Genomic DNA, 121896 nt, shown 5'->3' with positions numbered 1-121896 from the left:
TCCCGACTATCTGATACCCGTTACTCAGCTATTGAAAGTGCGATGGAGAGCTTTAACACTGACCGTTTTTGGCGGTTTGTGGGCGTTAGAGTGTGCGTGGCAAAAAGTTTTTTGGCAAATCGAGTGAAATTAACAAGTCTAACAAAAATTTGAAAAAATAGCAAAACATTTTTCAAAAGTGTGGGCGCGGCAGTTTTGGTCGGTTTGTAGACGTAAGGGTGGGAGTGGCAAAAAGACTTTTGGCATATCGATAGAAATTTACATCGAACGTAAACAAACTTGTCCGTCTGTTTGAAGTTTGAGATCTCAAGATCTATAAAAGATAGAAAGTTGAGATTGGGCATGCAGATTGTAATAAAACATTTTATGGTTATTCGTTATGTAGCACATTCTTTATACTTTTTTTATTTTTATTTCATATTTTATATTCATATTTTATTTTATTTTTATTTCATATTAGCCTTAATTAATAAGGATACTCCCTTACTCCCTCTTTTATTCGTTTTAAAGTGCCTACACTTTCGGAGAAAAACATTTTCTTTTCATATGATTAATATTCATATTATTTTTAAAATGTATTATTAATTTTTCCGGTACGTACATATGTACGTCCCAGTTTTCGTACTACTAGTCCACTAAAGTTGTGCTCGTGTAACACCTGTAGTATCATTGGTGTATCATTATGGTCGGACAACCACAGCAGATTTTAATATCTTCGAGTATATGTAGGATTGGTTCAGTCGCTTCGTGCTCTTTGTCATTACGCGGATACGAAATATATTCTCTATGTTGGATGTAGGAACCCCATCTGTACTTTACAGGAGCAAAAATGTATAATATAGTGTCAAGGAAGCCATAAAAATGCCTTTTAGTCATAATAACACTGTAATGGGCTTGTTGGTTCGGCAAAGTAGCCTAACGTAAAGGAGGGAGAAAATTCTTTTTGAAAAAGTAAATCGAAGACAAAATGATTAACTGCCGCGGGGTGACAACGTCGGCATGGCCCAAATAAGAGAGACAATTAGCTCGGTGCAAGCACCGGAGTGGATAGTTACCGGGATGGGTAACCGTTAATTCCAGCTCGATACTCGGTGGTTGAATATGATGGGTTAACGAATTTATTTTTGGCCTTTAGCAAAGAAGTTAGTCTACTGTGAATAATTTCTTTAAATTGTTGGCTATCGCTCCAATAAATAAAAAAAACTAACTTTGAGTTTCATCGAAGCATAAATTTCATGAACATCCCTTATACGCCGTCCAGCTAAACGCAAATAACCAACTCACTACACCCATCCTAATGGGCGTGTATTTTTGGCATGCTATCAGCAATGCCTTTAGTCCTTCGAATGATTTTGTTTTCCGGTTAATATCACTTTAAAGGGCCACACTTTCCACCATAAATGAGCTGCTCTGCTTAAATTTTGATGCACGAAGCTCATAAAATTCCATTTTCTACGTAAGCAGGTGGGCGCTGCGAAGGCCGAGAAATCAAATTGAAAGCGGCCTCGACGCAAAACGATTTCATTAAAGCTCTTTAAATATTAAATTCTATTCAGTTAGACTGTGCTTCTTCGCCAGAGGCGTGTCCTTGTCGTTGAAGGCAGTCAGGTACGCCTGTGCGTGTGCGACGGGACGATTGCCAACGTGGCCGCCTAGTTAATTTCTTTTGTTATCGTGGGGACCATATTTTATAATCTTCCTTACTTAAGTGTCAGTCCGTAGTAGGGACTATATATATTTTGTATGCAAATCGCAGAAGCGACGGGCATTTACAGAGCATGTGCTTGTAATTCACAAATGCGACAAAATGGAAACTTTCTAAGGAAAAAAAAATCAGTTACCCGTAATTTAGCAAAAGGAAGTGCCAACAAGAATTTTCAAAATTTTCTGGAATATTGGTAGAAATTTCTATTTAGCTGTAGCGTCAATAACGATTTTCAATAATAAAGAATGTTAGCTTGGAACTGCCTACTCTCAGGCACCTGGAACTGCAAGTCCCTACTAATAAAGGAGCTGCTTGGAGTACCTCATCCGACAATCCTTTAGTGCTTGGTAAACCCGCCTTATTCTGCTTACGCTGCTTATTAAACTTAGCTATGAGCTTGTTATATGTAAACCCCTTTATTCATTAGAAAGGCATCTCTCCATATCTGAAAATAGACCACTTTTCATATCTGTATTCGGAATGATGTTCCGGAGAGGTGACAATCTAGATTTATAAGAGTTCTTAATTAACCAGGAATCGATAAAAGGCAGATTATAAGTAGCTTGAATCGAAGTCACTCCATTTCCTTTTTCCGTTTTTTGAAAACCCAAATATTTCATAGCTTTTAGATTTCCATTCACTATCTGTTCAACTTCAGCTATGCGCTCTGTTATCTTTTTAAGCTTCTCTTTGAAAACCAGAATCTTAACAATAATCTCCTGAACTAGCTTGGCATTGCTTTCAATGAGAGATTGGACGAGATTTCGTGCGATTAGCTTGTGCACGATATCCTTTGAATCATCCAGTTTAACGAACTCGCTTGTGTTTCCTCCAAAGCGTATTTGACTATTTTAATTTAAACCACCTCCGTGTAAATTCGCTGGTCAGACTGCTTTTCCATGGCCTTGGACACTTCATGCCGAACCAAAATAGTAATCGAATTGATGGCTTGATTGATGTGTAGATGATACTGAAGCATCAACATCTTTGACTTTGTCTGTATTACCTTCACTCATTCGATCCGCTTTAATAGGAAACACCAGTTGATATTTTGATAAGATGGTCCGAATGAGTAAATTTTATATAGTGCATAGAGCCAAGGGCAAAACAATTTTTCGTCAAAAATCAATTGATATCACAACTACAATTATATATATAAAGGATGCTCTCTTGTGTTTTATCTCGCCAAGAGGTCTTTTTTTTTGAAGTAAAGATTATTAGTTGTTCACCGTTTGCTTACCTCAACACGAGGGCTGCTAGATATATTTCTGGCCTAATAGTGAAAATACGAATATTTATCAACGAAAATGGTTTTATTGTTTTTCAAAATATTTTCCATCATGATTTATACATGATTTTGCATGCGCTCAAACCAATTTTCGAAGCACTTTTTCCACTCCGATTGAGACACCTCCAAAACATAGTTTTTGAATGCTTCAACAGCATCATTATTTTCTTATTATACCCGTTATTCGTAGAGAAAAAGGGTATACTAGTATCGTTGAAAAGTATGTAACAGGCAGAAGGAAGCGTTTCCGACTATATAAAGTATATATATTCCTGATCAGGATCAATAGCCGATTCGATCTGGCCATGTCTGTCTGTCTGTCCGTCCATCCGTATGAACGCTGAGATGTCAAGAACTGCAAAAGCTAGAAAGTTGAGATTAAGCATGCAGACTCCAGAGACATAGATGCACCGCAAGTTTGTTGACATATGTTCTCACGCCCACCCTAACGCCCACAAAACCGCCCAAAACTGCCACGCCTACAATTTTGAAAAATGTTTTGATATTTTTTCACATTTCTTAGTCTCTCAAAGTGCCAAACCTTTTTTTTTGTCACGCACACTATAACGGCCACCAACCCCCAAAAACTTTCAGTGCTGAAATTTTACCTTCGCACTTCCACTAGCTGAGTAACGAGTATCAGATAGTTGGGAAACTCGACTATAGCATTCTCTCTGGTTTTGTTTCTATGTAAGCCCTCTTTTGACAAACAGAAAAGTTGAAGTCTTGTAAGTAAATATTTTCTACACAATTTTTTGGTTCGCTCTTTATATAGAAGAAAATTACTCTTGGTCCGTAACAAAGCATTGACAGGATTCATTGGACAACTTCTATTTTCAAAACGCTTCTCTACACTTTTTAACGAGAGGTATGTACTTGTATTTCATTGAGTCCAACCACTGGAATTTATTGTCTGAGCTTGTGTACATGACGTATCCATACTAATCTCTATTCGGCTCATACAAAAGCGCTGCAGGCCGCAACGCACGTTATCATGCTTAAAGTGCAGATAAAATATTGTTATAACAAAAGACACAATTTAATCATCAATTTAAACACGGCATACAGGATAAAATTGTCATATGGATTTTTATAGTGCGCACTAATAAAATTGACTAAAAGTTAAATTGAAACTAGCTTTTTTAAAAAAGCGTTTTTTTTCCAGTTTTTTTATATGCCTTCGTAAGCAAACACAATTGTGGTTATCTTCTCAACATTATGTTTGCTTAAAACAACTTCTCTTCACAGTAAACATGATGGAAGCAATCAGAAACTACAGTAAACTTGTAGAAAGTAACTCCTATGGGATTAACTCGAGTGATTAATTTATCTTATATAAAACTTGTCATTGGTTTTGTAAATTAAAGTCTACTTTAATCCATAGCGTTGGTAAGCCCTAGTCGATGCAAGCGTATCTGCAAAGAGTGAGGGCACAAAGGGAATGCAGCATATCCCCAATTCTATCCACGTAATGGCCGTACACTCTTATTTACGAGAGGACTCCATGCAACAGTCATCGATTATCAATTATTGAAATCCAGCAGCAGAATAAGGCTTAGATACCAAAAGGTCCGCAATACGCTTTATAAGGGTTTCACTGTCATGCACCGGAAAACGGTGCTTTGAAAACGGATGGCGAAATTAATTGAATTTTAGTGCGTGCAATAGTAAAAGGATATAAAACTCTAGTCGGGTAGTTTCAATTTGCTCAAAAGCTACTTTGAATTTTTTCGTGGGACCGTAATCTATTTGTTACTCTTATTACCTATTGTAATTGACTTTTATGGCAAAGAGACAATCGTACAACAATTATTATTCGTTATAAAAGTAATCGCTGCGGACGGATGTGGTGAGCGTACCAAACTACTCGTACTATTTAATAAATTAAAAATGTAAAGGGTTAAATACCAAGATTTTGAAAAATGATATGGTTCAGGAAAAATTGGTATGAAAGTGGTATGGAGTGAATGCACATGACATTTTCGACCTTTTGCTAGAAATAAGCATGGATTGACTCCTAGGTTAAACATGTACGCCCATTCTAACTCCAACAAACCGAGCAGTCATTGTTTGATATCAGAAGTTAAAGCAAGAGAGAACCCTATAGTCGAGTTTCCCAACTAGCAGATGCCCTTTACTCAACTAGCTGAAGTAATAACGAGTAAATTCAACATATTGCAGAAATTTGGAAAAACAATAATGAAATGAAAAAATATTAATATATTTTTAAAAGTGTGGGTGTGACAATTTTGGGGCGGATTGTGGACGTTAGAGCTCTGAAACAAATTTGCACATTATATATTTACATTACTGGAGTCTGCATGTTTAATCTTAAATTTCTAACGCTTATAGTGTCCAGGACCCCGACGTCCATAGTGTCATACCAAAGACATTAAAATGATAATTATTCTATTGTCTTTGGTCAGACAGGCGGACATAAAAATATTGCCTTCTTTATGGTACACACTGTTAACTAATATAGAATACCTTTTAGCTTTTTCAAAAACGAGTATAAATTTATTAAAGAAATTTACCAAAAATACACATGGACATCCTTTCGTTGCCTGCTTAAAAATGTTCCGACCATGAGAACACGTGTTCCTGCGCGTATTTTTCCCCTGTTAATTTGGCAAAATAAGTCAACAAGATACATACTTCACAATGAGCCATGGAACACAAAGCTCTGTTTTACCAGAGTTAAGAAATGTCAGCGAATTCATACTCAGTTTGCATAGGATACCCCATTGGCGCGCAGAGTTTCCTGCTCTAAACGCGAAGAAAACCTACTATTAGGGCTCTGCTTACTCAGATGCGTTGTATTATTATGCATTAGTTTTATGGCATTATGCGTCATATTAAAATGTGCTTAATTACGAAACAAACGTCGTTGTCTTGCCTCGTGGCCTCATTCAGTCCTCGCGAATCGTGCACATGTGCCGGTGCCTTGTTTACATACTTTCAAGTGAATTATTTTTAAACGGGAAAGTCGGCAGCTGATTTATTATGAGCTGCAATAAATGCTAGATTCACAACAATGCTTGTTAACGCATCTACCCTAAAATTAAGAGCGAATTGTATGTATTTAATCCCAAAACTTTTCTAAATCGACGGGTAATTTACCCTCAAACTAAGGATGTTTGGCCATAAATAAAAGCAACCAAAAAAAAAAAAGAGAGAGAAGCCTCTCTTGTTCTTGTTTTGCATTTCACTATATTCTTAAAGAGCACATAGATATGTTCTCAGTTTTCTTCGAACTTTCGGGAATATTATTTGTGCATTAATTGTTGTGATGACAAGTACATTACAGCAGACATGGAGAATGGAAATGGGAGGCAAAGCCTTCCCTAAAATTTCTTTCTGGTAAGTACAAGTAATCTTTAAATTTGATGTATATCAATACATAAATAATAAAACAATAATAAGGTTTTTTGTATGTATTATAACTTAAGGTTATATATTTATTCCCTTTTTCCCTTTTCTTTCATCTTAATGCGTAATTTATTGAAGTGGGACAAGCTGCGATGAGAAATTCTGGAGAAACGGCAAACAATTTAAGTAATATCATTCTGTATGTTTTCTTTAGTATTCGCACAATTTCCTCCAATAACACAAATATAATATAATAAAATATGTATTAACCCTAAGTTTTATTTTAAAGTAAATTCTATGATTAAGTATTTTTATGTAATATATATTTATATTATATATATATAATAATATATAATAATATATAAAAAAATGCATCTAATAAAAATATAGAAATAAAAATACATCGTTTTATTTGGGAATAATTTAGAAAATATTGTTTAATATTCAGGTCTTTCAAATTTCCCTCAATTTAAGCTATTTTTCTAATTTTTTTAAAAATTGACTTTGATTTTAGAAAAGTGCACCTTAAATTTAGTGGAATTCACCCCAAAATGCAAATAAAATCGCCATACATTTCAGAAAATTGTGTCCTATCCTTCTACCCTAAAACCCTAGTCAATCTACCCTAAAACAAGGAAAATAGGACCCTAGAATTACGAAACTCTCGCCCTATATTTAGGACAAATCATCATAATTGTATGATCATTTTTCTAAACTCAAAAAAAAAAGTACATAATCCTAAAAGTAAACCAAATTATACTCAATTTTTATGGTTAATTTTTCTTAAATTAAGAGCATGTTAGTTGGATCCTTTTTTACGACGTTTTTCTGAATGTACAGGCGAAAAGTGTTTTTGGGCGATTTAGGGTAAGCAGTTTTATGAGTGTGGTATGCATACTTAATCGCAACTTTCTAGCTATAAGGTATACTAGATTCGTTCGGACCATATAAAGTACATATGTACATATAATTAAATAATCGCAATACTCATATGTAAAAGAAATATAATTTTATTTTACTGAATGATTACAATTTTTATTCTTGGGAAGAACACCGACCGATTATAATTGGGCATCAAACTGAACTCTAATAATTACTCTGATTTGATTGACGTTCAAGCCTCGGTTACAAGCTTTTCTAATATGGACTTTAGACTTTAAAGATCTGATCAAATAAAGAGAGAGAGAGAGAGCTTTTGAGTTGCTGACTTTAATTGTCTTTGCATTTCTCTTGGATTCAAGTGCATTCGCTCTTGGATACAAATGCTCTTAGATTCTTATAATTTTGTTTATTGCAATCTAATACTTCTGTTTTTCGGGATTGCGAGTCCGAGCATTGAACTTGGGAACGTGACGATGGTGCAAAGGCTTAAACGAGGAATGTTTAATTTAGGCAACGAATGTTTAGTCTACCAGTTGGTGACTTTTCAGGAGTTTGGGTTTTTCCACTCAACCTTGTCTTGAGGATCATATGACAGTCTTATTCTTATCTGTTATCAGTTGGGTACATCCAGAGTAGTGTAGGGTGTGTTTGGGTGTACATGTTGTATGTGTGTTATGTAGGCATGTGCTTAAGTCTTAGGGACTTATGGATATGTCACTCCCCCAATCATTGAATTTGGCCTGTCCTCAGGTCGTTAAATTTGGGTATATCGTAATATTGTTTTCTGGTTAAATTATTTCCTTGACATTAGTTTCAAGGTGCGGATGTTCTTCTTTTTGTTTACAATATTTAACAATAATTTTCTTAGGTATATTTTAAAACTTATATGCTAAATACAGATTCAAACTAATTATCATGATGACAAAAGTTGTAATGCATATAATTTGAAAAAAGCTGTAATGTTTTACATTGAATTTTATCATTTCTCTCGTTTGTAAGTGATCTATTGGTTCTAAACGTGTAACATTGTTGGTGATATAAATCGCTTCAGTAAAATCTGCCAGATTATTAGAAATTAGGAATTCGTCTATTTGCATGGTACAATTTTTATACCCGTTACTCGTAGAGTAAAAGGGTATACTAGATTCGTTATAAAGTAGATAACAGGCAGAAAGAAGCATTTCCGACCATATAAAGTATATATATTCTTGATCAGGATCAGTAGCCGAGTCGATTTGGCCATGTCCGTCTGTCCGTATGAACGTCGAGATCTCAGGAACTACAAAAGTTAGAAAGTTGAGATTAGGCATTCAGACTCCAGGGACATAGACGCAGCGCAAGTTTGTCGATTCATGTTGCCACGCCCACTCTAACGCCCACAAACCGCCCAAAGCTGCAACGCCCACACTTTTGAAAAATGTTTTGATATTTTTTCATTTTTGTATTAGTCTTGTAAATTTCTATTGATTTGCCAAAAAACCTTTTTCCACGCCCACAAAACCGCCAGAAACTGTATGTCCTGAAGACTCTCCTTCGCACTTCGAATATCTGAGTAACGGGTATCAGATAGTCGGGGAACTTGACTATAGCGTTCTCTCTTGTTAATTTGAATGATGTTGTTTCCTGATATTAATATTTTGTTGTTTGTACAATCTTGGTTGACAATTGTTTCAGGAATATTCCATGATAGAAGTATATTTGGTTCTATATAATTTATTTGGAAATTTCTGTGGGTTTTAATGTATTTGCACTGATTTTGCTCTTGTTTGATAAGTCCAACAATACATTTGTCGAATATTAATTTATCTGTATCTTTATGAAATACTTGGTTATTGAATATATAGAATTTATTTGAAATATCGGAACTTTAGTGATCACGCTAGGAACGTGGGATATAATCAAAATTTCGTTCGTGATGTCTTGAGCCAAGTTGATGTTTTTATCTTTAACATTTTCTCCGAATTTACGTGTTTCAAATAATCGTCTTTTAGTAATTTTGGGTTAAAGATTCCTAATCTGGTTAATTGCATACCTAATTCGATATCTTCTATGTATTATGTAAACTGCTGAGGGTTAAATATCAGTATCGCAATTTGTTGGTTTTGTTCTTTTTCCACCTTGAGCTTATTAATTATGTCTATACCGCTGTTGATTACATCGATAATCATGTTTAGATCATGGGTTTTCACGGAGTCTTCTGACATGTTATTAATTTTTTCCTTTAGCTCGTCCCTGTCGTCTTCGTCTAATATATCAAATATGTTTTTATATGCCTTCCCTACTACGTTCAAAAGACCTCTTTTGTTTCTGCTAATAATTCTTAATCCATTTATTTCCCGTTTTAGTTTATTGACTAAATATGGTATCTGAGGTACATTGGGATAGTCGTTTGCTTCGGCTACTAGATTTTCGAACATAAGCATTGTCTTTGTTATGTTTATACTCAAATAGTGGTATTCGTAGCTGGTTGGAATTTCCATCGTTCCGGTTTGGAATATAATATATCCATTCTTCGCACTTATTGGGTTTACCTCCATATTGCTGTATTTGACCATGGTGGTGAGTGGTAACATGCAACTAAGCATTATTAGAAATATGTTGCGTACTTGGTCTGGAATTATCGTATTTGTTCGTATTAATCTTTCTTTGTTTCTTGAATTTAGATTTATAATGAACGATTTTCCTGCCGCGGTTTGTTTCCTCAAAATGTTTACTGTCCACTTGTTCAATCTTTCCTGTCATTTTTAATGGATTGGTGATTTTACGAGTGGAGCCTGTCTATATTATATGTCAACTTCAAAATCATGCCTATTCTTATTGAGATATTTGATCTTATCGATTTTGTTTTGTTGTATATTAAAGTCTGGACTGCCTGCATATAGAAAAATGTCTGCCGGAGATCGTTTGGTACTATTATGTTTAGTTTTATGATTATAGACGTATAAGATTGTTTCGAATCTCGTATACCTATCTTCAATATTTTGTTCACTACCTATGATTCTTAGCTTTTCATTTACGGTCTTGTGAAATCTTTCTATATCAGATACACCATTTTTCCTGGTTGTTACAGAAATTTGTACGCCTTCGGATCTTATCCAGTTTTGCAAAGCTATGCACATAAAAGCTGAATCTTTGTCCGCTTTAATTTCCTGAGGCTTTCCCATATCATTGAATATTTTAGTAATGGCTCTTTTCGCTTCTAGCCAATCTCTACTTTTTACTTCAACTAGTGAGGCAAATTTCTAATAAATATCAATACAAGATAGGAAGATCTGGTTTCCCGTGAGATAAAAATCTATCACGTATTTTTCTCTTGTGTTAAATATTTCTGGTGTTGTTTCATATGTCAATTTTGTGTCTCGATGTTCTGTTTTTGCCAGATTACAGATTTCACATTCATTGATAATATTTTGAATTAGCTTTTGACTATCCGGACTCTGGAAGATCAGAAAATCCTCATCATTAGGGAAGTAAATTGCGCTTATCTTGGTGCACACATATTCCTTAATGAGGGTTTTGGCGAGTTCAAGTCTCATTTCTTTATAGATTATTTTAATCTTTAGTTTTTGAAAAAAGTGGCTTACACTTGTTGTGTCACTGTCGCCTTTTTCTATCTCTATTTGTCTAGAGAAGAAATTGATTGGTCTCTCCGTTATGGATATATAATTTAAATTATCTTCATTAGCACTATGTATAGTTGCGTCTGCGCTGTTTGCGACTTCGCCAACCATGACTTCTTCCATCTTTGTGCGGGAAAAAGCATCCGCGACATAGTTTGTTTTGCCTGGAAGATATTTTATTTTATAATCGAATTCATTAAGTTTGATTTTCCACCTTTGTAATTTCATATTCGGCATTATTGAGCCATACCAATGGCTTGTGATCACTCATTATTTCAAATGGCCTGCCGAATAGGAATGACCTGAAATATTTTGTCGCCCAAACTATAGCTAACAATTCTTTTTCAATAGTAAAATAGTTGATTTCGTGTTCGTTCAGCGTTCTGCTGGCATAACAAACGGGCATATGGTTCTGTGATAGCACTGCACCAATAGCTACATTACTAGCGTCAGTTGTTAGAGAAAAGGGCTTTGAAAAATCAGGATAGATTAATATCGGATCTGAAGTTATCAAAACCTTTAGTCTTTCAAATGATTCGATGTAGTCTTTACATTTGATATCTATTACAGCACCTTTCTTTAGTTTGAGGGTCATGGGTTTATCTTGGCAAAGTTAGGAATGAACTTGCAATAGAACCCACATAATCCCAAAAATGATTTTATCTGTTTAGGAGTCTTAGGTAACAAAAAATTTGTGATTGCATTAGTTTTGTTTGGGTTTGTTTGCCATTTTTTGTGACAATATGTCCCAGGAATTCAGTTTCGTTTTTCATGAATTCACATTTGTGCAACTTCAGCTGCAATTTCAAGTTGGCATCTCTCAGTTTCTCAAAGGCTTTCTTTAGAAATATAATAGACTAAACAATCTTTGTAGATCAAATCTTCCAAAAGATTAATCATACATCTCTGAAAAGTTGCTGGAGCATTTTTTAGGCCGAAAGGCATACGTGTATATTCATAATGCCCATGCTTAGTTAAAAAAGCAGTTTTTGCAATAGAATTTTCGTATATCTGGATTTGGTGAAAACCCTTAGCTAGATCAATGGTCGTAAAATATTGGCATCTACCCAATTTATCCAATATCTCATCCATTCGAGGAATGGGAAATTTGTCATTAACAGTTATTTCGTTGAGATTCCTGTAATCAACTACCAACCTAAATTTTTGTTTCCCAGAGGCGTCTGCCTTCTTGGGGACCACCCAAATAGGAGAACAATAAGGGGACTTCGATTTGCGAACGATCCCTTGTTCTATCATTTCTTTAATTCATTGTTGATTTCTTGGTCAACACTTTGGGGGTACTTATAGGGTTTACGGTATACTGGATCCTTATGCTGAGTCTGGATGACATGTTTAATAGTACTTGTGATGGTCAAATTTTCGCCTTCCTTGTACTGAATGTCTCTATATTCGTATAGAACCTTCTTTAAACATTCAATTTCCACTACATTTAGATGCTCGAGTCCATACTCGTTACATTCGCGTAACTCATTGTTGATCGCGAAGTTGACTATATCGTTGTCAACGGGCATAGGATCGAGATGTGTTACATCATTGTCCACTGTGTCACTTATAACTTTTGAAATGAGGCATTTTGGTAATGCGGTCTCCTTCTTTTGTTGTTGATGCTTTGTTTTAATGTCTTAACTTTTTGCATCTTTGGATTGATTTCCTCCACTGGAGCTGAATTATCCTTTTGCTGTGGGTCGAGGCATTTAAATGCGGTCTCGCCCTTCTTTTTTCTATACTAAAACTTAAAAGTTCTTGAACCTAGAGTTACCGTCTCGTTATCATAATCTATCTTAGCTTTAGTATCCTCTAGATACTTTCCACCTAACAGGAAATCATAATTGTCGAAAAATTTGTGGATATAGAATTTCTGAACAGACGGACATACTGGAGTGGGCTTCATGATTATGCTTCTCTTTAATTGTATTGCCCCTTTAATGGTATACACTGTCTTCTTTTTCTTTTTTTTCAACACTTTTCCTTATGATATTGATATTATAATAACCTATTCGCACATGGGGACTGGTACGTCCTCCTGTGTCACTTGAGTGTCTGAGGCAGTTTGATGAAAATTTACATCCATTCTGCTTTGGCCACTTTGACTCTCGCGTTGCCTTTTTACCTGCCCCTAAGCGTTAGTATTATTTGAGGTTGAAAATTAAGGGAATTGTTAAGAGGATTGTTTTGTTGGGGTTGTGTTAACTCCCTTCTAAACGTGTAATAATTTCCCCTTTGACTACCCGGTATGAGACGAGTGGAATACTGATTTTAACTTGTCGTAGGTTGATTCGAATTTTGAGGTTGCGTATTATTATTCTGATTCATTCCAGAATAATAATTGCTGTAATTGTGGTTTCTATTATTGTAATATTTTTGACTATGATTTCCCCTGTTCCTGCGTCTGTTCCCTTCTGATCTATTAGAACGCTGATTTTCTGGACTGGCGTCATAGAGGCCTAGCTCCATTGAAGCTTGTTTTAGTTTATAAATAGTATCGATATCTTTGCGTGCCAATGACATATAAATTCTATCCGGCAATTTTTGATCTATTACGGATGTAACAGTTCTCTTTAACATTTCAGTGTAATTTGATTTATCGACAGGGTCGCTTTCTAATTCAAGCTTGTCAAACATAATGCAATATTGTGATTCGAGCTTCTCGATGAACCTACAGATGCTTCCGGGGTATGACGTATCCTCCAGTTGTCTTATAAGTGTTATGTAGAGCCTGTGGTCCTTGAATGCCATCGCCAGGGACGTCTTTGTATCCAGCCATGTATTTACTCTTTCTTGTGTCACGACCTCCAATGCTGCACTATTAAGCGTTTTACTGCTCCGTAGATAACATGTGCCTGCCTGGCATCTTGGGTAGGGTATAAGTTAAGTAGCTGCTCGACGTGGTTAACAAACACAGACAGTTTGCCAGGTGTGCCATCGTAGTAGTTCAGTTCTTTAATTTGATTCAATAATTGATTTAGGTGGGATTCCGAAAGTTGTTGAACTGCCATGGTGTATTTGTATATGTTTCTGGATACACGGAGTTTATTTTAAATTTGGTTTTAAATTACGAAATTAAAAATTTTAATTAATTTTGTTTCCGACCGCACGGGATTTTCTTTTAAACTGACCACACGGGATTTTTCTTGAATACTACTTTCACGTATTGCGGATCTCAAAATAATTTTAGAATCACTGTTTTTAATTCGCCGATCCTGGATAGGTAGTTGTGCTATCCTATCCTACATCCTTCAATGGATCAGTACCGTACTAAAGGGACTCTTTATTTAACAGATCCTACCGACTGTTATTTTTACTGAATGATTACAATATTTATTCTTGAGAAGAACACCGACCGATTATAATTAGGCCTCAAACTGGACTCTAATAATTACTCTGATTTGATTGACGTTCAAGCCTCGGTGTTGAGCTTTTCTAATATGGACTTTAGACTTTAGGGATCTGATCAAATAAAGAGAGAGAGAGCTTTTGAGTTGCTGACTTTAATTGTCTTTGCATTTCTCTTGGATTCAAGTGCAGTCGCTCTTGGATACAAGTGCTCTTAGATTCTTATAATTTTGTTTATTGCAATCTAATACTTGTGTTTTTCGGGATGAAAAAGGCAAGCAGGCCTAAACATTTGAATAGTCGGAGGGAACATTTCATTAGCCGCACTAAATTCCAAACATTTATTAAGCGCACTAGGTAAGGTTGTTATAAACCAGAAGAAATGTAAATTTTTCCTAAGAGTTCTATATCAATCAAAAGGAAGCTTAAAAACTAAAGAGATTGCATACCACACAAAAAAAATATATAAATATGAAAAAAGAGTGGTAAACGTATTTACACTTTTATACTTTTTATACGTTTTTGGTATATAACAAAGTAAAAACAAGATGGAACACTATAGTCGAGCTCCTCGACTATCATCTACCCGTTACTCAGCTAGCGGAATCGCGAGCCAGTAACTTTCACATTTTTCTGGCACATTGATAGAAACAGACAAAAAAAATTAAGTTAAACAAAATTTGTATAATCCTTCATAAGTGTGGGCGTGACAGTTATGGGTAGTTTATGGGCGATAGGGTGGGCGTGGCAAAAAGTTTTTTGGCAAATCGGTTGATATGTACAAGATTAATAACAAACTGCACAAATTTCATAACATTTTCAAAGGTATAGGCGTGGCAGTTTGTGCGGTTTGTGGGCGTGATAGTGATAGTCACAAAAATTTGTTTGGAAAATCAACAGAAATTTACAAGGGGAAATAAATAACAGAAATAAAAGGAAAAAATGTCAACACATTTTTCAAAACTTTGGGCGGTGAGTGAAGGTCTGTGTGTGTTAAAGTGGACGTGGCAAACCAAGTTTTGGCATACCAATAGAAAGTTACAAGACAAATACAAAACTGAAAAAATATCATAACATTTTCCAAATGTTAGAGTGGGCGTGGCAACATATGTCAACAAACATGCGCTGCGTCTATGTCTCTGGAAAATGCATACTTAATCTCTACTTTCTAGCGTTTATAAATTCTGGGATCTCGACCTTCATACGGACAGACAGACGGACGGACAGACAGAAATGGCCAGATAGACTCGGCTATTGATCATGATTAAGAATATATTTACTTTATATGGTCGGAAACGCTTCCTTGTATCTGTTACATACTTTTCAACGAATCTAGTATACCCTTTTACTTTACGAGTAACGGGTATAACAAGAGAGAACGCTATAGTCGTGTCCCCCAACTATCTGATACCCGTTACTCAGCTAGTGGAAGTGCAAGGGAGACTCTTCAACACTGACAGTTTTTAACGGTTTGTGTGGGCGTGACAAATAGTATTTTGGCAAATCGAGAGACATTTACAAGACTAACAAAAATGTGAAATAATATTAATACACTTTTCAAAAGTGTGGACGTGGCAACTTTTTGGGCGTGGCAAACATTTTTTTGGCAAATCGATAGAGATTTAAAAGACTAATACAAAAATAAAAAAATATCAAAACATTTTTCAAAAGTGTAGGCGTGGCAGTTTTGGGCGTTTTGTGGGCGTGGCAACATCGGTCAACAAACTTGCGAATAATGTGACGAATAATAGTGTTTCCAAACGAGACACCCTGTACGCTCGCGAACAAGGCACCTTTTATCTTTCTTTATCTTTGTTCGCTTATCAGCGAAATAAATGCGAGCATCCCACCGCTGCGTAAGCTTGCCCAGTACTTTTCCATAATTTCTAACTCCGCCTGGCGCAACTACAGGAAAATTATTTGCGGTTAGTATGGCTCTCGGAAGAGCTGTATGCCTTTTAGTCGGAAGCCGATTGGGAGAGCCCTGATGACGATCTGGAAGCATAGAAGGAAAAACACAACGCTACACAATTTTATTATCTAAAATCGTACCTTGCCGGAGACGCGCTAGCATATTCCAGTTACTAATAAAAACTATCGGAAAGCTGATTTGTTGACTGGATCTACGTAAACTGCATTGCCTTAACCCTGTCGTCTGGATATGCAAATCAATTGATTGGAGAGGTGGAATCAGCTGAAAGCCATGGTCCAAGGTTTCTGTAAACGGTGCCATACGGAATACCTGACATCTCTTGAGGATCGCACAAAATGACATTTGGAAAACGACAATCTGAAGATCGACACACTGGTAGTACTCAAGAAGACTAATCTACCACCCTCTAAATGGATCCTTGGACGGATCACCGAAGTGCACGCAAGATTGGACGACAGTGTCCGGGTCGTAACGGTGAAGACTGCCCACGGCTCATATAAGCGCCCTATTGTCAAAATTGCTCCACTGCCTCTGTGCTGAACAGCCGTTCAGGGGGGGCAATATGTTTGGAAACGAGACACCCTGTATGCGCGCGTGCAAGGCACCCTTTATCTTTCTTTATCTTTGTTCGCTTTTCACCGCTGCAAGAGCTTGCCCAGTACTTTTTCAAAATTTCTAACTCCTAACTGTAACTTGTTTATATCTTAAGCTAGCATAATCGTCTGACGATCCAAAGCTTAGCTATAGTCACATTTTGCCTCTATATAAAAACGTACGCATCGGTGTCGACATCATCTTTCAAGTGTTTGAAATTAACCAATAAATAAACAAAACAGTAACACTTGTTTGTCACTGGGGGCGTGACAACATGAATCGACAAACTTGCGCTGCGTCTATGTCACTGGAGTCTGCAGCCTAAGGCTCAACTTTTTTGCTTTTATAGTTCCTGAGATCTTGACGTTCATACGGACTGTTAAAATCAATGGTCCGCTTAAGTAATGGCTTCTCTGCTCCGGTGTATTGAAGCATTATCTTGCATAAATTCTGCACTATTCAATCGTAAGCTTGTGAAAGCCAGCGTTCCAGAAGAAGTGAACTATTGCGGATCCGCCACCGCCACCGAACACCACTTATGTTCCTTGCGTAAATCCAATCCAATCCCTCCAATAGTGTCGAAATCCATCTGGGCCGTCCAGATTACATTTTTTTTTATCAGAAAAATGTATTTAAATGAAAACTATTAACCAAAGATGTAAAATGAAAATAGAGTCAAAATGGCTTACAAAGGCCCAATTTCTCTCCAAGTTTTTTTCAACAAATTTTGTGGTGCGGTCTTAAGAACGGAGCCTTCTTTAAGACTCGTCTCACAATGCACTCCGATGACTGCAGCGTCCGCCAAACAGTCATTCGTGACAAAGGCTTACTGCAACTTGTCGCAAGTGTGGAGCACGAGGCAAACGAATTGCTATCTTTCACGATAATACGACGATTATCGCGGTCGGACAACTTTGGTTTTCTTCCAGACCTACGCTTCACAACATATCCATCCGGATTTTCCAACATTTTTGTGATAACACAACGTGTTTGTCCAATTTTCCGCGATATTTTGCTTACATTAAAGCCAACATCGTTGTAGGCTTTTATTCTTCCTTTTTCCTCGTCGGTTAACGAACTTCCACGCGGCAGTTTTTAACAAATTAATTAAATTAATAAGTGAAATATAAACAAAATTATTATAAATAAAATCTTCCTTTCTAGCCGTAATAATCGAACTGTGTCGTATAATTTTAATACAGTTGCAGGCATGCCGAAAATCGGGCTTTTGTGCTTTTTTACTGCTGATTGAAAACTAAAGATGCAATCAGAGATAAGAAGATCTCAATTTAAGCAGAATTTACAAAGCTTTCATTCTGCATACTTGATTTTGTTGTACTGTGCTTCTCCATCAACCTGCGAGGGTCAAAACTAATATTTTCGGGGTGTCTTTTAATTCTGGGCAGGAATGTATGTGGAATGAATTTGCAAACCCAGACAGTAGTTTGCCTTTAATGTCAGTCAAGAAGTCAGCGTCACTATTATGTGGGAAAAGCTAGGCCACAGGGTCTATCGGAATCTATGTGGAAGCTATTTAGTTTATTTATATACAATAGAAAAAACATTAAAAATACTGAGATAAGATCCATAAAAAACTAATGAATAAAATTGAAAATAAGTTTTAAGTTAAATGTTATAAAACCCAATATAGCTGTTTGATTGTTGTTTCAGACAAAAAACTAAAAGCATTAGCAATAAATTATAACTCCTCGCTCGCTTACCTTATACTTACCACCTTATAACAGCGGTGGCCTCACCTAGACGCACCGGTATGTACATATGCTAACCACTTGAGGTCTAACATAAAGCGAACTGCTTGTCGTACAAGTCTCATTCAGCTGGAGCCAACAAAAGGCAACAATAACAACTAACTTTTTCAAATAACGCTATAAAAGCGAACGCAGATTTGTGGCTACTAGTCAAAAAGTAGTCGCCAACAGCATGATGAGAACTATATCGATTTGTGTTCTTATCGCCTTCAGTGGGGCCATCATGGCAGAAGGAAAACCTGTTCTTATTAAGGTTTTTGGTCCCAGCGGTGGTATATTATTTGTCGTTTGGAGTAAATTACAAACTTAACTGTTACTGGTTTCTCTTCAGGCTACTCCAGTGGCAGTTACCAGAATGCAGTGGGAGCATCGCCTGACACCACCCAGCTCATCTCCAGCCTTATATCTTCAAAAATTCAACTGTTGAACAGCGTGCTACAGGCCAAATCTCCTTCCGGGAGCTTCCGTATTGGTTTTAATAAGTCTGTAAAGTTTTTCGGCCCCACAAGCGCCACTAGCACCACCGAACAGCCCGTGCCACACCATACCACCGAGGTAAACACAGACTTTGTTCCGGATGAATCTAGTAGGACTACTCAACTTTTTTACTCGACAACAACAGAAGGTTTTGTCGAAACGCCGATCCCCACTATACATCCCGAGCTACCAGCCAGTACCACTGCAGGGATCACAATAGGGACCACCACTTCGGTAACACATCCACCCATCTCGACGACAGCAACTTCTGGATACTCCTATCGCACTCCCACTACCCATCCATTAGTTCAGTGAAAACCGACTTATTGCCAACTCAAATATCGTCGTCGTAGCAATGTTCGCAAAAGAGTAAACTTCTTCAATTAAGTAACAAAGTTGCGATGAATTGGGAGAACTGTTTCTTAAGTTAATCTAGCTATAAATAACGAATTCATTGTTCATTATCACAACAGAGAACTCTGTGCGATTGTTGTCTGACTAGTCATTGGGATTATTAACATAGAAACCGGTTTTTAAAGAATTAGGTGGGCTACAAGGCAAATATTTAATGTTTCATTAACTGCTTTTTCAGATTTACAGGCAGATTCTAGCGCGTGTCACTTGACGCATCTACAAATAGTTTTTTGGTTCAAGGCAATCGATTTTGTATGTTATGTTCATAACAATCAAAACCTCAGATCTACGTTTCTTAAAGATTTGTAGGTTTATAGATTTTTGTATACATTATATGGCACATTATATGGCACAATTCAACGCATTGCTTTTTTTCATGTTTACTAATGTTTGTTCTTATATTTCTAGTCCTAATTTTATGTAGTTTGTTTAAATTTTATAAAATAACATTACAAAAAAGAACAAGAGAGAATACTATAGTTCCCCGACTATCAAATACCCGTTACACAGCTAGTGCGAGTGGGAACGAGAATTTTTAGCATTTTGTTGAATATTGGTAAATATTGGGAAAAAATAAAAAAAGGAACAAAATCTTAATTTTTTCCAAGTGGCGTAAAAGTTTTCGTCTTTTTGTGGGCGTTAGAGTGGACGAGGCAGAAAGTTTTTTGGCAAATCGATTAAAATTTACAAGACTAACAAATAAGGTACAAACATCAAAACATTTTTTTAAAAGTGTGGACATTTTTCATACGGACGGACAGTTAGACGGTCGGACAAGTATTAAATGGAAAAAATATCACACCTCTTAAGTGTGTGCGTGCCATTTTTGGTCGGTTTGTTGGCGTGGCAACCATCTGAAACAAGCTTGTACTTTTATGGATCACAGGGTTTATACGGACAGACAGACGGACGGAAAGACGAACATGGCCAGATCGACTCGGCTATTGATCCTGATCAAGAATATATATACTTTATATGGTCGGAAACGCTTCCTTCTGCCTGTTACATGCTGTTTAACGATTCTAGTATACTCTTTTACTCTACGAGTAACGGGTATAATAAATTGTTTTCTCTTAGCGAGCATTTTTTTATTTTTTTGGTTTCAGGGGTCGACTTTTGTATAATATTTTATTAAGCGCCAGGTCTAGTAACAATGTGTCCGCGAAAACTCTAAACACCAGAACAACTTACATATGGCTTTGATTCACAATTTTCTCCCGAAGATCCCGGTTTTTTTCTCCCGCTCCAAAGTCGGGTCGCAGAAATTTTTACTTTTGAAGTTTTTCAGAGTGCTGGTTCCGCTGAAGCAGAATGTTTTGTTAATACTACACCCGCTTTCCTTACACTACATCTTATACGGAAGACCAATCCCTAAATGGCGACAACAGGGCTACGATCTTTGCCACACAATAAGCGGTACAAAGGTTTAAATACGGGTTACTTTACTTCAACGTTATTTTTATCAATTACTAAACGTTACCCACATGCTTGTACCAATCTCTATCTCTGCATTTATCTTCGACAAAAGTGAAACCACGATTTTGTGCCAAGTCTAAAATCTAATAGAAAGAGAATATACCTTTGGCAAGCCGAAGTAATTATATATTTAGGAAAAACTGTAACTGATAATATGAACAATTTATGATCAAACACAATGGAGGTATATTTTTATACCCGTTACTCGTAGAGCAAAAGGTTATAATAGATTCCTTGAAAATAAGGGGGCAGGAAACAGGCAGAAGGAAGCGTTTCAAACCATATTAAGTATATATGTTTTTGATCAGCAGCCCACAAACTGCCCAAAACTGATACGCCCACACTTGTTTTTGCCCATTCTAACGCTCACAAACCGTCTAATGCTGCCACGCCAACACATTTGAAAAAAGTTTTTCCATTTTTGATTAGTATTGTAAATTTATATTAATTTGCCAACAATTTTTTTTGTTACGTCCATCATATTGCCCACACTTTTGAAAAGTGATTTGATATTTTTCTCATTTATGGTGAGTCTTGTAAACTTCTATCGATTTCCCAAAAATCTTTCCCACAAACCGCTAAAAACTGTCAGTGTTCTCCTTCGCCCTTCCACCATCTGAGTAACGGGTATCAGATAGTCGGGGAACTCGACTATAGCGTTCTCTCCTGTTTTCCATTCACTTTCCGATTATTCCCATTTCAACTATTTGATTGGACCGACCTGGCCTTTCCGATTTATGTCAAATACCTGCAATTAAAGGAAGCTTTTTTTTTGGAAATGTTTTATGCTTATAGCCCTATCTCAAAGACTATTTTGCGTTGAAAACTGACAGACTAAAAGAAGGTTATAAACAAGCTTCGCGTGTTGCAAGTCACATTCCTATAATTTTTATACCCGTTACTCGTAGAGTAAAAGGGTATACTAGATTCGTTGAAAAGTATGTATGTATAAAGTATATATATTCTTGATCAGGAACCGAGTCTATCTGTCATTGTCCGTCCGTCTGTCTGTCCGTCCGTATGAACGTCGAGATATCAGGAACTATAAAAGCTAGTGCGATTAATCATATAGGATCCAGAGACATAGTTTGTTGATCCATGTTGCCACGCCCACTCTAACGCCCACAAACTGCCACGCCCACAAAGTTGAAAAATGCTTGGATATTTTTTCATTTTTTTATTAATATTATAAATTTTCTATCGATCTGCAGAAAAACAACTTGCCACACCTACCCTAACGCCCACAAACTGCCCAAAACTGCCTCGCCCACACTTTTGAAAAATGTTTTGATATTTTTTCATTGATTTTTTCATTATTGACTTCTTGTCACGCCCACTCTAACGCCCACAAACCGCCAAAAACTGTAAATGTTGAAATTTCTCCTTCGCACTTTCACTAGCTGAGTAACGGGTATCAGAGAGTCGGGGAACTCGACTGTAGCGTTCACTCAATATATGAATATTCCAATTTAATATTCCAGAACAATAGAGAACGCTATAGTCGAGTTCCCCGACTCCCTGATACCCGTTACTCAGCTGTTGAACGTGAGAAATTTCAACACTGATAGTTTTTGGTTGTTTGTGACAAAAAGATTTTTGAAAAATCGAGAGAAATTTACAAGACTAACTAGTCATAAATAATAAGTTAAAACATTTACAAAAATTGGTTTTTCAGGTTATATGGTCAGATGAAACAAAAATTAATCGTTTCGAGTCAGATGGACGCTCTTGGTATTGGACTAGAGATCCCACAGTCCAGTCACCAAGTAACGTGAAGCAAACCGTGAAGCACGGTTGCGGATCAATAATGGTTTTGGGGCTGTATATACACAAACGGAGATAGTCCCTTGGTGTTAATTGAAGGAATAATGCGAAAGGAACAGTATTTAAACATTTTGCAACAAAATATTCCAAAAGTAATTCTAAATAAGGGTATTGCTGCTAAAAAATGCATATTTCAGCAAGACAATGATCCCAAACACACTTCGATTTTGGTAAGAAATTGGATGGGAAAGCAAAATTTTTAGTCGCTGAAGTGGCCACCGCAATCTCCTGATATGAATCCCATAGAAAATTTGTGGAGCCATGTAAAATCCCAACTGGCAAAATATTCAGTCCCTCCAAGTGGAATGATGGAGCTGTGAGAAAGAACAAAGGACGTCTGGTACGCTATTCCTCCTGAAATGGTGCTACGCTATTCCCAAAGTATGCCAAATCGCATAACGGAGCTAAAATCAAAAGGGCTGCGGACTAATAATAATAATAATAATAATAATAATAATATGTATAACCCCAGTGCATAACTGTAACAACTGACTTTTTATACCCGTTACTCGTAGAGTAAAAGGGTATACTAGATTCGTTGAAAAGTATGTAACAGGCAGAAGGAAGCGTTTCCGACCATATAAAGTATATATATTCTTGATCAGGATCGATAGCCGAGTCGATCTGGCCATGTCCGTCTGTCCGTCCGTATGAACGTCGAGATCTCAGGAACTACAAAAGCTAGAAAGTTGAAATTAAACATACAGACTCCAGAGACATAGACGCAGCGCAAGTTTGATTCATGCTGCCACGCCCACTCTAACGCCCACAAACCGCATAAAACTGCCACGCCCACACTTTTAAAAAATATTTTGATATTTTTTCATTTTATTTTTAGTTATGTAAATATATATCGATTTTCCAAAAAACTCGTCTTATTATTTTAATTATGTTTTGATATTTTTTCATTTTTGTATTAGTCTTGTAAATTTCTATCGATTTGCCAAAAAACTTTTTGCCACGCCCACTCTAACGCCCACAAATCGCCCAAAACTACCACGGCCACACTTTTGAAAAATGTTTTGATATTTTTTCGTTTTTGTATTTGTCTTCTAAATTTCTATCGATTTGCCAAAATACTTTTTGCCACGCCCACTCTAACGCCCACAAGGCGCCCAAAACTGAATCGCCCAATTAATTCTTATTTTTACCTATATCGAACAATATGCCAGAAAAATATAAAAGTTTCTTTCATTTCCACAAGCTGACTAAGTGGTATTTGATAGTCGGGGAACTCGACTATAGCGTTCTCTCTTTTTATACCCGTTACTCGTAGAGTAGAAGGGTATACTAGATTCGTTGAAAAGTATGCAAAAGGTAAAAGAAAGCGTTTTCGACCATATAATGTGTATATATATTCGATCAGTATCAATAGCGGAGTCGATCTGGCCATGTTTCTCCGTCCGTCAGTCCGTATATCCGTCCGTGAACGTTAATTACGCATGCAGTTTCCAGAGACATAGACGCACTCTAACGCCCATAAAACAGCCAAAACTGTCACGCCCACAGTTTTTACATTTTGTTGAAATTTTTTTTTATTTTATTTTTAGTTATGTAAATATATATCGATTTTCCAAAAAACTCGTCTTATTATTTTAATTATACCTGTTACTCGTAGAGTAAAAGGGTATACTAGATTCGTTGAAATGTATATAACAGGCAAAAGGAAGCGTTTCCGACCATATAAAGTATATATATTCTTGATCAGGATCAATAGCCGAGTCGATCTGGCCATGTCCGTCTGTCCGTCCGTCTGTTCGTCTGTCTGTCCGTCCGTATGAACGTCGAGATCTCAGGAACCGAAAGTTGAGAGTAAGCATACAGCCTTCAGAGACATAGACGCAGCGCAAATTTGTCGATTCATGTTGGCACGCCCACTCTAACGCCCACAAACCGCCCAAAACTGCCACGCCTACACTTTTGAAAAATGTTTTGATATTTTTTCATTTTCTTATTAGTATTGTAAATTTCTATCGATCTGCAGAAAAAATTTTTGCCACGCCTACCCTAACGCCCACAAACCAGCAAAAACTGCCACGCCCACACTTTTGAAAAATGTTTTAATATTTTTTCATTTTTGTATTAGTCTTGTAAATTTCTATCGATTTTTGCCACGTCCACTCGAACGCCCACAAAACCGTCAAAAACTGTCAGTGATGAAGACTCGCCTTCGCACTTCCACTAGCTGAGTAACGGGTATCAGATAGTCGGGGAACTCGACTATAGCGTTCTCTCTTGTTTTTATTTTAATTTCTGTTGATATGTAAAAAAATGTTGCACTTTTTCCCTTCAAATTTGTTGTATAAATATTTATATAGAGTCCTTTGTCCACGACTGACTCGATAAATGTCAAGTTTCCGACGCCTCTTTTCGCCATACACCCCTACATCATTATTCCGACTCCTCCATATTTCACCGTGGCAACAAAACTTTCCATTTTGAAAGCTTTTCCGCTTTTTTTCCAGACTATAAACTTTTCCTTTCCTCAGAGGTTTTTTGCGGGTAACTTTGCTATGATAGTCTGCCTTTTTATGACACGGCGTCCAGTATCGACAGAAAAAGAACTAATAATACTTCTGTTCGCGGCTGGTTAGCAAAGGCGGACGTCCTTTTTGTTCCAATTTGCAATTCTTCTGAGTTTAAAGGCCAATTTAAATTTCAAATTTACTAAGAGAATGGACAATCTAAAAAAGATCAGTACAAAACCACCTAACGGTAATTGCATAATCTTGCATTCCATGTCACTTCAAAGAGCTGTAAGCATACTTTTTCGTAGTTTTAAGTATAAAATTAAAATAATGTTAAATAACGCTATTGTCAAGTTCTCCGACTATCTGATACCCGTTACTCAGCTTTTTCGACACTGACAGTTTTTTACGCTTAATGGGCGTTAGAGTGGGCTTGGCAAAAAGATTATTCACAAATAGAGATACTTTTTGATGAGTCCCGTAACGTTGAATACATATGCTTAAAGCTGAATTCCCAGAATATCTAAATAATTTGTCGCTATCCAATCCGTATCAAATAAGCTGCCCGATAGGGAACGATTGATACCTGGCACAACGTGGTCCACAGAAGCAAAATCGAATATCCTTTTCTCTATAGCACAACACGACTTTATTGACGGTTTCGTCGCCATATAGTTGTCGCAAGTTAATTATATTCGAAACTGTCTTGGTCGATTATTAGAAATATGACTTGTAACAAGTCCTGCAGGTGTATTTCACATCAGGCGTCCCACAAGGGAACCACCTTTGTTTGCTCCTTTTTACTTTATTTATTAACAACCTTTCCTTAGTATTAAAACGTTCGCTTGTACTTATGTACGCATAAGTATTAAATTATGCCTGCAATAAGGGGTAATTTCTTGCTATTCGGACTTACAATCCAATATAGATATCTTTCAAATATGGTGCCGTGATAAAGTACTAAAACTTAAATGGCTCCAATTGTCACCGTTTGTCGTCTCAACCCAAGACACGAGACTTACACTTTAAATGGGGGCTCTTCGGTTACTTAAAATTTCAGACCATATTTTCTCTATTGCAAATAAGGCCATGGGTGTGCTTAGTTTTCAAAAAAGGTTTTCAACGGAATTTAATGATCCTTACATGACCAAAACCTTATTTATTTCGGAAGTCCATCCGATTCTTGAGTATGGCTCACCCGTTGGGAGTCCACTCGGACTGCATTAAATTGGTTCAAACTAAATTCTTACGGCGCCTATATTGGGATGCAAACCTCCTTATTGCAGCAGACTAATGTTAATTTATTAACGTTCCCTAGCTAACCGTAGAACGATTCTTGGAACAGTCTTTATTTGTAATCTTATTTGTGGTGAAGTTGATAGTCCCGACTTGATTAGTCGGCTAAACTTCTCTGTTCCAAACAAATTCACTAGATATTACGTACCCTAATATTAAATCGTTGTAGATCTTACTATAAGTTGCATGACCATCACAGAGTATTATGTTCTGACTATAATAGACTTTATCCTATTATCTCTAATCCTAACACTCTACCGCTCTTATAGCGATCAATACTAACTTTTTTAACACATAATTTGATCTTAGTAATATTTATATATTTCCTCGTTCCTTTACTATTTTCTATATCGCGTCTAATTATCCGCGAATTGAATTGTACGATACACGGCAGCGCACCTCGGTCGGTTGGGCGGGAGGTGTGGCCGTGGGACTCGAGCGAAAAAAATTTTGCAACCGAGTTAGTTTTTAAGCTTTCTGTTTAAATTTTACCGAAAGTCTTCTTAATATTGCAAGTATATTAAACAAAACGGATGGAACCAAAACTGTATAACCTATAGGGTCGGAAACGCTACCTTATACGTGTTACACATTTTTCCACAAAGTAGTAGTATATCCTTTTACTCTATGAGTAACCTACTTAACCTTTTAAATAAGACGTGATTCCCGCTAGCTGAATAACGGGTATCTCTTTTGTTTTTATACCCGTTACTCGTAGAGTAAATTTCTCTCGATTTGTAAAAAAACTTTTTGCCACGTCCACTCTAACGCCCACAAACCGCCAAAGACTGTCAGTCTTAAAATTTCTCCTTCGCACTTCCAGTAGATGAGTAACGAGTATCAGATAGTCGGGGAACTCGACTACAGTGTTTTCTCTTGTTATACCTGTTACTCGTAGAGTAAAAGGGTATACTACTTTGGTGATAGATTTAATGAAAAAAATATATTTTCCTTTTTATGATCTTTATTTGAATAAGTTTCACCAGAGGTCAGTTAAGAACTAATTTACAAATGTATTCTTTCGGCCCAGCAAACCTTTTACAGAGGATTAACATAAGCCTTTTAAGTTCTACTTAGCTTTATATGTCAAGCTTAACAGATCATTAAGCTCGTTACCGTTAAGCGGTTCGTATCTTGGGGGAATGTTATTTATGAGGCTTTTGGAGAGTGAAGCTTTCCAAAAGATCGGCTTTAGCTTTTTTATATGAAGAGTGAATATGTCGTATGAAGAAATGAATATGTCACTCCCCCACCTTTTAGATATTAGCTTGTCCTCAAGCGATTATTTCTGGATATAAGTGTGGTACTGGATTTGCAATTTCAGCTATTTCTGTTTTTGTTTCTGTTTCTTTTTCGATATTTTTGTTAGTGGTTTTACTTGGTTTTAGGTAAGAGATAATAATTTTGTGTGGCGCTGTTTTACATTTCATATAAAAGTAAAATATGTAAATTAAAACTAAAACAGATATGAAGATTATTAGTATGTTTCTGTAAATTGTGTTACTCTTATTGTTTAACAAAATCATTTCTTTAATTTCTATGTGTGACATTGGTTCAATTTTTGTTACATTGTGTTCAGTAAATATTACATTTGTGTATTGTTGAATACTATTAGATATTGTAATTTGTTTTAATTCTGCTGTGCAGTTGGATATTTTTATAATTTTATTATTTTCAATATAAATTTCTTGACCGTTACAATTGTGATAAAGTTTTTCTCTGGTCATATTCCAGGTTATAAGTATATTTGGTTTAATGTATTGAATATAGGATTGTTTACGATATTTTTGAAAAGTACAAGTTGGTGTTTCGTGTTTTATTATGTTAGCTATGCAATGGTCTTTGACAATATTCTTTGTTAGTGTATTTAGAACATAGTTGTTATGTGAGTAGAATTTGCCTTCAATATTTTCCTTAATAATTTGGCCATTATTGTCGGGGTAAGGTGCAATTATGAAAGTTGGTCGTTCAATTGAATTCATAGGAATGTGGGACATTAGGAATATTTCATTAGTAGGTACGTTATACCAAGCTGAAGTTTTTATGTTTATCAGATTTTTGTAATTAATGTTTCCAATATTGTCATGTTTTAGTAGTTTAGGATTAAATATTCCTAGTCGTGTTAGTTGTGAACCCATTTCAATGTCTTCGATATATTCAGTAAAATGTTTAATATTAAATATATATATAATATATATTAATAGATTCAATTTTTTTTCTTTTTTCAAAGAATTGGACTGGTTGTTAATTATTTGTATGCCATTATTGAGACTGTCAATAACGTGGTTTAGAGTGCTGACCTGTACTGTGTCTTGTGATAGAGTCGAAATTTGTTGTTCAATATGTTGTCTGTCGTCTTCGTCTAGTGTGCCAAAAAGATATCTTAATGTGGAACCTACAAAGTTAGCCAGTTCTCGTTTGTTTCGTTTTGAGATGCGTATGCCATTTATTTCTCTTTCCATTTTCTCGGTTAAATATTTAATTTGTGTGACATTTTTAAATTCTTGACATTGTTTAATTATACTATTAAATGTTTCTTCAACTTCTGTAATATTTATGGTGAGACAGTGATGCATAAAGGTGATGGGGATTTGTATTGTTCCAGATTCAAACAAGATAAATCCTTGATTGTTTTCTATTGGGTTGATTTCGATTGTTCCTGCTGTAGTTTGTGTCGCAATACAAGTTATTATGGTGATTATGAGTCCGATGATTGGGAGGTGTCGGTTTGCTGCAAGTATTTGCTGTCATTAACTTTCTTTTTCTTTTTAAATTTGCTTTTATAATGAATAACGTTTTGACCTCTATTATTTTCGTTATAATGTTTTTCGTCTAATTGTTCTATTCTGCCTGTTTTTCTAAAGGGATTCTTTGATTTTGCGCGCGTTAAGGGTGCTTGTCTAAATTTTGTGTCGATTTCGAAATCCTGTCGTTTTTTGTTAAGATTTTTGATTTTAGTTTCTTTAATCATCTGGATATCATAAGTAGGTGTATCTGCGTAAAGAAGGATGTTAGCCGGTGTCTGTCCGGTTGTATTATGTTTAGTCTTGTGGTTGTATATGTATAAAATTGTTTCCATTCGTGTTTCTTTATTTTCTCTGTTGTTTTCAGTATTGATAATTCTGATTTTTTCGTTTATGGTTTTATGAAGGCGTTCAATGTCTGCTATTCCTGTTTTACTTGTGGTAATATCTATTTGTATGTCTTCGTTGTTTAGCCAAGTTTTTAAAGAAGTGCTTATAAACGCGGAGTCCTTGTCTGCTTTAATTTTCTGTGGTTTTCCCATGTCGTTAAAAATTCTAGTAAGGGCTCGTTTTGCCTCTAACCAATCTCTACTGTTTGTTTTAATAAGTGAAGCAAATTTTGAATAAACGTCTATACAAGATAAATACTGTTCGTTGTCAATAGCATAAAAGTCAATAACATAAATTTCGCGTGGGTTATTTGTCTCTGGAGTTATTTCGAAAACTAGTTTTGTTGGTCTATGTTCTGTCTTTGCAAGGTTACAGACTTCACAATCATTGATAATGTTTTGAATTAGTTTATTATAATCGGGAAAATAGTGAGTTTCTTTAAATAATCGTATCATTTTTTTTCAATACCAGGGTGTAACAATTTAGAATGTTGAGTAATAATGAATTCTTTAAATTCAGGATAAGATTTTATGTCTTTTAACATTATGATACTTTTCAGAATTTTCACGTTACTATGTGGGTTAATGGTTTCTCGATATGCTTTTTGAAAAACTAAAAAGTCTTTGTCGTTTTCCAGGTAAATAACACTGCTATTATTTAAGAAGTATTTAATAAGGATATCTTTTGCCTTTGTCAGGGTCATGTCAGTGTATTTGATGGTCAGTTTTATTTTGGAAAAGTATTTCCTTGTCTCTACTTGGTCTACGGTATCTTTAATAAATTCAATTTGACTTGCAAAATAGTTTATGGGTTTTTCTGTGATTTCAATGTAGGTTTCGTTGCTTTCTGATGAACTGTGTATTGTTGCTGCTGTTGAAATATTTTCTTCTTCGCCTACCATGTTTTCTTCAATTTTGACGCGAGATAAAGCGTCTGCTACATGATTAAGTTTACCTTCTAAATATTTGATTTTGAAATTATATTCACTAAGTCTAATTCGCCAACGTTGTAGTTTTATGTTAGGCTCTTTAATATTATTTAGCCAAACAAGGGGTTTTTGATCGCTCAAAATCTCAAAGGGGACTCCATATAGATATGGGCGGAAATATTTGGTTGCCCAAACGATTGCTAGTAGTTCTTTTTCAATAGTGCTATAATTTTGTTCATGATCATTTAATGTTCTGCTTGCAAAGCTTACTGGCTTATTGTCTTGCGATACCACGGCTCCTATGGCAAAATTGCTAGCGTCAGTAGTGACTTGAAATGTTTTTGTGAAATCAGGGCAAATCAAAATTGGGTCGTTCATTATGAGTGTTTTCAGTTTTTCAAATGATTTATTGTATTCTTCGTTTCTTGTGTCTATTTTAGCTCCTTTTTTTAGAAATATTGTCAGAGGTTTTGCAATCTTTGCAAAGTCTGGAATGAACTTACGGTAGTATCCGCATAAGCCTAAGAAAGATTTGATTTCTTTAGGTGTCTTTGGGAGAGGAAATTTTTCAATTGCCTTAACTTTCTCTTTATTAGGTCGTATGCCTTCTGGACTTATAATATGACCTAAGAAATTTGTTTAAAAATTTTTTAAAAATTCGCATTTGTCCAATTGGAGTTTAAGATTGGCCTCTTTAAGTTTCTCAAAAACCTTCCTCAGTGAGTCTAGGTGTTCGTTCAGAGATGTTGAATAGATGATCACATCATCTAAATAAACAAGGCAATGCTTATTTATGAGGTCTTTTAGGACGTAATTCATGCACCGTTGGAAGGTTGCAGGAGCATTTTTTAAACCAAATGGCATGCGAATGTACTCATAGTGACCATGTTTGGTCGAAAACGCCGTTTTTGGTATAGACTTAGGGTCCATTTCGATTTGATGAAAGCCTTTTGCTAAGTCAATTGTAGTAAAATACTGGCATTTTCCTAATTTGCCTAGTATTTCGTCCATGTTAGGAATCGGAAATTTATCATTTATTGTTATTTCATTTAGATTTCGATAGTCCACGACCAACCTGAATTTCGGTTTGCCAGAGGCATCCATCTTTTTGGGGACAATCCATAGTGGACTGCAATAAGGGGAGTCGCTTTCGCGTATAATGCCTTGTTTTAACATTTCCTCAATTTGCCTGTTTACTTCTACTTCGTAGGAAAACGGGTACGAGTATGGTCTTTTGTAAACTGGGTTTTCGTGAGAGGTTTTTATATCGTGACGTATTATACTTGTGAATGTAAGGTTTTCATTTTTTGAATATTGAATGTCATTGAACTCTTTTAATAAATTTGTAAGTCTGTATTTTTCCTCACTATTTAAATGTTCTAGTCTGTATGTGTGTTCTGAGTCTATGTTGTTGTCTATGGCATAGTTTATTTCTGATGTAAAGTTGTTTTCTTGTAAGAGGGCATTAAAGTTTTCCGAAGAATTCTCATCACATGGATCTAGTTCTTTGTGAATGAATGTTCTTTCGTTAATTATTGTTTCTTTCCGAGAGTAGTCTATTAAACCGTTATTCTCCATTAGTATTTTTCTTCCTAACAAAATATCATAATAAGGTGAAAATGAATGAATATAGAATTTTTGCGTTTGTTGAAAAAGACCGTTGGCTGGAAGGTCTACATATTTATTTAATTTAGAATAGCCTGTCATACTTCGGACAGTTATTTGCTTATCTTTAACTTGAAGATTGAAAAAGTTTGAGCTCATCAAGTTTATCGAAGAGCCAGTATCAACTATGCATCTATATCTGTGGTTATTAAACATGATCTCTATGTATTGGTGGGATCCCAGGCTGGTATTGGAAAATTTTCAGCTTGTTGATATTGCTGATCTGTAAACAATTCTGTCTGAGTATTCTGTAATTGATCTTCGTGGAACTGTTCGTCGTTATTAATGTAGTGTTCAGTTTCGTTATCGTAATCTAATTCGTTCTGGTGAAAATTTTCATTTGTCTGCATACGTGATTGTTCGCTGCTTTCTCTAAAACGCTTATTTGGCACTCTTGGTTGTTGGGGGGGCTGATAGTAGTTTCGGGTGTCGTTTTGACGGTCCTGAAGTAAGTCTGTTCTGAATCCGTTGTATAAATTTCTGTACTGATTAAGTTGCAGTTGTCTGGTCGGAGGAATTTGTCTAAAAGGGGTTTGATTGTTTACGTTAGTGTTTTGGGTCTGTGTGGGATTTGATGGAATAAAGGGGCGAATGAATCGTTGGTTGAGGTGAGTGTTTTTGATTTGGTTAATGTTTGTATGTTTATAGGTGTTAGGTGAATTTGAGTTTAGCTTTGGCTGACTATCGAATGTTTTTGAAATTGGGTCTTCGTATAGACCTTCTTGTTGGGCGGTTTGCCTTAATTTTTGAACGGTTGAAATGTCATATCTCGCTAAGGTCATGAACAACCTATCGGGGAGTGAGCGTTGAATTGTATTTTTTATTGTGGTTGCCATTGCTTGTGTATAAACCACCATATTATTTCGGTCATTCTCTAATGCTAACTTATTTATAATTACAGTGGACTTATCTTCTAATTGTTCACAGAATAGACGTAAGTTACCCTTAAAAGGTGTGCGATACAATCTTCCTAGTAGTTCCTCCAGGGGCGTCTGAATCTTGAATTCCGTGATTAGGGAGTCTCTTAAAGTTGTCCATTCGTTGTGCATTCCAAATTGGGTAACCTTTTCCGCATCTCCGACAATTTGAAGTTCGATGGCTCCAAATATAACCGCCTTCTGTCGAGCGTCGTTTGAAGGGTATAAGTTCAACAGGTATTCGATACGTCTGATGAACGAGCTGAGATTTGATGGGTCTCCAGAGAATTTCGGTACTTGGCGTATTTGCCGAAGTAATTGAGTCATATTTTCCGCTGGTAATTCCATTTTAGTTTTATTTAAAAGTTAGTTTCTGTTCTTGTTCACAGACTGCTGCAGTATGTCGAGACTTATGCCTTAAGTGAACTGCACTGTTTTAACTTTTTATTGTTTTATACAATAGTAGCGGTCGCACTTTTGATTTTAGTGGGCTACTGTTTTTGTTCACAGACTGCTACAGTATGTCGAGACTTATGTCTTAGTGAACTGCACTGTGCGCCTTTTAATTGTATTACACCTTAGTGGAGGTCTCACTTCACGAAGCGGTCCACAAAATTAGGCCTTTAAATTAACTCCGATCGCACAGGTTCTTGTGCGGATACCGATTTTAGTCACTTTAAACGAACCGAAATCACTTTGTTGCGGCCAATTCGCGGGTACAATCAGAAAAGGTTACTTGGTCGTACAAGTTTCCTCTTTTCACTAGATTGTCAAAGGATAACGAGTTTACTAGGACTTTTATCAGTATCCTACCGACTGCGCCAATAAACTTTTTTGGTGATAGATTTAATGAAAAAAATATATTTTCCTTTTTATGATCTTTATTTGAATAAGTTTCACCAGAGGTCAGTTAAGAACTAATTTACAAATGTATTCTTTCGGCCCAGCAAACCTTTTACAGAGGATTAACATAAGCCTTTTAAGTTCTACTTAGCTTTATATGTCAAGCTTAACAGATCATTAAGCTCGTTACCGTTAAGCGGTTCGTATCTTGGGGGAATGTTATTTATGAGGCTTTTGGAGAGTGAAGCTTTCCAAAAGATCGGCTTTAGCTTTTTTATATGAAGAGTGAATATGTCTTATGAAGAAATGAATATGTCACTATATGTAGGGATAATACAAATTAAGTTTATTATTTTGGGTATTGTTCACAAAGTTTGAAATTAATAATTATAAAAATGAAAAGAACTACGACTCTCGCACTAATAAACGCATCGACTGACTTCGTTAAAAATTCTGCAGCGACTGACTTAAACATATTATTTGAGAGACACCATGGAAGAGAGAGACTGTTGGCAAGGCTGTTAGGATCTGGCTGATATAGGAAACAGTGTGTGTACTCCCAAACATCTAGGCTGCATGATAATGCCAACTTACTCCAATCCCACATATATATTCTTGATCAGGATCAGTAGCCGAGTCGATCTGGCCATGTCCGTCCGTCTGTCCGTATGAATGTCGAGATCTCAGGAACTACAAAAGCTCGAAACTTGAGATTAAGCATACAGACTCCAGGGACATAGACGCAGCGCAAGTTTGTTGATTCATGTTGCCACGCCCACAAACCGCCTAAAACTGCCTCGCCCACACTTCTGAAGAAGGTTTTGATATTTTTTAATTTTTGTATTAGTCTAAGATTTATATCGATTTGCCAAAAAATTTTTTGCCCAAAACTGCAACGCCCACACTTTTGAAAAATGTTTTGATATTTTTTAATTTTTAACTCCTAAGATTTATATCGATTTGTCAAAAAAAATTTTGCCACGCCCACTCTATTGCCCACAAACTGCCCAAAACTGCAACGCCCACACTTTTGAAAAATGTTTTGATATTTTTTAATTTTTGTATTAAACTTGTAAATTTCTATCGATTTGCCAAAAAACTTTTTGCCACGCCCACTCTAACGCCCACAAACCGCCAAAAACTGTCAGTCTTAAAGACTCCCCTTCGCACTTCCACTAGCTGAGTAACGGGTATCAGATAGTCGGGGAACTCGACAAATCAAATGCATTTTAAAGCTACTATTCTGTAAAAAAAAATGCATTTTATTCAACAAAAAGTCTGGATAAAGTGAAAATATTTTATAATAATGGTATTTTAAAGATATGCATTGTTTTGTAAGTTTTCACAACAAAATGTGGAGAATCATGTATAGGTACAAAGTCGGAGCTCGACATAATGTGGTTCCGAATATCTAAGTGTTTACTCAACTGTGACGGACTTTGCCAGGTTTCTGGGACAGTCAACGTCGCATCCGCGGAGCACGGCAATATGATAAGACAGCAGTTGCATTGGTATAACGGTGAGAATTCCTTGCAGGCAGTCGACGGTGCGAGGAATCTCAAGATGGCGAGAGGAGAAAGCCTTGGTCTCCTCGTCTCCCTCCTCGCAGATAATAATCGGGCAGCCCTTGCGGGATGTTACCTGTTGTAAAGCGTTCATGCACTTTACGTATACGGGGTCCCGCAAGACAATCATCAGCACGGGCATGGAGTCGTCTACAAGAGCCAGTGGGCCGTGCTTCAATTCACCGGCCATGATGCCCTCGCTGTGCATGTAAGTCAACTCCTTGACTTTCTGAAAAGAGTAAAATAAAGACTTAGAAATAGGGAAATAATAAAAAAAAAGTTTCTTACCAATGCACCTTCCAGACAGGTGGCAAAGTTGTAGCCTCTACCCATTATCAGAAGTGACTTGTGTTGGTAAAGGTCTTTGGCCAGTTCTTGAACTTTGGAGTCCAGCTGCAGAACGGCTCGGATTTGATCCGCGAGATTGGACAACGCCTGTAGAATTTCCAGCCGTCGCTGCTGCAGCGACAGCCGATCCTCGGACATAACTAGAGCGAACATCACCAAAGAAATGAACTGGGAGGTGTAGGCCTTGGTCGAAGCTACGCCTATCTCTGGCCCAGCGTTAATGTGCACTCCACAATGCGATTCGCGACAGATGCTGCTACCTACGGTATTCGTAATTCCCACAATCAGGGCTCCCCTCTGTTTACAGTAGCGCAAGGCCATTAGGGTGTCAGCAGTCTCTCCAGACTGCGATATGAAGAAGCAGACGTCGTCTCGGAAAATAGGCGTGTTCCGGTCTAAGAAATCGGAAGCAAGCTCAACCATCACAGGGAGCTCCGTGAGCTCTTCTAGAAGCTGCCTAGTGGCAACAGCGCTGTGGTAAGAAGTGCCACATCCTATCAACATCAGGCGTCGACAGCGTTTGATTTCAGGAATGTAATCTTTAATTCCGCCGAGCACTATGGCGTTCCCATCGAAGCGGACGCGACCGCGCATTGTATTCACCACGGAGTCGGGCTGCTCGAAAATCTCCTTTTGCATAAAATAGTCATAGTTTCCCTTCATGATCTGTTGAATTTCCATCTTTAGAGTAGTGATTTCGCGGGCGTGCGGATCATCCAGGCTCTTCTTCAGGCGATGGATACTCAATGTACCATCCCGAACAGCAGCAACGTCGTCGTCCTACCAGCAAAAAAGATTCAAAGAATATACTACATTTTTTCCATAGTGTGTAATAGGTACAACAAAGCATTTTCGAGCTTTTTGAAAGTATATATTCTTAAACGAACGTCGTCGAGTTCTCGGAAACTAAAAAAACTGATAAGCTGTGATTTAGGTTGCATATGCTAGTGACTTCTAATTGTAAAACTTCGGCTAAGCGTACATAGTCAGTCCACCAATATTTAACGGATTTGTATACCCGTTACTTGTAAAATAAAAGTAAACAGGTAGAAGGAAGCTTTTCCAGCCATATAAAGTATATATATATATTCTTAATCAGGATAAATAGCCGCGTTGATCTTAAAATTGAGATTAAGCATGTACAATTACTAGTGCCCCGGGGTAAGGGAAGAAATAAAACTGTAAAAGTACAAATTTAAAAAGATTGAAAAAAAAATACGCATTAAATACGCATAGTTTGAAACCTTCTGTGTAGAAATTCAAGGATCCGTTTGAAAGACATTCAGAAGACAATATTTTTTAAAATGAAAGTTCTTTTTGATTTGTTTGACAGCCTGTAATAAAACGACGTTGTCAAATTCGTTTTACCACTTTTGAGAGAGCTATATAAATAGCGTAAATTACCATAGCGAGTTTGCAAACAACAACTCGCAGGCCACTTCCATAAAAGTACAACTAGGAAGCTGCAATCCACATCGACCTCCCAACCCAACGATGATCATTAGGTCCGCATTTTTTCAGAACACATTTTAAACAAGAGAGAACGCTATAGTCGAGTTCTCCGACTATCTGATACCCGTTACTCAGCTAGTGGAAGTGCGAAGGAGAGTCTTCAACACTGACAGTTTTTGGCGGTTTGTGGGCGTTAGAGTGGGCGTGGCAAAAAGTTTTTTGGCAAATCAATAGAAATTTACAAGACTAATACAAAAATAAAAAAATATCAAAACCTTTCTCAAAAGTGTGGGCGTGGCAGTTTTGGGCGGTTTGTGGGCGTTAGAGTGGGCGTGGCAACATGAATCGACAAACTTGCGCGTCTATGTCTCTGAAGTCTGTATGTTTACTCTCAACTTTCTAGCTTTTGTGGTTCCTGAGATCTCGACGTTCATACGGACAGACGGACGGACAGACGGACACGGCCAGATCGACTCGGCTACTGATCCTGATCAAGAATATATATACTTTATATGGTCGGAAGCGCTTCCTTCTGCCTGTTACATACTTTTCAACGAATCTAGTATACCCTTTACTCTACGAGTAACGGGTATAAAAACTGCTAAATATTGTTTATAATACAAATTGGAACAATTTTTGTTAGGTTCATTATTACTTAGAAGATCAAATAAATAAAGTAAAGTTATAATAAAAGAAAAACTAAACAGCTAGGGCAAGAGGCATGTACTACAGGTCGTTCAAAAAGTATTCCCAAATGCTTTTAACGCTAATTAGTACCAATAATAGGCTTTTTAACATTTTGGGTTAAAAAGGATAACGTTTTACTAACCCGTTACTCGCAGAGTAACAGATCATAAAAAATTCGTTGAAAACTTTGTAATATAAAAGCTTATATGTAATATGACAACGCGTAACGATTATAATTACCAGATGAACAAGTAAATTTAAAACAAGCCTGCCGAATGTGTTGTTTTTAACCTGATGTGTTTTTGCTACCCTGAACTATCTTACCTCCAAATAGATGACCCTGTTAGTGTGCTCTATGACGGCTGAGGCATCCGACGCGAAGAAGTACTCAACTTCCTTCTCTTCCAAGGGCATGAACTCAGAAGTGCTCTCCGAACGGGGTAACACTGGCAGTTCACGGGATTGTCCATGTGGGCGAATATCTAGCTCGTTAATTTTGCATTTTGGTTGTGTGGCATTCATATTTCGTTGAATGTACAGTCGAAAATAGAGGGTCGGTTTTAGGTGTCGTTGATAGCATTAAGTGCACATTTATAGATTCACCGTGTCGATAGAAACAGAAAGAAAAATGCAATGACATCCGTTGTAAGCGATAGCAGGTGCGTATTTGAGAGTGGAGTTAATGGGTATAATGGGAAATTAAATTAAAAAATTACTTTGAATATAAATTGTACTCTGATGTGTTATTAAATTGTAGATATATGAAGTTTTTAGAAAACTATAACAGCAGGAAAGATGACGTTAATGCTAAAATATTACTTTTAAATTTAATGCATTTTTTTCGTCAAACCCAATAAATTGACCTAAAAAGGTTTCTCGGCCAACAATGTGTACAATTTTGAATATTTGTTTTGTAATCGATTGTTTCGAAATTGACAATAAGAAGAAATATTTTTTTTTGTTAAATTTGTGCGCATTGGCTTGTACTTGACGTCGACAGATATTAAGCTGATATTGTATAAAAGCGCATTTCTGGTTTTAGAGTGTATCAAGATACATGTTAAGTATAAAATCGAAGTAATATTTAATTTAAACCAAATTGAAATTTCAGGTGTGAGAACAGTGAATTGCTCCCTAGCACGATAAGCCGTCCAAAACCAAGGAAGCAAGTATCGTTTTAAATTGATTTATTAAAAGATATTAATTTGTAATTACCTTGAGGTTTTCCAGAGTCGGCATCTATAAAAATGTAGGCGGATGAAACAAAGTGTAAGTGTTACGTTAATTATTGTTGAAACCATGTTCATACGCAAGCTTTAAATGTATTAGTCAAAGAAAGGTGAGAGAATCATTATACATTTTTGGTTAGTGTGCACAATGCCCCAGCCACATGTTATCGATTTGAAAAGCATATGGGTTGGTCAGGTGGACTACCTTGATCGGCGCTGAGCTTCTTCTCATCTACGGTACGAAATCGACGCCGAATTCAACACAGGTGCAGCAGGCAGGAAGAGAAGGATCGTCAGAGTGGAGTGGCAACAGAAGAATGGAGGTTGTTAAAGAAAGCAATCGGTCAAAAACGACGTATAGACAGTTAATAACAAAAAGAAAGAAGAGAAGGGAATGACTGGTGAAGAAACTGACTGTGGAAAGACTGTGATAGTCGAGAAACCATAGGTTTTACCTATGGTAAGCCATACGCTTACCTTTTCCGTAAAGAATAGGAATGTGGTCAGTAGCTAGGCGTGTTTTTGTCTTTATTCCCACTAGCAAAGGTGAACTACGCCGCGACGCCACACACTCTCCGGGAAAGTACTTGGACTTTACGGCAATAGCAAAGGCGCCCTCCACTTGAAGGATGGCTTGCTCGACCAGCTCGCGGAACGAGTAGGTGGGATGGGTTTTCCACAGGTGGTGTACTAGCTTGGCAAATACTTCTGTATCCGTGTCCGACTCGAACTTGTAACCTCGTTTCGCAAGAAAGGTCTTTACATCATTGTAGTTGGTGATGATGCCATTATGTACTACGACGAAACCATTTCCGTCGTCCGAACGGTGCGGGTGGGAGTTCCTTTCGCAAGGGACACCATGGGTGGCCCAGCGGGTGTGGGCAATGCCGACGTGGGTCAGAACGGGTTCGCTGTATTCTCCTCCGCTGAAGTCTGTAAAAATATGTTTATTTTTGTTTACAATTTTCTACGGAACTTACGCTCTTGAATCGCTTCTTCAAGCACTTTAACCTTTCCCGTTCGCTTGACCATCACGATGTTTTTATTATCCGGTGAGTCAATTGCCACTCCAGTAGAGTCGTAGCCGCGGTATTCCAATCTCTTCAAGCCCGTGACCAGAAGGTCCAGCACCTCCTGGCGAGACTTAGGTGTCAGATAATTCAGGTACGCAAATATTCCTGTTGTTATAAATAGGAGAACACGTTAATATAATATGTAATTCTTGTAAGGCGTACTGAAAAAATAAATAATTTTTCAAATTGCCAAAACCAATTTTATTTTTATTAACATACACACTCAAAAATCAAAGTGCATTGTCGCTCCACCTTTACATCTGGATTTCTCAATTTAGTCTGGCTTTTTTGTCGGTGACATTTATCTTTATTGTATTCGCTTTAACACTTTATTCTTGTGCTTGAGTTTGCTGCAGATCCAATACTAGTGTTGTTGTATAGCAATTACTCGATTCTTGTTTGTCGCGCTCCACTTATACATAAAATCATAGATTCATTTTTTACATTTCATTTGATCCGACAACCGACGCTCATATAATCATTTAATTACCCTGAACCATGTCTGTTTGCTGCCCTAAATGCTGGCATATCAAAGTTTTTATGACGGCTTCATAAGACTGACCGATTTGATGTACCAGTCTTTGTGCGATTAAAATGCGGCGAAAATTAATAAGTAACTTTTGCAGAAAAACACCGGTTCCCACTTTGTCTCAGATTTTTTAACAAGTTCCAGAGCCTTGTAACCCTCTTGCACTGCAGGCCCAGCTGCTTTCACCTTGTGTGACGAAGATGATGAAGCTTAAAAAACTGAGCTACATTCCACAACAAAAACCATATCTGATCAAATTTCCCCTACACCACTTGGCTCCATGAGTTTATTCATGGTCTTATTGATCTCTGGTTTAGCCAATTTAAATGTTGATTTCGCTCACAGGCTTGTGCTCACAATTATCTATCTTTGCTATCTTATTTGAACCGTTTTTTTAAATACTTTGTATTTTATGCCTCATCTTCTTATCCATCGAGGTCTTCTAAAAACCTGTCGTGTCGTGTCGAGGGCTTTTTGTCTGAAATACACTAAAACAGACTTTTCAAGAAATTTGTATAATTGAAAAAGGCAGTACTTTTTCCCAATATTTGCAAAGAAAACTAATTTTGCTGACATAAATAATAATAGGGGTATAGCTGAACTTAGTGCAATTCCAAAGTATTGAAAAACATTTTTATTTCTGTTGATGTTAGAATATGCCTTTTTCAAAAGTGAAAGTGGGCGAGCAAAAAGTTTTTCTGCAAATCGATGTAGATTTACAGAACTAACAAAACAAAAAGAATTGCAAGTTTGTTTGTTAATGTTGTTCCGCCCACTGATACGCCCACAAGCCGTTTAAAACTGAAACGAACACACTTTTGAAAAATGTTTCAATATTTTTTTGTCTTCTCATTAATCTTGCCAATTTCTATTAGAACACGCAAAACATTTCGGCCACGCCCTTTCTAGTGCCTACTAACCGCTCAATTTAGTTGATTGATTTATTTTAATATTAAAAAATTTAAAATTAAAATTTTTTCGCAATTTCACCAGCTGAGAATTGTCGAGAAACTCGACTAAAGCGCTCTGCCCTTTTTAATATATAATATGATTCAAAACTTTTTATTTAAAAAAATATTTCAATGCTAATTTAAAAAAATATTTCAATACTAATACTTACCACACATTTTTATAGATGTTTGTAAATATAGATGTTAGTAAATATCTGTAAAAAGATAAGCCATTAAACTATATATATTTTTTAAATAAAATGTTTTTATACCCGTTACTCGTATAGTAAGGCAATTTTTATACCCGTACAAGTTAGGCAAAAACGTTTTCTAGATTCGTTGAAAAGTATGTAATAGGCAGATTGAAGCGTGTGCAATATGATGTATATTCTTGATATTCTTGATAATATCCGAGTCAAGTTAGCCATGCCCGTCCATCGCTATGAACGCTAAGATCTCGGAAACAATAAACCATAGAAAGTTGATTTCTTTTTACAAGATCTCCGACATGGCCGATTGTGGGTGTGTGGGCGTTAGAGTGGGCGTGGTAACGTTTTGGAAACTAACTACCACAAAGGCATCACTATAGTCAGCATTCTTAATCTCATCTTTCACTTTCCAGTCAATACAGATGCACAGACAGATGCACAGACAGATGCACAGCCAGATGCACAGACAGATGCACAGACAAAGAAAACTAATTCGCTGACATAAATAACAAGAGAGAACGCTATAGTCGAGCATCCCGACTATCTGATACCCGTTACTCAGCTGGTGGAAGTGCAAAGGAGAAATTTCCACACTGTCAGTTTTTGACGATTTGTGGGCGAGGCAAAAAGTTTTTTTTGGAAATCTATAGAAATGTACAATACTAATGAAAAGAAATGATAGAATATCAAATCCTTTTTTCAAAAGTGTGGACGTACAGTTTTGAGAGGTTTGTGGGCGTGGCTAAAAGTTTTTTGGCAAATCGACAGAAATGTACAAGACTATTGCAAAAATACAAAAAATTAAAGCATGTTTCAAAAGTGTGGGCGTGGCAGTTTTGGGCGGTTTGTGGTCGTAATAGTGGGCTTGGCAACATGAATCGACAAACTTGCGCTGCGTCTATGTCTCTGGAGTCAGATGCTTAATCTCTACTTTCTAGGTTTTGTAGTTCCTGAGATCTAGACGTTCATACCGTCGGACAGACGGACAGACAGACGGACAGGCGGACATGGTCAGATCGACTCGGCTATCGATCCTGATCAAGAATATATGTACTTTTTATGGTCGGAAACGCTTCCTTCTTCCTATTACATACTTTTCAACGAATCTAGTATACCCTCTTACTCTACGAGTAACGGGTATAATAATAGGGGCATAGCTGAACTTAGTGCAATTCCAAAGGATGGAAAAACATTTTTATTTCTGTTCATGTTAGAATATGCCTTGGCCAAACACATTTTGACCACACCCTTTAAACCCATACACACACCCATACAAACTGCAAAAAGAAAGCACGCACATAATTTAAAACAAGAGAGAACGCTATAGTCGAGTTCCCCGACTATCTGATACCCGTTACTCAGCTAGTGAAAGTGCGAAGGAGTCTTCAGCACTAACAGTTTTTGGCGGTTTGTGGGCGCTAGAGTGGGCGTGGCAAAAAGTTTTTTGGCAAATCGATAGAAATTTAGAAGACTAATACAAAAATGAAAAAATATCAAAACCCTTTTCAAAAGTGTGGGCGTAGCAGCTTTGGGCGGTTTGTCGGCTTTAGAGTGGGCGTGGCAAAAAGTTGTTTGGCAAATCGTTAGAAATCTATAAGTCTAATACAAAAATGAAAAAATATCAAAACATTTTTCAAAAGTGTGGGCGTGGCAGTTATGCGCGGTTTGTGGGCGTTAGAGTGGGCGTGGCAACATGAATCGACAAACTTGCGCTGCGTCTATGTCTCAGGAGTCAGTATGCTTATTCTCAACTTTCTACCTTTTGTAGTTCCTGAGATCTCGACGTTCATACGGACGGACAGACGGACAGACGGACAGACAGACAGACGGACAGACGGACGGACAGACGGACATGGCCAGATCGACTCGGCTATTGATCCTGATCAAGAATATATATACTTTATATGGTCGGAAACGCTTCCTTCTGCCTGTTACATACTTTTCAACGAATCTAGTATACCCTTTTACTCTACGAGTAACGGGTATAACAAGAGAGAACGCTATAGTCGAGTACCCCGACTATCTGATACCCGTTACTCAGCTAGTGGAAGTGCGAAGGAGAGTCTTTAACACTGACAGTTTTTAACGGCTTGTGGGCGTTAGAGTGGGCGTAGCAAAAAGTTTTTTTAGAAATCTACAGAAATTTACAAGTCTTATACAAAAATGAAAAAATATCAAAACATTTTTTAAAAGTGTGGGCGTGCCAGTTTTGGGCGATTTGTGGGCGTTAGAGTGGGCGTGGCAACATGAATCGACAAACATGCGCTGCGTCTATGTCCCTGGAGTGTGTATGCTTAATCTTAACTTTCTAGCTTTTGTAGTTCCTGAGATCTCGACGTTCATACGGACAGACGGACATGGCCAGATCGACTCGGCTACTGATCCTGATCAATAATATATATACTTTATATGGTCGGAAACGCTTCCTTCTGCGTGTCTAGAACACGCCTAGAATGAAATATTTGAACAATAGTTAAATGGTTTAACTATTCATCAGCAAAACAGGCAGAAACGATGACTATTCGAAATAAGTTAATCTTTTAAATTTATTTTCAGCGCAAATTTTACGTCTTGGACTTTGAAACCCAAAATTATTCAATTACAACAACTTTTAATCAAAACATCAACTAGGATTGCAAACAAAAACTAGAGAGAACGCTGTAGTCGAGTTCCCCGACTGTCTGATACCCGTTACTCAGCTAGTGGTAGTGCGAAGGAGAAATTTCAAAACTGACGGTAGGAAAGATTTCGGCGGTTTCTGGGCGTTAGAGCGGGCGTGACAAAAAGATTTTTAGGAAAATCGAGAGAAATATACATATATGGCAATAAAATATAACCGAAACCAAGGAAAGACTTGATAAATATTATGGGACTCTGCACCATCAATTTCAATGGTTAAGAAATGGTTTACTGAGTTCCGTTGTGGTCGTACCAGTACAAGTGATGCCGAACGTTCAGGTCGCCCAAAAGAGGTCGTCATGCCAGAAATCGTCGACAAAATCCATGGAATGATATTGGATGATCGGAGAATGAAAGTGCGTGAGGTAGCTGAGGCTGTAGGCATCTCAACTGAACGGGTACATCACATTTTACATGAATATTTGGACATGAAAAGCTTTCCGCGCGATGGGTGCCGCGATTGCTCACACACGACCATAAGCGCAACCGTGTGACCATTTCAAAGGAGTGTTTGGCGATGTTCAACCGCAATCCAAACGAATTTTTGCGCCGTTTCGTTACCGTAGACGAAACATGGATCCACCACACCACACCAGAGACCAAAGAACAATCAAGACAGTGGGTTTCTCCGGTGAACGTGCACCAAAGAAGGCCAAGGTGGGTCTGTCGGCCAACAAGGTCATGGCCACAGTTTTTTGGGATGCACAAGGTATCATTCACATCGATTACCTTGAAAAGGGTAAAACGATCACCGGCGAATATTATTCAGAGCTTTTGGACAGATTCGATATTGATTTGAAGCAGAAACGACCGCATTTGGCGAAAAAAAAAGTGCTGTTCCATCAGGACAATGCACGGGTGCACACGTGTGTAGTCAGCATGGCAAAATTTCATAAATTGGGCTACGAACTGCTACCCCATCCAGCATATTCTCCAGATTTAGCCCCCTGTGACTATTTTTGTTTCCAAACATGAAGAAATGGCTCGGCGGTAAGAGATTCGGGTCAAATGAAGAGGTCATCACAGAAACAAACGACTATTTTGAGGCCTTGAGAAACCTATTATTTGGAAGGAATAAAAAAATTGGAAAAACGCTGGACTAAATGTATAGAGCTAAAAGGAGATTATGTTGAGAAATAAAACGCTTCTTTGACTACATATTATGGCAGTTTTGGGCGGTTTGTTGGCGTTAGGGTGGGCGTGCCAAAAAGTTTTTCTGCAGCTAGATAGAAGCTTACAATACTAATAAAAAAATGAAAAAACAAGAAAGAACGCTATAGTCGAATTCCCCGACTATCTGATACCCGTTACTCAGCTAGTGGAAGTGCGAAGGATAGTCTTTAACACTGACAGTTTTTGGCGGCTTGGAGGCGTTAGAGTGGGCGTGGCAAAAAGTTTTTAGGCAAATCAATAGAAATTTACAAGACTAATAAAAAAATAAAAAAATATCAAAACCTTTTTCAAAAGTGTGGGCGTGGCAGTTTTGGGCGGTTTGTGGGCGTTAGAGTGGGCGTGGCAAAAAGTTTTTTGGCAAATCAATAGAAATTTACAAGACTAATACAAAAATAAAAAAATATCAAAACCTTTTTCAAAAGTGTGAACGTGGCATTCTTAGGCGGTTTGTGGGCGTTAGAGTGGGCGTGGCAACATGAATCGACAAACTTGCGCTGCGTCTATGTCCCTGGAGTCTGTATGCTTAATCTCAACTTTCTAGCTTTTGTAGTTCCTGAGATCTCGACGTTCATACGGACGGACAGACGGACAGACGGACATGGCCAGATCGTCTCGGCTATTGATCCTGATCAAGAATATATATACTTTATATGGTCGGAAACGCTTCCTTCTGCATGTTACATACTTTTCAACGAATCTAGTATACCCTTTTACTCTACGAGTAACGGGTATAAAAACCAATATCAAATTTTTTTTTAATTTGGGAGTGGCAGTTTTGGGCGATTTGTATGCGTTAGAGTGGGCGTGGCAGCATGGGACAACAAACTTGCGCTGCGTCTATGTCTCTGGAGTCTGCATGCTTAATCTCACCTCATCTCTAGCTTTTGTAGTTCCTGAGATCTCGACGTTCAAACGCACGTACAGACGGACATGGCCAGTTAGACTTCCTTCCTTCCTGATCAAGAATATATATACTTTATATGGTCGGAAACGCTTCCTTCTGCCTGTTACATACTTTTTAACGAATCTAGTATATCCCTTTACGAGTAACGGGTATAATAAATAATCAGTAACCAGCTGCCTGCATTGGACACTGTAATACCAGCCCAAACAAAGGCAACCCTTTAAAGGGGAGGGAAGTGACAATTCATTGGCATTGGCTTTTAAAACCTTATTCTGATTACTATTGCCATCAAAACCGATTAAAAAAGTTTGTGTTTCTTCAAACGATAAAGTGGATGCAAGTGCTGAATAGATTTTAATAATAAGAAACATGGCACTCAGAAGCTACAGAATCTATAAAAATGATCGAGTATATACATATATATATATTATATACATATACCAGCTAAAGGATCATATTCATATATGGCACAATTCAATGTCTACAATATACCGAGTACTCGTAAAGTAACAGGGAATATTAGTTATGTTAAACAGTATGAACAGCTAGAAGAAAACATTTCCGAAACCGATAAGCTATATATATTATTTTTCAGGTTCACAAGCCAAACCAATCAAGCCGTCTACGTCTGTCCGCCCGAAAGAAAGTCGAGACCTCGGGAAAAACAGGAGACTGAGATCAGAAATACTGATTCTACTGACGCCTACGCTGCGCAAATTTGTTTCCACTGCCACAAGCCGACCAAAACTGTCACACCAACACTTTGAAAAATTTGTTTGTACCCTTTACTCGTAGAGTGTAATTTTACTACTTCTACTACTTCATTTTATTATTTATCTTTCCAATTTCAAACGATATTCTATTTTGGCCACGCCTACCCCAACGCTCACAGACACGCCCACACTTAAGTAATTTATTTATAAATTTTAAATTTTTTTGTCAATTTTTAATCAAATATCAATTTGGACGCTCATCCTTAAAAAATGTAGTTTTTTAATTTTACCATTTTCCTTGCCAAATTAAAACACGAAGCCAACAAAAATTTTAAATACTCAGCTGAGTAACGGGATATTCAAGGAAATCGACCATACTTGCTCTATAAAACCTTATTATGAACGAAGAGACTTTTTATTTGCTTTCATAGTTGAAATTAAATTAAATATGAATTTAATATACCCTGTAAAAAGACTGTACGTTGTTGTAAATAATGGTTTATGATTTACCGAACAAATAAAACGGAGAACTTAAATACATACAAGAATTGGTCTTCGCCATAAATGTCATCAAAAATATTACACAAGCGAACGTAAACGACTTTATCATGTCAATTCGCGGAAATAATATCTTCAAATTTATAACATGCAAACTGTTATCACCACCGTACTTTTGGCCCGTCAAGCAAAAACACTATATATATAACCTTGCGGTGCTTTTGTGCATCTGCGGTATTGAATACGCAGTATGGCTAAATATGTCGTTCGAAAACTTTATCTGTTTTCTCTCAAGATTATAGTCTAAGTAAGCGGTTTTCACTGTGGGGAAAACACACCAGATATGCTTATGCTGGTGGCGTACAGCACATTTTATCTGGTTACACAGCTGTATGTACTTTTTGAAGCGAAGTTCACTAGTAAATTTTCGAAGACTCTTATGTAGGGCTGCTTACATCAAAAATGCATGAGGGCCGAACAGGTATTTTATGTAAGACGCACCGCACCATCGACTTTGGGCTGCTGATTCGAGTTTTAAGCAGGTTTGTTATTCAGTTTAATTCAATTAATGTTTGCTGCGCTGGCATCGACGAAACCGCACTGAAATGCGCACAACATCGCGAACCAGGGTCACAGAACTGAAATGTTTCTTGTAAATGTCTAATGCCCAACGCAGCTGTTTAGTTTTTTTGAAAGCAGCATATTCTGCGGATCCCGACTTTCCAGTTTCTTCTCTTGACCCGGACTCACTTGATTTACCTAATTCGCTGGGCTGCAGTACCGGGTCGCCGCTGTCTATCTGGTTGTTGCTGGGTTTGGTATCGAACAGGCACAGACAGCTCTCACACTGGCCAACTACGCTGTTTAAATAACACTGAGTTTACTTCAAAAAGCAGCGCGCACTAAATGTGCCTCTTTTATAGCTCGCGAAGCACCGTCGTTGCTCCCCTGCCCCGCTGGGTCCACCGACAGCCCGATCCGCAACGATCGTTAATGTCAAAGAGTCTGGCCAACTTCCCGTAGCACGCACACAAGCCAAGGTGTGCACAGGTGGTTACCGACTCTTAGGGCGATAAAGCGACGGCTTAGGTGCTCTTTGGGAGCCAACTGCGCTCTTAAACTAGAAACTTTAGCAAGGTTGGGTAAGTCGCGCATACGCCACGTGAACATGGTTAGGTCCCAAGTCCGGCAAGAATGTGCAAAAAAATTTATAGAAAAATGGACGCCGTTCAAAACGAGCTATTTGTTAAAGTTAAAATTATTTTCAGTTTCATAAATGTTCCCACATTTATAAATTATAATGAAATTTGTGGGAAGAAATTGAGAAATAGGCCAATATTTACAATAATCTACATTTTTATACACGTTACTCGTAGAGTAAAAGGGTATCAGATAGCCGGGGAACTCGACTATAGCGTTCTCTCTTGTTTTTATATTATTATTCGTCTGTTTAATTTCTATCGGTTTGCCAAATACACTCTAAAGCCCACTAACCGCCAAAACACTTTCAAGCCCAAACTTTTGAATTTTTATTTTCCAATTTCTATCGATACGCCAGAAAAATTTTGAAATTTCTAGTTCGCACTTCCATTAGCTGGGTAACCGGTATCTGATGTTCAGGGAACTCCACTATGGCGTTCTCTATTGTTTTTTAAATAAGATTTCCCTTGCACTTAGAAATTTGTTGTAACAAATCCAATACACATTATCTAAAAGCATACTTAACTAAAATTTGATAAAGTTTCCATTGAACCTTGCCTAGCATTTATGAAGCTCTGCCCTGATTTTAAAGTGCGTTGCTCTTAGCTTATGGCGCCTTTTTGCTTTCATTACTTATGGGTTAAATATATTCGTGAAAATGCTGCGCTGCATCCTGTATAAATTACAAAATAAACATACTGCAGACAAACAATGGTTCCTCCAGCTGAACGCAGGCGAAAAAGTCCGTACACTGACTGTCCCGCATCAAAAGTTGCTAAATGCAAACCGGTTCGAAATGAGAAAATTATGCACCGACGCGGCGTTGTGCCTCGGTTGCCGGTTTTATAGAGACAATAGTATAATATAAATAATGAAACTAACTTAATGATTTCTTTTCCTAAACCACTCCATTAGCTTCTAGCTTGCATGTAAGTGGTCCACATAAAACCAGTTTCGAGTTTGGCGATGCTGTTATCCAATTCTCCAGCTAGATACCGCTTCAGTCGTAATTATGTGACCTTGACTTCCATAAGAAAGGAAAAGTGAAGCGCTAGGGTCAGTCTGGAAACCAGTCCTGGGTCCAGTTACTAGTCAGATTACTGAATTAGCCAAAGCGGTTTCCGGAACACTTCAAGGATGGACAGAGAACACAATGCGGTAAAGCTCTCAATAAAATCGTACAAACTCGGTAAATTCCAAGAAAAATATTCATTATAAAGAGCTCACGACCAAAATTCTAACTAGTTTGGTTTGTCTTGCATTTGAAGCGGCCTTTTACATTTCAGCTAGAATCAGACAATTTGCCACTTAACCTTTACTACAAATAAATGAACACGGAAGGGTGTAACAGTCTGCACTGGCGTAACAACTGCAATTCTTAAATATGTCCAGTTATACATACCTTTTTTTGAGTCTTTGAACCACGTCAGACATCCAAACGGGAAACAAGAAAGAAAACAAGTTTTTAAGTGTTGGCATGGAAGTAGGAATGTGGGGTGCAATGTTACTGCTTATCAAATTTACGATAAGTGAGAAATATACATAAGAATACAATCTTGTTTGTGCATATTATTTTAAGAGCGAAAAAAACCAATACATTTATATATGTCTCCCTTTTCCTATATAGTGCAGATCATTTGGGATCTAATAACTTTTACATGTATGTTAAAAATATTTTAACATATTAGTTGAGTGCAACGAGATCATTGTACAACTACCAAGTTTCAGCAATAAGACCAATGAATGAATTAACTATTTATTTACGACTAAAATGTTTATAGTCAGTTTTGAAATTTCCCCTTCGCAACTCCAATAGCTGAGTAACGGGTATCAGATAGTCGGGTAACTCGACTATAGCTTTCTCTCTTGTTTAAATTAATTTATATTTTAATTTATTTTAATAATCAATTTCTATATTAGGAGTACACTTTTTTGTGTCATTGTTGTTGAGGGCACTTTTTGTGGGTGTTCCAGTTGCATGATGAATATTAAATACAGTTCATGTAATGTAATCATGTAGTAATTGTTTGTAATAGACGTCCGATTTTTATACTCATTATTCGTAGAGTAAAAGGGTATACTAAAGTTAAAAAAAAAACATGGTTAGATGGAAACGTTTTCGCCCTACTAAATATATGTAAATATTCTTTATCAGGATCACTGAAATCAGCTGAGGTGATTTGGGCATAACTACCTTTTTAGATCTTGGGAGCTATAAGACTAATTTTTACTTGTTTGTTTTAAAAGATTGCCACGCCCAAGGTCAAAAAAGAGTCGCGATCACTTATTGAAACGTTATAACCCTGCAAATAAATAATGAATTAACATAATTATTATCAGAAGTTTGCAACGTAGTGAAGGAGACATATGCCAGCAATCTATCTAAGTATGTATATGGATCAATGTCAAAAGCCGATTCCCCATAGGCATATCCTTCTGTTTTTATTCGTCCTATGCAAACTAGTCCCTCACTTTTACAGGTAACTGCAAGAAACGTTCCCGAAAGCTTTCTTTCGGACCTGATCGGGCGAATTTATCAGATAACTGGCATAATGGGAAACAAGTAAATAAAAAATGTACCGTGTGCTGTTTTTGATTATAATTTATAAACTGTTCTTATTCAGTATACACCAGTTTTTCGAAAATAAATTTTCAGACGTCCATTTTTCTTATAGTTGCCGTAGGATACATTTTTGGCATACAGATTGAAATTTTCAAGACAAATACAAAACTGAAAACATATCAAAACATTTTCAAAAAGAGTGGGTGTGGCAGTTTTGTTCGGTTTTTGGACGTTTGAGTGGGCACATTGATCCGCTATTGATCTATATTGATATATATTGAATATAATCTTTTTGTGAACATCTTATTGAACAAGCGCAGGCTTATAGTCCAATTGAGGATATCGATGAACTAATGCAGGCTTATAGTCCAAATGAGGATATCGATTTTGAGATGATCGCGTATCTCCGAATGCCATTAGCATCATTTGACAGCAACCCTCTACAAGTATGGGATGGTATGAAAAATACATATTTTAATTAAAATTAATTAATATTAAAAGATTGATTAAATTTCTATTATATTTAAATTTCTTAAAACGCCTGCTTAGAAAACAAAAGTGGTTTTAGTTTTAAGTAACTAATTAAATCAAAGAAAGAAACACACTGCTAAGAAAAAAGATGAATTTAATAAATTTGCTGATCCGATACCTGTCAATGTTTTGTTGACCCCAATGCTAGGCAATGCATCTAAAGGGGGTTTCATTGGGGTTGCTTGATCATTAAAAAAAAAAAAAAACGAGAGAGAACGCTATAGTCGAGTTCGCCGACTATCTGATACCCGTTACTCAGCTGGTGGAGTACTTTCAACACTGACAGATTTTGGCGGTTTGTAGGCGTTAGAGTGGGCGTGTCAAAAAGTTTTTTGGAAAATTGAGAGAAATTTACAAGACTAACGAACATGTGAAAGAATATCAAAATATTTTTTTCAAAAGTTTGGGTGTGTTGCAGTTTTGGTCGGTTTGTGGCCGTTAGGGTGGGCGTTGCAAAAAGGTTTTTTTGCAGATTTGCTGCGCCTATGTCTCTCAACATATTAGCTTTTATAGTTCCTGAGATCTCGACGTTCATACGGACAGACAGACGGACATGGCCAGAACGACTCGGCTATTGATCCTGAGCAAGAATATATATACTTTATATGGTCGGAAACTTCCTTCTGCCTGTTACATACTTTTCAACGAATCTAGTATACCCTTTTACTCTACGAGTAACGGGTATAAAAAACCACGAACACCATTTAGAACATACAAGCTGAATACATGAAGTCCAAAGCCAAAAAAAAGGTAGAAATGATATTTCAGATAATCGATTTGGAATCGATAGCAACCGGAGAGACAAGCCCCACCAGAAGTATTGTAATCTGTACCCGTAAGTTCTACGTTCCCGAGCCTCACCCGGCGCCTTGACGGCTGTTAGAACGTGCTTTTTATAATTACCTCGACAGAATTTGCTGAAGTCTTTTGAGGTGAACTCTGTTTCTCGATCGGATAATATGCGTTTCGGCATAAATACATAGCTGGTTAATTATAGAGGTGTCGATAACGTGTCTTTTTGCGGTCATTTCAACTGCTTGTACCATTGTAAAATTCGTAAAGGCGTCAACGATAACAAATACGTGTTCAATACGTTTTCTTCTACAGGAAAAGGACCATAATGATCCACATGAATCCTTACAAAAGGTATCGGCTTAATCTATCGTAATAATACTGTCCTTTACGGCTACCTATAGTTTGCTTGTTTTTATGTACCAAAACCAGAACAAATTATTGAAACGTGCAATCGTTTCGTGCCCATGCTTTCGGCTTGAAATTCGTTAAGGATGAAATCTAATTTGTTTCGGCACAACCCACAAAAGTTATTCGTTGTATATGCAATATAACCATCCTTTTTTTTTTTTTTTAATGCTGTGCTTTTATTTATTGAATCTTCTCATTTACGAGACTAACAATAAGTGTATCAAATCTTATACTATAACCTAACTAGGAGTCATGTAGACTGAGACAGTGGCCCTGACAAGTTATGGCTGGGTTGGAAGGTCTGTACGTTGCAAGCGGGTTCGGCTGGAGACCCGAGTCAAGACCCTTGCTAGAGGATTTGGGTGGACAGAGAGTTTATCATTGTAGGACGCTTTTTGCTTGTCTATTTCATCTTTTACTGCGAGAATGCCGAGGTCCCTGTGGATGTTTTGGTTACGAATATACCATGGTGCCCCAGTGATAGTTGTCAGGATCTTTGATTGGGCTCGCTGTATGATGTCTATGTTGGTTCAGCTCGCGTTCCCCCACAGCTGGGAGCCATACGTCCAGATTGGCTTAAGAGTGGAGTTGTAGAGCAGGACCTTGTAGTCCAGACACAAGGGCGATCGTGAGTTTATAATCCAGTGGAGGCTGCTGGCTTTCAGTTTTAGGTGCAGTTTCTTGCATTTGATCTGTCTACGCCATGTTAGACGTCTGTCGAGGTGGATGCCGAGATACGTTACTTAATTAACTTGGGGGATCTGCGTGCTATTCATACAGAGCGGAGGGCAAGTTTGTCTGTTAAGGGTAAACGTTATGTGTTTACACTTTTGTTCGTTTATTTTAATACGCCAGTCAGATAGCCAATTCCCGACTACCACGGGGTGGTTGGCGAGTTGGGTTGTTGCACGGACTGGGCATCTGGAGCGGCTAAGGATCGCAGTGTCGTCGGCGAAGGTGGATGTTGTTAGTCGGTCACTCGTGGGAATATCTGCTGTGTAAAGGACGAATAGAGTTGGCCCAAGTGCGCTACCTTGTGGGACCCCAGCTTCGATAGTGTAGCTATCGGAAATTGTTGTGTTACATCTTACTGCGAAGGCTCTATTGTAGAGGTAGGATTCAAGGAGTTTATGAGTGTACCCGGGCAAGTGTGTTTTAATTTTATGCATGAGACCTTTGAGCCAGACGCGGTCGAATGCTTGAGATACGTTGGGAAATATTCGCTGCAATATTCCCTATGTTCGAAGGCTGTGCGAATTTCTGACTGATAACCATCCTTCGATTACATATTCATCGATTTGCATCTTGCTCTCGGATTGTAACTTTTCTACAATACTGCGTATTTTCACATCTTAAAGTTAAATGCAGAATAGTCTCCCTCAAAGATTATGGTCTTGAATATTTTTAAATCGGCGGTGTTCGTACGCTGGTTCATATGGAGCTCGGCTCAGTGGGACCACATGTTTCACACAAGTGCCCGGACGACATTATGCAGTTAAAATCGAAGTCCTGAATGCAACTATTCTTAGCGGTTTTACATCGTTGTACGTAATGCGCTGCAACATGTAATGCCTTTTATACGCTAGCCATATACATAATATTTTAATCTTTCCAACGACTCTACAACGGCGAGAGCATCTAGTTCGTAGTTTTGCATTTTCCTTTCGGGTATGCGATTGGTAGCAGCTTTTCATTATCTAGACACTAACAGGGCCGCTTGAACTAGCGTCCATATCAAGTTCGTGCTCAGCGTCTACACGATAGCTTACGAGGATCGGCTTACAGCTGAGTTTACGTTTTAATTCATTGAATGAGTCTTCCTGCTCCTGCTCCGATCCCAGCTTGACATTTTTTGCGGAGTACTTTCCGTAGCGTTTCGGCGATGGGTGAAAAGGCAGGAAATGCAGCTGAATGCTGGTGGGGGATTTTTAAGTCCGAACGGCATTCATAGAGACCGTCCGTCGTGATGAATGCGGCGAATCTTCTGCTTTCCGAAGCGATTTCAATTTCAATGCCTTCAATTTCGATTCTAGATTAAACGATGTCAGTTTTGCCGATTCTTATTCTTAAGTGTATATTAAGTGTTATTAAATAATTCCAACAATATTCGTCGTTGGGAACTAATCGATTCGGTTTAACATAAGTAATATTTTTTCGTTTTATACATACACATCAAACCTGGGCATGAAAATATCGTTAAAAAAAAAGAGGGAACAGCTGCTTCGACTCCCTTTCCACATTATTTCTATTAATAACATTAACAACACAACATTCTACATATCAACGATTCGCGACATACTTCGCAAACACATCGGCATCCAAGACAATGAATACGCAGACACCGCAGCCAAAGAAGCAGCATCCCTTTGCCTAGGAACCATCCCAAATTTTAACTGTACCGATATTAATAGATACATAGAGGCAAACATTATTAATGACAAAACCAATTACATTAGGAATTCATCTCTCCGATATCAATCAATAACCCAAAATATCGAAAATATAACCGATAATACCAAACACCTTAAAACCTGTGATATACCCAAAAGAGATCTCACAAATATCACATCACAGATCTCACATCATAAGACTACGTCTAGAACTCACCAGACAGACCCATAAACATCGATTCTCCCAGCCAATCAACAGTCAATGCCGATTCTGCAATGCTGACACCATATAAATTCCCAACATCCTAAACGCCTTTATCGTCTCCCAAACACATAGAACAAGAAACCCAAATTCAAACCTTACAGTCAGCTTTAAAATCCCCACAATTGAAAATCTCAAACATTTAATAAAACTTCTGTGAAATGGTCATTTGTAGGCTTTGTTTGTATAAAACATTATTTTGTTGACTTTTTAAAAGTGTGTGTCTAGAATTATATACACATGTTATCGATACATTCCCATTAACGATTAATCCCAATGGTTTTTCAGCATTGCTACAGGTCATTTGATTACAGTCGGCCTCTCCTGACAAAACTCTGCGTCCTCGAGAGAGTCCGGGCATTATTCTTCATCTTCATCGCTGTCTCCGTCGGGATCATCTGGTGGTAGTTTCCACCTGCGCTTCTTTTTATCGGACGAGTATACCGTCTTGTAGTATCGTTGTTTCATTTAATTGTTTGGAATATCTTCCTCTAGATATCTGTCGTGCGGCATCACCTTGATAATAATAAAACGTCCCTTGCAGCAGGACTCCAGTTTTCGTGATGTTCCAGTGCTGAACGGCTCCTTCTCTACCAACACAAAATCAACAAGGCTAGAGCTGGAAAAACATCGACGTTTACCATCGCCGATGTTTCTTCCAGCTCCAAGTAAACACGTTTTTTTTTTATCAATTTAATAAAATAAACTAAAATAAATTATCAGATTATTATAGATTCTAGGCTATAATCGGTTGGTTTAGAATGTCTGGCATTGTAACGTTTCTTTGCAGCAGCTCGATGACCATAGTCTGTGGTGTTCATATTCCACTCGACTAAGCGGATGAACAAATTCCCAACGCTTTTCATTCTCGTTTAACTTAGAACAAAAACAGATTTAACATTCGAGAAATTGGTGCTCATATGTCCAGCCTTATCGTGACATTCATGTAGAATATGGAATCGTAACTGTCTTGGAACAATCCGTAAAAACTTGTTATCGTATTTGCAATTTAGGCGATCGCGTTCGATCACATATTCGTCGCTCTCTGACTTCTTTGCTAATTTAATGTCAGCGACAATCTTCTGGATATTCTCATCATGCAGTTGAATTGAAAATAACCAATGAACGTCGTGTATTATGGATGTTTTTTACCATCATCATGTACTTTTGGCATGTTTAATCCGTTTCCCATGCTTCTTTGTGTAGAGCTCGATTTAGCCCGTCAAAATAGATAATCGGTGTTCCAGCTTGATGAATAATCTCCACGTGAAACTCTTGTATTTTCAACCACCATCGTGCGATTCTTGGAATACGCTCTCGTTTCTCCATCGACGTCTTCGCATTACAATCGGTTTTTTTTTGGCGTGAATGTAGTATTTAAATCGCTCTAACCAAGAGCTATACGTTGAAAATTATTTAAAACTAAAATTAAGTCTTGGTATATGTTTTTTTTTTCGTTTGAATGCGTACAAATGTCGCGTGCGACATCAGAAAATTACGCATATGGTTGTACGTCTAGCGTATTTCCAATCATGGCTGAAAGCACCGTAACGCCCTTTTGCTTACGGTTCTCGAAATAATGCCGGCGACGGTCTGGTTTGCATTGCTTTAATTATTCATTTTTAGCCGCAACGATCTTTTTTCTAATACTATAATGTTGGTTACCTATTGATACTTCTGGGAAATGTTTACGATCTGTTGGCTTAGTAATGTCGGAGATAAGAAGAACTGCTTCGTGACTTATTGATCTAGTTTCGGTTCGGACAACAGATATGTTTTGCGAGCACTGTTTTTTGGTGCTCCCCAGTTTTTTGAAGACTGACAATGACTACAATTTGGCTATAGCAGAAAACATGCCGTTCCCTCGTACAATAAGGTATCTATGCCCTGTTATGTAACAGTTCCAACATTTGAAATCTATGGCCGCAATTTCTTCAACTTCTGGGACTTCACTATCAAGTTGATCCTTAAACTGCGGTTCTAATTCGTTCACCTGTCTTTTAGGCGGCGGTCGACTGAAAGTACTGTGTGGCTTAGACACATGCTGCTTGAAAATCTCTTGCCTGCGTACCGCTTGGCGCAGGTCAGCCACGCTGTGGATAGATATATGAAGCAACTCATATCGTATTTCTGTCAAAAGGATTGACCTTAAGAGCCCTAGCATATAGGATTCAGACATTGGCTGCGATAAATGGTCAGCCATTGCTGCGATTGCCTGATAGTACTCATCAAACGACTCATTGTGTTTTTGTTTACGTTGATCAATCGAGCCTTGGATATCCCCATCCGTACGTGCATCTTTGAACTGCGTCCTTAGAGCCACACACAAGTCGCTCCAAATTATAATTGGTACTGTCTTATGACACAAAACCATTCTGCTGTCCCGCCTTCAATCAAGTTGCTTGAATATAGGGCCAGCAAGTTAAAATTCCCATCTAGCGTTTTTCTAGCCAATGTTTCTGCTCGATAAATAAAATCGTCAACTGAGAGGAAACCCTTACCGGTATATATCAATTTCCAATTAGACATAATTTTGCTAATACGATCTGGCCGGAGATCAAATGCGTCTAAATGGAAACTGGCTTCGGTGTTTATATTACCGGATTGATTAGGGAAAATTTCTGGTGGAACTTGCTCTCTTTCCTGTTTCTTCCGCTTGTCCGACTCTGTAGAGACATTCTTTGGAAGCCTGCCTCAATTGCATTTGAAATAAGTTGTGTTTGCCTGTCCGTTTTTCTGTCAGGCTATTGTCTCCCGGTTCTGTCAATTCAATGGGAGCTCTACATACTGGAAACACCTTGCGGCTTGTGGTATTAAAAAACGCCAGGTAAAATGTATGATCATCACAATTTCTAACATGGGGAGAAATATCGTGAGAATGGTGCTGTGGGTAGATAATAAGGTATGTATATGTATGTCGCCGCTTTATATTATATGTCGCTGCTTTATATTATATTTCTTATGCTGAAGCATTATACCATGTTAATGTTAAGTAAATAAATGATGAAATGTAAAGCAATTCGTAGAATTCTCTATTTTCTCTAGAATTTGTCTTGTGTCTGTTCGATGCCTGGGCTAACGGTTGTTTCTGTTTTGCGTAGCCTAGGCGCGACATGGCTGTAAGAAGCGTGGCGAGCTTCGAGTAGTTTCGGGCCTAAATTCCAGTGAACTTCGACGCGACAAAAATGCAAGAACGCAGTCGCGTAGACTTGGGGTGCCAGGGTCCGTTATGCACAAACCTATAAATACTGAGTGTGGTGTCGAAATGGCACAGTCTTCATTTGAGAGGTATCGATGTAGTGAGTAGGTTTTATATTAAGTATAAAATGAAATCATTAGCGAAAGGCAAAAGTAATATTTCATAAAAAAACAAGAGAGAACGCTATAGTCGAGTTCCCCGACTATCTGATACCCGTTACTCAGCTAGTGGAAGTGTGAGGAAGAGTCTTCATCACTGACAGTTTTTGACGGTTTGTGGGCGTTAGAGTGGGCGTGCCAAAAAGTTTTTTAGCAAATCGATAAAAATTTACAAAACTATTACAAAAATGAAAAAATATTAAAACATTTTTTTAAAGTGTAGGCGTGGCAGTTTTATGCGGTTTGTGGGCGTTAGAGTGGGCGTGGCAAAACGTTTTTTTGCAAATCGATAGAAATTTACAAGACTAATACAAAAATAAAAAAATATCAAAACCTTTTTCAAAAGTGTGGACGTGGCATTCTTAGGCGGTTTGTGGGCGTTAGAGTGGGCGTGGCAACATGAATCGACAAACTTGCGCTGCGAAAAGAGGTAATAGACCTAACTCTCGTCTCTAAACCACTACTAAAGACAGCAACTCACTGGAGGGTGCTAGATAAGCACTCTTTCTCGGACCACAGGTATCCCCTTAAAACTAGCAATTTTCTCAAACCCATGGAAAACAGACTGGCAACAATACAAAAATATTTTAAAGAAAAAAATCCCAATGGATCCCCCTCCATAACCCCTAACAATTTCTAGTCTAAACGAACTAGTTTCAATTTTCAGAGAAACCTGCAACTATGCTCTAAAAAAGGCCTGCGCCAATAGCAAGCCCAAAAGAAAAAGAAAGCTTCCCTGGTGGACAGCAGAACTATAACAAACTACAAAAAAGCCATCAGGAAAGCAAAGCGATCCTCGTGGCATTCCTTCTGCTCAGAAATTGAAAATACAACTGAAGTAGCCAGACTTAGAAAAATCCTCTCCCAATCGGCCACAACCCTAGGCTACATTAAAAGAGCAGATGGTTCCTGGACCAGCACGAGTGAGGAATCTCTGGAGATACTTCTAGACACTTACTTCCCAGAAAACAGCCAAAACGCTCTCACCTCCCAACAAACAAAAGCCACACTGGCAAGTATCAAACTGTGCATAGACCCAAAGGTCCTCCATTGGCCATACACAGTTTTAAACCATACAAATCTGCAGGTACAGACAAAATCATACCCGCACAAATCCAACATGCGGAAAATATAGCCATAAACTGGCTTCTAGACATTTTTAAAAGGTCCCTACTTCTTGCAGTCCCGAATAGTCTTCATCCCCAAAGCAGGGAAACCATCACACACGACCCCAAGGACTTCAGACCAATTAGTCTGTCATCCTTCTTACTAAAGACCCTTGAAAGAATCATCGGCCTGCATATGAGATCAACTCTCAACCCAAGTCTCATCACAGACACGCAACACGCCTACAAGAAAGGGAAATCGACAGAGACAGCACTACACTCTCTCGTCTCCAAGATAGAAAAATCTATGTCCCAAAAGAAATAGAATAAAGGAATGGAATAAAAGGATATAGAAGGAGCTTTTAACAACGTCATCCCAACGGCGAATACCGGAGCCCTGACAGACCTTGGGGTAGACCGCTACTTGGTGGGACTTATAAGCCAACTGCGCACCTGCAGGAAGGTTACGTCTTTACTAGGCGCGTCAACCCTCACTGGGCACGTCGGCAGAGACACTCACGATCTCATGAGCGAAACACTCAGTGTTTTGTCCAGCTGGACCAAAAATAACGGACTAGGAATTAACCCCTCAAAGACCGAGCTGGTTCTCTTCACTAGGAAGTATAATATACCAGACTTAGTCCCACCTATCCTCAACAATCAAAGACTTTCCTTCAGTAGTAGCGCGAGGTACCTGGGCGTAATAGTTGACAGGAAACTAAACTGGAACATGAACCTCACAGACAGATACAGATAAGCTTCAATAGCACACTTCACGTGCAAGAAAGCAATAGGGCATAACACCCTATATAGTAAAATGCGTTAGTGAAGCCACATTCACACCCAGTGATATTATCCGAGCCCACCATTACGAAGGAGTCAAAGTCAGCCAGCTACGCGACCGTTGCCAAGGACGTGAGTACAAGGAAGGTGTGGACTAAGGTGATGCCAAAGCGTTTGCGCAAGAAGCCAGAGGCCATTATACTTAAAAAAAACTGGCAAGCTTCGTACGCTGACATGCTTCGTACGCTGAAAGCCGACCCCAACCTAAGCGACTTTGGAAAACAGGTTAAAAAGATCCGAAGGACCCAAAAAGGCGAGCTACTGCTCGAAGTAGAGGGCAAAGCCTCTGCCAGCATCCCGGCTTTCAGAGGAATAATTGAGGAGACCCTCAATGAAATGGCTGCGGTACGCACGGGGGCGCAGAGAATGGCGCTAATATGCAGTGGAATGGATGAGGCAACAACAGCGGTGGAACTCCAAAGTAGTCTCGCCTCCCAATACCAAGCCATTCATGTAAAGCCAGTCAGGAACAGTGACGTTATGCACGAACGATGCAATAACGGTTCTCAATCGGGGTTCGGTAACCGTAGGATGGTCACGGTGTCGCATCGCCCAGGCGTTCGCCCATTAAGATACTTCAGGTGCCTAGAATTTGGCCATCGGTCTTACACCTGCAACTCAGTCGATCGCTCGGACTGCTGCCTTCGATGTTGCGCGCATGGTCACAAGGCAAAGGGCTGCGCAGCGCCACCAAGATGCCTTATCTGCAGCAACGACGTGGATAGGAACCATGCGACAGGTGGTTTCGCATGCCCTGCGTACAAAGCCAGCACCAAAAAAGAAGCCAATAGCCGCCAAAATTATGTTAGACATTATTAACATCATCCAGCTCAACGTCAACCATTGCGCAGCTGCGCAGAACCTTTCCACAGCTGCTATGCTCCACCATATGCTCCACAATTCGAGGTCATGCTTAGAAAGCTTGTTGACCATGCAAGAGGGCGCAGACCAACAGTCATAGGAGGTGATCTCAATGCCTGGGCCACTGAATGGGGCAGCCGGAACCTGATAGACCTCGTTTTGCTAAACGACGGCCTCAAGCCGACCTTTAATAACGCAGAGGCTCGTCTCACATCGATGTCACCTTCGTCAGCAGTGTCTTAGCGGCCAACGCAAACTGGATGGTGCAAGAAGACATAACCCTGAGCGACCATAACCTGATCTCGTTCCGGTTACGTACAAGGAGACCGATGCCCAGACAGCGGAGATGTGCACTAGGGCCAGTATGGGACATCAAAAAGCTGGATGAGGATATGCTGGCCTCCCAGTTTGAATCCATGGAGACCACAAATGACATCGCATACAAAGCGAAGCGAGCCGAGCTCAAAAACAGCATATCTGCAGCAAAGGCAAATGCATTTAAGGACTTGCTTGCAAGCGTTGACGACGACCCCTGGGGTATTGCCTACAAAAAAGTCAGGAAAAAACTTAACGTCACTGGTGGAGGAACCCCTCAGGACCCAGTCGCACTGGCCAGCATCGTGTCGGAGCTATTCCCAAGCCAAGACACGTTATGGCAACCCGCTCTAGATGAAATTGGTGCTCATATGTCCAGCCTTATCGTGACATTCATGTAGAATATGGAATCGTAACTGTCTTGGAACAATCCGTAAAAACTTGTTATCGTATTTGCAATTTAGGCGATCGCGTTCGATCACATATTCGTCGCTCTCTGACTTCTTTGCTAATTTAATGTCAGCGACAATCTTCTGGATATTCTCATCATGCAGTTGAATTGAAAATAACCAATGAACGTCGTGTATTATGGATGTTTTTTACCATCATCATGTACTTTTGGCATGTTTAATCCGTTTCCCATGCTTCTTTGTGTAGAGCTCGATTTAGCCCGTCAAAATAGATAATCGGTGTTCCAGCTGATGAATAATCTCCACGTGAAACTCTTGTATTTTCAACCACCATCGTGCGATTCTTGGAATACGCTCTCGTTTCTCCATCGACGTCTTCGCATTACAATCGGTTTTTTTTTGGCGTGAATGTAGTATTTAAATCGCTCTAACCAAGAGCTATACGTTGAAAATTATTTAAAACTAAAATTAAGTCTTGGTATATGTTTTTTTTTTCGTTTGAATGCGTACAAATGTCGCGTGCGACATCAGAAAATTACGCATATGGTTGTACGTCTAGCGTATTTCCAATCATGGCTGAAAGCACCGTAACGCCCTTTTGCTTACGGTTCTCGAAATAATGCCGGCGACGGTCTGGTTTGCATTGCTTTAATTATTCATTTTTAGCCGCAACGATCTTTTTTCTAATACTATAATGTTGGTTACCTATTGATACTTCTGGGAAATGTTTACGATCTGTTGGCTTAGTAATGTCGGAGATAAGAAGAACTGCTTCGTGACTTATTGATCTAGTTTCGGTTCGGACAACAGATATGTTTTGCGAGCACTGTTTTTTGGTGCTCCCCAGTTTTTTGAAGACTGACAATGACTACAATTTGGCTATAGCAGAAAACATGCCGTTCCCTCGTACAATAAGGTATCTATGCCCTGTTATGTAACAGTTCCAACATTTGAAATCTATGGCCGCAATTTCTTCAACTTCTGGGACTTCACTATCAAGTTGATCCTTAAACTGCGGTTCTAATTCGTTCACCTGTCTTTTAGGCGGCGGTCGACTGAAAGTACTGTGTGGCTTAGACACATGCTGCTTGAAAATCTCTTGCCTGCGTACCGCTTGGCGCAGGTCAGCCACGCTGTGGATAGATATATGAAGCAACTCATATCGTATTTCTGTCAAAAGGATTGACCTTAAGAGCCCTAGCATATAGGATTCAGACATTGGCTGCGATAAATGGTCAGCCATTGCTGCGATTGCCTGATAGTACTCATCAAACGACTCATTGTGTTTTTGTTTACGTTGATCAATCGAGCCTTGGATATCCCCATCCGTACGTGCATCTTTGAACTGCGTCCTTAGAGCCACACACAAGTCGCTCCAAATTATAATTGGTACTGTCTTATGACACAAAACCATTCTGCTGTCCCGCCTTCAATCAAGTTGCTTGAATATAGGGCCAGCAAGTTAAAATTCCCATCTAGCGTTTTTCTAGCCAATGTTTCTGCTCGATAAATAAAATCGTCAACTGAGAGGAAACCCTTACCGGTATATATCAATTTCCAATTAGACATAATTTGGCTAATACGATCTGGCCGGAGATCAAATGCGTCTAAATGGAAACTGGCTTCGGTGTTTATATTACCGGATTGATTAGGGAAAATTTCTGGTGGAACTTGCTCTCTTTCCTGTTTCTTCCGCTTGTCCGACTCTGTAGAGACATTCTTTGGAAGCCTGCCTCAATTGCATTTGAAATAAGTTGTGTTTGCCTGTCCGTTTTTCTGTCAGGCTATTGTCTCCCGGTTCTGTCAATTCAATGGGAGCTCTACATACTGGAAACACCTTGCGGCTTGTGGTATTAAAAAACGCCAGGTAAAATGTATGATCATCACAATTTCTAACATGGGGAGAAATATCGTGAGAATGGTGCTGTGGGTAGATAATAAGGTATGTATATGTATGTCGCCGCTTTATATTATATGTCGCTGCTTTATATTATATTTCTTATGCTGAAGCATTATACCATGTTAATGTTAAGTACAATAAATGATGAAATGTAAAGCAATTCGTAGAATTCTCTATTTTCTCTAGAATTTGTCTTGTGTCTGTTCGATGCCTGGGCTAACGGTTGTTTCTGTTTTGCGTAGCCTAGGCGCGACATGGCTGTAAGAAGCGTGGCGAGCTTCGAGTAGTTTCGGGCCTAAATTCCAGTGAACTTCGACGCGACAAAAATGCAAGAACGCAGTCGCGTAGACTTGGGGTGCCAGGGTCCGTTATGCACAAACCTATAAATACTGAGTGTGGTGTCGAAATGGCACAGTCTTCATTTGAGAGGTATCGATGTAGTGAGTAGGTTTTATATTAAGTATAAAATGAAATCATTAGCGAAAGGCAAAAGTAATATTTCATAAAAAAACAAGAGAGAACGCTATAGTCGAGTTCCCCGACTATCTGATACCCGTTACTCAGCTAGTGGAAGTGTGAGGAAGAGTCTTCATCACTGACAGTTTTTGACGGTTTGTGGGCGTTAGAGTGGGCGTGCCAAAAAGTTTTTTAGCAAATCGATAAAAATTTACAAAACTATTACAAAAATGAAAAAATATTAAAACATTTTTTTAAAGTGTAGGCGTGGCAGTTTTATGCGGTTTGTGGGCGTTAGAGTGGGCGTGGCAAAACGTTTTTTTGCAAATCGATAGAAATTTACAAGACTAATACAAAAATAAAAAAATATCAAAACCTTTTTCAAAAGTGTGGACGTGGCATTCTTAGGCGGTTTGTGGGCGTTAGAGTGGGCGTGGCAACATGAATCGACAAACTTGCGCTGCGAAAAGAGGTAATAGACCTAACTCTCGTCTCTAAACCACTACTAAAGACAGCAACTCACTGGAGGGTGCTAGATAAGCACTCTTTCTCGGACCACAGGTATCCCCTTAAAACTAGCAATTTTCTCAAACCCATGGAAAACAGACTGGCAACAATACAAAAATATTTTAAAGAAAAAAATCCCAATGGATCCCCCTCCATAACCCCTAACAATTTCTAGTCTAAACGAACTAGTTTCAATTTTCAGAGAAACCTGCAACTATGCTCTAAAAAAGGCCTGCGCCAATAGCAAGCCCAAAAGAAAAAGAAAGCTTCCCTGGTGGACAGCAGAACTATAACAAACTACAAAAAAGCCATCAGGAAAGCAAAGCGATCCTCGTGGCATTCCTTCTGCTCAGAAATTGAAAATACAACTGAAGTAGCCAGACTTAGAAAAATCCTCTCCCAATCGGCCACAACCCTAGGCTACATTAAAAGAGCAGATGGTTCCTGGACCAGCACGAGTGAGGAATCTCTGGAGATACTTCTAGACACTTACTTCCCAGAAAACAGCCAAAACGCTCTCACCTCCCAACAAACAAAAGCCACACTGGCAAGTATCAAACTGTGCATAGACCCAAAGGTCCTCCATTGGCCCATACACAGTTTTAAACCATACAAATCTGCAGGTACAGACAAAATCATACCCGCACAAATCCAACATGCGGAAAATATAGCCATAAACTGGCTTCTAGACATTTTTAAAAGGTCCCTACTTCTTGCAGTCCCGAATAGTCTTCATCCCCAAAGCAGGGAAACCATCACACACGACCCCAAGGACTTCAGACCAATTAGTCTGTCATCCTTCTTACTAAAGACCCTTGAAAGAATCATCGGCCTGCATATGAGATCAACTCTCAACCCAAGTCTCATCACAGACACGCAACACGCCTACAAGAAAGGGAAATCGACAGAGACAGCACTACACTCTCTCGTCTCCAAGATAGAAAAATCTATGTCCCAAAAGAAATAGAATAAAGGAATGGAATAAAAGGATATAGAAGGAGCTTTTAACAACGTCATCCCAACGGCGAATACCGGAGCCCTGACAGACCTTGGGGTAGACCGCTACTTGGTGGGACTTATAAGCCAACTGCGCACCTGCAGGAAGGTTACGTCTTTACTAGGCGCGTCAACCCTCACTGGGCACGTCGGCAGAGACACTCACGATCTCATGAGCGAAACACTCAGTGTTTTGTCCAGCTGGACCAAAAATAACGGACTAGGAATTAACCCCTCAAAGACCGAGCTGGTTCTCTTCACTAGGAAGTATAATATACCAGACTTAGTCCCACCTATCCTCAACAATCAAAGACTTTCCTTCAGTAGTAGCGCGAGGTACCTGGGCGTAATAGTTGACAGGAAACTAAACTGGAACATGAACCTCACAGACAGATACAGATAAGCTTCAATAGCACACTTCACGTGCAAGAAAGCAATAGGGCATAACACCCTATATAGTAAAATGCGTTAGTGAAGCCACATTCACACCCAGTGATATTATCCGAGCCCACCATTACGAAGGAGTCAAAGTCAGCCAGCTACGCGACCGTTGCCAAGGACGTGAGTACAAGGAAGGTGTGGACTAAGGTGATGCCAAAGCGTTTGCGCAAGAAGCCAGAGGCCATTATACTTAAAAAAAACTGGCAAAGCTTCGTACGCTGACATGCTTCGTACGCTGAAAGCCGACCCCAACCTAAGCGACTTTGGAAAACAGGTTAAAAAGATCCGAAGGACCCAAAAAGGCGAGCTACTGCTCGAAGTAGAGGGCAAAGCCTCTGCCAGCATCCCGGCTTTCAGAGGAATAATTGAGGAGACCCTCAATGAAATGGCTGCGGTACGCACGGGGGCGCAGAGAATGGCGCTAATATGCAGTGGAATGGATGAGGCAACAACAGCGGTGGAACTCCAAAGTAGTCTCGCCTCCCAATACCAAGCCATTCATGTAAAGCCAGTCAGGAACAGTGACGTTATGCACGAACGATGCAATAACGGTTCTCAATCGGGGTTCGGTAACCGTAGGATGGTCACGGTGTCGCATCGCCCAGGACGTTCGCCCATTAAGATACTTCAGGTGCCTAGAATTTGGCCATCGGTCTTACACCTGCAACTCAGTCGATCGCTCGGACTGCTGCCTTCGATGTTGCGCGCATGGTCACAAGGCAAAGGGCTGCGCAGCGCCACCAAGATGCCTTATCTGCAGCAACGACGTTGATAGGAACCATGCGACAGGTGGTTTCGCATGCCCTGCGTACAAAGCCAGCACCAATAAAGAAGCCAATAGCCGCCAAAATTATGTTAGACATTTTTAACATCATCCAGCTCAACGTCAACCATTGCGCAGCTGCGCAGAACCTTTCCACAGCTGCTATGCTCCACCATATGCTCCACAATTCGAGGTCATGCTTAGAAAGCTTGTTGACCATGCAAGAGGGCGCAGACCAACAGTCATAGGAGGTGATCTCAATGCCTGGGCCACTGAATGGGGCAGCCGGAACCTGATAGACCTCGTTTTGCTAAACGACGGCCTCAAGCCGACCTTTAATAACGACAGAGGCTCGTCTCACATCGATGTCACCTTCGTCAGCAGTGTCTTAGCGGCCAACGCAAACTGGATGGTGCAAGAAGATATAACCCTGAGCGACCATAACCTGATCTCGTTCCGGTTACGTACAAGGAGACCGATGCCCAGACAGCGGAGATGTGCACTAGGGCCAGTATGGGACATCAAAAAGCTGGATGAGGATATGCTGGCCTCCCAGTTTGAATCCATGGAGACCACAAATGACATCGCATACAAAGCGAAGCGAGCCGAGCTCAAAAACAGCATATCTGCAGCAAAGGCAAATGCATTTAAGGACTTGCTTGCAAGCGTTGACGACGACCCCTGGGGTATTGCCTACAAAAAAGTCAGGAAAAAACTTAACGTCACTGGTGGAGGAACCCCTCAGGACCCAGTCGCACTGGCCAGCATCGTGTCGGAGCTATTCCCAAGCCAAGACACGTTATGGCAACCCGCTCTAGAAGCCCCCGCCTCCGATTTTCCGTGTATCACAGCATGCGAAGTCGTCGAATCAGCGAAGAGGATCAAGCCGAACAAAGCACCCGGCATTGATGGTATTCCTGGGTTAATCGTCAAGGCCGCTGCCACCGCAAGACCCGAGGTCTTCAGGGAGGCCTTCCAACAATGTCTTCTGGAAGGAGTCTTCCCCAAGCGGTGGAAGACAATGAAACTTGTCCTTCTACCAAAAGGCAAGGGGCCTGCAAACGCAGCAGGCAGCTATCGCCCCCTATGCCTACTGGACATTGTGGGCAAACTGTTTGAGCGCATTCTATACACTCGCATACAAGCCATCACCCCCCAGGCCTTCATTGCCAACAGTATGGCTTCCGTAAAGGGAAGAGCACGTGCGATGCTCTCACAGCTGAAGTGGCGAAGAACGCACTTGATGGCGACCGATGGTTAGGCGGCAGTAAACAGTACAGTGCCATCATCACACTCGACGTGAAGAACGCGTTTAATTCAGTAAGATGGCCCATTATCCTCAGAGCGATCACCGATTGGCTTGAGCAAGTCGGCCTAGGAATTGCGGCACATAAGACGGAATTAGTCCTGTTGAGCAGCAGAAAGAGAATCGAAAGCATGCAGGTCGAAGTGAAGGGAGAAATAATCACTTCAGCAGGTACGTTGATGTACTTGGGAGTCCTAATAGACCGTAGGCTCTCCTTTAAGGACCACGCAGCGTATGCCATCAGAAAAGCGGCAATGACAAGCACTGGCAAGAATTATGCCCAACGTGGGAGGACCTAGATTGCCGGCAAGGACTCTGCTTGCGGCGGTTACTAAGGCAACGCTGCTTTACGCTGCCCCTATCTGGAGCTGTGTTACAAGCAAAGTAACCTACTTGGCTAGTGCGCGGGCAGTATCTCGGACAATGGCACTGAGACTAATCAGGGGCTTTTCAACCGTTTTGGATGACGCAGCGCATGCTCTTTCAGGCATTATACCCATTGACCTGGAGATAAAGCGCCAATATCTTGTGCGAGAAGGTGTTGACCAAACGGAGATCCTCGAGTGAATTCGTGGAGTCTGGCAGACTAGGTCGCAACGTGGGCGATGGACGTACCAGCTTATCCCTGACCTAACGGAATGGGCAGAGTGTGAGCACAAAGTGGTGGACTACCACATGACCCAGTTCCTAACGGACCATGGTTGTTTCCGAGGGTACCTGTTTAGGTTCCACCATGTGGATACAGCGCAACGCCCCTTTTGCATAAACGCGGTGGAAACAGCAGAGCACATCCTCCTGCACTGCTCTAGGTTCGCTGTGGAGAAGGTCCAACTGGAGTCGCTTGCTGGTGCACCTCTCAGCCCAAGAGGCCTGATTGCCGCTATGTTGGCGAACAAGGACGTTTGGAAAGGGGCTCACGAAATCATAGTCCGCATGATGAAGCGTGTCCGCAAGGACGAGATGGCCAACAGAAATGGCGGATGAGAAGTACTCCTGTGTGGTGGCGGGGTAAGAATTCTACTACAGTTCGCTCGGCAAGGACAGGAGATGGAGCGGAGATTTTCGTTTAGTACGTAGGCATAACTCTACTTGGAGGGTTATGAATCGTGCATGCCATCTACGGTCGGTAGACGGTATCTTTAGAAGATTTCATTATCCTGCCGTATATTTCATAAAAAAAAAAACCCCTATATGGTAAACTGGATATATACGGCCATCGTCAGACCAATACTACTGTATGGGGTCGTGGTATAGTGGCTGGCTCTGAAAAAGAAATCCGGCACAAAAATGCTAGCAAAGAAGCAAGGATCCGCGGCACTTTGCATCAGCAGTGCTTTACGCACCATCCCAAACGAAGCCCTAAACACCATACTCAACCTCCCAAGCCCGGAACTAGCTGGCATGGAACAGGCTACAGTAGCGGCAATCAGGCTTAGAGATAGCAAACAGTAGAACCCACAAGATGCGTGTAAAATCCCAAATGAGGAGACTTTACTCGTTGAGTTTTTGTAAGAAACTAATTTTATTTGGAAATATCTTCGGTTTAAATAGGTGACATGAGAATCGCATCTTAGAGTAAATGGCCTACGCAGAGGCCTAAGTGAATAGTCCCCGCCTTATCGAGGTCCCACGCTCCGGCACATCTGCCTATCTTGAGCGGCGAGGACCTTATCTGTGGTCTCCCACTAAGGGACTATTTTAGGAGGCGGGGAACGATCTCAAGTGACTGACTCATGTAGTGTGCACTTAAATTACATGTTTTTGAGCACTGCACCCATGTCGCCTTAGATAACAAAATCCTAAATATAATTTATCGCTCTCGATTCATTTACATAAGATATGAACGAAGCCCAAAATTGTAAGTCTTTAAATATATTCGTGTTCATGTGTGAACATTCTGCCAAAGGGCCAGCAAAGCTGAGATGTACATTAGTATATTAGTTGCATTTATAACAGTAGTGGACTGTATTTATTTGATATATGTTCATTTATTTTGCAACTAAGATTTCAATGGCCCTAGTTTTCCTGGCTTTTAATTTTATTGGATTACAATAATGGTTTGTATTATTTTTAATTCAACAATTTGTACTCAATTAACTTATTTTAAACATTTTGCTTTTTCTATGTAGAAGTACATTTTCTATTAAACAACGATATAGTGGACTGTATATTTTTTTTGTTATATAATTTTATTGTTTATTTACTATTGATATTTATAGTACTGGCAACGGACCTGCAAAGGTTATTGCTTGCATTCTTTGTTGCACAGCACATTTCCGTATGAAATATATTATTAATACTATCATTATTATTAAAGCAATAATTAATCCAGCATGTCCGGAAATATGATGGAAATCTAAATCTTTCAATTTTTGATGGTTCTCTTTCATAAATTTAATTTCATTATTCAACCGTTCAAATTCCTCAGTATGATTTAATATTGATAGTTTCAGCGGATCCCAAATAATCTTCGGCACTTCACTAACTTCTCCTATATAAGGTGTTGATAATAATTCTTCACTTTCGGACTGAATGTTATGGTGGGCAACTAGAATTTTATCGTCGGTTCTTGCCGTACAATATGGCGCTATGCTTAAAACTCCTTGCTGAGGCAAATCAAACAATTCAATTTGAGAACCAATACATTGCAGACGGACTTTTGAATTCACAGGAACCTTAAACAACCAACTACTTTTGTTTTCCACTTAACCCAGAAATCTTTCTTCATTTTTTGGATAAGTCTCCACCTATCCAAATTTCCGATTTTTTCATCTTCCAGCGGTCTTCCAATTAAAAAATTACCTGGTGTTAAAACCTCTTGTTGGTCCATCTCACTAACTATAGTGTATAATGGCCTTGAATTTAAGCATGCTTCTATTTGACATAAAAGAGTTGACATTTCTTCGTAAGTCAAAATAGTGTCGCCGATTATACGCTTTAAATGGTATTTCATTGACTTAACCCCAGCTTCCCAAATACCTCCGAAGTGAGGTCCTGCCGGGGGAATAAAATGCCAATCAATCCTGTCCTTTTCAAGCTGCGCTGCAATCGTTATATTTTCTTGTATTGCATTAAATAACTCTTGATCTAATTTTCTTGCAGCTCCTACAAAATTGGTTCCGTTGTCTGAATAGATATTGGAACATTTTCCCCGTCTAGCAATAAATCTTCTGAGTGCTGCTAAAAATGCGTCAGAAGTTAGATCGCTTACCATTTCTAAGTGTATGGCTTTGGTGGCCATGCAAACGAATACGGCAACGTATCCTTTAAATGTTTTTTGGCCACGATTTTTTGAACATTTAACATAATAAGGACCTGCGTAATCTATTCCAGTATTAAGAAACGGGAATGTCATCGTCACTCTATATTTTGGCAAGTTACCCATTATTTGTTGAGCTGTATTTTGTTTATACCTTGCACACTTTACACATTCTCTTAAATACCTTTTCAACGAATTTTTCAACCCGAAAATCCAATACTTTCTTTGGATATAGTTTCGCATTAGGTTTATCCCTCAATGCAATGTTTCCTTATGAGCATTTTTTATTAATAAGTTTGTTAGGTGGCATTTTTCTAAAATGATTGGATGTTTAACATTAAATTCTGCATTGGAGTTTTGCAATCTTCCTCCAACTCTTAGAACTCCATCCTTGTCCAAAAATGGATTCAATGACAATATCTTATTATTTGTCTTGATTTCCTTTTTGATTTTAAGGCACTTTATCTCTTGCCTAAACTGGTATTCTTGTTGTTTCTTAATAACAACTGTTTCCGCTATTCTTATCTCCTTTACTGAAATAATTGATGAATAGGCTTTATTTTTTGTTTTCATCTGCACGAATCTATTTATGTATGCTATTATACGTATAAGTTTTTCTATACTGGAATACCTTTCTATTAATTCGTAAATAGGATCATCTATTTTGTCATTTAATACCGTATTTATTAAGACATGTTCTTCTACAGACTGCTGCCGAGGCCAAAGTTCTTTTGGGTCGGCTAGCCATTTCGGACCTTTCCACCAAAATTCACAGTTGATCAACTGGTTAGAATCCACTCCCCTAGATTCTAAATCTGCTGGATTATCCTCTGACTTAACATGATTCCATTCAGTATTTTTTAATTTCCGAATGTCATCCGTTCTTCTTCTTATAAATTTGATCTTACTTTGACCACTGTTAATCCATGCTAAGGTAATCGTGGAATCACTCCAAGCATAGATCTCCATTATATTGTCAATTGATCCTTTTAGTCTTTGGATTAATTCACTAAGCAGGTGAGCTGCACACAGCTCGAGTTTGGGAATTGTCTTCCTATTTTTTATAGGGTTGACTCTACTTTTGCTAGCTATTAAATTAACATGAGGTCCTACTTTAGCATAGACTACTGCAGCATATGCTTTTTCGGAGGCGTCCGCAAATCCGTGAATCTGAATGACTGAAGAACTGTTTGAATTAATCCACCTTGGGATTCGAATATTCTCTAACAATAATAAATTTTCTTTATATTTTTCCCAATAATTTTTATCTTCTATGGATAATTCCTGATCCCATTCACTTTTATTTATCCAAAGTTTTTGAATAAAAAGTTTTCCTGAAACGGGGACTGGTGCCAACCATCCTAACGGATCAAATATTTTTGCTAGCGTTGATAACACAACGCGCTTATTTATATTTTTTGATTCATTACAATTTACGCTGAATTTAAATAAATAATTTTGAGGTTCCCATTTTAGTCCTAAAGTTTTAACACATTCATTTTCGATAATATTGAGAACCTTATTGTCCCCTGTGTCCTCCACAGTGGTTAATATTTTGGAATTTTTGGAAATCCATTTCCTTAAGTTGAATCCAACTTTCTGCAATTCATGGGAAATTAATGTTATTAATTTATTAGCTTCTTCTACCGAATCAGCTCCAGTCATTAGGTCATCCATATAGAAATCATTCCTAATTATTGCACTAATAACTTGGTTTTTACATTTATCTGCAATATCTACCAGAACCCTGGTAGCCAAATATGGTGCAGATACAGTTCCGTAAGTGACTGTGGTTAATTTATATGTTTTAATTTTTTCTTTTGGAGAATTTCTCCATAAAATATATTGATATTTTTGATCATTATTATCTATTTTAATTTGTCGGTACATCTTTTCAATGTCTGCCGAAACCACAAATTCCCATTTTCTCCATTTAATAATAATGTCAAAAATATCTTTTTGAACTCGTGGCCCAACCCACATTATGTCGTTCAAACTTTTGTTATTCGTAGTTTTTGCTGAAGCATCAAAAACTACTCTCAATTTGGTCGTAAGGCTTGAATCTCTAATCACTGCCTGGTGCGGTAAAAAATATTTGCCTTCATCACTCACTTCAGTCATGTGTCCTAAATCCATGTATTCATTCATGAATTTAGTGTAGTCAACCTTAAGTTTTTCATTTCTTTTTAGTTTCTTCTCCAGATTCATGTAACGAGCTATCGCTTGTTTCTTTGAATCTCCTAAGGTGACATCCTCCTTGAATGGAATTGACACAATGTATCGCCCATCTGAATCTTTTTTTGTCGTTTTGATAAATTTATTTTCACAGATTTCAGACTCGATATCATCTTTTTCTTCTTCTTCCCAGTAGCAATCTAACTCTTTTATTTCTATTGTTGTGGCTACAATGGTTTCTTTTCCTTTGGATTTTTTACATCCAGAAACTATCCACCCGAAATCAGTTTTTTGCCCAAGGAGACCATCTATTTTTATAACTCCATTTTGCAGAATGTGAGTATATACGTCTGCTCCAATGATTAGATCAATACGACCCGGTTTATTAAAATCGGGGTCGGCTAATTTAAAGTTCTTCCATTTTTTCTGATCAACATTAATTGTGTTGACTGGAAGTGCCTTCATAAGCTTTGGGAGAATAAGTGCTTTAATTTCCAAATTTTTCGGAGAATTTCTTATCGAAATAACCGCTTTGTGCTTGGAGATGCACGTTCCTGTGGAAGATACTCCACCTATTTCAGTATGAGACCGAAATTTTTTCAATTTTAGAATCTGTGCAGACTCTTCTGAAATAATTGTGCTTTGAGAGCCACTATCAATTAATGCTCTTAATTGTTCAAAGCCTCCATACCTCGACTTTACTTGAATCAAGGCCGTGGCCAACAAGGCTTGACCTGTTGTTCTACACGTATTCACTTTTTCTGGATTATGACCTGCAAAGTGAAGTAAAGTGTGGTGAGGTTTACGACAAGTCGAACAAAGCTGCTCGCTTATACATTTTTTACCAAATGGATGCCTCAGACATCTTAGGCAAATCCCATTTTTTCTTACCCAGTCAGACCGTTCTGCTGGATTCATTATTTTAAATTTATGGCATTGAATTAAATAATGCCCTGGTATTTTGCAATATGCACAATTGTCACTATAATTTTTATTCTTGTTATTATTAATCATTTTCTTTACAGGTTTTACTTCCTGTGAAAATGATGATATAGAATTGAGCCTTTGCTCTAAAAAGTCCATGACATCAGAAAGTGCCTGTATTTCTTTCTTCTTTTTAACATGGCTTTCATATAAATTGAGTGATTCTTTATTGAATTTCCGAAGAATTATGTGAGCGAAAATTGCATCCACATCTTCTGGTAATTGTGCCTTTAATTTTATGATATAAATTGACTCGTTAATCGTGTCAATAAATGTTTTTATTTGCTTATTGGATTCCAAATTTAAATTTGGCATATCCATAAGCCTATTCATATGATCTGAGAATATGTTTCTTTTATTCTCATACCGCTTGGTCAAAAACTCCCAAGTGGCTTCATAATTTTCTCCAGAGCCGAGCAGTAAATGAGTAACCACATTTCTGGCTTCTCCTTTTAATGCTGACTTTAGATAATTAAATTTTAGAGAAGGACTAAGATCCTCTCTCACATGTATGAGCTCTGTAAAGAGTTCATTAAAAAGATCCCATTCTTTGGAATCACCAAAGAAAGTGGGTATCTGTATTTTAGGCAGGGTTGGTAACTCCTCCGCCTTAACAACCGTCGACATTTCAGCTTTATTTATTGTGCCACTGAGTCGACTATTAATGGCTGTTAGAATATTTTGTTTGTCAAATTCAAGTTCGCTAATTTCTTCTTCAAATAGCGAACTCTCAAAATGACTATTCACCTGTTCAATCAGGTTATCTATTTTATGCCATAAAAATTCAATTTTATTTTTCCTTATTTTAAGGAAATCTGGACTACTGTCTATTAGTTTAGATCTTCTAGATATACTCGAAATTGGCCAACATTAATTCGGAATGCCTGCTCTACTTTTAAAGCGTTGTTTTGTGCTATACCCTCTATTTCAGGGTGACCACACATTTCAAGGTTTAATGTAGGGGGGGGGTTTGATTTAGGGACAGTGTTTGATTTAGGGAAAGTGTTTTCTACCGACTCGCCCTTAATTTTTTCATTTTTATTTTTAATTTTTTCTAACACCATCATTATTAAATCATACTGCTTCGTGTTAAAATATTCATGATCGACAACGCCGATCTTCAACAAATTGCTATGATTAGCAATGAAACATTTTTGAAGCTCATTTAATTTTAGAATTTCCACATCTGTTAATGTTGGTTTTACTTCCAACTTTCTAATTTCCAAAATAATTTCGGACTGCTTCTTAAGGAATTGAATAGTCTTTTCTGACATCATTTTGAAAATTTTTTTTTGTAATTTCTTAATATATATAGTACGTGTATATGTATTTTATATGTATTTATATATATATGTATGTTTGGATAAACAGAAAATTCTTGTTTTTGACTTAGCTGATGTCGTCGTTGTTGCTGCTGCTGTTGTTGTTGCTGCTGTTGCTGCTTCTGCTGCTGCTGTTGTTGCTGCTTCTGCTGCTGCTGTTGTTGCTGCTTCTGCTGCTGCTGTTGTTGCTGCTTCTGCTGCTGCTGTTGTTGCTGCTTCTGCTGCTGGTCCTTTGAATTTGACTTCCTTCTCTTTAAGGCTCCGTCGATGTTTAAAGATGATTTTTTTTTTTTTTTGTTTGGCACGTTTTTTTTTTATTTTTGTAGTCCAGTCAGATTTTTTTGGTTTTTACCCATTTATTTCGGCATTTATACACTGCACTCTATTTATTTATAAGGCACTGTTTTCAGGCACTTTTTATTATTTTATGCTCTTTTGGCATATACACTGCACTCTCTTTATGAGCTGATTTAATGCTATTAGAGCATTTTAAGGCACTTTTGTTATGCACTTCACAATTGCTGATGTATGGCCTCAAGCACGCCTTACCACAATTTATATGGGTACACAAAGCAACCTTTAGCTATAGACTATAAGGTGCTTGTTTTAAAACATAAAAGATTCTTTTGTATCTTTTTGCTTTTTATATTTATACTCTGTTCCTTACCTTTGGTAGGGGGAAACAAGAGTCACTTATTTTTGCTACCTTTAGCTGCAAGATTAACTTAGCAATGCTTAAAGGAGCTGGCCTTTCTCTGAGTCCCTTACCTTTGGTAGGGGGAAACTGCAGAGTCGATTAAAGGCTCGATTGACCAAATGTAAAATCCCAAATGAGGAGACTTTACTCGTTGAGTTTTTGTAAGAAACTAATTTTATTTGGAAATATCTTCGGTTTAAATAGGTGACATGAGAATCGCATCTTAGAGTAAATGGCCTACGCAGAGGCCTAAGTGAATAGTCCCCGCCTTATCGAGGTCCCACGCTCCGGCACATCTGCCTATCTTGAGCGGCGAGGACCTTATCTGTGGTCTCCCACTAAGGGACTATTTTAGGAGGCGGGGAACGATCTCAAGTGACTGACTCATGTAGTGTGCACTTAAACTACATGCTTTTGAGCACTGCACCCATGTCGCCTTAGATAACAAAATCCTAAATATAATTGAGCGATTCATTTACATAAGATATGAACGAAGCCCAAAATTGTAAGTCTTTAAATATATTCGTGTTCATGTGTGAACAATGCGGGTCACTCATGTATCCTAAAAAACATTCAAATAGTCCCCTCCAGGACAGAATACTGCACTCCAACGGAGTACATACAAACACCGTTCAACACAATCATCCCAGAGAGGGTTGAGTGGAACTCACAGAGACCTGGCCCCCAGAATGCTATATGCTTCTATACTACAGAACAGAGTAGGAGGAAGAGCTTACTCCGAACAGCTAGGCCTACGCATCTCGTTTAGACTCCCCGATCATTGCCATCATCGTCTTCCAAGCTGAAGTAGCAGCAATAAGGGAGGCCCGAAAACACTTGAAGGCACTAAAACCGGAAACCGTGTAAGCACACGTAAACATTTTCAGTGATAGCCAAGCAGCTATCAAATCGATTGGCTTAATCTGAAGCCACTCAAAAACAGTATCGAATTGCCGATCATCTTTACATGAGGTGACACAACAATTCGTAATCAGCCTTATATGGGTACCCGGACACAGGGACATAGAAGGCAACTCCATCGCAGATGAACTAGCTCGAGAAGGCACTACCGCGCCACTCATGCAAGAAATGGAGTGCATGAGTATGCCTTTAGCCACTTGTAAACTACTACTTAGGGAAAACCAAAACCGAAACAAACAGACAATATGGGAAAATACCACACACTGTCGCCAAATATGGCCAAAGATAAGCTCAAAAAGAACGTCAAACTTTTAAGATTGACCAGAGCAATCCTCAGCACTGCTATGAGAGTCATCACAGGGCATTGGTTGATAGGTACCTGTTCACACTATAAACTAATGCGTACACTTAATGAGTTCAATTCGGGTGTTTGAATCTAACTGACTCGCTACTGCGAGGGCATCGCCTTTTATTCATTCTTACATAGGTTCTTATCATCTAATTATATAATGCAGCGCTTGTAAGACGCTGCAGTCTGCGTTGGTCAATGCAGCTGAGGTTTATCTTAAATCTATATTTGTGACCTATGACCGCGCTAATCACCTCCCGCGTGATCATATCTCTTAACACTTCGGCAATAGACCCCTGCAATCGTACTTATCTGTAGTTGCCACTTATGTTGTCCCATTCCATGTTTATTGCAGCCCATAAATAGAACATATTTATAGTTTGTCTACTTATCATGTCTAAACACATCTTTAAACATTCTCCGGGGGGGGGGGAAAATGTATGGCCAGTAGTTGTCTCTCATTTATGCGTTGCCTCCGGAAATAAATGACCATTATAATTATGATAATCGCTGTCAACGCTAGAGCCGAGTGTCCGCTTGCCGTGTGAAAAATCAAGTCATCAATGTGTACTTTGTTATTTTTCAGAGTATTGATGCGCATTTGAAGATTTTGTAGTTCATTAGTGTTGTTGACAATCAAGTGCTTCAGCGGGACCACGTTCCATGTCTCCTTGTCATCTATAATTCGTAAACTGGGAAAGATAGACATTTCAGACGCTGTCGAAATTACTTTTTGAGGAGTAATTATTGTTGTATCCCCTAATATTGCTGTGCATCCTGCAGGTAGTTGTATAATGCCTTGATTGGGCAGTCTTATAACTTGATGCTGTTCGTTGCATCTTATATTAGCTGTTGTATTCCGAAACAGTCTAAATAGCCAACGGTTGGATCCACTTATCTCTTTGATGAACGAATTGCCTTGGAATTCCATCATTTCGCATGAGTGTGCCTTGCTTGGTTTCAATGGAGATATTTCGCAAGAGTGATCATCCGCGTTTTTCCATGCCCAATTATTTTCGCAAAGCCATGTTGTCGAATCCTCTTGTCTGCATTGGTTAATTTCCATTTCAGGCATTAGGTGATATGCGTTTATGTCTGTATTGAACGCAAAATATTTAGAATTCAATTTCGGAATAAGCTTTGTTCCGTTTGTCCACAGTGGTATTGGGATTACTTCAAAGAGATCCGTTTCCTGGTTGTTGTATATCGGCAATTTTGCTTCAATGAATAGGACATTATCCTTCAACATAGCTTGTGCCTTCATCAGTTTATAGATCAGTGGTAATTGTATAACTGAATTTCCACCCGGTAGCATTTGTTTTCGTCCTAATTTTTGCTTAACTTTTTCGAGCTCCTCCAGCATTTTGTTAGGCGCAATTAGTGTAGGATGAATTCTTCCTTCACTAATGTCCGTTACCATTGAGATCGCTGTTGCTTGTAGGCTTTCTGCCTCTTCAATCCAGTTTCGCACTTGATTTGATAACATAAGGAATTTAATTGACTCTTTATATACCATAAAGTGCTCCTTCATGGTTTCTGCAATAATATTGACTTGTTGGGTCAGTTTTCCCAAATTCCGGTAGTTGTTCTTACTAATTCTTCCGTGGCATTGATGACCGAGGTTTGATTGTCAACATATTCCATTAGATGTTTTTCGTTTTTTATGATCGTTTGCATATTTTCCTGTATTCTATTTGCATTTCCGATATCAAAGAATAGTATAAACCTTTTCTTTCGGTTGGTACGGTGCCGTAGTATTTTGTCTTTTTCTTTTATGTTGTCAATTTTTGTCCTTATTGTCGTGCCGAAGAAATCGCAGTAGTCCTTGAAGTCTCCCATTTTTTCGCAAACCAGGCGGGATTTTTCCAGGAAGTCCTCTGATTGTTTTATGACATCAAAATAGGCTTGCATGTCATAATAAAACAATAATTGCCAACTGGATGTAGCGACTTCAATTTTACCAATTTTGTTTACCATAACTGCAGCTTTTGCGTCGATGTCGTAAATTTTCCCAAGTTCTTTGGGAATTTCTTCCGAATTTTTTGTCGCAGTTGTAGCTTGCAACATCAATAAACAGCATAGCACAGTAGCTATGCTTCCAGTGCCATTCCTTTTGCCTTTTGGAACTCGCTGCTTCTTGTCCTTGCGTAGCTGCATTGACTCCGTTCTAGATGGCGTTGCAGCTCCAGCTGGTTTTGCTTCGCTAACAGGAAGTTGACAGATCTTGTTTAGCGATCTTTTTACTTCCCCATCGCTTGTTTTAACCGTGACTACCCGGACTTTATCATCTTGTCCTTTAGTCGTACTAATGATTCTTCCCATTGGCCATCTTGCAGGGTGAGTGTTCTCATGTTTTATCAGAACCAACTGTCCCTCCTTCAGATTTGGCTTTACCTGGCGCCATTTGGTTCGCTGCTGCAATGACACCAGATACTCCTCTTTCCATTTCTTCCAAAAATCACCTCTGATGCGTTGAATAAGCTTCCATCTATCCAAAGAGCTGATTGTCTTACTTTCGTCAACATGTTCAGGAGCTCCAATTAGAGGTCTTCCCACCAGAAAATGACCCGGCGTTAATATTTCCTCACCATCGTTTTCGCTCCTTACAGTGACTAATGGGCGCGAGTTTAGTACTGCTTCGATTTGACATAGCAGTGATGCAAATTCTTCATATGTAAAGCTGTTTTCACCAATAACTCGTTTAAGGTGATACTTCACTGATTTTACACCGGCTTCCCATAAACCTCCCATGTGGGGGCTTCCCGGGGGGATAAAGTGCCACTTGATGCCTTCTTTTTCTAGCGTAGGTACTAACTCATTATTGTTTTTAATGGCAGCTACCAATTCTTTGTCCAATACTCTTGAAGCTCCTACGAAGTTTGTTCCATTATCTGAGTATATGTTCTCACTCTTGCCTCGTCTTGCAAAGAACCGTCGAAGAGCCTCCAGGAATTTGTCTGACGAAAGGTCGCTAACAGCTTCCAAATGTATTGCTTTTGTTGCCATACAAACAAATACACAAATGTATCCTTTATACGTTTTTTGACCTCTTCCCTTTGAGCAGCGAATCTGGAACGGTCCGGCGTAGTCTATTCCAGTATTTTGAAACGAGTAATCAGCCGTTACTCGATAAACTGGTAAATTTCCCATCAGTTGACTGGACATCTCTTGCTTGTATCGTATGCATACAATACATTCCCTTAAATATTTCTTTAAGGAATTTTGTATGCCAAATATCCAGAACTCCCTCTGAATATAAGTTCTCATAATGTTAATTCCGCCATGCAGAGTTTCTTTGTGAGAATCCTTTACAATTAACCAAGTCAAATGTGACTTATCCAGTATAATTGGATGTTTTACATTATACGGTATCATTGCGTTTTGTAGTCGTCCACCAACTCGAAGTACGCCATCACTATCCAAAAACGGATTTAGCGCCTGCAACTTACTCTTTGGTTCTAAAGGTCTTTTGTTTTTGAGTAGTCTGACTTCGTGTCCAAAATCTAGCTGTTGTTGTATCTTTACCACAGCAATCTTCGCTAGCTTTAATTCCTCCACCGTAAGATGTGAAGGCTGTTGCGATTTTCCTCTCAGCATTGTTATGAAGCGTAATACATACGCCATTACTCTAAGAAGTTTGTCGATCGATGAATACTTTGATAAAAGATGGTTTTGCAGATATTCGGATTTTATCAATGTGGATACCACAACCATTTCCGATTCCTTTTGAGTGGGCCAGTGTTGTGCATCTATAGATAGCCAATTCGGCCCTCTCCACCAAATTTCACAGATTTTAAGAGCTTGCGGTGATATCCCTCTTGAAGCCACGTCTGCTGGATTTTCTTCCGATTTAACGTAATTCCATTTGACATTGGGAATTAGTTTATTGATATCTTCCACTCTAGTTCTGACGAACTTATCTTTGCTGCGCTTGTTCTGTATCCAAGCAATAGTAATTTGCGAATCACTCCATGCATGCGTTGTAATCTTGTTGCTCCATATAGCCTGCACTTTCGCTAATAACTTTGCTAGTAAATGCGCAGCACATAATTCCAACTTTGGAATTGTTTTCCTGTTTTTTATAGGATTTACTTTGCTTTTTGCTGCTAGCAAGGTAACTCTGCCGCCTACTTTTGTATATACAGCCGCTGCATATGCTTTCTCTGATGCATCGCAGAATCCATGTAGCTCCATAATACCTTTGGAGCATCCAGTCCAGCGTGAAATGCTAATTTCTTCTAAATTTGATAGACCTTTAGCATATTCCATCCACCAGTATGCTAAGTTGGATTCCAATTCAACGTCCCAAGTCATCGGTAACTTCCACAGTTCCTGAATAAAACATTTGCCTTGAATTGTTACCGGTGCCAACCATCCTAGTGGGTCGAAAATTCTGGACAACTGTGATAACACTAACCGCTTTGTTATGCGTGTTAGCATTGGGTTTTCTGCCGAAAACGTAAATGTATCCTTCTTCGGATCCCATTGAAGTCCTAAGGTTTTGATCGATTCATTCTCCTCAATGCAGATTTTCTCCGTAGCTCCGTCGTCCTGAATGTCGGCTAAAATACGTTCGTCATTTGCAACCCATTTTCGCAGATGCATGCCGGCCTTCTCCATCACTTGTCTCAATTTCCTTTGACGTTCATAGCACTCGTTGACTGTGTCTCCACCAGTTATGAGGTCATCCATATAAAAGTCGTCTCTTATTGTTTCTGCTAAGACGCTATCCTCTTGGAAAAACCGATCTGCCAGCTCTCGTAGACATCGGACTGCTAAGAAAGGTGCTGCCGAGGTGCCATACGTTACGGTTGTTAACTTAAACTCACTGATCGGCAGTTTTGGATCATCTCTCCATAGGATATATTGGTATTCTTGGTCTTGCTTAAGGCTATTGCTGTTGATACTGCGTTTTGTGTCTTCATGAAGAAGGCTGTTGTGTCTTTTGGAGCATCGATTGCATGTAATTTCCTTTCTGCAATCGATAGCATTATGCTTTCCAAAGCATCTAAAGCACATGCTGTTCTTTTGAACGAATTCTTTTCTTTTTTCGATTGATTGTGCTCTGAATTTGAGACACTTTATCATATCGTGGCCATCCTTAGAGCAAAAGGCACACGATCTAACTTGCACTTTTCTTGTAGCAAGCTGAGCGGTATTTTTGGTAATGGCATTTACTGAGTTGTATTGTTGCTCAATAAACTCTAGTACATCTTGTAAGGACTGTATAGCTCTTGCCTTTTTTACATGCTGTTCATACAGCTGCAAGGCTTCTGGCGAAAATTTCCGCAGCAGAATTTCAGCTAAAATTACGTCAGCAGAGCTTCCTATTTTTCCTTTTTGCTTTATGATGAATATGCTCTCGGTCGCAGTATCCAAAAACTTCCCTAAATTTTTCTCATCGTGGGGCAGCAAGCACTCCAGTTCCATTAATTTGTTGAAGTGTTGGGAGAATATTTTTCTGCTATTCTCATAGCGTTTGCAGATAAGCTCCCACGCTGCTGCATAGCTAGCCGCTGATCCCGTTATCAAATGGCTAACCACCATTTGAGCTTCTCCTTTTAAGCAGGCTCTTAAATATCCCAGCTTCCTTGTGTTGCTGAGATCCTTCCTGCTGTCTATTAGTTCAGAGAACAGCTCGTAAAATGTTGGCCATTCCTTCGCATTTCCATTGAACGTTGGAAGGTCCACTTTTGGGAGTTCTGGCACGTCGTAGTTGGAACTTTTGAACTGTTCCAACTTCCTCTGAAGTACCATCTCTAGTGCGGCAACATCAGATTGCAGAATGTCTACCTCATCTTGATCAAAGGCAGTTCTGTCATACTTGTTTTCAAGCAGTTTCAGTGTGTCCGTCACGTTGGACCAATGACTTTTCATCATTGCCAGCTGCTTGACTAGTTCAATCTCACTTGAACTATCCAGGGTTTCGTATATTAGGCTTATCTGTTGCCTCACCCTGTCCGCTCTTCTGTCCACCAGTTGAACCAGATTATCAACTGGACTGGAGCTCCGAGCTGATGCGGAATCAGATAATTTTGATCCACTTGGTATATTTACCTCTTCAAGTGTTTCTACCTTTAATTGCGACTCCTTGTAGGCCTTGACAGCATCCATAGTTTTAATAAATATTTTGTCATTAAAATATTGATGATCGCCAACTCCCAATTTTACCAGCGCATTGTTGTTAGTAGTAAATTGGTCTACCAATGCTTCTATTGCTGGTATAGATGCCTTGTCCTTGATGGCTTGCAGTATTTTGTTCTGCAGCACTCCTTGGTCTTGCATCAATTTCACAGATCTTTCCGACAACATCTTGGGAAAACAATCACTGTGACTTCTGCTTTCTGCTTGTATTCTTTGGCGTGAACCGTTGGAAGATTTTTTGATTGGTCGCCCAGTTGACCTAGCTGTGCCTCGACTCACAGCTGATTGATCAGCCAAAGAAAAGCAAGAACACAATGTTTCACCTTATAGTCCTAGTACTTTAAGGCGTGGTCTTTTATTCTGTATTTCTTACCACTGGTGGGGGAAACAACAGAATCACTCGAATAACCTTGCTCTTTTACTTTAAGGCGCTGGTTTTTTCTTCTGTGTTTCTTACCACTGGTGGGGGAAAACAACAGAATTTCTCGAAGGACCAAAATGTTCACACTATAAACTAATGCGTACACTTAATGAGTTCAATTCGGGTGTTTGAATCTAACTGACTCGCTACTGCGAGGGCATCGCCTTTTATTCATTCTTACATAGGTTCTTATCATCTAATTATATAATGCAGCGCTTGTAAGACGCTGCAGTCTGCGTTGGTCAATGCAGCTGAGGTTTATCTTAAATCTATATTTGTGACCTATGACCGCGCTAATCACCTCCCGCGTGATCATATCTCTTAACACTTCGGCAATAGACCCCTGCAATCGTACTTATCTGTAGTTGCCACTTATGTTGTCCCATTCCATGTTTATTGCAGCCCATAAATAGAACATATTTATAGTTTGTCTACTTATCATGTCTAAACACATCTTTAGACAGTACCCATGCCAGAAGACTAAATGCCCCGTATAACGATTTCTGTCGTAGCTGTAGGGACGAAGAAGTGGAAGAAACGGTAGAGCATCTACTATGCCACTGTACAGCACTGCAAGCGAAAAGACTTGCTCAATTAGGAAGCAGATTCCTGATAGACACTTCCGACCTGTCCGACACCGATCCACATCGGATACAAAAATTCACCAGCGCCTCTGGCTGGTGAAACTGCTAACTTCACACGGACCTCGACGGGCCAAAGGGGAAAACATACACGGTATCACAATGGACCTCTAATGGTCTAAGTGCGTCGGATAACCGACGGCCGGTAAAACCTTATCTCTCATTTTTGATTTGGAAATAAATAAGAAGTTTTGCAGTCTTACTATCGCTTACAAAATCAATCGATTGGTGACCGCTGAAGCTAGTGGAAGTGCGAAGGTGAAACTTTAACACTGACAATTTTTGGTTTGTGGGCGTTAGATTGGGCAAGTAAAGAGAAATTTATAAGAGTAACAAAAATGTGATCTAATATCAAAACATTTTTCAAAAGTGTGGGCGTAGCAGTTTTGGGCAGCTTGTGGGCGTCAAAGCGGGCGTGGTATCATGGGTCAACTAAGTTGCGCTGCGTCTATGTATCTGGAATCAGCATGCTTAATTTCAATTTTCTTTCTTTTATAGTTATTGAGATCTCGACGATCATACGAACAGACGGACATGGCCATATCGACTCGGCTATTGATTCTTATCAAGAATATATATGCTTTATATGGTCGGAAACGCCTCCTTCTGCATGTTACATACTTTCCAACGAATCTAGTATACCCTCTTTCTCTACGAGTAACAGGTATAACAAGAGAGAACTCTATAGTCGAGTTCCCCGACTTTCTGATACCCTTTACTAATAAAAATTAAATACAAAAATAAAAAATCATCGAACAATTTTTTTAAAGTGTGGACGTAGCAGTTTTGGGGCGGTTTGTGGTTCTTAGAGTAGACGTGGCAACATGAATCGACGTCTTTGTCTCTGAAGTCTGCAAGCTTAGTCACTACTTTCTAGGTTTTATTGTTCCTGAAATCTCAACGTACATACGAACGGACCGATAGACGGACGGACATGGCCAGATCGACTTTGCTATTGATCATGATCAAGAATATATATACTTTATATGGTCGGAAACGCTCCCTTTCGCCAGGCATTATTTTAACAATGAAATCGTGTGGTCGTTGCTGAAGAATAGGAGTCTTATTGGTTCAATTCGTTCCTAGCACCACTAAAGTTCGTTGCATAGTAGGACCAATTTTGCCGTGGCCTCCTCATTATGTATATGAATTTCTTGAAACCTTGCATGAAAGCATCTACCTTGAGGTCAATCTTTACATAAATCGCCTTGGTTGCGAAGCAAATGAAAAAATGTATATGAATTTCTTGAAACCTTGCAAGAAAGCATCTATCTTGAGGTCAAACTTTACATAGATCGCCTTGGTTGCGAAGCAAATGAAAACGAGCATTCGCAAAAGTTTTATTGCAAACCCCATGATTGTAGGAAAATGGACCTACATGGTTATATTCAGGAACGTGAGTGATAATGGTCATAGTAACTGGGTGATTTATTGGTAGGATGATTGGCTGAGTGCTATAAAAATCGCTAAAAATCTATAATCTATAAAAATTCTTCTGCCGACCTTGAATTGAAGAATTCCAACGTGGTCAATAAAGGATGAAAGCAGGGGAAGAAACCTAGGTAGACGTAACAACAGATTAGTTCCCCTTTGAATATCAGTGACGAGGAGCCTAGTACTTTTGAATACGGTTGCAAAGCTTATGGAGCTTATCCATCCATCCATTCGTTGCAAAGCAAAACAAACGGATGCAACCCAGCCTAACAGCAGAAGCTTGTCTTGGCCGACGCACAGCAGTTCGTAAAAGAGATGGTTCAGAAACATACCAGCTGCAAATGTCAACGATAAAGCTGGGTAAGATTGTAGGAAATAACCAGAAGTGATGGCGGTCAAGTTATCTATCTTAAAACTTGAATCTGTCTCATTTGCGAAGCTGGCATTTTAACTGTGTTAGCCTTCGTTGCGTGGATTGGATAGCGGTCCTTGAAATTCAATAAACAGTTTTTCAGCCGATCAGGTGTTTCTCGACTATTATCTAACTGTTACTCTTACAGAAGCCGTTACAAAATTAGACCACCGAAGTGGTAGCGAAGTGGTGTATTGCCAAAATAGTGTATAGTCAAAACTAAGGGCCTGTACCAACCCTTTCCACAATTTCACAGTAAATGCATCAGAACACAAAAGGTTGAACGCGGCATCCAGGAAGAAGAAACCCTACAGGAACTGACTCCTTAAGAAGTTATCAAGGAAAAAAAGATACTAAGTTTTAATGACAACAAGCCATCGTAAATGTTATTTTTTTTTTTAATTCCCTGCTATTCCTCTCGGGAACTTAGGGCCTAATTTTCTCGTATTTGTTTCGGTTTTAGGATTGTCGACCGATTTGGTGATTGGCCAGTTGCGGCTTATCCCAGTGGTGGGGCTGCCACCTAACGTCATCGGGGAGTGGTGTCTACGGTGATGTTGCTAGTCGTAGAAAAGCGAACAGTCTGGTAACGCGTCAGGCCCTGCTGGGTGTTGTTGCTGTTCGCAGAACACAGGGTGCACTTGGTAGCTATGTAGTGGGACCCCGCTTTACTCCATATAGCGTGGAGAGGGGGTGAAGGCGGTTTGGCAAGAGGAAGTTGCCGAAGATTGTTACATTAGGCATTTTGAATGGAATAATACTTTCTAAAAACTAGAAAACTACTTTTTGAGAGGAAAGGTTGTGACGTTCAGCCGTGCCTCAGGTAGTCAGGGCTGGCCAGGGTCGTCCAGGAAATTTCTTTGTTTCAGGACAGTGGTGCTAGAGAGGAATCCCCGACCCCGAATTATGCGGGATCCTGAAGTCAGCGTAGAGAATTATGTGGGACCCTGAAGTCAACGTAGAGAATTATGTGGGACCCTGAAGTCAGCGTAGAGAATTATACGGGACCCTGAAGTCAGCGTAGAGAATTATGTGGGACCCTGAAGTCAACGTATAGAATTATGCGGGACCCTGAAGTCAGCGTAGAGAATTATGTGGGACCCTGAAGTCAACGTAGAGAATTATGTGGGACCCTGAAGTCAGCGTAGAGAATTATACGGGACCCTGAAGTCAGCGTAGAGAATTATACGGGACCCTGAAGTCAGCTAGGGCGGGGTATATACGTAGGGGTTGAGCTTACCCTCCAATAGTTACCACTTGTTGATACCGGTCCTGATCTTGCTGCATTCCCGCTCGCTGGTGACTTCCACCTCGGTAGACTCCGACCACCGACTGCCCATTCTGAGGCCAGCCGCCCGCTTTATATAGCGCTTGTCTTAGTGTGCCCGTTGTTTGCCGATTTGCCCGACTTAGTGTGGCCGGGTTTCGGGGTTAGTGTGCCCCTCTGGTTATTTATGCGCGCGTGCGCGCCTTGTTTGAATTTGAACTTGTTTATGATGGTTGTACGATTATTTATGTATTATGAATTATATATTATTGCTCCCGTCATGCTCCTCGTGTTTGACAGGTAGTTGCGCTATCCACTACACTACGAGGCCCCATCGTAAATAGGTATGATAAAACTTTGCTCGAACTGCTCATCAGCTGAAAACACCAGCAAGTGCACATCCCAGTAGAAAAATCATGTGGTTTCCTCAAGCAAAAATAAATATAAAAGTCACTGAGCGAGTGGATTTTAAAGAAGCCACCAAAATGTATCACTCACGTCATACCCATCAACCCACATCATACGCAAAAATAGATGAAACAAAAAATCCAATACAAGCAACCAAATGGAGAAATCCCGATTAAAAGCGTACATTCAAAAAATCAACAAAAAAGACCCACCAGAATCATACCGCGAGCTGAGAAGCCAAAATTAAACTGTAATATCTAAGCCTCTTAAAGCCACAGATAAAACCGAAAAGACGTCTATTAAAAATCTTCCAAATCCGAATAAATAAGTACCAAATCCTTAAAGCCCACGTAAAACTTAAATCTAAACCGTCAACACCACCTTTAAATTAAGTTAAGTTTCATTTTTTTTTTAAATGTCTTACCGTAGTTCAATTGAATCTAAAAGGATATGTAAAAACTATAGCCAACTCCTTATCCTTATCAAAAAATACTCCGCACATTATTTCCCCTCAGAAAACCCACATAGAACTCACTAATAACATACCAACACCAATAAACTACGAACTATTAACAAATATAGCCACCAACAGATTTCGAGGGCGTGGCACTACTAGTTCATAAGTCAAATTCAGTAAACGTAAACTATCCTAAACATCACAATATCCATAAATATACAATCTAAATTAAAACTTAACATTTTTTCCACGTACATTTCCCCTACCAAAACCTTAACCAACCATCCCAATGCCCCCCTCAAACAAAATATTGGTCAATATAAGACGTTTCTGCGGACTAAACCCAGTAAAGCAAATTCATGCCATCTCAAACCCGGAGAATAATGAAACAACATTCGCTAGCAGCGAAATCGGAGATATATTTGCGCAATACTTATCTGACCTCACTGTAATTAAAAAATAGCTCCCCCACAATAAAAACCGAATAACTCAACGTAAACCTAATATTTAATAGCCACATACCACAAGCCTATAGAACAAGCCTAATCGTACCATTCCTCAAGCCGAACACCGAACAACCTAAACCTAAACCTAAAACATCTTCTTACCGACGCATTTCTCTCAACTTTTGCATAGCAAAAACGCTACATAAAATGATAGCTATAAGACAATAGTGGTTAGTGACACACAACACACAAACGAAAACCAATTTGGATTTAAAAAAGTCAAGTCGACTTTGGGCTGTCTACTCTATGTAGACTATCTTATAACAAAGTCAAAAATGCACACCTGCTTCGTCACTCTTCATTGTTCAAGAGCACTTCATAATCCACTTCATGATTACAGGTGTGTCGCCCGTTAGATCGAACCGGTGTTCTTCCAAGAACCACCGTTGCAAAGCATGGAAGCGCCTCTGTCTGTTAGGACCGCTCCTGAAACAGGACACCAACCACTGACTCCACAATCCCTTCTTACCACACCCGGTCCTTGCGTTCTCCTGTCCAGTGACCTAATTATCTCCAAAAAACTGACCAATTTACAGGTTCGTCAAGCTTAAAAAATATAAAAAGAAAGAACCAATAATAGACAGGAAAAACAAACATAGCCTTGAACTTAATCTATCCTATAAACCAGCAAAACTTCATAAATATAGGACATCCCGGCCCCCTCAACCTAATAGACACATTACTCCGAACCCATAAGAAACAAGAGATAACGCTATAGTCGAGTTCCCCGACTATCTGATACCCGTTACTCAGCTAGTGGAAGTGCGAAGGAGAATCTTCAACACTGACAGTTTTTTTCGGTTTGAGGGCGTTAGAGTGGGCGTGGCAAAAAGTTTTTTGGCAAATCGATAGAAATTTACAAGTCTAATACAAAAATGAAAAAATATCAAAACATTTTTCAAAAGGGTGGGCGTGGCAGTTTTGGGCGGTTTGTGGGCGTTAGAGTTGGCGTGGTAAAAAGTTGTTTGGCAAATCGATAGAAATTTACAAGACTAATACAAAAATGAAAAAATATCGAAACATTTTTCAAAAGTGTGGGCGTGGCAGTTTTATGCGGTTTGTGGGCGTTAGAGAGGGCGTGGCAACATGAATCAAAAAACTTGCGCTGCGTCTATGTCCCTGGAGTCTTTATGCCTAATCTCAAATTTCTAGCTTTTGTAGTTCCTGAGATCTCGACGTTCATACGGACAGACGGACGGACAGACGGACATGGCCAGATCGACTCGGCTACTGATCCTGATCAAGAATATTTATACTTTATATGGTCGGAAACGCTTCCTTCTGCCTGTTACATACTTTTCAACGAATCTAGTATACCCTTTTACTCTACGAGTGACGGCCCACAGGCCCCCAAAACTTCCACGCCCACACTTTTGAAAATGTGGTTTATATTTATTTACATTTTTGTTAGTCTTGTAAATTTTTCTCGATTTTCCAAAAACTTTTTTGCCGCGCCTACTCCAACGCCCACAGACCGCTCCGTTCTCCTAATGCGTATTTTTTCAGACACCAGGGCCGCAACTTCTGGAGACCCGAGATGATGGTGTCTTTCAGGAGTTCACGGCTTCGACGAGTTCGTATACTTTGCAGCGTTGTGCATATCCTTGGTGAGACCTTCGATGGCGCTGTCTATGTCGCTGGGCATTGTGATGGGAAGGTCTGTTTGTCTCCCGGTGATTCTCCTTTGAGGGTCTTTCCGTAATACCGAGATGTTGAAGAAAATCCATTAGATCGGGAGTCGTTAGGGGATCGGTTGGCTAATGAGTGGGCTCGCCTGTGGAGTGACAGTTCAGTCCATTGCGCGGCAGGTATCCGTGGAGAGCTCTTCCTTTAAGGTTTTAGCAAGAGACCCCCATCAGGAGTGTTTAGCATTAATGCAGTCCGAGTGGACTCCAAACAGGTGACCCATACTCAAGAATAGGATGGACTAGCGAAATGAATAAGGTTTTGGTCATGTAAGGATCATTAAATTCGTTGACCACCTTTTTATAAAACCAAGCACACACCTGGCCTTATTGACAATAGAGGAAATATGGTCTACAATTTTAGTGGAGGGTCTAGAAGAAGACAAAGATCATCAACCCATGTTATTCTGACCAAAGAGCACCCATTTAAAGTGTAAGTCGAGTGTCTTGGGTTCAAACGACAAACGGTGACACTTGGAGCCATTTAAGTTTTAGTACATAAGTACAAGGGAACATTTTATTACTAAGTGAAGGTCGTTTATAAATATGGTAATAAGGAGCGGACATAGGACCCTTGTGATAACACAGAGAATTTATAAACTGGACCCGTTGCGTCCTGCCGTTCAGATAACTTAAAGTCCAATTTAGAAGATCAACAGGTAAACCTAATAAATCATGTTTCTAAGCAATGATTAACTGTGTCAACTGCTTTACTAAAGTCAGTGTAGATGATTTTTGTTTGAAGACTCTTTTTAAGACGAATTAAAATATTCTGATGATACTTTATTTCCCACGGGCCCTTTTTTTGATCTTAGAACCACTGTGGAACCACTGTAAGGAGTTTTGGCACTGCAGATTGTGTATTTGAAAAGCCAACTTGTGCCGGTAGTCTGGACTCAATATTCCTTTGTGGTGGTAAACTAATCGGGACAGGTGGAATCATTGGTTGAGAAACCAGGGCAGAAAAAACGGAATAGCTAGCAATCCCAAATAGAACTGCCTCCACAACGGATTAATCGGTTTGCTTCGAATCTTTTTAAATGCCGATCTTAGCAGCACTTAAGGATTAGCTGCGATCGGCAACTTCAGATGTGGAGTCCTGTCCACTTGCCGGAGCCTGCGGGGCGTTCCCCTTAGGCAGACTGCCACCAGGGGCTTTCTTGCGCTTTGGAGATTCCTTTAATAGCTTAGGTCTACTTAACTGCAGTTCTAGCGCAGAAAAGGGATTAGCTCGATAAAAGCTATCTCTAGCTACGCCAAACTTCTTTCAAGACACCTTAAGTTTGGCCAATAAACGATTTAAAATCGTTCGCATATCGTTAAGCAAGCATCACAACATTATTTTAGATTTGGGGCTTTATCTAGGTCATCTCTTGTTCGGCCGCTAAAACCAGCGCACTTAGTGTGCACCATTTTATCACACAGCCAAAAAGTCAGACAACATGCTTTTATGATTCAGACCACTGGTCAAAGCCTCAACATCGAGACTTAAAAGCAAGCTTTTAAATGTACCGCAAAAGCGCAATCAGCACACTTAGAACTTTGGATTTTGTTTGTGAGAGCGTGAGAGATGTGCACAGCACATCTAATGTGCATATACAAACATTCAAAATAAATAACTTCACGGTAGACGTGGCTAGGTGAACCGCCTGCTGCAAACTTCTATTCGCCGCAAGAGCCGGTCATGAAGAAGCCATGCTCGTGCAACTTGAGAGCGATTCCGCTTCCACAACTACGTTTCCATTGTCCCGTGATCCAGAGAAGCGCTTAGTTCCACGTTTCACTGCCCCAATCTGGCGGCAGATTCGTGTACCTAAAATCCAAACATAAGAAAACACATCTCTATCCTCACCCATCACGGCGGGCGTGTTCTGCATCAACGGAAGTTTTTTTTACTTGGAATGGTCCAGGAAATTGTTGACATAATCTATGCCTTAAATATCAACTTTGCTGAAATTTGCAAGTCAAGGACTCCACGTCAAACCGTAGCTGTTATATCTCTTTACCAAAATTCTTGATTTCAAAACAGCACCCTCGTCATTAACAGGCCTGTTGGCAACGCAGGAAAGGAGGTTATACGTGAGTCTACACGAAAAAATTAATATTTATGGATATAACCGCGGGTGTTAGATGACCCCTTTTATGTTCTTACGATCCAAACCACATAAGAAAACGATCAAACATTGGCATTTTCACATTTCGATTTCCTTTTGATTATAATTCAATAAGTGCACGCGTAGTGAATTTATTAATTTCTATATCTAACGTTCTTTTGTTACATAAAGTAAAAAATTTTGGGCAAATCGAGCAAAATTTTAAAAGACTAATAAAAAAATGAAAAAATATAAAAACATTTTTCAAAAGTGTGGGCGCGGCAGCTTTGGGCGGTTTGTGGGCGTAAGAGTGGGCGTAAAAAAAGTTTTCAAATAAAAAAAATATCAAAACACTTTTTAGAAGTGTGCGCGTGGCAGCTTTAGGCGGTTTGTTGCGTTAGAGTGGGCGTTGTTGACCCATACAAATTTGCGATGCGTCTGGGGGTCTGTAAACTGTATGCTTAATCTCAACTCTCTAGCTGCTATAGTTCCGGACGTACATGGCAAAATCGACTCAGCTATTGATCCTGATAAAGAGACCCCTGGTTTTGGATATACAAGCTGGACTACGATATATTCAGTGCAATTCCATAAATGTAACGCACTTGGTACTTAGCTTCACGAAGAAAGAGCCTAAGGGGAAGAACGCTTATATGTACGAGTATAAACGCTAAGCTATGATCATTGGGGTGCGCGGTTTTTGATTTGAATTCTTGCCCACGAAAATGTAGTTCGAAAAGCATGAAAACTCTTTAATCCACCGCACAATCAATGTCCAACGCATTTAGAAGTTCAGCCAGGTCATGCAAAGAAATTATTCCACACAGATTAAACTGCAAGTCTACGAAAGAACCTTTAAGTTCGAGGTCAAAAAAGTCCAATTGCATCGTGCCACCTGTTACATATTTTTCAACGAATCTAGGATACCCATTTACTCTACGGGTATAATTAGTTTATTAACACTTTTAAATTTATTTATTTGTTGCAGAAACTCTTGTATGAACACTTTAAATCTTGGGACTTATTAAAAACATATTTTTAGTTTTATAGTCATGTATAGTTTTTTTTATTTTAAATTAATCGTATAAAATGTAAAATTCATACTTATAGGGGGATAAGAGACAACAGAAACCAGTTTACTTACTATGTAAACTTATTCTACCAATATATTTTTTTTTTTTTTAAATCTAATACATTTTTTATAGATTGCATTATTGAGTGGTTTTCGTAGCTCTAGGGAAATTTAATTAAATGAATTAATATAGCTTTATGCATTGTTTATGAGTTCATTATTTTTTATTTGTTTCACCTATTTCATACACGAATACTTGTTATGTTAATATATTTCTTGGCTAGAATCCTAATTGTACCTAAATACAGGTAATAATTTGCGTTCTTTTGAGAACTTTGGACATCCGGAATTTTGTGATAATTCCAGGATTATTCTTTAAAATATAACTGTTCCTGTAATTTCGGGTTTGCTTTTATTTGAACAATATTAACTGCTGCACTATTTATTTACAATTTGGTAGGCAATGTTAATTCCCAATAGTTTTGGTGTATTGTACGGCTACTTTACACTTAAATGCTAATAAGGAAGGCACTTGATATTAAAAGTATAGCCTCAAAATAAACAGCAGGACTAAATAAAACATATTTACAAATATTTTAACGATATTAAACTGGAGTTTGAATAAAAACTATACAGGAGTTCACTTTGGTATTCGTGTAAGTTCCTAACATATTATACATAGGTTACTACCCTCATAATATAATTCTAAATTCAGGTTTCCGAATTGCGCAGGGCCTACGACTGCACTTACCACCTTTATGTCGTAAATTATTCCACTGCACAGTTTCTGCCGCAACAACGGAAATTATTTATGCTTTTGCGCAAATTTCATTAAAGTGGGTCGGGTTTTTAATTAGGACATTGCAGCACCATAGCATCCAAAACCCGGTGCATCCTAACAATTTATTTCGGATAAGCTTTTCTTTTCGTTTTGGACATTAATTAACTTTCATCACACAATTACTCTCCGCTGACTAGGCGTTTTTTAATTTTGTTAATGTATTCTCATATTTTTTGATTAAAATGTGGAATCGGGTTTTTTTCACTCACACTAGTGAAATACAAACTTGTCATTGTATGAGTTTGCCGGCCCCGCTCGGCTATCGGAAGGAAACATATTAATTCAACAAAGATTTTTTCCGTATTTAGTACCATATAATTTATTTATTAGATACACGCAGCTGCCAATATTTCTTCCGTGTTGAACACAAAAGTGTGCTTGATAAGATTCATTTGACTAAGAGTCTGGATTTGGCTGGGATCGTAAAACACCTGTTGCGTTTTTGATAGAAATGGCCTTGTTGCTTAGCCCGAAACTGTGCAGTCTAGAGCAACTTGGGAATGCCGACGCCAATGGCTAAGACGTGTCGATGCCATTTTTAAAGCTTGCTCGATCTAACCCCTCTCCTGTCTTTTGAGTACTGGAAATCGAGGCCGCCACACCTAAAGCTGTGGTGTACACAAACGGGTCACAGTCTAGTGTGCTGTGTCATCCGTAATAGAACTGCGAGCCAACAGCTACTCCGGTGGAGAGTGTCCGCGGTGCGGTGCCATCATATGAAAGCTGTGGCTGCAAAGTAGGTGGCTTAACACGCCGCAGTGTTGATGTGCTTGCAACACATATAGCCCCATGGTCCTGTGGAGTTACAGTCATGGCCCCCGACGAGGTTGTCGGTCCCACTTGTGGGGGATACTCTGGCGTGCTCCCGGACAGCAAGTTTAACGAGCTGGGCGTGTTATTCGAACGCTGAATTACACCCATGCTGTCGGCATTTATGATGTACCCGCCTCTGAATGCTGGACCAGTTTTGTACTGGGTGATAGGTATCATAGTGCCTTAGAGGGAGAACCAAATTGGAATAACTAAAACATGGGCCGTCGGGGTTACATACCTGAGGCACTGGTACTGGGTGCAGAAGCTCCAATCACAATAGCCGACGTTAGGATTCCCGCCATCGGACCGTGGCCGCCTAAGCTCGCCATACTTGTAGTCACAAAAGGTCCCGGTGTTATGCCAATAAGGTCGGGGGATTGACGAGTCGAAACCATTGCCGGTTTTTCCATTTGCCCAGCGACATACCCTGGGCTACACTCTGAAACCAGCTGGTTGGAGGAGAGTTCGGAGTACAGACTGCTGGTTGGTGCGTAAGTCAAGTAATTCTGTACGGTTGAAGATATAACAGTGAATTTATTTAGTGAACTTAGGTATTTACCTCTTTTTTGGACAAGCTGGGTAAAGGCAGTGTAGTTTTTAAATCGATTTCAGCGTCTATTTCGGAAATTGTGTCATTAAAGCCGCTTGGAGTGGTTGTTTCTTCAACTGCTCCTCTACTCCCTTTTGCTAAGGAGCTGGAGTGCGTTTCCGTGATTAAACGGCGTTTTTGAAGCACTATCCTAGTCCCGAAAATTACTATGGAAATTAGCACTCCAAATGACCCCAGGACAAGAAGATAAAAATAAAGAAGTTCTTGGTCCTCTATTGGAAAACAAAATTTTGATTCGTTTAAGTAATTTCTCAATTGAGCTCGACGACTGAATTTTATTAAATCGATTTCTTACCCTCTAGACTTAAGTCGGCACTCTGTGTCATGACATGATTCACGCCACTCCCATCGCCTTCAACAACCATAGAAATGTTTGTCATGTTCTGGTTGTTCGCAGAATTAACGCTGAATCTAAACCCTAGCGATCTGGTACCGTTTTGGCGTACTGTCGTTGTTGTATTGCTGTGCAGCTTTGGTATTGCCTCAGACTCCTTATAAATCAGCTCATCGTCGTAGGGGTCATTCAGATCACCTTCAAAATCCTCAGATTCGTCAGCCTCCACTTCCGACGCCTTGTTTTCTTTAAGAACTTGCTTTGGCACTATTGATTAATGTAATATGGGCCGCAGTTTTAAAAGACATGTGCATTAATCTTTGGACTTTCGCTTGTAACTTACCGCACGTATAAACAACTTTCAAGTACATTCGAGAATTTGGTTGGCAAGGGCTTCCAAAAGTATTTGCGTCGGCTGCCAGGTTGCATCTGCGTCTACCATGGCAAATTTGCATTACAGTCTCCGTCGCATATGAAGCGAGACAAGCTATTAAAAGAAAAAAAAAGAGAAAATGCTTTAGTCAAGTTCCCCAACTATCTGATACCCGTTACTCAGCTAGTGGAAGTGCGAAGGAGAAATTTCCACACTAACAGTTTTTGGCTGTTTGTGGGCGTTAGATTTTTGGCATATCGAGAGAAATTTAAAAGACTAACAAACATGTGAAAAAATATCAAAACATTTTTCAAAAGTGTGGGCGTGGCAATTTTGGGCGGTATGGGGGCGTTGGAGTGGGCGTGGCAACAAATTGTTTGGCAAATCGACAGAAATTTACAAGACGTGGCAGTTTTGGGCGGTTGTGTTCGTTTCATTTGGGAACAAACTTGCGCTGTCTCTAGAAATGCATGCTTAATGTCATATTAGCTTTTATAATTCCTGAGATAGAGGCGTTCATACGGACAGACAGACATGGCCAGTTCGACTCTGCTATTAATTCATACTTTATATGGTCGGAAATGTTTTCTTCTGCCTGTATATATATATATATATAAAACATGTATATATATATAAAACATACATACAGTCGGTGCACATTGCAGCGCTTTGTTTATGAGAACCGAAATACGATCAGGGAAGAATGCCGATCCGCCGTTTAAGTGCCGGCACTGTAACAAATGCTGCTTCGGAACTTAGGGCATGCGCGACACGGCTTCGTTTATGTATGTATATGACACTTGTCTTCTATATATATATATAAGTTATACATATGTCGATTGATATATGCCCTGTTAGTACTGAGAAACGTAACCGATCATTACGATTATATTACTATATGGCGACCGTGACTTCGGAAAAATAAGGCAACAATAACTGAGTGAGTAGAGTGTGTGTGAGATGGGAAAAAACCGCGGCGGTGTAAGAAATGAAGTGAAAAAGAGAATGGCGCACGTAAAGTGGCTATTGTTCACTAAAACTTCGCTAAAATCAACTAGTATATCAGGCATAGAGCAAGAGACAAGATTTGGGTATGAATTCCATATCGTACCTGACTATTTTCTTGTTTTCCTATTCTTTGCATTCTGAAACTATTACAGAAGATGTATAAGATCTTAGATCACTCACGCCACCTAACGAGGCTTTGTAAAAAGGTTTTATTTAAAGGGACAAGCGAATGCAATGAAGTATTCGAATATCTTAAAAGGAAATTAATGAAACTAACACTTCTTCAGTACACGGAATTCAGCAAACAATTTTGCATAACCACAGATGCTACTAAACATGCATGTGGAGCGGTACTATCTCAGGACCAATGATTTCACTGTATAGTATCTCAAGGAGAAAAATAACTTGTAGCAGACGCTCTTTCCCGAATAACTCATTGTTGTAATGTTTACGAGAACCGAAATACGAATAGGCAACAATGCCGATCCGCCGTTCAAGTTCCGGAAACAAATGCAGCGTCGGCACTCGATGCTTACAAGCGCTCGAGGGTCGACATTGGGAGCGTTTCGTCATCAGCAAGGGAAAATTATTTAATATCGTATGATATAGGAGCGTTAGTTAGTCGCCACCCAACTCGCAATAACGAAAAGTTGCACCAAGTGCCTGCGTCTTCATGAATGAATGGGTTCAATCGTTGAAGACTTGGGCCAACCTCAGAGCCTTTACGAACTTTTTCAATTTGTATTTGATACTCGTGCTTTTGAACTATTTCAATTATTTTATGAAAAGCTGGATAATTCAGTCCATGACAGAGTTTCTTCGAAAACTATAATCTTGTCTTCGCATTTGATTATAAAGCGGAACACATAAGCGAAAACTCTAAGCACTTTGAGGTGTGACGAGAATCATAACAATAAACAACATGGAAGTTTTCAATCCTACTGCAGTCTTCCTTGTAAGGATCTCGAGACAACCTTTGCTCAAGCGAAAAAAAACACCGTTTTGGAACCTCGAAGGAGTTTACTATTCACAACTTGTTTCGGGACCGCAGATTTTTATCGGCCCGAGACAACCCAACCAAGAAGGGTCTTTTGTCAAGTTCAATAGTCAGGACCTTGTCTAATTTGACCAACAGCTAGCAATGCGAAAAATGATTATGCTTCAACATATTATGCTTATCAACATATAATTTTGTTGTGACTTATGGAAATAGGGGTCTGCTAATGGTAGATTCTTCGGGATCTTCCACTCACTGACGTTCACCGAATGATCAGGATGGTAACCCGAGATAGGTTTCAAGATCCAAAAATCTAACGAAAACTTACTACCATTTATTCTCGACTTCACCACTGTGTGGTTCGGTTAAAAGGAGGATACATGCTCTCGTAGGGGGTTTGCAATTCTAAACTGTTCTCTGTCACTGTGTATTTATGTAGAATAATGTGGTGTAAGCGGTCACAAGCTCGAATCTTTGTGCCTTTGCATTTTGAAGCAGTATGACCTTTTCGAAAATTAATACATAAGGACGAAAACTTAACAAACTCAAACCTTTGCTTCACAGACACACGCCCAAATGGGCTTCGACTAATACAGTGCGTCACCTGGCTTTCCCGTAATCTAATTTCGCAGAAACGAAAAAGGGCCAAACATCAACAACGTAAGCGAAATGTTCACCACAGCAGGTGCTAGAATATAGGGCTGTAATTAATAGCCAAGATTGAAAGCGAGGTGCAACATTTCCGCACAAGACAATAAACATTACTGTAGGGATAATCCAAATTAAGTTTATTATTTTGGGTAATGATCACAAGGTTTGAAATTGATAATTGTAAAAATGAAAAGGAGTACGACTTTCGCACTAATGAACGCATCGACTGACTTCGTTAAAAATTCTGCAGCGACTGACTTAAACATATTATTTGAGAGACACCATGGAAGAGAGAGACTGTTGGCAAGGCAGTTAGGATCTGGCTGATGAAATACTCGGCGGTTCTGGTGAAATAGGAAACAGTGTGTACACTCCCCATACATCTAGGCTGCATAATGATGCTAGCTTACTCCAATCCCACATTACATTTTTCTCCAACTCCAGCTTTCATATTTTTGCTCTGGTTTTCTTTGGTTATTTTTTATCAGCCACTTTTCTTTACGGTGAAAGTCCATTGGTGGTGGCAGCAATATTTAGGAACCAGAATCAGTTAAAACGCGACCGACACGAATATGTTTAATTTCAACACTAAACGAGTCCCGGGCAACAATTATTTTATTTCGCACATCAAAAAAATAAAAAATTTTAAATTGCACATTTTTGTTTGAATATATATGTGTCACTGTCACTTTATTATTGTTGCCGTTTTTAAATTTAATTATATTGTCCACCCGGGGGCGGCATAAAATTTTTAATTAGTTTATTAAAAACAAGAGAGAACGCTATAGTCGAGTTCCCCGATAATCAACCCGTTACTCAGCTATTGGAAGTGCAAAGGAGAAATTTCAATTCAATTTTTTAGTTTTTCAGTTAGCGTGGGCGTGGCAAAAAGATTTTTGGCAAATCGAGAGAAAGTCGGAAACGCTTCCTTCTGCCTGTTACATACTTTTCAACGAATATAGTATACCCTTTTACTCTCCGATGAACGGGTATAACTACATTTTCGACTAAACACGGTCACTACGAGAAAACTACTTTCCAAAGTTACATGAACTTTGTCCCAAAAGACTTCATTAACAAACACTGATGTTGTAATCGTCTACTTAACTAAACATTTGGACTTAGAAACATTAAGAAAGCCAATCTTAAGCTCCAGCCCAATGTAAATTTGCGATTTTAATTTTACGCATATCCGCATATTACCGCATTCAGATTTGGCAAAAAATAGCCAAATTTCTAAAATTAATATATAGGACAACGCATAAATCATTCGAAAAATTAAAAACACTTGTCATGAATGACCCATTCTCATTTGTTCTGCCTATACAAAAACATTTGAAGTTACTGCCGACACTAGCAATTTTGCAATAAGAGTTCGTATTGACACAAGATAATAAACCATTTAAACACAATAGACAAAGAATTATTGGCCATTGTTTGGACAGGGTTTCTGATTGGTATGGACTCCTACGGTCCTCACCGTCTGCTGCGCGTCGTCGATCCATCGTCGACTTCGACAACGGACCCCTTGTCGGCTCAAACGAGACGTAGAATTCTATGAAGGCGGGGAAAGGTGTGTCGTCCGTTAGGTACTTACTTGCAGTGATAATCCTAATACTTCCGCTCCTGAAGGTAACTGACTGATTTCTCACTGACTGGTTTCCATTTATTACACCCGTTACTCATAGAGTAATTCTTTGAAAATAATGTGACAGGCAGAAGGAAGCGTTTCCGACCATATAAAGTATATATATTCTTGATCAGGATCGCCGAGTAGATCTGGTCATTTCAGTCTGTCCCTCTGTCCGTATGAACGTCGAGATCTCAGGAACTACAAAAGTTAGAAAGTTGATATTAAGCATGCAGACTCCAGACATAACGCAGAGCAAGCTTGTTGATTCATGTTGTCACGCCCACTCTAACGAACACAAATCGCCCAAAAATGTCACGCCCTCACTTTTGAGAAATGATTTCAAATTATTTTTTTTTTTGTATTAGTCATGTAAATTTTTATCGACTTGCTAAATAACTTTTTGCCACGCTCACGCCTACAAGCCGACCAACACTGCCAAGTTCACACTTTTGAAAAATGTTTTGATATTTTTTCACATTATTGTTAGTCTTGTATATTTCTCTAGATTTGGCAGAAAACTATTTGCCACGCCTAATCCAGCGCCCACTAACCGCCAAAAACTGTCAGTGTTGAAGTCTCTCCTTCGCACTTCCAACAGGTGAGTAAAGGGTTTCAGTTAGTCAGGAAACTCGACTATAGCGTTCTCTTTTGTACAGTGGTCTGAATCGAAAAAATGGAAACTAATGTTGTCTATTTTCAAAACAAATGCCGCCAGGTTTTAAAGCCTCAGCAGCCAAACATGAATTGGTGGTGGTGCACATTAGTGCACGGCCGAACAAGTGATGACCTGGCAAGGCCCCCAAATCTAAAATACTGTTGTGATGCTTACCTAGGGGTTGCAAACAAGATGAAATCGTTTATGCACCAAACTAAAGGTGGCTTGAAAGGACTGACCAGCAGTTTTCGCGTAGCTAGAGATTGTTTTCGTCGAGCTGATTATCTTCATTCCGTGCTAGATTTTCAGTTTAATAGCTTTAAGGGAATCTCCAAAGCGCAAGAAAGCCCCTGGTGGCAGTGTGCCCAAGGGGAACGCCCCACAGGCTCCGGCAAGTGGACAGGACTCCACATCTGAAGTTGCCGATCGCAGCCAATCCTTAAGTGCTGCTAAGATCGGCACTTAAAAAGATTCGAAGCAAACCGAATAATCCTTTGTGGAGGCAGTTCTATTTTGGATTGCAAGATATTCCGTTTTGTCTGCACTGGTTTCTCAACCAATGATTCAACCTGTCCCGATTAGTTTACCACCACAAAGGAATATTGAGTTTAGACTACAGGCACAAGTTGCACACAGTAGTTTCACTAAGGACACAAACTTTCATCACATGGCCAGACCACTGCGCCATCCTAATTTACTACTTATACTTCTTCCTTTCCTCTAAAAGAAAAAACAATTACTTTCACAATTTTCTATCAAAAGGCAATAGGTTTGCGTAGCAAGCTAATTTAATTGTATTCTATAACCTTTCTTTTGCATCCCATATTATTGTGTTAACAGAGACTTGGTTAAAGCCGGAGGTACTTAACTCTGCATTTTTTCCAGGTATGTACACAATATACAGGAATGATCGTCCGTCCAGGCGGGTAGGTGGAGTCTTAATCGCAGTTAGGTCTACCCTCAGGTCAGAGGATATACTTTTTGATGAGTCCCGTAACGGTGATTCATATGCGTAAAGCTGAATTCCCAAAATAAGCTGTCTGATAGGAACCGACTGGTACCACAGAAGAAAAATCGAGTATCCTTCACCCTATAGCACAACTCGACTTTATTGACGGCTTGCTCGATTTATCGTTGCTAGATTCGTTGAAAAGTATGTAAGAGGCAGAAGGAGCGTTTATACTTGATCAGGATCAATAGCCGAGTCGATATGACCATGTCCGGCTGTCCGTCTGTCTGTCCGTCCGTATAAACGTTGAGATCTCAGGAACTACAAAAGCTAGAAAGTTGAGATTAAGCATACTGACTCCAGATACATAGACGCAGCGCAAGTTTGTCGATTCATGTTGCCACGCCCACTCTAACGCCCACAAACCGCATTAAACTGCCACGCCCACACTTTTGAAAAATGCTTTAATATTTTATAATTTTTGTATTAGTCTTGTAAATTTCTATCGATTTGCCAAAAACCTTTTATTTTTAATTTTACCGAGCTTAATGCTTAGTGTTACAAGAACTACTTAAACCGTTGTATGTTCCAGTTCGCGCAGGATCCGAAACAGTTTTATAATTTCGTTAACAATTCTTCGTTAAACAATTTCTTACCCTTTTTTGAAAATACTACGGTACCCTCCGATCAGGCAGTAGCCTATTTTTTTCAAACAACATATTTCACGTTACCTCATTCCGAACAGCCTTACTCTTACGCGGTATCAAAGTCGAATTTAATATTTTGTTTCACTCTGAACGAAAGCTTACCGTTTTAAGCCAGTCTATTTGCCAGGTCCCGACGGAATCCCCGTCTGTGTGCTTAGATTCTGTGCGGAAGTCTCTACTGAAATTGTTTACCTTATCTCTGGAATCTTCGCCCCCATATATGGAAGGCGTCTTTGTGATCCCTCACAATAAAAAAGGTAACAAATTGGATGCAAGCAATTACAGAGGAATTTTTTAATTGACGGCTATCAATAAGCTTTTTATCGCTCATAATTTGCAGAACCTTTGTAGGTCAATTATATTACCATGTCAGCATGGTTTTATGAAACGCAGATCAACAACCACTAACCTTTTGGAGCTAACATCCCTGGTAATACAGGGCTTCACACTGACTTTAGAAAAGCATTTGACTCTGTTAATCATTCTCTTCTAGTAAGGAAACGGAATGGCAGGACGCAACGAGTTCAAGTGTGGCAGTTTTGGGCGTTAGAGTGGGCGTGACAAAAAATTATTTTTTTAAATCGATAGAAATTTACAAAACTAATAACACAAATGAAAAAATATCAAAACATTTCTCAATTTGTGGGCGTGGCAACATGAATCAACAAACTTGCGCTGCGTCTATGTCTCTGGAGTCTGTATGTTCAATCTCAACTCTCTAGCTTTTGTAGTTCCTGAGATCTCGACGTTCATACGGACAGACGAACGGACAGACGAACATGGCCAGATCGACCTGGCTATTGATCCTGATCAAGAATATATATACTTTATATGCTCGGAAGTGCTTCCTTCTCCCTGTTACATACTTTTCAACGAATCTAGTATACCCTTTTAATCTACGAGTAACGGGTATAAAAACAGGAGAGAGAACGCTATACTCGAGTTCCTCAACTATCAGATACCCGTTACTCAGCTAGTGTGAACAAAAAAGTTAAAAAATAATAAAATTAAAAAATAAATCAAAAAAATTTCCAAATTGTGGGCGTAAGAGTCATGGTTGGCTTGTGGGTGTTACAGTAGGCGTGGCCAAAAGATAAGAAAATGAAAAAATATCAGAAAATTTGTAAAACTGTACTCTTGGCGGTTTTGGGACGTTTGTAATTGAATATTGAAATTGAATATTTTATATTCACTATTGACAAAATATGATAACAGAACTATAGCCTTGGGTCCAAAAGAAAGAGAAAATCGCGAACAAGAGTGATTCTGTTCAAGGAGTACCCACTTAGGCCGCGATCACTACAAAATGTCATCTGTATACTCCTAAAACCAATAAAGCTAGCATGGTGCTTTTTATAAAAACTATTTAAATCAGATCAAGCCGGAAACAACCGGAAGTGAATAAGTCAAATCAGAAAGTTGAGTAATTTACTTTTTCAGGATAAGAAATTTAACTTACTTTCTTCGCGAACTCCTTGCGGCTGGGGACACTGAATGCTCTCGTACTCGGTTCTTCCAAAGCTAGCACTATATACGGCTATACGGGAGTATGGATTGCACTCTAATTGTGCTACATCGTTGTGGCAAGCCACCTTACTCCTGAACTCATCTAGAATACATTAAAAAATAAATTTATAAATTTATGAATCAAAGAAAGAATGCTATAGTCGAGTTCCCCGACTATCAGATACCGGTTTCTCAGCTAGTGCAAGTACAAATGGGATCTTTCAACATTTTTTGAAATATATTTGAAATGAACAAAATCTTTAAAAAGTCAGGGCGTAACATTTTTGGATGGCTTGTGGTCGTGGGAAAGTTTTTTGGAAAATCGACAAAAATTTACAGGACGAAAAAAAATAAATACTTATCAACACATTTTTTAAAAGTAGTTTTGGGCGGTTTGTGGGCGTAGCAACATTTGTAAACAAACTTGTGGTGCGTCTTTGTCTCTGGAAGCTGCATGCTCAATCTCACCTCTCAAGTTTTTATAGTTCGTGAGATCAAGGCGTTCATGCAGACAGATGAACGGACAAACGGAAATGGCCAGATCGACTCGGCTATTGATCCTGAGCAAGAATAATATACTTTATATGGTCGGAAACGCTTCCTTCTGCCTGTTACATACTTTTCAACGAATCTAGTATACCCTTTTAGTCTAGGAGTAACGTGTATAAATACGTTTTCTCTCGATCTGGTCAAAACGTATTATCAGAAACCACTTGCTAACTGTAACATTTCTAAAATTTTTGTTTGCACGCCATTTGGACCTATTCTCTACATGCCATTTGGTTTGAAGAATTCCACACAGACCTTCCAAAGGTTTATTGACAATATGTTTCGCGGCATCGATTTCGTTTACTGTTAACATTAATTCTTATTATTATTATTCAGACACGAACCGTTTTGGAGATTCTTCGTAGTAATGGACTTTGCATCAACATTGATAAGTGCAAGGTGGCCTAAGCAAAGGTAAACGTTCTAAATTTTGTTATTAACGAGGTAGAAATCAACGCGTTGAGACCTTACAAAGCTAAATACAACTAAATCCACCAGCTGGAAGTTCCGAAGATTTTTTGGCAATATTTACTGTTGTCGTAACCGCTCGTTAGGAAAAACGACCAATGCTTAATCGAACAGATACCAGACCGAATTTCCACCAACAGTGTATGCAAACAAAGTGCATCTGTCACACGTTTCATCTGTCACACTTTGCTTGCATACACTGTTGGCGGAAATGCCTACATTAACTGGCCCTTGTATGTGATTAATCTGATGTGTCGATTGGAGCAGTTTTAGCACATTTGGTCTATGCTACTTGGCAGCCACTCGGTTTTACTCAAAAAAAACTAACTGACATAGAGAAAAACTATAGCACGTACGATCGTGAATTAGACTCTATTTATGAAGGCATTAAGTATTTCAAAAACTGATGCAATAAACTTAATTAAATACAATCGATAATTAAATTAATTCATATGTGTAATCATACAATTGTGGTATCCTTAAATACCAAAATCGTCGCGTAGATTAATATCTTTTATTTATTATGTATAAAAAGCGAAAAAAAACTTGTACAGTTCGCGAAGACTTTGCGTTCGAGAGAGGACCCAATTGTGCTGTTTTCTTGACGTGTCTTGTGGGTTTGCCACAAAATAAAGGCGCCTACGCCATATCCATATCGGAAAAGAAAAAAAATTTTATCCACTAGATGTGTCAGGCCTGTTTACGGTAAATATTTTCTTAACAACAAATAATTTTTTAATTTATCACCGATTCCCCCTTAATACCCGGTACTCGTAGAGTTAAAGGGTATTCTAGAGTAAAAGGGTATACGTTGAAAAGTATGTGTTCAGACGAACACGAATATATTTAAAGACCTACAATTTCGGGCTCCGTTCATATCTTGTGTAAGTTAATCGAGAGTGTTAAATTTATATTTATGATTTTATAATCTAAGACGATATGAGAGCAGTGCTCAAAAAGATGTAATCTAAGTGCACACCACATGAGTCAGCCACTTGAGATCGTTCCCCAAATTAGCCCCTTAGTGGAAGACCTCGATAAGGCGGGGACTATTTAATTAGGCCTCTGCGTAGGCCATTTACTTTAAGATGCGATTCTCATGTAACCTACTTAAACCGAAGATATTTCTAAATAAAATCAGTTTCTTACAAAAACTCAATGAGGAAAGTCTTATTATTTTGACTCTCTTTCATTTTGGTCAATCGAGCCTTCGATCAATTCTGCAGTTTTCCCCCACCAGAGTTAAGGGACTCAGAAAAAAGGCCAGCTCCTTAAAGCAACGCAAACATACACTTGCAGTTAAAGGATGCAAAATAATTGACTCTTGTTTCCCCCTACCAAAGGTAAGGAACAGAGTATAAATAAAAATGCAAAAGGATAGAAAAAGAGTCCTTATTGTTTAAAAACAAAATTGTCCAACTACAAAATTGGTTGGTTAATATAAATTTTGTGGTCGAGAAATCGACAAAAAAATAATAAACAAAGTTTTTATAGTGGGCGTTTTCGAGGCCATAAACATCGAATAAGTGTTGTGAAAAGTGAATTCCAAAAATAATTCCAGAACACAAAAAAAAAACTAAAATTTCATCAAAGTGAAATAACTCCATCCAAGTGACCATATAAAATAATCAAACGTCCTAAAATCAAAATACCTCCAGTGCGTAACCAAAATTTAAGTGCGCCACATAAATTTAACCACCTCAAGTGCGTCCCCTAACTCGAACCACCTCCAGTGCAAGTGCAAAAAAAACAAGAGAGAACGCTATAGTCGAGTTCCCCGACTATCTGATACCCGTTACTCAGCTAGTGAAAGTGCGAAGGAGTCTTCAGCACTGACAGTTTTTGGCGGTTTGTGGGCGCTAGAGTGGGCGTGGCAAAAAGTTTTTTAGCAAATCGATAGAAATTTAGAAGACTAATACAAAAATGAAAAAATATCAAAACATTTTTCAAAAGTGTGGGCGTAGCAGCTTTGGGCGGTTTGTGGGCGCTAGAGTGGGCGTGGCAAAAAGTTTTTTGGCAAATCGATAGAAATTTATAAGACTAATACAAAAATGAAAAAATATCAAAACATTTTTCAAAAGTGTGGGCGTTGCAGTTTTGCGCGGTTTGTGGGCGTTAGAGTGGGCGTGGCAACATGAATCGACAAACTTGCGCTGCTTCTATGTCTCTGGAGTCTGCATGCTGAGTCTTAATTTTCTAGCTTTTGTAGTTCCTGAGATCTCGACGTTCATACGGACGGACAGACGGACAGACAGACGGACAGACAGACAGACAGACGGACGGACAGACGGACATGGTCAGATCGACTCGGCTATTGATTCTGATCAAGAATATATATACTTTATATGGTCGGAAACGCTTCCTTCTGCCTGTTACATACTTTTCAACGAATCTAGTATACCCTTTTACTCTACGAGTAACGGGTATAATTACCGAAGCCAGTAGAAAATTACAAAATTTTCCAAGCCTCCGTTTTGCCTTTCTAAAGCCATATGACGATTTAAAGTCGGAATGCGTACGAAATCACTTGGCACTGTTGTTTATTGGAGTAGTCGATCATGACTACTTTAAAAATAAGCACTTTGAAGAGATGATGGCATGTTTTAAAATCATTAAAGAAAAAATTGATATTTCATTAGAAAAGGCAGACAAAACTGAGTCTAAAACAGAAGTTTCTAATTTTGAAAAGGCACTCGAACAATTAGAGGGTTATTTAGAGGAAACGCTTAACGCGATTCAGGAGGATAAGTTTAAAACCTTTGAGATTAGGATGAAGAAAATTGATTTTTATTGGGAAAGGCTTGTGAATTTAAAACAAGCCGCCCAGATTGATGTCACGGATAGGAATTATGATTCGAGATTCGAAGAAATCGAATTCGACATTTCAACTATGAAGAATGATATGAATATTAAACTTAAACTTAAGGAAGTGTGCTATTAAAGGTAGATGTTGGAAATCAAAAAATTGATGATTTGCCAACTCTACCAAAAATACAGGATCCCACATTCTATAGAGATTCTAAAAATTGGGATTCCAAAAATCGCCTCCTTGAGCTTGACAATGTGAATGTCAACTCAGCTATGCAATTAAGAATGTGTATAGACTCTATAAATGAGGCAATTCACATGATCAAACTAAAGGCACAAATTTCCGATGAGGTGGAAATAATCTTTGCACAAGTAATATTGAAAAAATTTAATAAAGAGGCTTTACAATTATATGAGAGCCACACTAAAAAACCAAAAGATTTCCAATTATTGTCCGACGTTATAGAATGCCTAGAGCAAAGATTAAGTTCTATTAGCTAAGTTCAGGCTGAGAATCCTGTCAAAGAAAAAATCGTTAAGAAAGAATTTCCTGCTAACGGTTGTCCCATTTGCAAAAGTTGTGGACATACAGTGGTACAATGCCACACATTTAAAAATTTAAATCCATCAGAAAGGATGGAAAAAATTTAAAAGGCAAGATGGTGTTTTAAATGTTTTTAAAAATTTTAATTTAAAAATGCCTTAGCAATATATCGTGTTTCATTTGTAATCGAAATCATCATAGCATGCTTCATCAAAAGATAGAAAAAGTAAACACACTTTGGACGTCGGATCAAGCCTTATTAGCTACCGCTAGGATTCAAATAAAAATCTATAAAGGCAATTATGAAAATTGTACAGCTTTAATTGACAGTGGGTCACAAAGCACTATCATTTCTGAAGAATCTGCACAGATTCTAAAATTAAAAAGAATTAGATCTCAAACAGAATTAAGTGGAGTATCTTCCACAGGAAAGTGCATCTTCAAGCACAAAACAATTATTTCAATTAAAAATTCTCCTAATAATTTAGAAATTGAAGCATTAATACTTCCAAAACTAATGAAGGCCCTTCCAGTCAGCCAAATTTATGTTGATAAAGAAAAATGGAAGGGCTATAAACTAGCTGACCCCTGACATTGGAGCCGACTTATACACTATAAAAATGGATGGGCTCCTTGGGCAGAAAACTAATTTCGGGTGGATTGTTTCTGGATGTAAAAAATCCAAAGGAAAGGAAACAATTGTAGCAACGATCAAAATAAAAGATTTACATCGATACTGGGAAGAGGAAGACAAAAATGATATCGAGTCTGAAATATGTGAAAATAAATTCACTAAAACTACTTAAAAAGATTCAGAGGGGCGATACATTGTGTCAATTCCATTCAAGGAGGATGTCACCTTAGGAGATTCGAAAAATCAAGCTATAGCGCATTATATGAATTTGGAGAAAAAGTATACATAGAAACGAAAAACTTAGGGTTGACTACACTAAATTCATGAAAGAAAATATGGATTTAGGACATATGGTTGAAGTGCAGAATGAAGGAAAATATTTTTTACCGCACCAGGCTGTAATTCGCGATTCAAGCCTGATTAAGAGTAGTTTTTCATGCTTCAGCCAAAACTACAAATAACAAAAGTTTGAACGACATAATGTGGGTTGGACCACGAGTTCAAAAGGATATTTTTGACATTATTGTTAAATGGAGAAAATGGGAATTTGTTGTTTCTGCGGACATTGAAAAAATGTACCGTCATATTAAAATAAATAAAAATGACCAAAAATATCAATATATTTTATGGAGAAATTCTCCAAAAGAAAAAATTAAAAATTATAAACTAACAACAGTCACTTATGGTACGGCATCTGCACCATACTTAGCTACTAGGGTTCTGGTGGACATAGCAGATAAATGTCAAAATAAAAATGTAAGTGTAATAATAAGGAACGATTTTTACATGGACGACCTAATGACTGGAGCCGATTCTGTAGAAGACGCCAAAAATGTTGTCCAACTAATTTCAAACGAATTACAAAAAGTAGGACAAAATTTAAGAAAATAGATATCTAATAATTCTGAAATAATATCAACAGTAGAGGATACTGGGGATAACAAGGTTCTTAGTATTATTGAAAATGAGAGTGTTAAAACACTTGGACTTCAGTGGGAACCACAAAAGGAATTATTCAAGTTTAAAGTAAGCTGCGGGTCATCTAAATTGACAAACAAAAGGATAGTACTATCGATATTATCTAAAATATATGATCCCTGAGGATGGTTGGCTCCCGTGACTATTTTAGGAAAGCTTTTCATTCAAAAAATTTGGATAAGCAAAAGTGAATAAGATCAGGAATTAGCAGCAGAAGATTTGAAATACTGGGAAGCATATAAGGAAAATTTATTATATTTAGAAAATATTCGAATCCAAAGATGGATTATTTCTAGAAAAGGCATAAGTATTCAGCTACATGGATTTGGTGATGCCTCAGAAAAAGCATATGCTGCAGTAGTGTATGATAAAGTAGGAGATGCTGTAACTATAATAGCTAGCAAAAGTAGAGTCAATCCTGTAAAAAATAGAAAAACTATCCCTAAACCAGAACTGTGCGCCGCTCATTTGTTAAGTTTACTGATCCAAAGAATAAAAGAGTCATTAACCAGTAAGGTAGAAATTTATGCTTGGAGTGATTCCACTATTACTTTAGCATGGATCAAGAGTGGCCAGAGTAAGGTTAAATTTATCAGGCGAAGAACGGATGACATTAGGAAACTAAAAAATACTGAATGGAATCATGTGAAGTCAGAGGATAATCCAGCAGATTTAGCATCTAGGGGAATTGATTCAAAACAATTGACACACTGTGATCTTTGGTGGAAAGGTCCAAGATGGCTAGCTAACCCAAAGGAACTTTGGCCTCAGCAGCAATCTGTAGAAGAAAATGTACTGGTAAACACAATAATTAATGACGAAACAAATAATCCAATTAATAGAAAAGTATTCCAGTATGAAAAAACTCATACGTATAGTAGCATATATAAACAGATTTATTCAAATAAAAACCAAAAAAGAGTACAATCCATCTTGTTTTTCAGTAAAGGAGGTAAAACTCGCTGAAAAGGTTGTTATTAAAAAAAACAACAAGAACATCAGTTCGGTCAGGAGATAAAGTGCCTGCAAAACAACAAAGAAATTAAGACAAATAATAAAATATTGTCACTAAATCCATTTTTAGACAAAAAGGGGGTACTAAGAGTGGCAGGCAGACTGCAAAACTCCCATGCAGAATTTGCAGTTAAACACCCAATCATCATAGAAAAATGTTACCTAACATACTTATTAATAAAAAATGCCCATACGGAAACATTGCATGGAGGGATAAAGCTTATGCAAAATTATATCCAAAGAAAGTATTGCATTTTCGGTTTGAAAAACTCGTTAAAAAAGTATTTAAAAGAATGCGTAAAGTGTGCAAGGTATAAACAAAATACAGCTCAACAAATAATGGGTAATTTGCCAAAATATAGAGTTACGATGGCATTACAATTTATTAATACGGGAATAGATTACGCAGGTCCCTATTTTGTTCCTATATTGTTACCAATGGAAGATGAAAGAAAAGGATAGGCTGAGACTAATTCAAAAAATGAGAAAAGATTTTTGGGTAAAATGGAAAAATAAGTATCTACATACACTTCAGCAAAGGAATAAGTGGAGAAGAGAAAGTCCTAATGTAGAAGAAGGACAGGTTGTTTTATTAAAGGACGAAAATAGTCATACAGCAAGATGGCCTCTAGGAAAGGTAGAGAAAATACATAAAGGCAATGATGATATGGTCCGAGTGGTGAAAATTAAAGTGCAAGAAGGATCTATCACAAGGCCAAATACAAAAATTTGTCCCTTGGATGTTATAAAGTCTGTGGACAAAAATGAGGCTAACCCTGAACCAAAAAGGCAAACTAAAACGACATCAGGAATGTCCAAAATGGGGTTTCTCTTAGCAATGCTGTTATTTATATTGTGTTGTCAATTTTCTAACTCATTGCCTAATACTGATCGCAAACTTGGAGGCAAATAACAAGCTCTTTAGGTCCCAAGGTAAAACGAGAACTAGAAGAGCACCGTTTGGCTTTATGGGATCTCTTTACCACATTTTGTCCGGGATAATGGATGAGGATGATAGATTAAAAATGGAAGAAAATATGAGCAATCAGCAGAGTCTTAACGAGTTGAGCAAAAAACAAACGTCAATTGTCGATTTTACAGCTAATATTCTGAAAAGCACGACAGATGACATTAATACGAACTTTAGAGGCATGAATAAAAGAATTGAAAATGTTTATGTTTACAAGGAATCAAACATTTTCTTTATGATTGCCAAACAATTAAGCAATTTAATAGATGATTGTAAAAAAAATACAGTCCGGAATCATAAGCTTATTAATTGACATCAATCATGGGCGGCTTAATACTGATATGTTACATCATAGCCAGTTAAAGATTGAGATTTCTAAGATTTAAGATTTATTATCCAAAAATTTAGTATTGCCAGGGAAAAGGACAGGCACTGAATTAAAAGTTGTCTATACCTTACTAACAGCTAGAGGACTTTTCGTTGATATGAAATTAATTATCAATGCAAAAATACCGTTGTTTGGTAGGCATGCTTCAGTACCTTATAGGATCGTTCCAGCACCGATTAAAATTGACGAGCGCTTGATTATGGTTCATCTCGAGTCCCAATATTTAGTCTATAATTTCGAAATAGATGCTTATCATTTAATGGCAGAATCCACACTTAATAAATGCCAAGGGTGGCAATCATACAAAAGAGTTTGTGAAGAAAGTTGGCCTTGGAGAAGTGCCAACGATAATAGTTGTGAGATAACGCCTCTTAAGTCGAGGGTATCAAATTGTAGGTACAAATCAAATATTGAGGATAAATCATACTGGGTTGAATTGGATAGACGAAGCAGGTTGCTGTTAAAGGTACAAAACAACACAAAGACTCGCGTTCAATGCGGAAGTTCCAAGTTAGAGATAGTCGATTTGCGTGAACAAGGAATTTTAACAATTAGATCAGATTGTACTGCACGGGCAGATAATGATATATTAGTGGCTCACCACTCAATTCAGTTAGAAGATCAAGGGACACTATCAATGTCATATATACAGTTGCGAAAAAAAATAATAGCAGCACCATAGCTTATTTTATTCTTGATCAAATAAATTAACTTCTGCGGTACCGATAGTACAAAATACTGATTTTTCGTATTAAGCTATATATTTATACCCGTTACTCGTAGAGTAAAAGGGTATACTAGATTCGTTGAAAAGTATGTAACAGGCAAAAGGAAGCGCTTCCAACCAAATGGAGTATATATATTCTTGATCAAGATCAATAGCCGAGTCGATCTGGCCATGTCCGTCCGTCTGTCTGTCCGTCTGTCTGTTCGTCCGTATGAACGTCGAGATCTCAGGAACTATAGAAGCTAGAAAGTTGAGAGAAAGCATACAGACTCCAGAGATATAGACGCAGCGCAAGTTTGTCGATTCATGTTGCCACGCCCACAAACCGCCCAAAACTGCCACGCCTACACTTTTGAAAAATGTTATTTTTTCATTTTCTTATTAGTATTGCAAATTTCTATCGATCTGCAGAAAAACTTGTTGCCACGCCCACCCTAACGGCCACAAACCGGCCAAAACTGCCACGGCCACACTTTTGAAAAATGTTTTAATATTTTTTCATTTTTGTATTAGTCTTGTAACTTTTTATCGATTTGCTAAAAAACTTTTTTCCACGCCCACTCTAACGCCCACAAACCGTCAAAAACTGTCAGTGATGAAGACTCTCCTTCGCACTTCCACTAGCTGAGCAACGGGTATCAGATAGACGGGTATCTCAACTTTCTAGCTTTTGTAGTTCCTGAGATCTCGACGTTCATACGGACGGACAGACGGACATGGCCAGATCGACTCGGCTATTGATCCTGATCAAGAATATATATACTTTCTATGGTCGGAAACGCTTCCTTCTGCCTGTTACATACTTTTCATCGAATCTAGTATACCCTTTTACTCTACGAGTAACAAGTATAATGATTGGAAATGCAATCACCTACAACGAGAATCCCGAAAAACGTGGGAGAAAACAATCATTGGGCACCCATCTCTTCAAAAGGCTAGTGTCCGAGAGCAAGAAGGATCCATTTAAAGTTGCTACCGAACTGAAAAAGGATCTCAACATATCCGCAACAGTGCAAACAGTTCACACATGTCTAAGGGAACATGGATTAAAAGGCTGTAGTCCAAGGAAAGTCCCTCTTTTAAATGGGGGACACATACCCAAGCGCATTAAGTTCGTCAAGGAACATTTAAATTGGTCTTGCGAAAAATGGAGAAACTTCTTATGGTCAGATGAGAGCAAGGTGGTTTTTTTTGGTGGCAATGGATCTTAATCGTATGTAAGCGCCCTAGGAACAGCGAATATAAGCCAAAGTACACAGTAGAAGCAATTAAACACGAAGGATCCTGTATAATGGTATGTGCTTGTTTCTCGTACTATGTAGTATATACATGGTATATACCATGGTATAGCCCTTAATGGATCAACATGTGTTTGTGGATATTTTGGTGACGATTATGCTACCCTTTGCCGAATAAAATTAACAAGACTATGATCCCAAGTAGACCAGCAGGAAAGCCAAAGATTCGTCCAAAAATAAATCTGTTCCTGTCCCCAGGCCGTAATCCCATCAAAAAGTTTTGGACAGATATGAGAAAAGCAGTTGTAGCTTCAAAGCCAACTAACATCGAATAACTTTTGGTATAATTAAGGAGTCCTGGAGCTAAATATCCCTAATACGGTGCCAGGACTTAGTTGATTCCATGCCAAAACGTTGAGCTCCTGTTTTTGGTAATAAGGGATACTGTAATGGTCGGCATGGTAAGCGAAAAGAATTTGCAAATAGGAAAAAATTATAAATGCAATGTTGGCTACTTACAACTGAGAACTTGACTCTAGGGATGGGTTAGTTCATTCAGTGGGTATGCTTTTAGGCTGTGGTCGATAACCTCAGTCTAATCATCGATTAACATGTCCGAAAACGTTGCCCAACACTGAGAGCGTCTTCCAACTTTCCAATAGAAGCACAGCTATAATTATTGGAATTTGGTGGTATATAAATGCCCACGCGGCTACAGTCCCGCTCTTTTCGTAACCAGAAAAATATTCCGGCTAAATCATTGTGCAAGTCCTCTTAATAGAGTTAAATTAAGCGCAACTACTTATTAACGTCGTCTGATCGGTGACGTGATCTGATCACATACTGGAGGGAAAAATAAAACGAATCTGCCTCAAAATTTTAAGTGACAACTGTGATCTTCGCGGTGGTTGCCTCGCCTTGGAGCCCCAACCACGTGATTCGCATAACCCCCTCGGAGGAATTCTCCCAAGAGAATAGGTATGTCTCCGAATTGCACTAGTGCCCCAACTAAAACCCGCTCTGTTGGCAGTATCAAGTTTTCACCTGGCCACCGGGCCTCTGCAAATACTGGCCGGTCGGAGGGATTCCTGACCACCAACTAGCGTTATTATACTGCGTAGGACAACCCCTGGCTACGGATAATTGAAGCAATTGTCCTTCTGGGAGCTACGTCAATGTCCCGAAGCCTTACCCTTCGATTACTCACTGATTGGACACTCCGACCTATCTATATATGAATATATCGGTGCGCAGTAGAACAACTACAAATAACTCCGCAGCGCAGGATGAGCTAAGCCGCAGCAGTTACTTTTCCCAGTCAGAATCTTTTTTGGAAACCAAAACCTGGACCGTCAGCGGATAAGCGATTAGGATAAAAGTAGTGCAGGTTGCTAGACCATACGGAAGTCGACTTGCGAGAGTGTGTTTTTTTCGTAACCGCCGTCATGTAGCCCCGTAATTTTTATACTTAAATTAATCTCCGCTAGCATTGACAACCCGTGCCATCATTTCACCGCTGGAAGGCCTTTCAACGCTGGAACTGGACACATGTGAGTTCGTAAAGCTAAGAGTAATTTCGTACTGTCGTAGAGTATGCCATACCTACATTTTTACAAGAACATTTTAAATGAATATAAAGATTAGGGGGTGACTGAAAAGAAAACAGAAAGATATATACCTAATCCTTGAAATTAAACGAAATTGAAATACTAGAGAGCCGTTACGAAAGGACATTTTTGTTATTTTTTATTTTTCCATAACGCGACCCCATATGGCCTAGCATTCTTATTCAAAAATATTTCTAACCTTATGCATAGTTCGTTTGATAGAAACCCCAACATTTAACCATAAATATTAAGATAAGACATTACCAAATGAATTAAATGAAATACTTTTAGATCTAAGGAAATGTAATGAATGGAAATTTCGATAGTCGTTTAAGTAAATGAAGGAGATTTTTTTTAGTTTCTTAATTTGTTTTGAGTAAGCGCTCAATGAAGTTGCATAAATGAATACTATTACTACATCTTATTTTTTCGGCCATCCAGCCTCTTTTGTAAATAAATTTATTATATGAACTTAAATAAAATCATGAATTGCTAAACCTGTAATTATCCTGAGTTGACATGGCAGCCTAAATAAAATCGGAAGTCTCTATAGGGAATCTTCGAAGATGCTATCGTGAAGATTATGGTCGGGTTGGGTAGAGAAAGCGAGGTTCAAATTCCACCAAAGACCTTGCTACCGTTTAGTCTTGCTGTCGTCTGTAACATTTTTTTTTTCTTTTTTTTCACTTGGCGAGTTCCGTTTTATTTTTTCAGTTTTCTTCTTTTAGTATGGAATCTACAAGCCTAGTAAATTATAGTTTCCGTAGGAATCCTAACAATTAAAGTATGTGTGGATCGTTATGAAAGGCAATCCGACCCACCCCATCGCCGAAAGAGCTAAGGCACCAGAGGATTCCGCCCGCCATTATTCATAATCGAGTAGAAGAGTGAGAGCACGAATCACCAGTGTTTGGGTACTGTTATACCCCTCGGCTTCTCATGCTTAAGTCAACCATTACATAACTTTTGGCGCCCAAAATCGTGGGGCATGCCACGGTACGATTACAACGTTCAGTGGTATAGATTTCCTAATCCAATTTATTGTCCTTTATGGGATTTCCTAAGGACACTGAAGTGTGGAAGTAGTAGATCGGCGTGATCTTTCTATCGCATTTCAGAGGGAGAAGTGCGACCATTAATAAGGCCTACGACGTTGCTATTCGGACGCGGATATCAAACCGAGAAACCTGAAGTGTACACCAACCCATGAATTTAGCAAAACATCAGCTTTTCGGAAATCTTGTGTCCCTAACTATCAATGCTCTTTTGTTCAGTGGTAGGAGTTTGTGCAGAATACCAGTCGCTTATTTGCAAGCGAAAGGGACGAGCACTTAAAGAATATTGATGATTTGACTCTGATCGAATATCAATACTTAATGATCGCTCAGCTGGTAGAGTGTTGTTTCCACAGGCCGCTACTGCTGCAAATTCCTTAAAACACATCTGATAGCTCTGTGAGTTGCGAGTTGTCAGTAAAAATACGATCTAGAAGTATCTGTTGTCTGGAACTTGTGAGGATGCAGCTTAATGCTTCCACTTGCCGAACAGAAACCTGTAGAAAGTTAGTCAACGCACTCATTTCAATCGGGAAATCAGACGTTCAATAATCCAGTCCTCAACGCTAGTTATAGATACGGCAGGCTAATCCAATTTACTCCATTTTTTTAAGTTGCCATCAAATGTCAAATTCAGGATAAAATCTAAAGAAAAAAAATTTAAGATAACCAGCAATGCCAGTAGTGAATACGCCTCCCAGAACTTCTTCGGAAGGTAATATGGAGAATAATTGCGCCCTTTGCTCAACGGTTATGGATAACACCAATCCTTGTTATCATTTAGCGTGCAAGCATGTCTTTCACAAAAATTGTGTAGAAGCCTGGTTAACAGAGAATTCGTGTTGTTATTCTTGTAATGCTCCGATTAATAAAAAAGAGATTAAAGTAGTGGTTGGAAATTGTTCGCCATTTCGAGCGCAACCATTGCCTGTGCCAACAGCGCCGGTTCAGCGTGGAGTAACTACTAGAAACTTAGCCAGAGCTCTAGCCCAGTTAGAAGAAGCTAATCCGGCCAACATACCGGAACCACTTCCTTTGAATACCAGTGGTGCTCCGTCTTCTGTATTGGATGCTAGTCAAAGTACCGAGCATCGTGAGGGTATAGCTAGACCCCCTCGTGGTAGGCCCCGTTCGGGTAGACCAGTCAGAACCATCGACTCACGTCGAACTCAAGCGGTGGATTATAATACAATTCAAGATATGATAGAGCAAACCATTACCAGGGTTTTATCGTCCTTATCCATACAGAACCTTCCACCACCAAGCAATTCCCAAGGGCCGGACATGACTCGGGAGCAAGCCTCTTTCAGTTCGTCCTCAATAAGTTCTCGGCAGACAGTCGACATCATGCAAAAATGGGGAGTACATTTTGATGGATCTACTGACGGGTTAGGCGTTGAAGAATTTATATATAGAATTAAAGCGCTCACAGACGAGACCTTGGGCAGTGACTTTACAAGTATGTGTAAGAACATGCATGTATTGTTCACCGGTAAAGCTAGATCCTGGTATTGGAGATACCACAAGCAAGTAGATGGAATAGTTTGGTCAAACATTTGTGCGTCACTCCGTCAACAATATAAGGACTATCGATCAGATTTTATGAGCATGGAATTGATAAGAGCACGAAAGCAAAAACACGGTGAACCTTATTCCGCTTTCTATGAGGCAGTGGCTTCTTTAATTGATAAGGCATCGATAAAAATTGAAGAAGAGGAGTTTATTGAAATCTTAAAGAACAACCTGTTACCCGAGACTAGGCAAAAGTTGCTGTATCAGCCCGTGCATTCGGTGGGACACTTACGTCGCCTAGTTCAAATGAGTGAAAACTTATCCCATGAAATTAGTTGCCGGACAGAACAAGTTAAGACAAAATCAATCCCAAATCGCCGACAGGTTTTTGCGTTAGAAGATCATAGCTCGGAGGTAGAAGAAATTTCTCCAACGGGTGCAGAAATTGCTGCTTTACGTAGATCTACGGAAAAGCTAAAGTGTTGGAACTGCGAAGAAATAGGTCATATCTGGGAGAACTGCTTAGCAGATCGTCGAGTATTTTGCTACGGCTGTGGCAGGCGAGACACCTACAAGCCGCAGTGTCAAAATTGCCTTCAAAAGCAATCGGAAAACCGACATACGGGAGCATTCAACAAGAACCGAATGCCCCCGAAAATTTAAATCAAAAGGCCACATTACATAAGCCAACGATGGCTAACTGCA

The 121896-nt window shown here is 38.8% G+C and overlaps 3 protein-coding genes and 1 pseudogene across 13 annotated transcripts in view; 2 read left to right on the top strand and 2 right to left on the bottom strand.

Moving 5' to 3' along the window:
* Window positions 1-18672: 18672 nt before the first annotated feature.
* On the top strand, window positions 18673-19332 carry LOC122621689. 2 transcript variants are annotated; one of them, XM_043799640.1, is made up of 3 exons: window positions 18673-18786; window positions 18846-19069; window positions 19137-19239. In XM_043799640.1, exons 1-3 carry the CDS (start codon window positions 18687-18689, stop codon window positions 19209-19211), a joined length of 399 nt encoding a protein of 132 aa, XP_043655575.1. In that variant the 5' UTR covers window positions 18673-18686; the 3' UTR covers window positions 19212-19239. The 2 variants fall into 2 exon arrangements, with proteins under 2 accessions (XP_043655575.1, XP_043655574.1); XM_043799639.1 differs by having other exon boundaries at window positions 18846-19332.
* A 15865-nt stretch (window positions 19333-35197) lies between these two features.
* LOC122620298 (glutamine--fructose-6-phosphate aminotransferase [isomerizing] 2) lies at window positions 35198-48849 on the bottom strand. Of its 9 annotated transcripts, none has more exons than XM_043797684.1 (9): window positions 48725-48849; window positions 41960-42004; window positions 40218-40415; window positions 39715-40170; window positions 39443-39469; window positions 39224-39247; window positions 38333-38490; window positions 35810-36649; window positions 35198-35750 (listed from the first exon to the last, which is right to left on the bottom strand). In XM_043797684.1, exons 2-9 carry the CDS (start codon window positions 41964-41966, stop codon window positions 35376-35378), a joined length of 2085 nt encoding a protein of 694 aa, XP_043653619.1. In that variant the 5' UTR covers window positions 41967-42004; window positions 48725-48849; the 3' UTR covers window positions 35198-35375. The 9 variants fall into 9 exon arrangements, with proteins under 9 accessions (XP_043653619.1, XP_043653623.1, XP_043653620.1 ...); XM_043797688.1 differs by having other exon boundaries at window positions 38333-38454; XM_043797685.1 differs by having other exon boundaries at window positions 48716-48826.
* An 18680-nt stretch (window positions 48850-67529) lies between these two features.
* On the top strand, window positions 67530-70359 carry LOC122622242 (annotated as a pseudogene).
* A 25371-nt stretch (window positions 70360-95730) lies between these two features.
* The window catches only part of LOC122619610, a 56637-nt gene continuing 30471 nt past the window's right edge, over window positions 95731-121896 (bottom strand). The window contains exons 6-11 of one of the 2 annotated variants that reach the window (XM_043796635.1): window positions 106653-106802; window positions 98564-98707; window positions 98182-98487; window positions 97836-98098; window positions 97515-97782; window positions 95731-97458 (exon numbers count right to left, since the gene is read on the bottom strand). In XM_043796635.1, the coding sequence (XP_043652570.1) occupies window positions 97112-97458; window positions 97515-97782; window positions 97836-98098; window positions 98182-98487; window positions 98564-98707; window positions 106653-106802 (1478 nt within the window). In that variant the 3' untranslated portion in view covers window positions 95731-97111. The remainder of the gene's footprint in view (window positions 97459-97514; window positions 97783-97835; window positions 98099-98181; window positions 98488-98563; window positions 98708-106652; window positions 106803-121896) is intronic. The other variant, XM_043796636.1, reaches the window with a different exon arrangement.

The sequence above is a fragment of the Drosophila teissieri genome, chromosome 3R (assembly GCF_016746235.2).
Source record: "Drosophila teissieri strain GT53w chromosome 3R, Prin_Dtei_1.1, whole genome shotgun sequence".
In the NCBI taxonomy this organism is placed as follows: domain Eukaryota; kingdom Metazoa; phylum Arthropoda; class Insecta; order Diptera; family Drosophilidae; genus Drosophila; species Drosophila teissieri.
Note: the sequence above shows the minus strand (reverse complement) of the source record. Positions and strands in the feature narration are given on the sequence as shown.

Coding starts and splice junctions, on each gene's coding strand:
- LOC122621689 (XM_043799639.1), top strand. CDS start 18,687: ATGATGAGAACTATATCGATTTGTGTTCTTATCGCCTTCAGTGGGGCC. Junction 18,787..18,845: donor GGTTTTTGGTCCCAGCGGTG/GTATATTATTTG, acceptor GTTTCTCTTCAG/GCTACTCCAGTGGCAGTTAC.
- LOC122620298 (XM_043797684.1), bottom strand. Junction 38,491..39,223: donor CGACTCTGGAAAACCTCAAG/GTAATTACAAAT, acceptor TTAACGAGCTAG/ATATTCGCCCACATGGACAA. Junction 36,650..38,332: donor ACAGGGTCATCTATTTGGAG/GTAAGATAGTTC, acceptor TTTTGCTGGTAG/GACGACGACGTTGCTGCTGT.